Here is a 144,179-nt window from a genome sequence, read left to right as displayed (position 1 = left end):
CCCTTTTCCTAATTCTCAGTCAAACAGATCCTACGATGAGGAAGTGTGTGTGTGTGTGTGTGTGTGTGTGTGTGTGTGTGTGTGTGTGTGTGTGTGTGTGTGTGTGCGCGCGCGCGCCTCGGGCTGAGTTTGAACAGCACACGTAACAGCGGACAGAGCTCAATGTATTGTGAGATTTGATCAGTATATGTAACGTGCACTCTCATCCTATCCTATCCTGCTCATCCCTTACTATTTCATAGTTTTGTATGTTGTTGTTCAGGGTGTTTATTTACAGTTAGATAAAGAGTTATGTCCTTGATGACTAGTATTATCATTCAGGGCTTCCCGTGCATCGAACCTTGAGGGACACACACACACACACACACACACACACACACACACACACACACACACACACACACACACACACACACACACACACACCAAATCCCAACAGTACAGTTAGGTGCAAACAAGGTGCTGTGAATAAAATGTGAAAAAGAAAGACATAGCCTACAGCATAAATTGACCTAACACGTTCAAATTAAAATCTACATAGACTTCAAGCGCTTAAAAGAACTGTGCATGAGTTACATCAACCTAATACTAAATACTGCCCAGATAGTCAAAATAGTCTCTTTCCGAAGGTTCTTTCTTCAACTGATAAGAGGTCATACACACTCACAGAATGAAGACAGCATATAACAAGATAGGCTTATTTTTATTTAGTATCCAGGCTTTATCAAAATATAGATAATATATTACAATATGATATATTATATCATATTGTACATTATAATGTACATTGTAGGATATTTATATATTATGCCACACCTGCAGCATTTCATCAGTGATGAGTGCTTGTCTTTTGGTAAAATATGTAATGACAAATCTATTTTAATAAGTTGCAACAACATTTAACCATTTGTACTGGACAGTGGATGGGTGATCTCTGAATATTTGCTTGATGTGCTTGAAGTTATCTTGGCTGATTCTTTATTTTTCTTCTTGCAACGTAAGGTTGTATTATAGTCTCTCTGTTATACACATTTTAGCTGAAGTTATTGAATTCAGAAGCAGGAAAATGTATCATCGCTTTCAAATAACAATCATATTTTGCATTTGGCAGACACTCACAGGTGAGACTAGGGACAATACAAACACACATTCAACATTATCGACGCCAGGTAAAGCACTGATAAGTTTAACAGAAAAAAAAAAACTAATTATTGGAAAAACATTAGAAATACCTGCAGTTACGATCCACTTCAGATGACTGAATCCTGCGTTTTGGAATGTAAGTTTCCCAGCAGAGTGGCACCTGTTGTGTTACACAGCCAGCGATCCTCTTACGTCAATGCTACACTAACCTCTTGCAGGTTTCTGCTGTGTCCAACAGATGAAAAAAAACGGAGATTTGTTCAGTTCTCATGTGATCACAGAGGGGCTGTACTGGGGTGGGGGGTGGGGTGTGCGTGTAGGGGGTAGGTTGGCTGGTGGTGCTCGGGGGGGAGGGGGGTAGCCTTGGCTGCCAAAATTATGGGACACTAGTGAGAGGGAAGGAGAAAGAGATGTGGGGGGAAGAGAATCAAAAAAATCAAATGTGAAAACTTGAAGGACGGAAGAATGTAGGGCTTTAATGCAGAAGAGGAGAGGTTTGAGAGAGAGAGAGACAGAGACAGATACAGAGACAGATAATCAAAGAGAGGGAGAGTGCAAGAGAGTGCAAGAGAGAGAGAGAGAGAGAGAGAGAGAGAGAGAGAGAGAGAGAGAGAGAGAGAGAGAGAGAGAGAGAGAGAGAGAGAGAGTGATAGAGTAGGGGGCTAAAAGTCTACAAGGGTGGACATGCTGTCCTCTCTAATGTAAGGTGAATCTTTGTATCCAGCCAACAATAAGATTACTTTGGATGGCAACGCTGGGATTTCTCAGTGGGCAGTTGGTCAGTACTCAGCATGGCTTTTGTTCCGCATAAATTCCAGCGCTCCTCCTGGGGAGCTGGTTTAGTGGACTGTATTCACAAAGTGCCCCCCCACCAATTCCACTGTGCAACTAGGGAAAATATGCTCCCCGCTACTGTTTATTCAGTTACACGTTGCAGGATAATTACCTATTGAATATCTTGAGCTTCTCACAGAGCTCAATACAATCATTTGCTATCAGATCTAGCAAATTACTTTAGTTAATTTCAACCATTATATTTCCTAATATCCCAGTTAATTTGTATAAATAGATTGAGTATATGTACATTGGCTTGTAAAAATGCAATGTTTGTGCATCTGCCGTTTATGAAAACAAACCCAATGAACTTTGATAACGACATTCATAGAAGGAAAGGAAGTAACACAAAGGTGAAATGTAGATATGCTTACTCGTGTGTGTGTGTGTGTGTGTGTGTGCGTTTTTGTTTCTGTTTGTCCATCCACATGACCATCCAACACACATGTCGATGTCTCGTCAAAGGACAGTGTTGTGATGACGCCTGAGGATTATGACCTATGACCTATACTCATTTTTTTATGTATGACTTCTTTCTCCTTCCATTTTAGCTCCGCATCGATATAAACAGACTGATAATTCAGTGTTTTCTAGATGAATTGACTGCTTTCAGAAAATTAAAGTACTCTGATATAGCTTTAAGGGTTCAAATTAGCCTTGACCTATTCTTAGGTCAGAAAGCGTGCTAAATAGCCACAGATTTGGAAATAATTCCCAATAGTTGTGAACTTTCTCCACATGGCAATCCATAATGAATTATAATATTGATTAATTATGTATATTGAAATTAAGGGTATTCCAAAAAACAATAACTCAATACAGGGGCATAACAGACTTGCGACTTTTGGAAGAAAAATAAAGTTAAACTGGTCGAACCATGCTAGCGACGGATACCAAAGGCACGTCTTATTTTGCTTCATCTCTAGTATACATCCTTAACTGCTAACACTAACCATAATCAAGGGAAAAAGGAGGCATTATAAAGTGTGACTTGAGTAACTGTTATATTCCAAAGGCATGCCCGGCTAGTCCGAGTTATGTAATTCAGCACCCGACCATTGTCAATAAACAAATCAGTTACAACAGTCAACGTTTCATTACAAAAGTGTTTTGTTCTTTGTTTACAAGTGACCAAACATCATTCTTCTAGTTTTTTCTAAATACGATTCATCATGTGCATCGTGGGTATAGAAACATGTACAGTACAGACAATTTAGGGTCCCTAGAGTTAAAATAGGGTTGCGGTATATTACATTATAGTAAACTGACGTTGTGACATCAAAGCTGAAAGAAGAAGGTTCTATATTGTGCATAGTAACGTTCTAACATACTTCCAAAAAACCTCCATACGTGAAGACAGAATAGCCCCCATTATAAATCATTCGATACACAAGCATCCAGTTGGAAATCTACTTCCAGCTGAAGAAGAAAGTACAAACTTGACATAGAAAAAAAGGGCTAAATACCGGATACAGGACATTTACAATGCGTCAGACCTGTTCAGTCTTCTTACCTTGCTTACAAAATGTCACTTGTAATTGTGTTGCTATTCAAAAGACACTCATTATAAACATTCTTTTTTAAACAGGTGCATTATATATAGGCATGATGTGTACTTAGAGATAACTTTTTGAACATGTAAAGAATATGTTCACTATTTTGAAAGGTACTCTAGAGTGTCCTATAAGTGGCACATGACAACGACGGGAAGGTTAACCATTTAAATGATTAAAGATAATCAGAAAAAATGTACTGCTTTGGATTTAAAAGTGACATAGCAAAAAAAAAGTACTATTGAGTGACTGTGCACTAGTGGAGGGACGGTTAAAGTAAAGGCAATTCTTCCAAAATATTGTCTCAACATGGCTAAAATAAAATACACCAAATTGCTTACCCAATTTTTTTCAAATATCGCATTACAATCAACCTTCCACACACCCTTACATGTATTAAACGAGACAGTATGCAAAGACATATACAGTCTGGGTGTATGATTCCAGAATAATAGGCATACCTCAACCTGAGAAAAGAATCTCTACAAACCAACTGTGACCTCTGTCAATTTAGTGCATTGATCGTTAGACTCTGTAGCATTTAAAACAATACTCACAGAATATTATATATAAAACAAATATCAAAAACAGCAGTGACAGTGAGTAAAAAAAAACACAGTGGCCCTGCCAACAATAAAATGTTTGTGAAATGTAAGATAAAAAAATGTTTCTCAAAGCTGACACTCGTCTGTAAGATACAATGCTGGTATCTTTGTCGTATCGATCAGTGTGAACCGAATGTTACAATAATAACTTGCAGCAGGGAAGGATAATATTATCCGACAAAGTAGTCCATGAAAAATGAACAAAATAGTATGTGATGTGGCAGTTTTAAAGGTCAGTTGCCGTTGCACTGTGTTCATAATCTACACAGCAAAATAAGAACATGTTTGTGAGTATGATCGACCCCATGCTATACATCCATGCATTCTACTCTATGCAATCTCCCTATATAATATCAGGAACTACTTTATAAAAGCTAATGAGGGGGGAAAATATCATTTTACATCCAAGCTGCCCCCTACGGCGTTCATACAAGAGTGACCTCTGTCTCATGTTTCGCCACCCCAAACGTATTGTCAAATAGACGGCGCTTCAGCACTTCCCATCGGTTGACTTAGTGGTGCAACGTGACTGGTGTGTTCTCCTTCAGCTCTCCTCTGTTAGAGTCTTTGTTCCCAGAGCCCAAGCTCCGGCAGGCTGCTCGCTGCGTACGCAAAGCGCCACGGTCAAAGGTGATTACGTGGGCAGCTTCTCGACCTCTTCTAAAAAGACGACAAACAATGAAGAAGAAAGACTTTTCAGCGGGTTCATTTTGAACGGCAGAGATGGCGAGTTTGTGTGGGGACTAAATATGCCTCTGATCTGAAGACGATGGCGGCAACAGGCCTAACGCTCATGAGCTTGGTGATGGACTTGGGAAGGTGACTGACCACATGGAGAGGGGGTGAGGTCCTGCCCTGGGGGGGTAAACTGTAGGTCGGTCCCCAGTGCAGCGATGGAGCTCCTGGGACGAATGCAGCGGTCACCTGAGAAACTTCTGCGGAGCAATGCCTGCAAACATATATTTAGAATAAAATGGTTAACACGCTTAATAGTTATCCTTCTGTCGTCTTAGGGAGAGTCTGAAACCATCCGATTCTGAATGAGAAGATTTTTCAGATTGGCTAGTGGTCATTTACATGTTAAAGCCCAAAATAGCCTTACATAAATGAAATACAGCAATAATAGCAGGCCCTTTGTCCACATAAACAATAAATTACATCACCACAAATCAGGGTGTTTCTGCTAGCTAGCTCACCCTGCGTGTCATTGGGCTGGTGGGGGCAGAGGCACTGCTGTACAGACTAAGGCTTGAGTTAGACCTGCTGACAGTCAAGCCCTTGGCGGAGCCCCCTGCTGGGGACAAGTACTTCTCCTTGATCTTCAGGTTGGTCCGACCCTTCACTGTAGGGGTCAAACAGAAAGCAATTGTCAAGTTGAACTGATTTCAATTCAAACCCTTTAATCCAACTCTGTAACGTTTCCAACAGTACCACTCATGAATGTGGTCCTAACAGATATTATACAGCCTATAAGCCTGAGCCTATAATAAAGGCTCAGTTATCGGCTCAGTTATCTACTGAGACTTTAGTTTAAACAAAGTCTCAGTAGACCTTCTGGAAAAACCGGCAGTGCTGTTTCCATGTCCTAGGTACACTTGCCTCTACACGGGTCGTTCTTGACCAGAAACTCATCCAGAGCTGTCCAGCCTCCTCCGACCCGGACCATGAGGGTACTGCGCAGAATGCGCACCATCCGCAGCTGCTGAGAATCGCCAAACTAAAGAAATACATTGGAAGAAAACGGAATGAGGGCCATCAAAATTATTATTGGGCCATCGAAATTGATACGGTTGCTTAGTAGCAGGTCGATTCAATATTCCACTTACCCTGTATCGATTGGCACTGATCTGCTCCACTTGGAACTTCCTGGGGCAGTTACACTGGGACACCTGTCGACTCACCTGTAGAAGACAGCATCATACATTGTCGTCACAATACTGAGCTATAATTTGACCTCTGAAATCTGTCAGCTTTTAGTGAGCTAAACGCTTTGTGGGAATATCTGGTCTTTGTATGAAACTATTTCATTTTAGAATACTCAAAGCTCAGGGCATCTCTCTCCTGATTGGTTCGGGCTATGCTATTCTATCTATTCAAAGCCTGCATACCACACCTCTTCATTGATATGATCAGGGTCCAGCGGCCTCCGGTAAGGGTCTCTGCTCGGGTGGAGGGCGCTGACAAACTCATAGTAGTCGATGTAGCCGTCGCTGTTGGTGTCGAAGATGCTCGCCACAGCATTCATCTCCAGAGCGTTGGTGGGAAACTCTGTTGGAACGGTGACATAGAGTCATGGTGTAATCAAGACCCTAGCCACGAGCACACGTTGACCAGGGCATTAATATCGCCTGATGTTTAAAGGAGTAAAATTATGTTTGAGTGAGTGGCAAGTTTGGGATACAAGAGTTATCTAAGCTAAATGGGTTCACAGGCCCAAAGTGGTTGGGAACCTTTGACTCAAAGGGTCAGGGTTATGAGGAGTATTCAGCGAGTTGTACTTGATGCTAAGACGTTATCCATGAACTCCTTCAGGCTGATGCGTCCATCCTGGTCGCGGTCGATGGTACGGAACACATCCAGGATGCGAGACTTCAGGTGGCTGATCCACTGCATGTAGCGCCTGCGCCAAACGTTGAAGTCGAAATTCGCAAATTCCTCCATCTGGTCACAAAAAAACAAGATTTAGATTTATTTTAAGATTTATTTTGATATTTTACCAATTATCATTAAAATGGGTATTACATTCATCTGAATGTTTCTTTGAGTTAAATTGTTGAAAGATATGTTTGCATGGTAAATCATTTGAATGTGGTTATTAAAAAGGAGGACTTGGACCTGTATGAGGGTCAGCTGGTGCTGGTCCAGCCGGGTCTGTCTGGCCAACGCCAGGAGCCAAAGCCTCTGCCAGCTGCTGACCAGCTGGGTGAGCTGGGGGGTTTGGGGGTCAAGGTGCTCCAGTGGGAGGGCAGGGGCCGGCTGGAGCTTCAACGCGCTCCTCTTCTCTGGAACAAGGAAGGGCCTTCATTTAGAACTGAACATCCAAGTCATTTTTTTACCGGATGACATATTTTTAATCGTCGTTGGGATGGCATACTTATAAATAGTCTTTTGCTGGGGGAGATCTGCTGCTTGGGAATGCTTTTGCGCTTGCAGGATTTTGTGGCGTTTTCCACCTCCGGAAACTTTCTGTTTAACTCCTCCATGAACACCTGCCCATGCAAAGATATTTCATGAAGCAAGTAATTATAGTGTAATATGCATTATACACGTACGTACATTCAATCAAGTTCATCAAATGTCATGTTTAAATCGTATCCCTATCTTCTATTGATACTAAATTGAGGCCGTACCATGTGCTCTGCGATGACCTCCAGGTTGTGCTCCACAGCCTCAGGGAGGGGGTCCTGGTCTCTGAGGCTGAGGGCCTCCTCTGCTGAGGAGACCCAGTCCAGGAGCCTCTGGCCCTCCTCCCTCTCCGCCTCCATGGCTGCCAGAGCCCCGTTGATCCTCTGGTCCTGCTGGTCGGCCCACGTCTGAACCTGGATACAGGGGACAGGGCTGGGTTTGCTCGAGGGATACTTTGGATGGTGTCCAATTGCTTGGGGCTGACACACCCGTTGGATGTTCAACGTGTTTAGTTTTTGTATAGACTGCCATTTTTGTACCTCCGATTCTAGCTGTCAGCGAGCTAGTCGGCGGAATATAATCTACTAGGTAGATAGGGTGTTCGACTCCCAGCTGAAAGGTTTTGCTGTAAGCCTCCTTTACTAGCATGCACCTTTTTAATGATATGAAGAAAAATCTCTGTTTTCAATTTAAACTTCTACTAAACGTCTAGTAGTAAACAGACATAATAAGTCAGTTGCGTTCAGGCGTGAGCCTCCACCGACCTCCTCAAAGCGGGTCTTGGTGACACTGATCCAGGACTTCAGGGTTATAATGGAGTCCGGGTGACAGAAGGACAGGAGCTCCTCCCCAAGACACCTGATGTCTTCTAGCGCCATCTTCTGGGTCTGCAGAGCACTCATGGACTCCTACAACATATTAAAGTAAAGATATTTGTATTTAGAAACATAAAGGTATAGTAAGCTTTTTAACTTCGGATAATGCAGTGTTTGGGAAGATAATTATTCACCATCAAAAGAAAAACAATATTGAATATGATTATAATCCTATTTGGCCCACCTCATGCTGTTTGCGGAAGGCAAGCAAGCCCTGCCATTCCTCAGGTATGATGCCGTACTTCAGGACCCTCTCCACCTCTGACAGGCGCTCCATGAAGGTGTGGACGAGCTCATCAAACTTCTCAGCCTGGGGTGGGGAGCGAGAATTTCATATTGAATATGGATTCAAATGATTTTACAGTTTGTATTATTTGCATTCAGAACCTGTTGTGATTGGATAGGCCTTTACCTGCTTCAGTGCCACCTCAAGGCGGTCCTGCTTTGTGACAGACAGTTTGCACACTGCCTCCCAGCGACTCTCCAGCTCATCCATCTGCTCCTGCAGCCAGTGGGCATCGCTGGTGCTGCTCCGGGTCAGGTCCCGGACGGAGCGCTTCAGGGTCCTGATGCAACCCGCTCTCTTCCCCAACTCCTTCTGGAAGGCCTGAGTACCACATCCAAGGTTGGGATAATGTTATAAGATCCTCGAGGAAAGATTCAAGAGTTTAGCCAACACAGGAGATTACAGTGAGGCTTGGTGAATGCCTCTGTAGTTAAATTATAGCTAATTATAGTTTAATCTCAGTAAAAAGAGAAAGACCAGAAAAGAGAAAATATTAACCCAATATTTTAAAACTAAACCACTCAAAAAATGTCCCCTGCTGTTACCCTCTGCTACCTGCCTAAGTTTCTCCACCAGTGTTGCATTCATGCACCTGGGATTGACAGGTGTGATGGATTCCCCAAACTAATCAGAGAACAGATGATTGCTCTGATTGCTCAGAAATAACCTGGGAGTGGTCTAGAATCAAAATGGATGAAGGCTCAGTCAACTAGAAAAATATATTCTCACAGTGCATTTCACTCACTAATAGCTGATGGATGGCTTTGGCTTTCCTAAAAATGTACACTCAAAAGATAGCTGTTAAACATTACCTTCCTTAACTTTAACATTAACATAAAATAACACAATTATATGGTAAATACCTAATGATGTTGTTTTACAGTTACATTTCCCTCAATCATTGAAACATGTAGAAAGGCATATTGGCATGTATGATATGATGATGCACCTCCGTACCTTATGCTTGTCTATCAAATTGCTGACCATGTCCTTGTCGCCTCCCACAGGCATGTCCTCGGCCAGCTGGGGCTCTGCTCTGTACAGCCAGTCGTTCAAGGCCTGGAGGGCGTCTGTGAACCTGCCTGAGAACAACAGCGCCTCCTCCAGTTTGTGTTGCCTGGCAGAAGAAAGTCAGAATGATGAAGTTTACTGCAAAATACATAGACGTAGACAGATATTCCATGGGTGTTATCGTCAATCAACCTTTTATAACATCAACATTGTCTCCCTAAGAATTAAATCAAATGATGTAAAAATGTTTGTGTCACATCATTGTTGTAACCTCAAATAATAATTGGACTTAGCTACGCGATGTACAATGCAACTTTTGTACCTGCAGTCTTCACTTCTGTTAACAAATAGATTTTACTGCCTTTTTAACGAATCCTCCATCGATTTTGCCGTGGATGGATAGGTTTAAAGTTTGTAGACACCCATGATTTCTAATAAAGTATTGCCAAAGAGGTGAAAAGGTAACACAGTGCAGGTTCCATTACCTCTCCATTGACTTCCCGTTAATGGTGTCCCAGGAGTCCTTGAGCTCAGCCAGGAGGTTCTCCAGATGCTGTCTGTCTTGGCTGCTCTTCGCTCTGTCATGGAGGCTGCGGCCGTTCTTCAGCGTGGCCTCGTACATGGGCCTCTTGGACCTCATCAGCTTCTGGAAGTCCTAAATGTACATGTAATGGGCTTCGGGTTAAAGAACACGTATTTTCACAGATCATGTACATTAGAACAAAGCTTAAGGGAACTGAATGAGGAACAAATCTTTTTTACTGCACCTTCTGTTCGGTCAGCTGCTGTTTAATTTCCTCATGGGTGACAGCAATCTCTTTATGGGTGTCCAGCGTTTGCTCAACTTCAGTTATCCAGTCGATTAGCATACGCCAAGACTCATTGAACTGAAATATGCCAGACGATTACACCATTAGGGACTAGAGTTAAAGGATAATAAGACCACCGTTTTCTGGAAGAAGAACCTACCTGTCTGGCGTTCTTCTTGACCTCTTCCAGAATCTTTCCTCGGTCGGCAGTGTGATGGACTAGCTTTTTGTAACGGTCCTGGACAGTCATGATGAGGTTGTGAATGACGTCGCAGTCTTCCTTCCTGCTCAGGTCCGTCAGTCTGGAACCCACGTTCTCCACCATGAGCTTCCTCTCACCGTAGCAGTTCACCTCGTTCACCAGAACCTTAAAAACACATATACTGCTGGAACCAAATGCAATCTTATCTGGGCCAAACATACACAGGTAGGAATTTGAAGGCAGGAAGGGCTAGTGGTTAGGGTGTTTGACTCAGAGCAAAAGGGTTCTGGGATGGAGGCGCAATATCTGTCTACAGTCTGACTATTGTCGTGGCAATTTCAAATTAGATATTGCATCGAGGACAGATGAGACTTCTAGAGTATATTTAATATCTGCATACAATTGTCTTCTCTTTAGCAGAGTGAGATTAGGCATTTTCCATTACATTTATGCAACCATCTTTGAGCAAGATACCTAACCCCCTACCTGATCTGCGTTAATCAATAAAACTTAATCTATGGTCATAAGTGTCTGCTGATTGAATAAAATAAGCTTGGTCGCCATGGAGGAATTTAGATGTTTGAATAGACATACCCTGTGATCTTGCTGCTGAGCACTAAGACTTTCCGGGATATAGCTTGGAGAAGGCAGCTCAGCGATAGACTCTTCACACTTGGCCATCTTGGTGAGAAGATCCTGGATGGTGCTGTGGAACTCCTTAGCCAGGCCCAGTCCTTGTGTAAGCTTTGCCTAAAAGAGTATAGTACGTTATACACACAGATAAGCTGGTCCACAGATGGCTCCACCTTGAGAGTAAAGGCCTCGAAGGACCAACAAATGCATAATTTTTTCATAGCATAGGCTGGTGAGCGAGAAACAGGCAGGGAGCACTAATGCGAGTGATGCTAGGTCGTTATCATGAGTTGACCAACCTTGCGCTCCTGGACTTTGCCATTCACAGAGGTCCACTTCTGCTCCAGGATGGACATGCTGTGCTCCGTGCTGGAGCCGCGCGCCACGTTGTTACGCTCCAGCATCCTGTGGATGGCGTTCCTCACGTCCGTGTACGCATGAAGCTTCGACTCCATCTCCACACACAATTCCTGCCATGAACGGAGAAGATAAACACGTGTTAAAACGTGTGTTGGGAATTTCTGCCTAAAATACAAAATATTATAGAAATATATCAGCTTATATCTCAGTAAATGTGATGACCACATTCATGACTGTGGTATCATTGGAAATGTTACCCCTTGTTGTTTAGGTGGATATTCTAATAAATTACTATTAATTCTATATGGGATATTGGTATTTAAGAGGTTTATTTATACACACTATGCTGATATACTAATATAGTGAATGATCAGGGAGGTCAGTCTCACCAGGTGTGCATTGAGCCTCTCATTGGCTGAGTCGGGCATGCCCCACACTGTTCTGGTGGAAGACAACCTCAGGTCTGTGTTCTCCAGCCACTGGAGGAGATCCTGGATCTCCATCGTAACATCTTGCACCTGTGAGGAAAACAATATATATATCGATGGATTGGACAGGGATAACAAGTGAGCAAACAAATTTGATACACAAACGCAGTGACCACAAGAGGGCACTGTTGTGAAGTGACAATGAGTCGGATGAAAAAGGACATTTAATCTTAAACGTCCTTGATAAAATAAATAAAAAATAACTGTGCAACGGAGTACAACACCAAATCCATATTCAACAGTCAGTTTTCTAGCCAGATCTTGTGGTGTTTGTCAGTGGTCACCTGGCTGAGGTTGTTCTCCAGCTCCAGCTGTCTGCGCTCCGTCTCACATCGGACGAACTCCCAGCGTTCATTGAGCAGCTCCAGCAGAGAGGGCAGTCCGTGGGAGCCGTCCCCGGACCCCGCCTCCAGCAACCCGCGGCCCGCCAGGTTCAGGGCCTCCACCGTACGCACCCGGGACATGACGTCATTCCTCAGAACCTTGGGACGAACAGTTCAGAAAAAAAATACATTGCCTATAAGGGACTGTTAAGCCACCACTGCATAACTTTTCTATTGAAGCTTCAGATAAATATCCGAATTTGAATGTTTAAAAAAAAACATGCAAACATGCAACCAACCATGCAACAAATCGAGCTGTAGCCACAAGTCGAAATTGAACAAACATTCATCACTACTAATTCGTTTTTTGTTACACTTACTTTATGCTTGGCCAGCTCTATCTCACAGGTCTGCAGGTCGATGCTGATTGGCTGCAGGCCCTGCAGTTGCTCAGCGGTTCGGGAGAGCCAGGTGTGTAGCTCGTCCAGGGTGTTCTGGAACTGACCCAGGCCCAGCAGGGCACACTCCAGTTGATGCTGCACACAAAACACAGAGGCGCAATGATTCAACGGTTCTGCCTAACCCTAACCCTAACCCTTCAAATACACCTATACACTAATTAAGACTGATCTTAATTGGTGTGGTTACAGGGCTCTCCGGGCTGACCTGTCTGTTGACCGTCTCGGACTCGATGCTGTCCCAGCGCTGCCTGAAGTCACACAGGGGCGAGACGGAGCCCGGACGCTCGGAGCCCGGGGCCAGCCGGCACACGAAGCGATGGTTCAGACTCTCTATCTCTATCTTCTTCTGGTACAGCTCTCGCTTGAACTCCTGACGACGACCGCCAATGAGGGAGACAATGGTCACTTTGTTTTAGATACACTATATACTGTAGTGTAGTCAGTATTAGACCAAGCTACGGAGGTACAATGGATTAGGCTCATAGGTGATCTGGTTACGTCTATGAGCTCACCTTGAGATCACAAAGCTGCTCCTTGACGGATTCCAGGTCAGTCCCTACCATGAACTCCTCCGTGGACCTCAGCTCAGCCGATTTTAGCCACTCGAAGAGCCCCTTTTTGGACAAATAGGAAATAAAGGTAATCCATTAAAGGCATCATTAATAACTTTCCTTTGTGTGAACTGGATATCTACATGATACCCGTTGAGCGGTAAATGATCCCAGTATTACGTGAGACAGCAGTAACTTGATTTGTTTTTCGAACACCCATAGCCATGTAACACTACTGATATGGTGACACATGTTATTCTAATTCTCTGTTGTTATTCTTCTCCTAAGAAAGTGTTAAACACTGGTTACACCATCCCTCCCATTAGTTTCCCATGGGCAGGGAGCTGCATATTCTGTCAGACACTCATCAGCGAGAGCCACAGGGAGCGAGAGTCATATTTCATCCAGTCCAGCCAGAGAAAGGACGAGCTCTGTGTTTGGCAGCGTGCCCACCCTACTGCTGGGGTCTGAACAGTGGAGGCCTAACGGTCCAAACTGATCCGGTTGAGACAATGAGAAATCCAAACACTGCATACTAGGGATGCACAGTGTGGCACCAAAGTTAGATCTTTCACTGTCGCACATAACAAAGGCCCACACACACACAAACCCACACACCACACACACACACACACACACACACACTCACACAAGCGTATGCACATTTGAAAGGATGCAAGCTTAAAACACACAGACGCTCACACACACAAAGACGGACATAGACACACACACACACACACACACACGAAACATGTGCATAAGCACATGCACACACACACACACACACACACACACACACACACACACACACACACACACACACACACACACACACACACACACACACACACACCATGCACACACACACACACACCTGCATAGTATCCTGGTAGAATAGTGACAGCTGTAGGGATTCCTCCAGCTTCTTATGACACTCGTGCCACAACTTGCTCACGTTGTTCCATGTGCAGTAGAGCTTCAGGAAAGGAAACACAGAGGGTTCAAAGTTCAACAAGTTTGTCAAGGCAACCAAACACTGAACAAAGTATCTGTATTTTTCTGTTCTTTCACCTCGTCTAAGCTCTTTGTTACTTCCGGTTTGTCTGTGTCTCCACAGGCAGACATCAGGTCCATCCCCAGCATTCCCAGAGTATCCAGATCTCCTTGCAGACCATCTATGTCCTCCCTCAGAGTCTGGGGGTCAAGGGTCAAACATGAACGTCACCAATGACATGAGAATATTGAGCCGTACAGATTTCTTTGGATAAAACCGACACCGTTACACACACACACACACACCGCTGCATTCATTGTCGAATTAAACTGTATTGTTCCAGTAGGGGACATTTAGCTTGCAGCCAGGTTCAAAAGTAAGAACACAGTGACAACGTCCACATGGCCGACCCAAGCATCTGAAGAGGTGGTCCAGACAGTGGGGGCGTGGTGTCACCAACCTGCATGCTCTCCAGGCTTTGCCGGATGGTCTCTGAGTCTGTGCGGCTGCCATTGAGGTCCAGGACGGCCTGCTGCGCGTCGCTGAGCGCCGCCGTCAGATCTCCGATGTCGCTCCAGAACTTCAGGGCGAGATCCAATATTTTGAGGAGCCAGCGATCCCTTTCTTCGGCCTCCACATGGGTCTCCACCCACAGCTGGGAGAGACTGGACACCCTCTCTTTGATGGCTGGAATCAATAAAAAATTTAAATTTGTAAAGTTACAAATATCGCTGTTTAAGCAATATCTTTTATTTTTTTTCCTACACATGAGGAACATCAACTGAAAAGACTACACGTGAGCTTTACCTTTCCCTATGGAGTCGTCCCCTGCGGCCTGGGTGTTGGCCAGCAGCTCGTCCGCCTGGGTCTTGACGCTGGCCAGGCCCAGCTCCAGCTTGACCAGCTCGGCCAGGGTGTGCTTGTTGTCCTGCAGCTGCTCCTGGATCCTGGGGGCCAGGCCCTGCAGCGAGGCGGGACACTGCACGCGGCTCCGCAGCCGCTCCAGGCTCTCTCGGACCAGCGTCATCCTCTCGTTCAGCTGTAGGCGCGGCCACAGTAAGACGTTTGTTTCTTCGTGTTTGTGTGTGCGTGTGTTTGTGTTGAGTGTGCATGTGTGTGTGTGTGTGTGTGTGTGTGTGTGTGTGTGTGTGTGGGGGTTTGTTTTGTTCACAGTTACAATTGTATTTGTTTCAGATGGGGGATTGCTGATTTATAAGCGATAGATATTGGATGATGCATTTCTGATTTCGTTTTTTTGCATACGATTATGTGATATGATTTCTGGCCCCAAGCAAACAATGCAATGCACATGGATTGACGTTGGCATGAAAATATTTGAAAATGTCGACCGGGTTCAAACAATGTTAAAAAGTTAAGAAACAAGGGTTCCCAGGCCAGACACAGGGCTGACTGTATGTCCACGGTGTGGTGGTGGGGAGGGGTCACGCAGGGTCTCCATCACCTGAGCGAAGCGAGGGAGGGACTCCTCCAACAGGCCGGCAGCCTCCCTGACCCGGTCCCTGATGGCACTGTGCCGCTGCTCGGCCTCAGTGGCCTGCCTGTGGAACTCCTCCCCCTGGCCGGGGTTGAGCTCTGACAGGCGCTTGCCAACGGAGCACAGCCTGGCGACCAGGGGCCTGTGTTCTGCGATGGACTCCCGCAGACCCTGGGGGCAGGGGGGTGAGAGCCACAGATAAGGAACACAATGTGGAGACGGATGAATAGGTTGACATTTACATTTATTTTGTATTGCAATATTTTCCTGTGGAAAATAGATACATTGATTTGAATATATTGTATATATCTAATTATGATTTAAAGATAAAAGGAATGCATTCAGACTTTTAGGGGTTTAATTAAAAACAGAACAAAGCGTTCAGTCATTGCTCTTGAGGACAATGACCTAGTTGTTGAACAGAGGGGGGGCGGAGAGAGGAAGTGCTTGGAGAAGCGTTTCTGCGGTACCTGTAACAGGTCTTGTTGCTCCCGGAAGGCTTCGTAGCTAATGGTGCTCAGTGAGAGCTGGCCAATAAGGGCTTGGGTTTCTTGTAACCATGGCGACACCTCGGCAATGCCCTCTGAGAACTGTAGCAGGAGCGACTGAGCATGCTCAAGGTGCAGCACCATGTGGGAATTGGTGGCTGCGGTAGTGTTGCATTGTTCCTGTAAGGCCTCAATTGTGTTCTATGAATGAGAGAGAGATCCAATAAACATGTAGAACAATTCCCTAATTTCACTGCAATAATAAGCGTCAATGATAAGTGTTGTTATTGTACCTGCAGTTCACCCGTCTCCCCTTCATCACTGTATGTGAGCAGGATTTCAGAAATCTTCACCATCTTTTCGAGGTTAAACCTATGTTGAAGAATCTCCACGGCCAAAATCTGTGTCAAGGAAATAATATACTTACAATAATACACTCACAAAACATGTTAGATATCTGCTAATATAATATCAAAAACTAAGTACAGACATTTAATATCTAAGTCATTCCTATGAGATATTTAGATAAACTTTCTGACCTTCTGCTCATAGAGTTGTTCCGCTATGAGATTTGGATCCAGAGAAATGGTCTTCAGCTTTTCAAGATTCAGCGCTGTGCTCTTGAACCAGGCCATCTCTTTCAGTACAGCCTGCTCCAACTGGGTCACATGAGAAGGGAAAATGTGGTAGCATGCATAGGTCTTCAAACTTCTAAAAGCGTTTCAATTTGGTTGAGGTGGGTCTGGCGAGTTCATGATTTATCACGGACATCCGATTATTTCCCTCAATTCACAAACACCAATACAAACCCATAGATAAGTATATCCTATACAAATAGTCTTGAGAATCGCGGCTCCGTTACCATCTGCCTCTCAGCAGCACATAGCGCTGCGTCCCCAGCGTGGGCCTGAGCCCCGGCCGGCCCCAGGAGCTCCCTCTCGATGCGGCCCAGCCACAGGTGAAGGTCTTCCTGGCTGGAGCTGCAGCGACTGCAGGCCTCCAGGGCCTGCTCCAGCCGCTGCAGCACGTCCAGGCTGCTCAGGCTCAGCACCGAGCTGCGGATCCGCAGTGAGTCCATCTTTTCCTGCACCAGCTGGGCTTCCTCCTCTGGAACAGGATCAGGAAGTAAGGGGACAGTTTGACAGTGATCTCTTTGGACAATTTCATGGTACTGTCCACATGGAAGAGAATACAGCGAGAGGTTTTGGGTTATTTTGTAATTACCGGAAATAGCTTCCATTAGGTTGTGCCCTGTTTGCTGTACGTTCCCCAACTCTGTGTTTTTGACTTTGATCTCTTCGACAAAAGCCTAAGAGTGGAGAGATGGAATTGAATCAGAACCTGTGTATGAATCGTTTGGTCAGACTGTGGCCTTCAAACACACAACACAACCACAGCGATCATCATGGGAGATGTCTAGACCTGGGCACGCTCCGTGGCCTCTGGTAGATGCAGCATCAATCTCTCAGAGTTGCGTAACTCTGCCAGGCCTTGCTCCACGGACATCAGCCACTGCTGAAGGCCGTCCACTCCTTCTTGAAAGAGTTGTGTCCTGGGCAGGATTAACTCTAGGCTTGATCTCCTGCCAAGACAATACAAAGCAATCAATGTTAGGTTCAATCTAAAAGCTCAGAATGTTTTGATAAAGCTGGCCCTTCATCACAACAGCCACACTCAAAGAATACTTTTTTTTATCGTGCACTGTAATAGTGCATGTGAATGAAACCACTCTCTGCTCCAGATTTGAATCATCCAGCTGGGCTTTCTCTATTGTTGCCAGACAAAGTGCTGACCTTTGCTCTGCACCCAGAATCAAGGCCTCCCACTTCTGCTTGAGGGTGGACAGCTTGACCTTGGCCTCTACCCACTCGTCTCCTGGGTGGGCCTCCACAAGCGCAGGGCCCTCCGAGATGGTGAACTCCATGCTCTTCCTACGGTCAGCCAGGAGGCGGAGCAGCAGCTGTGGAGTGGTTACAAAGAGGGCTCTCAGGTAAAACCTCAAAGAGTTACGGCCTTAGGTATACCCTTTCTGGTTGATTACAAAAAATTAAATGAAAATCTTTTAATGTCATTTAATCATCAGGAGAGAAAACTACATTATGATTGTGCCAACTATCTGGCACACATGTTAACCTAATGGTAATTAAATTGTATACTGCTCCCATTTCTTTGTGTCAGTGTTGAGTAAGACCTGGCTTGTATGTCAGGTTCACATTGTTAAGGATCAGGCAGGTTTCGCCTTGTTTAAAGACCTCACAATGACTGCAGTCTCTAGCTGAAAGAAGGGACAAGTCCTTTTCGTACCCTCAGGAAATGTTCACGAACACTTATAGACATCCATTGTGAAGATGTACACCCTGTCAGAGATAACTCATGTGTCCTTTATCAGGTAAAGCTTTCCTCTTCGTCCTTCTTGGTTTACACAGTCATTTGTAAAATGGTATGGAGGGTTACAGTTCACAGCTGAAGTGATGCTGATCACCTTTTGTTCTTGCAGCTGCGCTTTCACCACTTTGACCTCTGACGATGGTGGCTTCTGATTGGCTGTTAGCTCCTCAATCTCACAGACCCAAGTGAGAAGAGAGTCCAGGTTTGGGAGGAAGGTCTCTGTGTCTGTCGACTCATCCCTCAGGGTCAAAGCCGATCTAGTTCCCTGGATACAGTACATAGAGTGAAGAGGTGAGAATCAGGAGCAGTGGATCAGCGGATAGATAGAGAGGGGAGGTTGAGACGTACCCTCCATCTATCCAGGCTGGAGTCCTGGTCTGAACTGGACTGTCCATCACTTTGGAGCTGCAAATCAAAAGTTCAAGAGGAAATTAGACACAAAATAGCTCTCCACAACCAATGGTCACGAATAAACACCATAGAGTTGTGGATAGCCAACAAACAGTTGAAACAAAAATGACAAAAAGTATGCATGGGTGGCAAAGCAAGAGTGGTGTTATGATATCGTGTTAGTTGTGTTCTGTTGACCTCTGCCAGTTCTTCCGCCACGCCGTTGAGCACCCTAACCGTCCTGGTGACTATTGGAGCGCCTCCTTTCTCTCCCGACGGATACTCCGTCACCTCCACGATTTCTGTCACGATCGTCTCGGTCACCTCCGTCACCTCAGTGACCTCCCGGGATGCCAGGGTCTTCCAGGACCAGGGGCTCCCCTCTCTGGAGTCCCTCCTCTGGAAGCTGGCCCGCCTCTCCGCAGAGCCCTTATCGGGGTAAGCCAGCGGGGATCTGCCGAGGTCGGGGGGCATGGTCCTCCTGGTGAGGGTCCCGGTTCGGGATGGGGTACTGTGCCAGCCGTTGTCCAGGGTGCTGGTGCTGGTGAGGGTGGAGGCCGGGGAGCGTCGGAGGGGTTTGTCCGAGACAGGGGTGCGAACCGCTTCCTCCCTTGCCTTTTCCACCTCTTTCTCGTTCTCCTTGTCGCTCTCCTCGTCCATCTCCCTTTCGATCCTTCGCTCTTTGCCATTGGTGTCCACCCTGGCGATGTCTTGAATCACCTCTACCTGCTTGGTCCCGGGCTGAGTTTCTGGCCGCTGCCATTCTCTTTTACGCTGGTAGCACTCCTTCAGGAAGTCCTCGTCTGATCTCACATGCTTAGACCTTTGGCCCAGACAGCTGGGCCGGCTGATGAGGTTACCCATAATCCTTCAGGCCAGAGGCTTGTGAGGTAAGAGGTGGGGGTGAGACCCCCTGGCCATGCATGCAGAAGATCCTTGTGGCTGCCTAGAATAAGACAAGGTGGCTTTATATCATAAAACAGATTCAATTGCATCATTCTACACACTGGCAGAGCCAAACTGGTGCTCGTTATGGCTCTTTACATTCACTATCATTGTAAAGGCAACAAAGAGTAAAGCTATATTAGTTATTCAGAGATGGTTGATGATAAATATTTGTAACACTGTGTTCTCGAAAAGATTGATTTTGCTGTACCTTGCCAGGGAAAGCCCTGGAGGGCTAGAACTTGGCCCTTTGTCCACAATAACACCAACATAAACATGGAATGGCACTTCCCTATCGCAAATGGAGCATTTGGCTAGTGCCCTCCGTCTGCTTGGACTCAGAATCATTCAGGATCCCTCCATTGTGCCTGGCACCCCAAACACCCTGCCCTGCCAGCTCCCACCCTCTGAACACAAACAACACATCCTGGACGAGTCCAAAGGAATCCATAACAGATCTGATTAAATATGACAGCCATAGAGACACCAGGACGCCCCATCTCCATGGTTGGGGGAGGGGTTTAAACAACAGGAGGAGTTCCATGCTGATACTTACAAATACTTGACATACTTTGTATGCATAATTTCATGAAACAAGTAAGGCCAAATCTAGACAAAAAAGCAGCGGCATCAGCCCATCTGTGCTCACAGTTTCGAACGATGGGTTAAAGGTGACCGCAATTATCTCGGTCTAAGCTGGAAGGAAGCGGAGGTGAGCCAAACAGGAGATCACAGGGAGTGCCTCTGTGACCCAGTCCCCTTGAGGGAGGAGTAGACTATAGGTCAGACGGGTCAGCCAAGGTCTTGCCTGCTCACAGCAAAATACACGGGGGGCTAATAAGGGACATCTGCGGAGGGAATTGTAGAGTTGTCTCCATGCTAGAGATCTTGTTTTGTAATTCTCGGGACAAGCAGGTGGTGCTAATTGTTTTTTTAACACACAGTTCTATGGTCACAGGGTCACGCTCATTGTGCTGGCACACAGAATCATACCACATTGCAAACCAAACACTTTCCCCTTTTCCAAGGGTTGGCCATAAAGACGGTCTACAGCAGAGCAGAGCATTGTGTCATTCAGATGTTTAAATTATATTCTCACAGCATTACATCATGAGATGAACCATGGATAGCCCAAAAAAACAGATGTGCATTATTAGATCACGGGGTATAAATGTCATGGTTAGATTCATCTATGAGCACACATGCACATTAAGCTATAGTAACCTGGCTAGTTTCAGATGGTGTATTATGATGATGCAGAGTGCTGTCTTCCTAGGATTTGCAAGAGGCTGTGTACACAGTTACTGTGATGCCCGGGACAAAGCCTGAGGCCTAGGATCAATGATTACCATGTTAGCTCAAATTGCTGCCCAGTGGATTCTCCCGGGAGCGCAGCTAGAGTGTGCGTGGTTCAGTCCACATGGGTGAGCAATTCAGGTCAGCGGACGCAGAAGGTGGTCTGATATGGCACCTGGTGGTCTGTAGGCTACACTGTGGTGTTCTCCCCTCTAGGGATTGGCTTTTAATCTCATGACTTTCAGTTGTGTAGATATGTGCAATTGGGCATTTGCTTACCTGCAAACATTTGGATTTTGTGGGTCATTTGTTTTAAATCCACTTACTATCACATTATGTGGGGCAATACGGTTTGCAGAATTTTTTTTTTTTTAACATAGCTCTTATCCTTGCGTTATTATACCCTCACTAAAAGCAAGGCTAGGAACTAGTCAAACATTTAACCCATCTAGTAAATGACCCAGACATCCCCCCACTTAACCTGCCTTGAAGTGGCCCTTAATTCAGGCCCAGCCTTTCTCCACACACTGATTTATGATACATGACTGCACTCACTCCATTCCCTGATGAATCTAATTACAGCCATGTTGCTTCTCAGGGATTCATAGAAAGATACATTACAATCTGCAAAACTAAAGGAAAATGCCAAAGAACATACTAGCAGCACATTACAATATTACCAAAATATTAAATATTAATATTTTTTTTATCTGTTAAAAATCCAAACAGCTCAAAACCGACATGTGTGTGTGTTCACTGCACCACCCACGCCCACCAGTAAAAAGGCACTGAGCTTGGTGTGTAGTTTCAATTGATTCATTTTCATGATGCGAACCCGCCCATGAAATGACTCACATACTACATTGCGTCCACGTGGTTAAATTAGCGACTGAACAATAACCATGAATCAAGACGGAAGGGGTCCCATGATAGTGTGTCTCTATATTGGGAGCTACTCAAGTAGTAATCACGTGAGTGTTTCCATATCTAGGCTGACAGCTGTGCATTCACCCATGTTGCTCCTAACATCTTAGGTGGATGCTGCACAAGGTCATCGCACAGACAGCCCTGCCTGAGTGAGTGACATATTGAATCAGTCTTCAAAAGATATATAATTTCTAAATATCAAAAAATATATCAGCACTGGGCCACGACTGTTGTTTACATATATCAACAGAATTTGCAATCAATAAATCCACATGCCAACTGAACTGTATCTGATCCTACTACAGCATGCTACTTATTTTCTGCCTGATCAAAATGCCACGTGCTTGGCCAATGTACACCCACAATTAATTCCACCACTTAATAAAGAAAAATACAACCAAACAAATATAAATTCTTCAATTGAAGACATCATACTTACAAAATAATAATCCGTCCACACAGAGAGGAATGTTCAATGTTATCAGTTCCAATCACAACACGTCACTATGTGCCCATGCCACTCGCACCCTTTAGCCTAGGAGCTATTCCCAGCAAATAAATGACATCACGCTCAATTTGAAATGAGTCACATGGCTTTGTGCTGCTTTACCCTGCCCAGCAAATTCCAAAAACCAACTTTCTCTTAGCCAATCGCCGCCCACCAGCAGACTTGGCGGTTTGAGCCCATGTGAACAACTTACCCAGCAGCGCAGATGGGCGCAACGGCTAGAGTTGAGGAATTCCACGAGTCCTCCAGCACCATTCAGATTAGGGGCACCGAGAGTGCACACAAAAAGATCCAGCTTTGTCTGAGCATCCTTTGAATGCTCTCCAGTTTCCCCAGCATCCCAAATAGAAGGTTCCTCACACACATGCAAGCTTCCACCTTCCCCCCCCCTCTTCCAAACACACACACACACACACACTAAATCAACCCCACTCATTCACCCTTGCTCACATACGAACACACTTTCTGAACACAGTCACACATGCCCTGATAACTCGCTTTTCCCGTTGCCCACGGCCACAGGCAAACAATGTCCTCCTCTCCCCTCACCGTGGTACCCCTCCCCTCACTTTCCCCTACGTTTCGCTCCCCCTCCCACCCACCCAGTCAGCCCCGCTCCTCTCTCCTCTCCCTCTCTCCTTTGTTGTGGGGAGCCGTGATAGAGGAATTCCCTTGTTAGGACCGCCAGTAGGATAGCGCTCCCAGATGAAGAAGACAATGTAGTCCAACGGCACAGCAGTACATCCGCAGCTCCCCAGCCAATATCTGATATTTTCTGTCTCTCATGGAGGGGTAGATTTGGCCAGTTCCTCTATTATAGCAGCAGCAGTGGTAGCGGCACCACCAGCAGCAGTGACAGGCTTCCCAGTTCTGCCAAACCGTCACACCCCTGTATCAGGCTTGTTAGGCAGTGAGGGTGCACCCTTACCTTCCCCTAGCCTACTCGCTCTGTGCCTGCTAGCCCCCTCTCTTCGAAAGCCCCTCCTCCTGATTTTCTTTTGCCTCAGAAATTCCATACGGTTTTCTGGGGATTGGGGGTGCAACAGAAAAAAAAATGTTTTCAAAAGACCCCAACACTGCCCCCTCGAAACATTCACATGTTAAGTGACAGCTGCCCCAAACTCACTCTGTCTCTCTGTCTCGCCTCTCCCCCGCTCTCTATATCTCTCTTACTCTCCCTCTCTCACACACACACTCTGTGTGACTCTGTCTCTCTTCAGCTCACTCAGCGATTGCTGGGGAGTAGCAGAGCCGACCACAAAAGGAGGGACCCCCACCCACGAAACCAACCATCTCCTCCGTCTCCCACCCCCCACTCTCTGACCTTCTTCCTGTCCCAGTCCCCATTCAGAGTCAGCGAAGTCGTCGCCACAGCAGGGACAAAGACAACTAATTACAGTAAAACATCTCAGATTACTCTCTCAACTCACTTCCAGTCACCGCAACTCTGAGCCACAAACAAAGGGCCCAGTAATAAACACACACACATTCACACACATTCACCAACACACAAAGGACATTGGGTAGATAATAGTGTGTGTTTTCCCCAGATGCCTGCCTGGGAACGCGAAAGAAGCACCCCTGAGGTGAGATGCTATCGTTCTCTCTGTCCGTCGTCACAGAACAACTGCTTTCCACTCACCAAACAACATGCAAATGAGCCGATAGCAGTTAGTTCGGGTTAGGTCATATACTTTCCTTTCGATCAATAAATTATACCCTCCAACCACGACAAACCAATAAAACAATGGCCTAGTGTTGGTATTATGCGTCACACAGGTATCATCCTCCTGGGAAGTGTATTCATGTCTACTCTACTGGGAACGTCCCTTCTAACTTGGAGCACAGGTGGAAGAGCAACGGCTTTAAGCCCCCCTGCTTTTGCAAGAGCACCCAAGAGACTGAAGTGTTTATCTTTTCAGACCCTATCAGACCAGTTTTACACCTCTCATTTAAACCAAGCGCATCTCTGTCTCTTATAAGCTGTCTCCTTTTTCCTTGCTTTATCTCTCATCAATTCTTCAGTTTTTGGGGAACAAACATACCCCTATACACACATAATAATTACATTACATTATACTCCTTCTCATTCAGGATTACAGTCTTGGTGGGCAATAGAAAGGGGCTGACCAAAAGGTCCATTTCATCACTAAATCCATTCATTTGTACGGAAATGGTTCAACCATGAAATCACCACATGCACTTCTTTATGTTTTTATTATGGCCATAATATCCATAGCACTTGCATTCTTATTTGGAAGTGAGTCGGGCTTGAGTGAGTCAGGCAGTAGTTAATTATAATAAGTTATTTACTTCCATGGTTTAGGAGGAGGTTATCCCAGAGATAGCGGGCTGTATATCATACATTAACACTAACCCTTAGGGAATCAATACTGCCCTCCACAAATTGCTTTTATTGACGTCTCAAGTCATTGTCAAGACACTCTGTGAATTAATTTATGTTATATTATTGAAGAGTATTGTTAGTATTATTATTAATTAAAAATAAAAAAGAACAGTAAACACATTTAGTCCATAGCTAAGGGTTAATTTAGAGTCTATACAACTCTGTAATAAAATTCCCGGTTCATGTATGATTGAGTGCAAACACACTCTGCCAAGACGTGAAGCAGACTATTAAATATGCTCTGGGTCCAATCTGGCCATTCAGAATGAGCATGCTACTGCCAGAACCACAGTACCTACATCACAGCCCCCCTCCCATTCATGTCACCACCCCTTAATGTATGCAAAGGGGTGGTAAGGGAGACAAAAGCAGAGCCACAGAAAGGAAAACTGAAAATGCCAGTCAGCCTGGCTGCTAAGAGAGCGCGAGTGAACTGAATGTAACAACCCCACTAGGGTCAACTTATTTAACCCCTGAGGACTCCATCGCTGAAGAAAGGGTTAAATAAGGAACGTCCTCTTCCATCACACTTGAACACGACCACAATAGGGCTGAAAGATGGACATGAAATGTGTGCATCACTACGATGGACAGCCATCATGGGACGGTAGAGCGCAGCACAGAGCTTAGGCAGTGCGATCAGAATGAACCACAAAAAGGCTGTTTGTTTGGGTGTTTGTTAGAGCCAATGCTGTCAGCTGTTTAATGAGGATACAAGTGCCCACCTAGCCTCTCTTTCTCTCTGACATTCTACCCCTCACTCTCTCCCTCTCTCTCTCTCTTGAGTGCTGAGAGGAGCTGGCAGTGTTGACAACTCCACCATTTTGCCAGGGAGACAGAGGGGCAGTGACACCTGATCTCAGCTTTCAGCGTCCTCCAATCTTCTCTGTACTCATTCAATGCTTTCACCAACGCTTCCTTTCCTCTCCATTTCACTGTAATCACACACTGTAGCCTTGACCCAAAATGCTTGGGCTGATGATTCAAGAGCCACTACTGATATGTGGGATTAACACGTGGGTCCAGTCTGTACTGTGGTGGCAAAACACAGATCCTAACCTGGGATCCGGCAGACCTACTATGTTAGAAATTCTGGGAGGGAGACTCACAGAGACTTACCAATGCTGGCCAAGTTTGTATTCGCTGTTAAAGGCCAATTACGTGCTGACAGATCCCTGCATCGGTCAAAACAAATACGAGGAAAAAGAAAGTGGAACCCCCCCGTTCACCCAGAGACTATACAAGACTTTACAAATCCGAACAGCAGACCGGGAAGCCAGGGCTGTACAGTGATTTAGATGGTTTACTGTCACTAAAGTTGTACCCTCCTTCAGCCATTTATCCTCAAATTAAAATGTCCTCCCTTCTGTAAAGCAGAAAACCAAGGAGCAGCAGGTGAACATTAATACCGAATTGTTCATAAAATTAGAACCCCAAATTGAATAACGCTCTGAACCCTTGCTCAGGAGAACGGGAAAACTAAATAGATTATATGCAAGCTAGTTTCCCCCCCCCCTCCCCCCTTTTGGTCTCTTCTGCCATCAAATTAAATAAGAGCTCAATGGCTCCTCCACTCCACACACCATGTTCATTAGAAACGAAGGGGGGCTTTCGGACTGAGAGCACCATTCAGCATGCACACGGTCATTTATCACCCAAAGAAGGTGCACCCTACTGGGTTACCCAGGTCACTCGGGGCTCCCCGGGTACTGGGGCGATGGGGGGGGGGGGGTTTAGAGTTGTATTTAGAGGATGCCAGAGTTCACACACATCATCATCATGCCGTTTGATTCAACACATCCTAAGAAGACGGGATTTACAGCCATGGGGTCCCATTGAACAAATACATCAATAGAGGCAATAAAGGAAGGGGCGTTCTGGTCCAAAACAATATATGTTAAATTAATATTCAGAGAAAAGTGGGTCTTACTGAAGCTAGAGTACAAGCGTACTAAGAGATAAAATCAACAGCTTTGCTCAGAATTCCAAGCCTAACAAAAAGGGGAAAATCGAATTTGTCCATGCCTCATAAAATTAATTTAAACCTTCATCAGTCTTCTGGTTGAGGAGCAGAAAAGAAGGTTGACTTTTTAAGATGTGAGTGTCGGGTCAATGTTTGCTGGCTGTCAAGATGAGAGAAGAGGCGCTATAAAGGGCTGTGCTCTTTTCATTGCCCTGGTCAATCCCAGTTGTAAGGGATGTGTACATTGAGTAGTTAGGATGCAGTCTCTGCTGCAGAGCCTTGGAAACCAACAGTCTGATACACGTAGGGCCTTCATACCTTTTCCAATGCATACTATTAGAAATAATACATCAATAAAACTATTTAATGTGAGACTACTTCTCGTTAATCTGCATCTAACTGCCGGTGTCTGCATGGTAGAGAATTTATTAGAAAAAGAGATTGGTATCAAGGGGGTGAAACGTAATATTTTGAAGAAGGAATCAATTATTTGCTGATGCCAAAAAAAATCATGCTTGTTCTTGTTATTTAAGTGGGTCAGATAAGTGGGTCAAAAAATAAATAAATAAATAAATACGACGTGCTGTTATGCACCCCACAAGCAGAAACATGCAGTACTACCACAATGTTATAGTTATTAAGATCAGTGCCTATTGTAAGAAATGGCATTAAGGGAGTATCATGTGTGTTGTCCAGGGACCTGCTCTAGACATCAACACCAGTTCCTCAGATTTCCAGAGTTAGGAAAGGCCCAATTCTCAGAAACATTCACAGACGTGGATAAGCTCTTTCCTGTAACACGTCTATTCTTTAATCAGCGAAAGGGGGAGTATTTCATTGAGAGAGCTTAGAATTCATTTTCTAAATAAGGCCCAACATTACAAGATGTGCCGGTGCATGCCCAGCCGGCATTAAAGAGCAGGTGTGTGTGTGTGTGTGTGTGTCCCTCCTGTGTATTGTTGAGTGGGGCTGCACTGGTAAAGGGGAGAGGAGAGGGGATTGGTGAATGGGGCGGGGTTAGCCCCATTCATGCGACTAACTAACGAGTCCCCCTAGGCGGACTGCTAGCAGCAGCAGAGCAGACCCGGGCTATTATCATGACAAAGGCCTGCAGTAGGATGCAGTGTGATAAAAAGATAAAAGCCCCCCTCCCCCCCCCCCCCCCCCCTCTAACACTTGTGTTTTTTACTTCACACTCGCTCTCTCGCTGGCAGGAGAATACTAAAGTGAATCCCACACATCACGCATAACACAAGCAGACGTGGCTCTTTAGAATACAAAATTAAATAGAAGAATTAAGCCTTAATTATGGATAGGTTGATGTTATGATCATTATCAAATATGTATGCAAAAAACCTAACCAAAGTTATTGATAGGGATAGGTTAAACTGGTTCTGTCATACATATTTCATCATTATTTTGTTGAAATTTGCAGTAAATCAGAGAATATAATAAGGGAATAATAAAACCATTACCTAATCGAGCATATCAGGTTTGTATAAACACAGAAATTCAAAGAAAGAGCGTCGGAACCGTTTAAGCACACACTTTCAACAGGTGACTCAGCACCGGCAGCCACTCTGACATGTCAGCATGATGATATCGTCATCATTGGGGCTTTTTGATCCAAAATGTGACAATGCGACTCCCACAATATCAAATATCTCACCATGGAATTTTGTGTTTCTTCCATTTATGGAAGCAAATTCAAGACCATGAGCAGTGCATCAAGCATCTCCATGGTCAGATCGCTGCGACTGTCTGAGGATCAGGTCTGTTTAGTTTTTTTCGTCCAGCCTCTTCTGTGTATCCTCCCATCTGAGTCTAATGTCTTTTCAGAGCGCTCGCTCATGTGTGCAGAGGGCCTCCACCGCAGAGCCACGGCTCTCTGGCCCCGCCGTCCTGGGGCCCGGGCACAATAGGCTCGCAGCCGCCCAGCCTAATCCGCTGGAGCAACCTCAGGGAGAGCAGGCAGACCTCCTTGATGGTGGAGCCGGAAGGGGGGGTCTGCCTCCTTGGAGATAGTCGGTTTAATTATATACGTTTGCCTTTTCAAAATGTCCCTAACACTCCGTCTTTCTTGTCATCTCATTTCTTGATGTGGCCCATGATTCCTCCTTATTGATCCTAACGCGGCGTAGACGGGCATTCTTCTGCAGGGGGGAATTGGCTGTGGCGGAGGCCATGACGGTAGACTCATAAATGGGCCATGACTCATTTCTGACACTGATTCGTGGCTCATGTTCCTCCTGCCTGCGCAATTGGGTTTCAAACGATCCTTTAAAGAATTCATGCAATTTCAAAATGTCCAAAAGTCAGTTCTCCAATACAGATTGGCTGTGACATTTCCACAGGATGAGGGTGATCCTCATCTGTGTGTCCCAGACTGTCCCATTGTTCGTGGGATTCATTTCATTATGAGGGAGAGCATATGTGAGTGAGGATGGTGAAGAATGACAAATAAAGGGATGTTAAGCAAACGGGAAGAATGAAATGAATAATAAGAGCAACAGTGGTAATAGACACATATCAAAACAGTAGAAACTCACAGTGGGGTCCGGGGGTGGAAGCCTCATCTCCATGCTGTTCAGCCAGTGTCTCAGAGCTCGGATTTGCCCTCTGAACTCAGACTGCCACTGGCTCAAATCGTCTGAGTCCGTCCTGAAATGACAGATGCAAACAGGACACAACAGCGGATCTTATCTTACACAGTACCGTACAGTCCATCAGTCCCATCTGCCAAACTAATAATGATCGCTTGTTCTGATATGCTTGATGATAAGCAAAAATCAATCTCATAAAGACGTATTTTTATAGGTTTTTTAGAGTTTGGATTCAAAGGTGATGGAATAGGACAGCGTTTTGCTCAGTGGTCATTGGGTTTTACTTCATACATTATTCAGGCGTCCTTATTGGAGCGTCTTTCAGTTGTTAACTTCTAACATGTTTTCTTGATAAGCCATACCCATATCTCTGATCAGTCGACGTAGGCATCAGTGACTCTGACAAAGTTAAACCTTCCTCCTGAAAGACAAAATCAATGTTGAGAAGTGACTAATTGATCCATGTGTCAATTCATGGACTGGTGAAACTTGTTGAAATCTCTTATTGATTGCCTTCTCTTCACTTCACAACAGCAAACACTTGATGTATGGGTAAAATCCTCAGTTTACACTGCACATTATTTACCATATCAAAATTACTATCTCCTTCTTTACCTATTTGGATGCTAACCACAGGGTCCTTACCTCTATTGCACCAGTGTTTGATGCCAGGCTTGGCTGGGAATCACGCAGATCCATGTATCCAAGGGAGCCATCTAATGAATTCTGGGAGTTCTGCTGTGTTCCATTGTTTGCAGCAGGCTCTTCCAAACCCAAAGGCTAATATCGGCACAAATGGCAAATTGACACAAATGTGCAGTAATGGTCCGAGACCCTCTTGAAATTATTGATTAAATAAATAATGTATGCATTATAGTCAGAGATGATTTATATATGATTTTTGATGTTTAGGCAGCAACCCTCATAAAATTAAACAATTTTGTTTTATTTATTGACTCTTACTTATGTCCTTGCAGAAACAAAGAACATAGCCTGGCCTGATCAACATAACATAAATGAACATTGTGAATCACTGATGAGGTACAGTATTTATTACGTAATGTAGGAATGTAGCATTGTCTGTATGGCATCCTTAAGATGCATAATGTCAACCATTTATAAACTTGGAGTTAAAATGCAAGTTTCATTTGCATAAACCTCTATGTACTCAATATGGCTGCTGAGAGAGGTGACATGACATACTAAATCTAACACTGCCCCCATGTGGTAGACATACCAATAATTAAATACAAACACAAAAAGCATAGTTCATCGGCACACGATTGGGTTAGCTACCCTAGAATGGTATATGACAGGTTTAGCTACTTTGGCTACTTTTAATATTTTAAGGATTTGTGTTGATTTTAAAAGTATGGACACCAGGAGAAGCTCTTCAGATAATGTTTATTTACATTAAAGTATTATAGCATGTTAATAAATCTTAAAACCATACATTAGAATTAACTCCCCATACCATTAAAATAAAAATGTTTGCCCGATGAAATCTAAATGAGTTGCAGATAACAATTACCCTTAATAACTAACCCTCGTCATGAAAGAAGAATCTTGGACATTTAAATTTTTTATTATTTTACACGTCTGCCAAAAAATATTATTTGCAAATAATATTTTAAAATTAGTCACTCATGCAAGTCAAAACCATACCAAATAAAAACCATGAAAAACACAATGACAATCAAACAAAATGGAAAATGGAAAAAAGAGCAACAAACTACATAATGGCATTTTCAGATTGCAAAGTGAAAAGTGACATGAAATGGAGCAATAATATCAAACACATACATTCATGCAATATACTATTGCAGCAAAGATGCCACAGTTGATAAACTATATCATAGCACTTTGGTTTGGCTGAGTTTACAGTAAAAGGAAAAAAAGAAATACAAATACTTAGTGGACTTAAGACTAGATAAATGAAGATGTACTGTACTATGGATTCAGCTAAACTCAATAAGCCAAATAAACCATATATGTATGTGTGTGATGCTAGTGTTTGAATCAACACAAGGACATATTTACACAAATATTCAAGTAATAAATGACAATTGTGAATGTAGATTATTCCCCAGAAAAGTATCCCAAGAAGGTCAGGCTCTCAACTCTCAACTCTTCCAATGTGATGTGCAACGGAAGAAACAGCATTACTCAATGGAAGATCTAGAAATAAAAATAAGTATGGATTTAGCAATAAAAAAACATGCAGATGAAAAATGAACACTGAACACAAAAGTACAAATGAAAACACAATGCAAGTAAATCAACAATGCCAAAAAAGCTTAATAATAATGGTAGCATCTATATACTCAAACTGGAGTTTTACCTCAATAGCTGGATGGGATTGATGATTGCTTTGAAAGCCACCACAGCAGACTGCTTCCTCCGAGTAATTGCTGGTGCTCCTGTGACTGAGTTTGAATGAATGATACAACTGTAAATGAGGGATAAGCGGGAATAATTAGAAACAGTACACAGAGACATGCAGACAGAGAGAGGATAGATAAGGCACTTATAGGCCACAATTATAATGTTCCTTATCGATTTATCAATCAGTTTTTGTTTTGATCAATTGATTGATTGAGTATAGCCACCAAAGTTGTATGGTAACGGTAAAGGCAGCTGGTGTGAAATGATTATTCAACTGTCAAATTTGTAACAGACACATTTTAGCCAGATTATTTTGATTAAAAGTTCCGATATATATATATATATATATATATATATATATATATATATATATATATATATATATATAAAAGTATACAGGTAGATTGATAGAGAAATAGTGGTTGCAGAGTGATTCATAAATAATAAGAAATAGCAATATATGGTGGCAAAAAAATGAAAGAGTGCAAAACAAATGTGATGATCAAATTTCCACTTACAAGAGCCAAAATAACAGGAGGCTGGTCAATGATGGAGAAGAGGTTCATGTCTGACATCTCCTTGGAACACTTTACTGGTACCACAACTTTATCGAGGGGGAAGGATATGAATGTCGTGTATTGTGTAATATGTTGGATGCAATGAAAAAACAAAGGTGAGTGAAAGTCCACTGAGTACAAGGGGCGGATGGCAACCTACGTGAAGGCGATTATAAAGAATTTCTCGTTAACCTTGTACTTGTTTTTCTGTAGTGTGTGTGATTCTTAAGTGAATCTTTTGTGTGGTTGCCATTCATATATATACAACATCTCTGCAACTTAAATGATTATTTCTTAGTATGCGCCACTGAAAATAAACATCTATAAAAAAAAGTCAATCTCAATACAAAACAGAAATCTCTTAAAACGCTATCTGTTTTGGCACTTGTCAGGTTAATGTCAAAAAAGATAAAAATAGAGGGAGTATGCGTACATTTTAAGAGAAAAATAGGAACGCTTTAAAAATAGATTTGTTTGACTTACATATAATATATATATATTAGTTTCACAAAACATTAGTGTACATGTTTACCTATTCTCTAATGCAAAAAAGCTTTAAAAATATAAATTGATATATAGAGCAATAAACAAAAAAGTCTAAGATAATTCTAGCAAATCTTAAGGCATATGCTTAGACTGAAACAAATGTCCCTAATGTAGACAATTTCCAATATGGTCATGCAGAGGGGAAAAATAAATAATTTCCATCTTATTCTATACTATCATTCTCAATTGATTTATCAAACTATCTAGAGTGCATCACTGTCATCTGGGTCAATTTCAAAATGTCAAAGGTGTAGTTGGCTAACCCATGTTAGAATCTACGACCATAGCCGGATGAGGAGTTTGAGAATGAAGAGGAGGAGAAGTTCATGCTAAATCCAGAGCCTGCATCAATGCTGCCCCTCCGAGAGCCTGTTCTAGATCCTGTCCTGGAGCCAGTCCGTGAGCCGGCGGCAGACGTTGCCCCACTGACATTATACGGGCTGTAGAGCCCCTTGCTAGACTGGGAGGCGGCCTCAAGCAGCTTGATGCCAGTTCCTTCCTCCACCATGCATCTATCCATTGCATCTTTGAAGGAGATTTTCAGCTTTGTTTTGGGGCAAGTTATGTATTTTGAGTAAGCGTTGACATCCCTCAGCTTCTGTGCAGTGCGGGCATCAATTGAGCCCTTTTTAATGGAGTCATCTAGTGACACTCTGCCTTCAACGTCTGGCTCAATAAGACCACCGGTGAGATACTGGATCTCCAGGAAACGCTGTCCAGCCTCATAATACAACCAGCCCTTCTTAAGAGCTTGGGAAGCAGACATCCTTTCTTTAGTTCTGGGGTCTTCAAATCCATTGTATGCTTTTTGGGCTAGGCTAAGTCGATCAACCATGATTTTATCGACAAGGCCTTTCTCTGTTGCTTCGGGAACAGGGAGTCGTTCCCCAGTGGTCGGGTCGATTATACCCCCCGTGCAGGCCTGGGCCTCGAGTAACCTCTGGCCTGTAATATTGTCTACTAGGTTTCTGTGCATGGCTTCAGTGACAGAGACCTTTTCCAGGGTATCTGTGTCCAAGATCCCAGCAATTGGCCCAGTCTCTTCTGATGGATCATTCCATATCACCGCAGGTGCTTTAATGGTGGGTAGGGGACTCATAGCGAAAGAAGAGGAGGTGGATCCTGTGGTGGAACTAAATGATGATGTACGGGAACGGAATCCTCCCATGGTTCCCGAGAGCATATCAGCAAATTCACTGATGGACAAATTTCCGGAGCGGTATGTATCAAGCGAATTCTTGTCAATGAGACCACGTGCAAGAGCATCGTCAACGTCGTACTGTCTTCCGGATCTCCTGTCAGTGATGACGGATTTGACAGTGCCATCTGAGGACGTCATTGTGATCTCTTCCCATTCACACTCCTGCTCGGACAGCTCCAGATAGGTCTGGTGGTCGATGAGTCCCTTTTTGTAGGCTTCGTACACCGTCATCTCCCTGCCGGATTCTGGGTCCACGATGACAACTCTACGCTTGCGAACAGATGACTTGGATGATGACTTCCCCTCACGCTTTTTCTCCTTCAGGAGCAGAAGCACCAGACCGGTGTCTGGGTCTGTAATGCACCTCTCCATGAGTCCAAGATATGTGAGGTTCTCTTCGGTGTTGGGATCGAAGAAGCCTTTGGTGTCATCAGATGGATCAGTGAGAATCTCATTCATCTCCTCGTCGAACAGGCCACGTTTGTAGGCCACCTCTACAGGCAGACGATGACTTTCCTCTGGATCAATGATACCCCCTGTGGCAATCTGAGCCTCCAGGAGACGGATACCGTGATCTTTTAAGATCAGCCCCTTCTTCATGGCTTGGAACAGGGAAATTGTTTTGCCTGAATAAGGGTCTCTGTATCCAGTAACTGCTCTCTCAGCAGATAGGAGCTTGTCTTTGAATTCTGGCCCAACTATTCCCATTCTGACAGATTCGTGGACGGTCAATTTCAGGTTTTTAATTGGATCAATGACATAACCTGTGGCAGCTTGGGCCTCGAGCAGTTCAAAGGCAGTGCCTGGCCTGATCATGTTTTTCTTCATGGCCTGATAAATGGACAGACGGTCCATCGTGTTCTCTACATGCACTCCGGCAATACAGCTGGTTCCCTCAAGGTATCTTGATAGTCTAGCGCTAACCTCTTCCACTGTTATAAGACCTTCTTTCAACTGAGTGGCCGTCTCCTCATCAATGATCTGTGAACGTAGGAGCTCTTCCAGTGTAATCTGTTTTCTCAAACCCTTGAACGTCAACCTCTTATCTCCAAGTGACAGAAGGCGCAGTCCACCTACCAGCTTGCATCTCTTAAGCAACTGAGAATATGACAGTTTTTCCTCTGTGACAGGGTCAACAAATCCTTTGACGTCATCACTCAGTCTTTCGTTGGTCTCCTTGTTGATGTAACCTCTTTTCAGAGCAATGTCTGCAGGCAGATGGAATTGGAACTCAGGATCTATGATGCCCCCGGTGGAATTTTGAGCCTCTAGCATTTTCAGCGCATAATCCTCCAGCACTAAGTCCTTCTTCATGGCTTGGAAGAGAGAGATAATTTTCCCACTGTATGGATCTTTGTATCCTGTCACCGCTCTTTCGGCTGATAGAAGTTTGTCATGGATTTCAGGGCCAACTACACCCTTGCGAACGGCCTCGTCGACAGTCAGTGTTTCATTTTTAAGTGGATCGACAATGAATCCTGTAGCAGCTTGTGCCTCCAAGAGGCTGAGAGCAACTTCTGGCTTCAAGAAACCTCTCTTCATTGCTTGGTAAATGCTCAATTTAGCACTAGTGTCTGTAGTTACACCAGCAACACAGCCCGTGCCATAGAGATACTGCTTCACATCGGTCATTTCCATTACGTCTCGGACCTCTCGCTTGCCTGACTTTAGGAGGTTGTACAACTCTACATTAATGATTCGAGCATTGTACAGCTCTTCGATGGTTATCCTTCTCCTTATTGTTGTGCAAGACATGGGACCATCATTCATGATGATCTCTCTCTGCTCCATGATCTCAATTATGATTATGATCATGCGCTCTTTGGTGATGTTACCGGAGCGATACTCATCCATGAGCCTCTGCCTTTCCTTCTCTGGAAGAAGATTGGAATTCATGACATCCCAGAGATTCATGGACTCGCCAGTCAGGCCTTCAATTGGAATTTCCATTTTGGTGTTGGCAAGATCACTCTGCGTTTGTTCTTCAGTGTAGAGGTATGTTTTCTCCACAATAACGGGAGTAGGAGACTGGGGCTTTGAGAGGGGAAGAAGGTACATTCCTGTCTCTGGATCTTTTGTGCACTTTTCTCTCAGCTGTTTGTAGGTTACATGACCATCCGTTTCTGGGTCTGAGAATACTTTGTTGTCATCTGATTGTTCAGAGAGAGTCTTCACAATGTCTTTACTGAATATGTTCATTTTACAAGCAATCTCAATTGGGACACGGTGACTTTTAACAGGCTCGATAATTCCTCCGGTGACCATCTGTGCTTCCAAAAATGGCATTGCATGCTCTTTCAGAACAAGGTCTTTTTCCATTGCCTCAAACAGTGAGATTTTGTTGCCTGTGAAAGGATCTTTATAGCCAGTGACCGCCTTTTCTGCAGAGAGAAGTTTTTCATGTAATTCAGGGCCAACAAGGCCTGATTTAACTGCTTCGTCTACAGACAGGCACTGGTTCTTCACTGGATCTGTAATGAAGCCAGTTGCAGCTTGGGCCTCAAGAAGTGAAAGGCCAGTCTCATGTCTCAGGAGATTTCTCTTCATGGCTTGATAAATGCTGATTTTCTCTTGTGATGTTTCAAGATACAGTCCAGCAATGCTGTCAGAGCCCTGGAGGAATTTATTTACATTGGGATTAGCACTGACCTCTTTAGGTGTTGTTTTGCCTTCCTGGATAAGGCCAAAGGTTTCCTTGTCAATGATTTTGGAATTGAACAGAGATTCAGCTGTGACTGGTGCTCTGAGACCCTTGAAACTGACCTGTTGTTCTTTCTTGGCCTCTTTCTCATCTACAACTGTGATCACAATCCTTATGATCTTTTCAATTGTAATCTTCCCAGACCTGTACTGTTTGATTAGGTCACGTCTTTGTTCCTCAGTAAGATATTCAGAGTTAATAATTTCCCAAATGGTTATCTTTCTCCCTTTGTATGGCCCTGAATTCATCTCCACAGTTGCCTGAGTCAATGCCTCTTTTGTCTGGGACTCTGTATATTTCTGAATTTCCTTTGAACTGATTGCTTGATCGGACAGGGGTAGAAGTGGGAGACCTGTTTTCTTGTCAACAATGCATCTTGCAAACAGCTGTGAGTAAGTGACTTGTTCCTGCGTGTTGGGGTCAAAGAAGTGTTGATTTTCCTCTGTTGGTTTGTTTAGAAGCTGGCTAGTCTCATTATCAAAGAAGCCTCTTTTACAGGCAACTTCTTGTGGGATGTGGTGGCTTTTAAGAGGGTCAATGATGCCACCTGTGGTCAGTTGAGCATCTAGAAGTCGCATCCCTTGATCTGTAGGAATGAGATCTTTCTTCATTGCCTCAAACAGAGATACGGTCTGTCCACTGTAAGGGTCCTTATATCCAGTTACAGCTCTCTCTGCAGATAGAAGTTTTTCATGCAGCTCGGGTCCAACGATACCTGCTTTGACAGCTTCATCGACAGTATGCTTCTGATTCTTTACAGGATCAATAACATACCCTGATCCTGCTTGGGCCTCAAGCATATGCAAGGCAGGTGCTGGCCACATGATGTCCTTCTTCATAGCTTGATAGAAGGACATTGTCTCTTGGGTCGACTCGATCATCACCCCTGCAATACAGTTTGTGCCCTTCAGCGCGGTTTTGACGTCTTTTGTGTCGGACACTTCCTCTATGGTCTTCTTTCCAGTCTGAAGTTTGTTGTAGAGATCTTTGTCGATGATTTTGGATTCCAGAAGTTCAGTGGCAGGAACAGGTGCTCTCAGGCCATCAAAGGCAATCTCATTCTTCTTCTCTTTTTCCTCAGCAACAGTTATCACGATTTTTATGATCTTTTCAATTGTGATTTTTCCTGTCTTGTATTGACGGAGTAGGTCCCTTTTCTGGTCCTCTGTAAAGTATTCAGAATTGATAATTTCCCAGATTGTGACAGTCCTTCCTTGGAATTTCCCGAATGGCACAGACACTTGCGTTTTGCTGAACACATCCTTTGTCTCTTCCTCTGTGAAGATGCTTGAGCATTGAGCTGCCTTATCTGTGATTGGCAGGAGTAAAAGACCAGTGTCAGGGTCAGTGGCGCACCTTTCCATCAGCTGAGAATATGTAAGGGGTTCTTGTGTGCTTGGGTCAAAGTATCCCTTGGTGTCATCTGAAGCATTCTCCAAGCTCTTGCTCATTTCTGCATCAAAGTGACCTTGTTTGAAAGCTAATTCTTTAGGAACACGGTGGCTATTGATAGGGTCAATAATGCCTCCAGTGGCAAGCTGAGCCTCAAGAATTCGGACAGCATGATCGTGTTCAATCAGGCCCTTCTTCATAGCCTCAAAGGCAGAAATTTTGCTGCCAGTGTATGGATCTTTATAACCAATCACAGCCCTTTCGGCAAGCAGCATTTTATTATGCAGCTCTGGACCTATTAGGCTTTCCTTGACAGCCTCATTGACAGAAAGTTTCTTGTTTTGAATGGGGTCAATTAGGTAACCTGTGGCTGCCTGTGCCTCAAGAAGTATCATAGCTGTACCTGGAGTTATCTTCTTCTCTTTTGAGGCTTGATATATTGACATTTTCTGATGGGTCGGTGACAACAGGCCAGCAATAGAGTTCTTTCCTTTGAGGATTCCTTTGAGTTTTTCAGACTGTCCCAGATCTTGCACATTGGTTTTGCCCTTCTTCAGCTTGTCAAACTCTTTTTTGGTCAGGAGGCCAACCTCATGAAGCCTGCTGGCTGGAACCTTTTCGCGAATGCCATCGAAAGACAGAGGATCTGCCTTCCCACTGTCCACAGCATCTACACCTTGGCCATTTTGGACACTCTTTGTTGGAACCACCATCTGAGCTTCAGTTGCTTTTTGAGCCAGAATTTCAAGCTCTTTGTTTTTCTGATCTCTCTCCAGCTGCTCTAGTTTGTCACGTAAATTCTGGTTCTCCAATCCGAGTACCCGTTCCTGCTCGAGCCTCTGCCTCTCTAATTCTTGCATCTCCTTTTGCTTGTTAAGCATCTCTATCTCAGCCTCTTTTTGCTTGTTGAGGGCAGCATTCATGTTGGCCTGGAGCTTTTTCTTCTCTGCCTCCATCAGCTGTCTTTGGCGCTCCTGCTCATCTTGGAGGGCTTTCGCCTTTTTGACCTCTTCTTCAAACTGGCTTTCCAGTTTCTTCTTCTCATCTTCAATGAGTTTCTCTTTCTTAAGGAGCATCTCCTTCTCTGACAGGAAAGACTGCTGGAGCATTGTTTTCTCGTGCTCAATCTGTTTTTGCTGAGCATCAGATATCTGGATTAGAGAGACAAAAAAAAAAGTTAGGATATGTTTTAATTGCCACAAAATTCTCCAAACACTGCATTTATTTATTTTAACAATGGTTATTGTTTTGTAGAATGCACTCTGCTTACGCATATGGGCTCTTGTCAGTATTACAGTATACTTCCCATTTGTATTAAACCAAAATTATTTCTTTACCTTATCAAGATAAAACACATATTCAAATCAATGGAAAATGTTTGTTCAATTATTTTTAGTCTCTCTTTGGTACCAGCATAATCACATAAATCCACGTTAATAATTTGGATTCATTGAAAAATTATTTTATTCCATGGTGTCATTGTGCTCGAGAATATTGGGAACAGTTTTGCATTGCAACCGCTCTTTACATAGTCATTCATAATACCCTGTAATAACTATTAATCAAATCAATTTTTGCGTTTTGAATTCCCTCAACGGCATCAAAGTAGTTGACCATCTGTGGGTGAAGTCTCATGGGTTGAACAAGGCTGTTAACATTGCACCCAGAGGCATTCATTCAAAATAGTTAGACTTCTAACATCTCTTTGCAAATTGATAACAAAACCAATTTTTGCTAGTTTCCTATAAAAACAAATGATTATTTGTAAATGTTAACATTCCGTCGATATGCAGAATGACATTATAGGCCATAACCTTTCTCTCTGAGCTGCAAGTGTAATACTTGGATACACGCTTTTAGCAAAGGATGTTTTTTATTGCCTTGAAATGTTGAAATGGTCATTATCATTTATAATTATTGTGTCAAAATTGATTGCGTTAGACCATCGTCTGTGGTCAATGATTTTGAAATAATATGATGCATTGTTATTCATATTCATGGGACTTGAATAATAGGTGTCCATAGCTGTTTTTATTGAAAGGTGTCTTTTAGTATCTGCCAAATATCAGGATGATACAGGCAGATTTATTATCTATTCATTATTTATAATTATTCATTTTAATTGTAAAAGTTTCTTATCATTGCATATCTGAATATATTTTGACATATGTGAATATGTCAAAAACATTTTTCCTAGCCTTCATTGACGATTTCTTTGTTGAAATGCAATTGTGAAATATGAATGGATGTCATAAAATAAGATAAATAGTCCAACATTCCCACATTCAAGACATGATTTGGATGAGCACAGTGCACTGTACAAAAAAACAACGATTCAAAATCAAAAGGATGTGGAATGATGATTAGTAATTTGGGTGAAAGAGATAACGGCGGAGGTGTAGAGAAATGATTTGGAAAGAAAGTTAGTTTGATAGAGAGGGTTAACAATGACATAGACTGCTCCGTCATGTCATCCTTTACACAATACCTCTTTGGATTTATTTTGAAGTTCTTCGGCTTCCTTTTTCAGTTTATCCTTCTCGTTCTCTAGGTCTGCAAAAGCTTTGCGTAAGTCACCGGCCTCTTTACTGCTGAACTGCTGAACCTCTAGGTTTTTTATCTCTATCTCATGAAGCCTGGCAGCGATCGCGTCAGCTTGCTTCTTGAACTTCTTCGCCTCCTCCTGGGCTTTGCTCTGACCGTCACTAAGTTGAGAAACCTCGAGTTTGAGTTTTTCTGCCTCAGCTATGATCTCCAGTTTTCTTCTCCTCTCCGCCTCAAGAGACTTCTGGTAGCCCTCAGTTTCTTCTTGGAGACGCTGCTGCATGAGCTGTTTGTCCTTGAGCAGTTTCTGAGCTTGTTCTTCAGCCTGGTCCTTTTGTCTTTGAAGCATTTCGGCCTCGGCTTTCAGTGTGGAGGCCTCTTGTATGGCTTGCATTTTTTCTTTGAGCATCTTCTCTGCAAGAGCTCTTTGCTGACTAAGCTCATCTTCCGCCGCTTGTCTCAGGTGGGCCGCTTCTTGGGCTTCCACACTCAGTCTGGCGGCCTCCTCAGAAAGCTTCTTCATGTTCTCAGCCTTGTCGGCAAGGAATTTCTGCGTGTTCTCATTTTCTTTTTTGATAAGGCGCTGGTTTTCCCCTTCTATTCTTAGTTTCTGTTTGAGCAGCTCCTCCATGTGGACCTTTACTTTGAAAAGCTCCTCTTCCACTTGGGCCTTTTGCTTGACCGCATCGCCAACCTCATCTTTCAAGCGTTGGAGCTCGTCATCCAAGACATATTTCTGCTTATCTGTTTCATCAAGCTGAAGTTTAACCTTTGTAAGCTCTTGTTCCACTTGGAATTTTTGCTTCAAAGTTTGCTCTGCCAGTTTCTTGTGCTTTGCCATTTCGGCATCAGCCCGTTCTTTCTGTTTGAGTGCAGCAGCCTCGGCCTGTCCTCTTTTAGCAGCTTCAAATTCAGCCTCCTTCCTCAACCTCTCTGCATCCTCCTGGGCTTTTTGTTGAACTAAAGCTTCTTGTTCAGCCAACAGTTTTTGGCGCTCTGCCTCTTCTGCTTGTTGACGTAGGAGAGCAGCCTCATTTTCTGCATTCTTCCGAGCAGCTTCTGCCTCTTTGGCTATTTTCTTGGCCTTCTCATACTCCGCTTTGAGTTTTTGCTGCCCAATGTTGTCTTCTTGTTGTTGCACGAGGACACTTTGAACTTGATGCTCAGCTGCGCTGCACTTCTGGGCTGCCTGTTGAGCTACGATGATCTGTTTTTCTGCTTCCATGTCAGCCTCCTCCTTCTGCTTTCTGGCTTCTTCAGCTCTCTTTTTCAGACGCTCAACCTCGTCTTGGGCAATCTTGCGTTGCCTGCCAGCTTCTGCCTCTGCGGCCGCGATTTTCTTCACCTTTTCTTCGGCTTCCCTTCTTCTGTGCTCCTCTACAAGGGAAAGCTTCCGGAGTTTTTCTGCCTCTTCTTCAGCTCGAAGCCGACTTTGTTGAGTTTCTTCTGCAATGTTTTTCAGTTTGTTGAGCTCAAGCTCCAAATCAAGCTTTCCGGAAGAGGCCTTTTCGAAGTTGACCTTAAGAATTCGGATCTCTTCTTCCACAATTCTTCTCTGCTTCAGAGTGTCATCCACGATCGCCTTTTGTCTCTCCATTTCAACCTCAGAGGATTTCTTGAGCTGGACTATCTTCAATTCGATGTCTTGTTTGTGCTGGTTGGCTTGGTCTTCAAGTGCCTTCCTTTGGTAAGCCTCATCTTCAGCATGACGCCTGAGTCTTTCATTTTCAGCCTCCTTCTCTTTCAGGGCGATCTCAGCCTCTGTTTTTGAGCGGGTAGCTTCGTTAATGGCAGCAAGCTTCTCCTTGAGGATCCTTTCAGCTTCTCCTCTCTGGCGAGCAGCTTCGTCCTCGGCAACTTGACGTTGGCGCTTTGCCTCTTCGACAATTGATCTCAGTTTGCCTGCCTCCTCAGCTAGGTCCTTCATTTTGGCAGCTTCGTTCTCCAGGAGTTGCTTGCTCTTCTCGGTCTTAGACATGCTCTCTTTTTCCGCCTTGTTTTTTGATTCAATAAGCAGATCCATTTCATTGCGCACTTTGGCCAGCTCATCCTCCAGTTGTTTTCTTTGTTGTTGGGCAGCGACCACTTCATTCTTCAGGCGGTAAAGTTCATTGTCGAGAAGAGACCTCTGTTGTTCAGCATGGTCAAAGTCTGCCCTCAGGCGGATCAGCTCTTGTTCTGCGTTGAGTTTCTGCTCAGCTGTTCCCTCAGCCAGCTTCCTCTGCCTCTCAAGTTCATTTTCAGCCATCTCCTTCTGTTTCAGGGCAGACTCCTCTGCTTTGGCTCTCCTTTTGGCCTCACGCTCTGCCTCCTCCTTTTGTTTTTCTGCTTCTTCTTGGGTAACAGTCTTTTTCTGGGCTTCTTCTTCAGCCTGGAGTCTCAGACGGAGGGCCTCGTTGGCTTTTTGACGCCACTTTTCAAGCTCTTTTTCAGCCTCCTCCCTGGCAGACTCAGCGTCCTCCTGTTGCTTCTTGAGTCTTGCTGCATCTTGCTGCAGCTGGAGAACAGTGCCATGCTCTTGTTTGAGGGATTCCTCCAACTTGGTAGTCTTCTCCACATAGGACATGCGCTTGCTTTGGAGCTCAGCAGCTGCGCTCTTCTGGGCTGCTTGGTGGGCCACCTTGATTTGCCTTTCCTTCTCTATTTCTGCCTGCTTCATTTGTTGCACGGCCTCCTCTGCTTGCATCTTGAGGTTTTCCAGGTCTTCAAGGGCCCGTTGTTTTTGCTTGGCAGCCTCCTTCTCAGCTTCTGATTTCAGTTTGAGTTCCTCCTCCGCTGCGCGTTTTTTATGCGTCTCTTCGTTGACTTGTATGCGGAGCTTCTCTGCCTCTTCTTGAGCTGCTTTTCTGAGTCTCTCAGCCTCCTCTGCCTTGTCACGAAGCTGGTGTAGCTCAGACTCTGCAACAGACTTCTGTTTTACTGTTGTCTCAAGTTGAATTCTAATGATGCGGATTTCTTCCTCAATCTTAGTGCGGCTATATAAGGCTTCATCCACTTGTTGGCTTTTGTTCTTTATTTGCTGCTCTGAGAGGTTTTTGAGCTCATGCAGCTCCTGCTGGATGTTTTGCTTCTGATTCTGTGCATCAACAGCGACAATATCTCTCCGGCTGACTTCTTCCTGCATTTTGAGCTTTAGCTCCAGGGCTTCTTGCTCTGCCTTTGCAATTGCCTTTGCGTGTGATTCAGCTAACTGTTTTTGTTTTGCTAACTCGGCCTGTATTTCTGCGAATTTTTTCTGCTCTTCCACTTTGTGTTTCTGGGCAGCTTTCTGTATTAGTGGAAGGAAATGGTAAAGAAAGGATCATAATCAAGCAAGACGTTACATTAATTGGCTCCTGTGGAAAGTGGATTGGAATTGCGATTGTTTTCTGTAATCACATTCCAATCACACTTGGAAAGAGAGCGACTTAATGTATCGTCTTACTTATTAAATGTTAATGTAAAAGGTTAGGTTAGAGTTCACAACAAACATTACGGTGCAATGGATATTAAAATGGATGATGTTAAAATCACGATGCAGTTAAAAAATATAATCAAACACGAACAAACACAAGCATTGTTAAAGAAAATAATGGATGATGGTAGGGTTGTTGTGGAGGTGGTTGATGTGGTGGCAGGTGAGTGATGGCAATTGAAAAACATGAACAACTACATCACTTCACAACACATGTGGCATGCAGCTGTAGCTTCTCTTGCAATAACTCTTTTAAATGCAGTTAAATAGAAGTTAAATATCAACATGAATTCACTAATATTATTTGAACAGGGTTTTTTTATAGCATTGGCAGTAATCTAACTATTGCCTGTTTTGCAAACAATATTCCTTTCATCCTAAAAAAAATTGAATTTGTATTATTGAAACAATTCAATATTAGTAAAGATAACATTATTAACACTGTACAAGTGTTTCAAAGCTCCATTCATATTATTAAATAAAATAACGCTTTAATCCTTTGTTTAATCTTTTTGCATCCATTCCCACAGCATCTCACTTCATGCACAAGGAGCTCTTTATGTCACTATTCTTCAAGAAGTAGGCAAGCAGAGGTCAGAAAGGTGAGGCAGTTGTTAAAGGAGGCAAAAAGCAACTTCATGTTTTAAAACAAAACCTTTGAAAGGGTAAGCAATGACATTGCTTATGATAAAAAGAGAAGCAAGAACTATAGCATATAAGAATAAATGACATTTATACATAATATATAGCAGATTGAAGGCATGAAAGTGGAAGAGAACATGTGAGATTACATGAGAGAGCAAGATAATGTGTTATTAAGGTACCTTAAGTATAGAGTATAGTTTACCTCTTTAGAGCCCAAACAAGTTAAGCTTTGACCATGCCAAAGCATTGGCAAGCAGTTAAGAGAATCAAAAAAAAGAATGAAACGTTAGGGTTAGAAAAAGTTTGCACATTTGAAAGTAGTTAATCTTGGCCATGGAGAGCTAAAGACCAAAGTTGCAGGGTCTTTGGCTGAAGCATTTAGTAGGAACTGTGAAATGTACAGCCGAATGACAAAAACATAGGCAGTTATATAGCAAGAAAACAAAAGGTGCATAGTGAAACAAAGGATCCCATTATACTAACATAACAAAACTAATGCATTATGAATGAGGGATGGATGGTTTGGCCAAAATTAAATTGTATTAATGCAAGATTGAACGATGCTCTACACTAACACTGCATACGTTTGGTCGAAAACTGACGTTTTAATAAAACTCATGCGTCATACTTAATTTTAGAAATGCATTTTGTTATTACACACCATTGCATTAACCCTATATTGCTCCCAGCTTTTTTGTTGTGCTAATATTATTTGAAGGACAACACTCAACTAATAATCATACACTGCAAAAAACCTTGCGGATCAGCTACAGCATGCCAATGCTCCACACTTTTTGTCAATGAAAGTGTAAAAGTTGTCACCAGTAATTCACTGGATTCAATTCACTGTGTGTGTGTGTGTGTGTGTGTGTGTGTGTGTGTGTGTGTGTGTGTGTGTGTGTGTGTGTGTGTAAATGTCTGAACGTGTGTGTGTGCATGTTTGTTGGTATGCATAGCTTTTGTTCCGTGGGCACTTGTGAATGTTGATATGCGTGAATGCAGGTGAGAGGGAGAGAGAGAGTTGGTTATGTGTGGGTGCATGCATGGGTTTTGGTGGGTGAGCGGAGTGAGCGGACGGTCGGTCGGTCGGTCGGTGCTGTTTGGTCAAGGTAAGGTTTGGGGGGTTCCGCGCATCGGTAGGACCCCGCGGGTTGTCACGAACCTCCTCGTCCTCCAGGCGGCGCTGTGTGTCGGTGATGAACTTGATGTACTGGCTGGTGAGGGTCATCAGCTCGCTGTAGCGTGTCCTCAGCGTCACGTACTGGGGGAAACATTTCAACATGCACCACATTCAGCAGGGGGGCCTCTGAGACGAAGCTTCCTGACCTTTTGGGGCCAGAGGCAAGCCACGACCGGGGTCTTGATCAGATTTAAAGTCGTAGGATGTGATGATGAAAAAACATGATATTTCTAAGATATATTAAGAGCAATATTTCACACACAGTAGATGTGAAATGTCAAATGAAGCAAATGGTAAAAAGTTATAATTATATGAGAAGAAGATACATTTCATTAGCTCACTAGCCTTGCCTTATCGATGTTTGGAATTCAAACAAATGTTATGGCACACCAAACTCTTCCTCAGGGAACGCCTGTGTGTCTTGCCCCAAAGTTTGGGAAATGGGCTTTAAGTGATACCAGGGATGTATCTCTGCATCGTCTGATACATGGTGATAAGGAACACACACAGACCTCCTGGATGATGTTATCAGAAGCGGAGTCCATCTTGTTCTTCTTCATGGGTGACGTGAAGGGTTCCACTTGAGCTTTGTAGGCCACCAACTGGAGTTCATAGTCCTGGAACATAACATTCAGACTCTGAGTCTCAGTAAATAAATCCCAGAATAAACTAAACAGATACAATGTGAAAGAAAAATGATTTTACATTTTTAATTACAAATTCAAACATAACAATATTTTAAAAAATGTAGGGTCATTTTACCTTGATGGTGTCAATGTAGGCCTTTGCGTAGTTATGACACTCATCAACCTTGTCCTTGTTGTTCTCAATCTCCTCCAGTAGTTTCTGTAGTGAAAAAATGGTTTTAATGCCATTGCATTGACAAACTAGCTGTACAGCTAGAGAGAGAGAGAGAGAAAGAGAGAAAGAGAGAAAGAGAATAGACGACACTAATGAATTGAAGAACAGTCATCTTAATACAGTACCTTCTCCTGGGCCAGTTGCTCCTTCAGTGTTTTGCTGTCGCTGATGGACACTGCCTGGATCTTCTCCTGCCTCTGCTTGGCGTCTCCGATCCACTGGATGAGCCAGGCGTAGCTCTCGCGGTAGTAGCCCAGCTGGCGGCCCAGCTGCTCCAGCTCCCTGTGGCGCAGGTCCATCTGGGTGAACACGGCCCTCCAGCGGTCCTGCAGCCCGGACAGGTGCCGGTGGTAGTGGTCCAGCTCCACGTCGCGCTCGCTGTGCACGCGCGACATGCGGTCGCTGGCCCCCGATGCCTTCTTTAGCTCCGTCTCCAGGGACTCGAAGGCCGGCTGCTCCGACTCGGCCGCCGCGTGCAGTTTCTGAAAGGGGGGGGGGGGGGGGGGGGGGGGGGTAAGGAAGGGAGGAGGAAAGGAAGGAAGGAAGGAAGAAATAATCAATATTAATTAGAATGGTAAGAAAACATTTAAAAGGAAGCAAGAAATCCAAGGAAAGAAGAAAAAGCAAAAGAACAAACCAAAAGTCAGAAAATAAAGAAACATATCGTTGTTTTAAATGAATGAAGACCAACCATTAAGTTCCCACATAATGAATATATATAGATATAAAGTATGCAGAAAGCCAAGCCATGTTTGTTACCTTGAGCTCGGCCCGGCAGGTCTCAACCTCCTTGACGTCATTGGGCACGGTCTGGACGTCACGCAGCTTATCCTCGTACTTCTTGAGCACGCCCTCGGCCCCCTGGCTGCTGCGGATCACCACATCCACCGTCTTCAGCCTGGAGGTGACGAAGATGAGAAGAAACACATTGTGTCATTGGATGAATCAAATGGGTGCTCTGGCCTTCTTGCGCAAAAGGCATGTTCCTGAACCCTACGGCAGTGTTTCTGAACTCACTTCTCCAGGTAAACAGAGGAGAGCATGTGGGCGTGGTCCATCTTCTGCACGGTGACCTGGAGCTCGGAGCGCAGGGCCGGGGCTGACGCGGGCTGCTGGGGGGAGGACAGTACCTCCTGGGTCTTCAGGGACACCGTGTCCACCTCCTTCTTGATGCGGTCCAGTTCGTTGTGCTCTTTCTGCAGGGGAGCAACAGAGAAGGGAACGTTAAGTCAGGGCGGAGATCCTTGATCAGGGATCATCACGTACACATTGTACAGTATGGACAACCATGTTATGCTACGAGGTCATTGCTTTCTATTGCATTAAGTGCATTGCACACACGTGAGCAGTACACATTCTTGACCAGTGGAACTGCAACAAAACAACCTATGTGATGGAGAGCCACGCCCACCCACAGTAGAAGACTATGTACAGAACATGGTGCGTCAGAGGCCTCAGCACTGTACCTTCTGCTCGCTGGTCTTGAGAAGGCATTCCTTCAGGGGCTCCTCTCCCAGGGGCCTGCGGATGCGGTTGACTGTGTGTGTCTCACAGTCCTCGATACGCACACGCAGGTCCTTCAGCTGGGAGGTGTACGACTTGCACACAGACTCATATTGCTCACCTGTGCCGTTGCATGGGTTTGAGTGAAGGAACAGAAGAGAAAGGAAACAGGGTTGAATATGTGATCATTGCAGGAATCGCAATGGTGAAATGGCATGTGTATATGAGATTGTGGACCATAGCGTTGCATGTTTAGTTTGTGTTCGTGAATTAGGGCGAATGTCTGCTCAAGACTTACGTAAACATCCTTAAACATACGTAGAGCAAGCAAGAACAAAACAGTGTTGGGTTGCAATATCTATTCAATATCTCTTCAAAGCTTACATTCAGTGATGCGTGTGCTTTGGCAGCAAGTAAACCACAATAAAAAGTACATTCAAAGCAATTGGTAACAAATAATTTAAAGCGAGAGGCTATTTAGTGATACTGTTTTACCTATGTGCATGGCAAAATAAAACATAGCTGTTCAACCACTGCATCAGAACAACTCTTACGCTGTGAACCAAACAATCAATGAACACATGCAATCATCCCAAATCCTTGTGAGCCAGATGAAGCTAAACCGTGGGCGTGAATAGTATCACTTACTGTGTGGACTAAGCAACACATAGAAAATACATATTTTTGTGTTTCAAAAGCATAGGCCATACACATGCTCGCTGAGCCAGGCTTAAACAACATGGCCTTTGTTCAGCTTGAACGTCACTCACCTTTGAGTTTAAAAACCACTGACCCTAAAAAAGGCGAACCGACAATTACATTCAAGGTTTCATACACCAGCTCCAGTATATCTCTGTTTGCGTCCCTAACACAGGTAAAGGTACAGATTAGCGGCTACGGTTTGCAGTTGTGGCGCACTCACCTTTCTCCATGGAGCTGAGCAGGTTGTCAAAGTACTGAGTGGTCTTGTTGTACTCCCCCTCCACCTGCTGCCGGTCGTCGGGTCCAAACTGCTGGGAGTCCTGGCTGTCACGGAGGAAGTCCTGGTAGTGGAGCTGCAGGTTCCGGATCATCAGCCGGTACTCGTCTTGCTTCATGCTCTTGAACTGCGGGAGGAAGGGTGGGGTTATGTTATAGGACGTTATAAACTGCCTGCTATAACTTTTTATTACATCTTAAAGTAGTACTCTATTTTGCATCGAAGCACAACAAATATTTGATGTTTTGAAATTTGGGGCCAAAGTCCACCTTGCTCTTGTTTATAAAATAGATTGACCTGGTTACGATGTTAACAATAGCTTATAGATATATCAAAATGTGAGCAATATCACAAGGTTAACGCCCATATCATTGCTGTGAATAGTGGACTGACCATGGTGATGTTCCAGGAGCGGATCACTGTGATGTCCTTCATCAGGTACTGCCATGACAGCAGACCCTTCATGTCGATGTGCATCTGCTGCCACATAGTCACCATCTGCTGGTGGCCTGCGTCCAGACTGGGGAGAGAAGAGGATGTTAGGTAAAGAGAGTGTATCATTTATAGATATAGCTCAGTTTTTAACACAACCACATAATAATGATTACACATACTTCCTGCATTTACTTTTCATTTGTTATACAATTCATTTGTTTCTTCATATACATTCATCATTTACTGTCCTGTATGTCAGGTGACAGAGACACACAGTTTTTCTCATTGCATCTTGCAACAAATATAGAAATCCCGTGCATCTGAGCGGCTAGAGACACTGTATGGTTTAGTATAGCATAGTACAGTGTGGCATATAAATGTGTTTCCTTACCTAGCCACACTGTCCATAGCATCCTTGTTGACCGGAGGAACCATGAAGCACACGGAGGGCACTACGGCCTCGTTGCCCGATCGGTTCAGGATCTTCCACTTGAAAGGCGCAGAGTTGTTGAGCAGAGCACACTCATCTCCTTTATGGACTGTGATCTGCAAACATCATGTCACAGGTGGAACCTAGTCAGACCACCGGTGGTGTCTTGGCTAAACAAGCCTGCAGGAACCTTTTGGATGGTCCTTGGATTTAAGGGTTAGGTTTAGCCTAGACTGGTGAATATATAATGGGGAACCCTAACCTCAGCCTGCTTGAAGTCGCAGACGGCCTGGATGGGTAGCTTTCCTTTGATGGCGGTGGTGGGGTTGCGAGGCTTCAGCTGGATGATGGTGCGAGCCCTCTTGTTCAGGCTGCTCACGTTGGTCTTAACCTCGTTCAGCTGCTCCTTCTCCTCCTGTTAAAGACACAACAACAATGACAATGTAACACCCAACAACATCACATTGGTCTCAAGCAATCTAAAAGACTCGTTTTAATCTTGAACCCTCTCACTGGTACAGGATTTGCTTTGTTTTAATGTATGTTTTTACCGATATTTGTTTGTTTATTAGTTAATTGCATTGCATTTGTAAAGTGACTTGTAAAGTGACTTCTTAAAAAAAGCGTATTATCATGAACAGCCTGGGAGCACTGAGCCAGCCTACCGCAGCGTCCTGCAGAAGGTCTTCCAGGCGCGTGGCGGTGGTGGCTCGGTCGCAGCTGTACTTCTTCTTCATGTTCTCCTGCATCTTCCTCATCTGCTCCTGAGACTCCTTCACATCGGCGAAGAACTGAGGGAGGGCCAGACACAAGTCTTTGTTAACGTTCTGTGGCCTTCACTTCTGTGTGGTACGCAGGGAGCACGACAAACCGCCTCATCTTCATCATCGCTGCGTGATGCGGGGCGTTCACCATCGAGAACTGAAGCGCTGCTATTTTGTGTACCTGGTAGTAGGAGGTGTTCTCTTTTTGATGAGCCTCGATGCAGCAGCACAGCTGAAGGATCCAGCTCCACTGAGTCTGCAGCGCAGCTGTGAAGGCCTGGAGGATGCAGAGACAAGGATGGGGGGAAATCAATGGAGAGGAGCTAATGGGTTGAACAACCGGTCCCAGTAGGTGCTAGGGATATATCTGTTTCATAATGAGGTAGGGACTACACCTAATGTATATTAGTTTCGGGATCAAATGATGATCCTCTGATAATTCACAATAATCATATTTTCATGCATTTACAAAGTTATTTAGGCACTCATACACACTTTGTATAGAAGGTTGCGTGTGTTGCATAAGATGATCTATACTATGTGTTTGGAGATATTGCTGATGGTGTTGTGTTTACCTCCACTGTCTTCTTGCCCGGGTGTCCCTCCCTGATCAGTTTGTCGCCTGTGGTCTGGATGTCGTTGATCTTCTTCTCCCTAAGCTCCAGCTCCCGCATCAGACCCTGAAGACAACAGAAGAGATCTGTGTTCACAATGCGTCATATTCACTTATACCTTCTCATTCCTTCCATTCAACTCTATCGATTCACTGCTCCCTGAGGTGGTTCAGTCAAGAGCCTGATATGCGTTTGGGTTTGCAAATAAGATTATTGTTGTTATTATTATTATTGTTGTATTGTTCGTAATACATTAATTTCGCAAACAAATTCAGAGCCAACAAATGTAAGGGACAACTGCAATAAAGTATGGGATCGGTTGAACAGGGACTGCGTCAGGCCCACCCACCGAGTAGTTGTCCTTCTTGGCGGTCATGTTGGAGTTTCTGTCGCTCCAGTCGAAGTTGACCTCCTCCTCCTCTTTGTCATTGAGCCACATCAGCTCTTTAGTGGCGGCGCTGACAAAGCCGTTCAGAGACTCCAGGTTCCTCAGGCGCGACTTGGAGGAGTTCTGAAATACGCAGCAAATCATGAGTGAAACACGGCAAATATTAATTGTAGTATAGAAATAGTCTATAACGTGGCATACATTGTGTATGATTGACTATATTTACCAGTAGTTTGGCGTACTGAAGTTCCAGTTTACCCAGGTAATCTCTGTATGCTCCCTTACTAACAGGAGACAGCTGTCCCTAAAGAGAGTACATTTTTACTAGACTTACAGAGAAAATAGCAAAGGGACAATAACAAAGCAAGCAATCGAGAAATTATTTTGTTGAATATCGTTCAACAATATTGTTGTCTATCATGTAACATCGAAAAAAAATATTTCCCAAATTGTTACAAAATTGCCCCATGAAATCTTCCGAAATGCCCCCAAAGAACATTACATGAGGCAAAACCAGTGAGTCTTCTACCCTGGTACGTACCTCATCAGTCTTGGCCCTTTCGATCTTGGCCCGGAAGTCCTCAACGCTCTGGTGGAGACCCCGGTGGCTGCCCAGGTTGGACTCCACAGTGGGCAGGTCTGAGCCCCACTCAGACTCGTTGATGCGGCGCTGGTTCTCCTCCACCCAGGCCAGGAGGTCCTGGGCGTAGCGCAGCGTGACCCCGTCCAGCTCCGGCCGCCCCTTGGAGGACTGGCTAACCTGGGCTATTTGATGCATGGTGGTCGTCACGGTGGTCTTCTGACGCAGGTTGTGATCCGTGCGCAGGTTCACCAGGCGCTCATGGAGGCGGTAGACCCTACAGGAATGGAAACATCATAATTGGTTATGGTTTTGCTCTGCACGTATTTGGAACCAGTCCATTAATTGAAGGCAGCTGGTTAAAGCTTGAGTGGGCAATCTGGAGAAACCAGATTTTTTAAGTACCCAACCGAAAAGGTAGACAAAAAAGGTGTCCATTGAATTCTTTTACTCAAGCCAAATTAAATGAGGGAATATTTTATTACAGTCAGCAAGACTGCTGACTGTAATTTTTAATTTTTAAGTAATTTTTGTCATTGCATTTGATTTATTGACTGCTGTCGGGACGTAAAGCGATTTTCAAGAAATAGCACTATAAATGCTTCTAAAATAAATGACCTACCCTAGTTTTAACATCTCAGAGTACAAATGTAAAAAATAATGTAGAAAAACCTTTGCTCTTCACTGACCTGCGATATATCTGCTCAGACTGCAGGTGGCGCCCGTCCTTCAGGAACTGCACATCGTTGAAGAGCAGGCGGATCATGCCGTCGGCCTTATCCAGGTCCCGCTCCACCTCTGCTGTGTACCGAGCTGGTTTCCCTGAATTCAGCAGACGGAGGTCCTGCGGGTCACAACAACACTGATATTTAGTTTCTCCAATAATAAGACCCAGGAGAGTCACAAAGCGACAACATGGAACCGTAGCTAATGAAATACCAACTCTTCACCTCAGAGACTTTACACATTTCACAATAGAGAGCCTTTTCATATTTCCATAGGAACATTTACCAGACATTAATAAGTGAAAATGTGAAGGTGTAAGACTATCCAGACTCCCGTTCTTTAATAGGAGGAAATATCTTATGCCGTAGCTCATGACGGAAAATTAAAAAAAGCCATGTGAGATGACAAAGGGATTGCTGACTAGTAATCCTGGATGAATAGAGACAGAGGGAGGGAGAGAACAGAGTCCCGTTGTTCTCCCAGGATGGTGACCTGTCTGGGACCGGGGTCTGTCTCGGCCTGGGGTCTGTATGCGCGACTCACTGTCTGCATCTGGCTGTCCAGCTGGTTGAGCTGCTCCTCACAGACGCCCGACTCCATCTGGACCTTGGTGACGATCCTCTGGAGCCTCTCAAGTCTGGGGAGGGGAACAAAAGACAAGGAGAAGGATGACAACCTTGTTTCAACATCCCAAAAGTATGACGCGAGCAACATCTGTAACTTCAGAGAGTCAGTCACTATGTTGGTTTATTGTTTTGTGTTGGTCCAATTAGTCAACCAACGTGAATACACAAAAACACAGACATTTCTATGAAAAAACAGGATACGGGAAACACGCAGCACTAAAGAAAAGCCTCGCTCAGATCTGACAGAGGTTTGTGACGGAGCAGGTAGTGTAACCTATGAGGGTCCGTCAAAAAGGCCATGGGACAATTGATCGTCGGTTCAAAATAATCAAACAAATCCAAACAAAAAAACTAATTTTAAAGTGGGAATATTTTATCCAAATGGAGACAAAAGTCAAGCGTTTTGAATTCAGCCACATTTCAAAGCCATGAGGGAGTCCACTCAGAGAGTTGAGCAGACAGTCTTGTGACAGAAAGACCAGCCCACTACCCGGCATGACAAACTATCACTGAAATAAGGCTGGACATTTACCATGGCCCGCAAATAAAAACTAGATGTATTACTTTATTATGCTTTCAGATCCTAGGGTTAGAACTAAAATATGATTAATTTTTTGACCACTCAGAAGGTGTGTGTGTGTGTGTGTGTGTGTGTGTGTGTGTGTGTGTGTGTGTGTGTGTGTGTGTGTGTGTGTGTGTGTGTGTGTGTGTGTGTGTGTGTCAGAGTGTGTGTGTGTGTGTGTCAGAGTGTGTGTGCATGTGTTTGTTGCATTCGTGTTCTCCACCCCTTTAAATCAACAGTGTTTAGATAGTGTTGTTTCCCGATCAAACATTTTTTCCTTTGGAGAATTAATACTCCACTAATCAGTGGAGATGATAATACACAGTTCAATCTAAATGAATGATGACCTATATAATTCAGCTGTATGGTGCAAGCCTATTTGCTCTCTGAGGGGTAGCAATCGACAGCTATATCTGTACGAGGAACGCTCAACAAGTGAATTGTCATAACAGCAGGATACGTTTTAAAATGGCAAAATAGGAAGGTTGCCCAACCTTCCTATTGCATTACTGTGGTTGGGCAACCTTCCTTCAAAATAGTCGTTGAACCTGCTGCAGGTTAGATTTTAGAGCAATATTTGGAGTATAATTCAAACCGAAGGTGCATGAATGCATCACATCTAACCGGCAGAGGAACGTATGGAGGGAGGGAACATAGTGTTGTTTATTTTCTAAATCTTGCTCTCTTCTACTCTCTACAGCGCTCATGTCTTACCGACAGCAGCTTTGAGCTCACCTTTCAAACTCTATTCTGAGCAGCTTTTCTCTATCCAGGCAGGCAGAGTGCAGGCGTCCCCATTCCTTCTCCACGTCGATGGGGTGGTAGCCTGGGGGCACCTTCACCTGGCCCGCACGCACCGCGCTCTGTAGGCAGATGGGACACCATTACACATCACAATATAATAGAGTGGAGAATAGACCAGAGGAATGACTAGAGAATAGATTGGAGAATAGAGCAGAGGAATGAGTAGGGAATAGAATGGAGAATAGAGTAGATAATATAGCAGAGTTTGCAGAATAAAATAGAAGACGGTATAGAAGGTACCTTCTGTACGCATATAAGCATATAATTCCTGGACTAGAGAAATAAAGTAGGGTAGAGTTGAGAATGGAGTAGAGACTAGAGTATAGTAGAAGATGATTAAAAGAAAAATTAGTAGCGTACTACAATAAACCATGATACAATACCATGCACTAATAGAATATAGAAGGGTAGAGATAGGGACGACTTGCCTCAAAGGTTTGATAGATCTGGTTTGAGCGGTTCTTGTCAAGCTCTTTTGCAGGCAGTTCTGTCTCTTTGAACTTTAAGAACTGGCGCCACAGGATCTGAATGGGAAACATAACAGTGGTACTTATAATAATACTTCAACAACACATGAATCATTTTGTTTTGTCTTTCCAAGAAAAAGTTGCCACTCTTTGTGTCTCATTTTATGCTTTTTTTCTAATTATATAGATAGGTACCTATCGCATTACTGTGGTTTTTCTTTTTAACATACATACTGAATTGACTAACTATTAAAGTTGGAACATTAATCAAAATGGGACAGCATTATAAACTTTTGATGAAAACAAAAGAAAAACAAACACACACACGTACAACACACACACACACACACACACACACACACACACACACACACACACACACACACACACACACACACACACACACACACACACACATAAACACAGAGAGTGAGCAGAGCAGACAGGGTGTGTGTGGCGCAGCTGTATCTGGAGCTCTGGCTGGGAATGGCCCAGTGGAGTTGTGTTAAGAGTTTACAGTAGATAGATCAGGCCCTCAGGCTGTTAGTTTCACACACTGCACCGTGTGCCAGCTGCCCCACCCAGCTCTCCTCATACATGATACCTTATTCATTTATGAAAGTGAAGAGGACACAAGCTTCCTTTCTCCAGTAAAATTATATTGTGTGCTTTTATTTCCACATGGTTCTATTGTGTAACTCATCTTTGTTGTATTTGTATTATTTCATTGGGCATGAACTCCCACACCCACACCTGAGCCCACAAACACACCCACGCTTAACAATATTGCACTCCGCGGAGAGACCGCAGACGCGACTGTAAACAACTCTTTGAGAGCCCGATACTGAACAATAACGTCTGGAGCAATCCAAAACGGTGGTCGCTGCTCACCTCGATCTCCTCATAGCTGCCGGGGAACTTCCTCTCCCCGAAGATGGTGATGTGGTGTTGGATCCACTGCAGCAGCAGGGTGACCAGCTCATAGTACTCCTGCCAGCGTAGCTCCAGCTGCTCCAGCAAGCACAGCGACACAGGGGCAACAAAATAACAAGCAGCAAGGAAGTCAGTTTGGTGGACAGGGAGGACAGGAGGGCTATTTTCACCCTGTTGTTTCCCATGTTTCCCAGGGGCTCCTCCGACACCATGCTAACTTAATTTGGTATCGACAGGCCTGGCGTTGTGCTGCACCAAGCGCTTATTGAAAAGAGAGAGAGAGAGAGAGAGAGAGAGAGAGAGAGAGAGAGAGAGAGAGAGAGAGAGAGAGAGAGAGAGAGAGGGAGAGGGAGAGGGAGAGAGAGAGAGAGAGAGACACACACGCAGATTGACACAGAGTCACAGTCAGAGAGACAGATAGAGGGAATGAATAGACAGGATCATTGTCAAGGTTTGATGATCGTGTGGGAAGATAAGGAAGGAGGGTAACGAAACACCCACACTACGGCTGAATGAATAATTTGACCTAATTTGACCAAGCTAGTAATTGCACTTAAAGTGCAATGGAAGTCCTGTGATCAGAGATGCTCGGGACCTCTGTCGGAGTTCCGGTCCTGGCTGGTCTTGGACGACAGTGTGTCCACAAGAGGTTTTATCATACAGGTCACAAGCTTGACTTCAGCAATTTAACTTTAATAATCTCAATGGCATTGACCCAAATCAATCTATCTATCTATATTTATCTCAGCGTCTATCCCCCCGGAGGAACGGAGAACACTGGCTACTTACGTGGCCTTCCTGTGCCTCAGGGATGCGGGGCATGGCGTCGTACAGCGAGGACACATAGGTGATGATGGACTTCTCATCAGGGTGAGCAACATCCACATCTATGGAAGGAAATGATGGAACCATGAAGTCAAGGTTGGTGTCGCTAGCACACATCATCACTACAGTGACTCAAAACACTGTTAAAGTCTCCTTCAACACGTCAAATTAGTATTAGGTTATATATGGGTTGAAGTTGATACAACATTGTTGAATATACTTTACTACTAGATAGTATTTGATAAACTAACTGGTAAGAATATATGTTCTTCAAGTCTACTCCTGCATAGTATCATGGCCAACATATTGTACTTGTGGCTAACCCTGATGCCAATAACAACGCTTGCATAAGTCAAGTATGGGCAGAGGTGACTTGGGTCTCTTACCCTCTGGGTCCAGAAGGCGGGTAACCCCCAGGTCTTTCTCAGCCACGTTGAAGGCCTGTTCCAGGTTCTCCAGGTTGGTCTGTCGATACACTCTACCCATGTCCACGAGCCTGGGCCTTTGGGAAACACAAGCACGGATCATGAGTGTTCCACATTTCCTAAAATAGCCCATTTACTCATGAGTGGTAATGTCCTCCCCATCTCTAAGGTTAATTTAACATTATGAAGGCTGAAACCGTCTGCGTCAACGTTAACAGCTGGTCAAACATGTAGAAGTGTGGACCCTGTGGTCAACTTTTTACCGGTGGCAATAGGTTTCCATAATAGATGTTTTGTTCAAAATTGTTTCAAATTTGTTAACAAAACCTTACGTTCAATAAAACAATCAATAACATACAAATATGTTATTAATTATAAACAGATAAAATGTAATATTTGGCAGTATTATTCCAAAATAAAATAATTTGGAAGACTGCAATACCAATGACTTAAAATGGATTGAGTTATCCTGATGTAAACTCTGGGTTCCTTCAAAGTTCATCATCAGCGTGTGGAAGAAGAATGTTCAGTGCAAGAGCACACCTGCCTTATTAATCTATAAAAAAAAAGCTAGCTGGCTCCCCTGGGCATTTAATTTGCACTGGCATCACGCAAAGTAGCCGGTGAGCATTTCTGACACATAGAGCCGCTACATAAACCAAACTCTGACATATTTGCTCAATTGACTGCGGCCCTCCCCCATTTGGGAGGAGGAAGTGTACAAAGAGAGAGTGAAAGAGAAAAACAAATAAGACTGATTATATTTACAAGCTTGGCACAGAGAAAAAGAGAAAGAGAGAGTGAACTCAAATGACTCCAAATACATCCGAAACCACCGCCTCCAACAGAGTCGGCTGCATAATGAAAACATATTTCCAGAGGACACAAATATTCTAAACTTAGTTGAATAAAACACCCGAGCGGACCCATGATGCTGTTTAACACGATGACCGGTAGCGGTGAAAGCTTGGTCTCCGTTGACGCGCGGGGCCTGTCTGTAGCGCACGTTGTGGCAGTAGACCTGCCCGTCTGCACAGGGAGGGCTGCTGCTGCTGCTGCTGCTGCTGCTGACAACACGACACTCCCTTCCATTGCAGCTCGCGGAGCTCTGGCTTCGGCCCGCTGAGATGCGGCGCCTCCCGGATGAGGTCGAGGCCCCGGTCCCCTGAGAGCTCCAGCCGGAGACCCCCGCCCCCCCTGATGGAATGTCCTCGCACACCATCACCACGCTGTATCCCAGGTCACTGTGCCTTCTCCACCTGCCACCTCCGCCAGCAGGCAGGCTGAAGCGGGTCGCCTTCTTATACTTCTCCTTCTTCTTTGGGTTAAACATAATGATCCGACGTAGGGTGAATTTCAACAGCAGTCCGTCCGAGTCTAGCAAAAGCCCTGCACTTCCGTGGCTAAGCGGAAGTGGACACAACCGCACGATGGAACTCTTGATGCTGGGTGTTGTGGTTTGAATTGATTAGGTCTTTCTCAGGTCTGCGTCGTCATCATGAGCCGGTCATCTAGAGGAATTCCTCTTCCTAGTTTAACTCAGCAACCCACGTCGAGAAGTATACTTAAAAAATAACGTAGAAAACGTCTGATGCTTCCCTGTCCAAGTGGCAAGCACCGAGTGCGCTGATCCCATCTCTCGCTACTGTCTCTCTCTCACTGTACTTTATTTGAAAATAAGGCAGCTGCCAGGCCAGCCCTACTGGCGTGCATTGAGCTTTTTTTTTTCTTTTTTCACTCTCCCTCTCAAAGCGGGGCAGTAACATGCTTGAGCTTTTAAAAGAAACTCGTCCCTGCGGCTAACCTTTCTGTTACCTTCTCTGAAAGGCTACAAAAACCACGCCTAGTTGAACAATTAAGTCTCCCTGGGCGAATGCCTGAGCTACGTCGTTTTCTGGTAAAAGATAGCATCGAAATTCTCACAAATCGGTCATCCGAACACTAACTGCTTGGTAAACTGAACTTCTAAGGAACAAATTAGGTTTAGGGCAATTTTTTGTATTTAATAAAGCCTAAAACACTGCCCATCACTGCTAATAAACAAATTATATTAAAAAACATAGATGGTTTATCAAGAGAATATGATTGTCAAAAAAATATATATACATATTCCATCCTTGCATTTAGCCGTAGGGACTGAGGAGGTTTTCATGGGTTATACGTTTTTACTTGCAAAAGATCATTGAAGAATTGGTAGCGGGCCAAGGCCCTATTTCTGCCCTCCTTCAATTGCTGAAACACCCATCATCTGTTTTTTCTGTAAAGCCCTGCAATAGAGCCAACCTGCAGAACTGCATGACCTGTCCACTTACTGGTGCCTGTGGATGACGGCGTTGAAGAGCTTGCCGTCCCGCCAGCTGGTGGTGAAGTTGTCGCAGCGCATGCCCTGGTAGTTCTCCGTCATCGTCTTGGACCAGAGCAGCAGCTTCTCCTTGGCCGTCATGTCCTCAGACTGGCCGTTCACCTGGATGTCTGAGATCTGACCCCCACAGCGAAACGAAGCAACGGTTAACACCAGAGTAGGGGGGACACACAATCCATGGCGATTTATTGGTAATTAAAAAGGTTAAATGTGTTAATCATGAGTGGAAACCGAAACCAAACCAAAAAATTATCTGTGATTATTGGAATTCCCCCTCCTGTTAATTTATTATTGAGTCAAATAAAGAATGAAATCAGCTTGTGAATGTATTGGGATTCCTATGTGAGTGTGTGCTTTACAATCGTACAGCTGTTTCCTCTTGTTGCAACTAACTATTTGACGATCATTCTGCAAATAAGTGTGTGAATTGTAGTATGTTGGTCCTAAGATCCAACATCTCCCTGGTGTTCCCTGGGTGTATCCAATATCTATTGTGAGGGTGGTGCATCTGGGCTCATGTCCACATGTGTATGTGTCTGCGCATGTGTATTTGTGTTTGTGCGCATGTGTGTTTCAGCATTAAGTGTATCAGATTCCTACTTCACCACGGGTATCACACCTTCTCTCTCCTCTGTAATGGGCTGAAAGCCGCCATGACTCACCAACAGCTCCACATCTGATGTTCTTCCAAACAGTTTTAGAAGAGGGACACCTGATCTCTTTCTATGGGCTCACTTGTTGATCATCTGTAGCTGTTTTGAATGGCTTTGCCAAGCTTTAAACCAAGCTAATATTTATCTAGCAATTCAAAATTTGCTGTTCAGACTTAGTGCCCGGTCTACCTATAGAAAGACCCATCTGAAGTTATGATTTGGGTTTACTTGCATTGATATCTAGTTGTAGCATCCACTATTTGGATTCGGGAAGGCTAGGATTGTGTTGGGCCTGGTAGGAGAAACACTCCAGAGCCAGATTTCAACTTCAACATAGGATTAATCATTGGCTTGCTGAGGGTGTTGCCCATCCTGTAGAAGGTGCTCCAACTAGGCAGGGCTATATATCTACATGTGAAGTTCTAGCTGCCTGTTATGTACGCTAGATTTCTGACAAGCCCTACCCAGGCCAATCAGCCCGGACATGACTCACAGTGTTGAAAAGGGAGTGAGTGCAAATCTCTAATACTCAACCCTTGGAGATTAAGTATTTGATTGGGGACGAGTAGTAAAAAATCATGGAAGCACCAAACCACCAGCGATAGGATAGGTTTTCATTGACATTTGATTGAGAATTCAAGTAATGCTTTTGAGAGGAGTGGAACATGAGTCCCCATTGATTGGTCTGGAACGGTAAGGTCAGAGGTGACAGCTGCCCGATTGAGATCCCAGAGAGAGAGAGAGGATGCGGCTACCACAGTGATGGAACATAACACTGACAGAGCAGGAGACCTGGAAGTGGAGGATGATGGTCCAGATCAGGCCAAGCGTCAGCTTGGGGTTCCCGTCTGCAATGTCATCGTTCCTGATGTTCACCAGCTTGACCTACGGAGACGGAGGAACAAAACAAACACACAGCGACGTCAGAATGTTCTCGCTGAAGACATGTTTTGCCAGAGCCTTTCAGCTTGTTGTTGTTGTTTTTGTTACGAAGCGGGTAGAATCTCGTACCTGGCGGAGTCTCAGGAAATCCAGCGCTATCTGTACATTCTGCAGTTTGTGGAAACGCATGCGCCCTTTCTCCCTGGGCTGTAGAGTGGTAATAAAGAGATTAGATAGGCATTCACAAATAGCAACACCTCAGACACACACATCCTGTGGTGCCTTCGGAGAACTTCCTTGCTGGATTGGAGTAATAGGGAGAACTAAATAAAGATACATTTTATCTCTTAGATAAAGATAAATGAAAAAATTTAGGAAAACTAGAAAAGGCAACAGAAGGGCAGTACATATGGGAAGTGGTGTGGAACTCAACAATAAATATAATCATACAGTAAAATTATATCACGCAAACAAATGGGATGAAATGCAATACATCATTCAAAGGAAAGATAATTAATAATTGAAAGGGAACATAATATCTATGTATTGTAACATTGTATACGCCCTGTCCACATAGTATATGTATAGACAGTGTGTACACTCTTTCCATGAGGTGAAAGAGAGGCCACTGCCAGAGAACATCATGCACAGCCACAAGTAGCACAATGCAGATGGAGCAGAAGGAGACCATGGAGGAGAAGGGGAAGGAAGAGAAGGGGACTAAGAGAACAACATGCTCACTCACCAACCGCAAGCTCCTGCCCACATCTCTCTCCCTTGGCTAGCCCCAACGAGAGAGTGATTAGGAACGGAGGCAGAGGACGAAAAAGCCAGACGGAAAGTTTCAGCACACAAAGAAGACGACGGCCAAACAGTTGCACACAGGAAGGGAGGAAGAGTGGAGAGGGTCAGGAGGAGAGGAAGATGAGGCAGAAGAGAGAGAGAGAGAGCGAGGTGGTGGATCAAACTCTTCAAAAGCGAACATTAGCAATCCGGGAGTGAGGAAGAGTGGAGAGGTTCATGAGGAGAGAGGGAGAACCAGACAGGTCAAAAGGGTCAGACAGTCCGAGCAGAAACAAGCAAGAACGAGATAGAGGGAAAGAGAGAGCGAGGTTGGGGTTCATCTGTTAGGTCCTCAAAGTGAGCAGAGCATGAGTAGGTGGAGCAGCATAGAGACATGCAGCCTTCCATAAACATCTAAATCACTAGCATGTCAGCCAGCTGTTCCACTCTGAATAAAGACACATTACTTATGAATTATGTGTCCTTATTCAAAGTGGATCAAGCTGGACAGAAGTTAGCAATGATTGGTGCATCTGGGTTTAGTAGGTAAACCAACCACAGTTATTATGGACTCCACTGCATAAGTAGCAGTGTTGCCTTCAATAGATCAACATTAAAAGTGATTATGTGTTAAACCAGACATTCAAGCAGATTGCAGGTACATTTCTGCAGGTTTTCCTCCAAAATGGCACCATGGCATGAAGGGAGATATTGGCAGTATGATCAAAGGAAGTAAGAGCCTGTGTTTGACTGAGGTTGGGTATTTAATTGGCTCCTTTTCGGATGCTGATTAATAATTGGCTTGTGACAGATGACTCAGAATGACAACAAGGGTTGGGCTCGGAGGCAGGGTGCTGGTAGCACAAATCGTGCTGTTAGCACAAGTTGTGCTCGACGCCGTTAGCCATACTGAGGCTTGAGCAACAGGGAGTTTGGGGTGACTCACCAGGTGTTCCCCAGAGAGGACCTCCAGGAGGGAGATCAGGTTATGTCCATCTCTGAGATCCTCATAGAGGTCAGACACGTGACGCTGCGACTGGAAGAACAGCACAGAGACATGAAGAAGAAGAAGAAGTTATTATTACAGAACAACAAACACAAAAACAGGCGTCACATGATAGGATCAATAGGATCTATTCATAATTGATGATTTTATCTAGCGGTCCACCATCATGGAAATAATTAAGATGCTGAAGTTGAATCGGAGGAGAAGATACTTGGTCAAATACTGAAGAATTATAAAGAGATGCAATTTACTTCAAAAATAGCCTTTTGATCAATTTAAATTCATTACAAATCCAATTCATTAAATTCGGGCTGTTATTATAACAGCATGCTATTTGCAGTTTAAATTGATAATCAATAACCAGAATAGCAGAGTAAAATAGATTTGACAAAATATATATTCGGTCAAAATGAGGCTTTTAGGTAAATGCTGTCACATACCACACAGCAACACAGGCTATTTCTATTAGCCAGCCATTTGGTGCATACCTAGAAATAATATGACTTTCTGTATCGGCTGCTATGCTCTTCAGAGTTCACCTCTGAGCAAAACACACCCAGTACCCATCTACACAGGGCAGGAATGCATCGCCCCAAGCAGCTACGCATGCAGGCTTTTGGACCGCAGCTGAGACGTGCCAAACACAAGTCAGCAGCTGCCTTCGACATGTTGAAGTATAGCCCTCTGATAAAAATTGAGAATACAAAGAAAGAAAGAAAAATAAAATAAGTGATGTGTGGAGGTGTGTGAAAACAAGGACACCAGTGTGAAAACAAGGACACTGAGGAACCAGAACAAGCCTTGGTGGGGGTGGGGGTGTGATCATCGTATCATCCAGAGAACTGGATTTGATGGGTTATTTTTGTGCATGCGAGGTGAAACAGTGGAACGGCTCCTCTGCTGGTTCAGAAGCGTGCGATGTGCGTGTTCGAGCGATCATCGTGTTGTGATACTCTGTAACCGTACGAGATCTGTCATAGAGCTGGCCAAGTGCAAGAACAACCTACCTCCACACTCCAATGCTGGCGAGCGATGAAGAACACAGAAGAACAGATGGGGGGAGAGGTTAGAGACGTGAGAGAATGGAGTCATGTGGCAGAGGTTCGGAATATAGCCACAGTTATTAGTAATTAAGTTGACGAAATGATAGAAAATACCAAGTTATATATATTTATATCATATAAATATATTGTTTTATGTTGTTATATGATGTTGTTTTGTTCATGAAATTAAGACCTGGAGTCACTGACATTTTTCCAGGTGTGTCTTGTGGATAGGAAAGTAAAGGACTATGAAGGGAAATTCTCTGCTGCAAGTCACAACAGTTCCACGATTTATGTTGGCATGGATAGAAATCCACTTATCTTCTTCTAAGCATGAGGACTCCACCCTCCTGTCTGCAGTGCATTCATACATGAAGCAGACCTGGAAAGGGGAAGGTAGCTAGCTGCACAGGGCCACTAGGGACCACTGTTTACATATTTAAAAAGGTGTGCTCAAATTGGAATAGAAATCTATGGAGACCATATAATGCAAATCACTTGCAAATGTCATTGTGAAGATGAATGTATTTGATAATATTATCAAGTTTGTTTGCACTGTGTGAGCTATGTTTTCCTATATTGAAGCCAATGATGCTCAATCCATCATCATAGGCTAAATTAGAACATGCTGAAGGGACTGCAGCAGACTCTCTGTATGTGATCAGAGTAATAGCCCACTGATGACTGACACAGTGAAACAAACCGCTCACTCGTGACCAAACCGACTATTCAATCGCTTCCTTTCTGAGGTTAAAAAACAAATGCACTCCTCATTTGTCACAAACAATGTTATTATCTGTTAGAACCACAAACGTCATGTTATTTAACAAATGTTGTCTTTCCAAATTGTTTGGCATATTTTTTAATACACTGGAATGTGGCCACTTTATTGATCCATCCATCATTTTCTACTAATAACCATGAATTGGTGTGATTTACTTTAAGCTGAATGACTCCTCTGTCATTCAGCTTAAAAAGCCCCCATTTTGAAGCCTGGCTAACTTTTAACCCTCCTAGTGATTTATGAAGCGGAGCAAAGCACTCAGTGGACCGTTAACCTTGAGTAGCTAGTATCTGAGCTTCAAGCCTCATTTAAAACCTTCAGGTTTACCTTCAGGGCGGGAAGTAAGAAGGCTTTTACACAGCACTTCTGGTCATACTTTTTTCCTAACAAACATTTCCCCTAAACAGAATTTAAACTAAAATTCAAATGACCATAAGCAAGAGTTATCGTTGGATGGATACGTGAAATGGTAAATGTTTATAAAGGAAATGTTTCCATTTCTTCAGGAGGTTTCTCCGATTAATATGGACACCATTGAACCTAACTTATGTGACTCATAAAGCTCCGGCGTAGCCAAGAGTTTCCGTCAACTCCGGGCCGGGGCGCACTGAGGCGAGCAGTGCACACCCCAGTGCACACCCCCTCAGGGGGTCTCTGGAGCACATGTGCTACCGTTGGCCCTGGAAGGGGCTCCCGGGCCGGACCAACGTAAAGTTCCCTTTTTTAAGATGGTGCTAAGTGAGTCCAGATGAGGCCATGACTCACCCTTGCACATTCACTGGAAAAAAAACTTGTGGGGAAACAGGGGAAAATAAAGAGTGTGTTCAGGAGTGTGTTACCACTTGACATTCATGGAAAGAAAAACAGGCCACTTGTGCCTTAAGTTTTCTATCTTGTTCCAATCATTTCTAAAAAGGGCAACCAATGGCACTTTGGTTTCCAGTTATTATGGAGAATAGCGTAGCGTGCAAGCCTTTCATGTCTGAGGATCTGAATTTTGAACAAAAAAGCTTTCCAGACAGGAGGCCCTGTGTAGCTGGTAGCAAATTTATCATTTATAATGAGTAACTCCAGAGTGAGTCGTTTGGCATTTGTTAGGAAAAGGTCCCTCCCTGTGTACCTCCCTGCATTACTGTAAGTGTGATGAATTGGGGAGGCTTTCAGGCTTAAGTTATGGGGAACGAAGCGGTGAGGTAAGTGAGAGGTGATCCGTAGTGTTGAAGGTTTACACGGTCAGGCAGCCGACGACAGATTGGACTTCTGGTCGGGGCCCAGTTCCCAGTAAATACAATGGGATAGAGAGTGAGTGCGACACAATTAGGGACCTACTGGGTAATGTGTTTTTGTTTCGAGTGTGTGTGTGTGTGTGTGTGTGTGTGTGTGTGTGTGTGTGTGTGTGTGTGTGTGTGTGTGTGTGTGTGTGTGTGTGTGCGCGTGTGTGTGTGTGTGTGTGTGTGTGTTTGTATGGGGGGGGGGCAGAGTTGGATGACGGAAAAACTAACACAATACACACAATAATACAAACACGATAGAACTCTGTTCTTTACTGGGTCTAACTACTTATTACCCGTATCTACTGTTCCTTTAAAATACAAGATGACTGAATCCAAACTTGTTGCAATAAATCAGACACAATTGTAGAGAATGAATCCTGAATAATAACAGCCGCAAAGCATTCAGCCGCATCTTTCGGGAAAACATGTTTGCACCCTGTTGTTCAACATCTTGCTGGGTATAAGTCAGGAAACATCTGGTAATTGTGGTCAGCCATTTGGCAGCACTTGAAATTGGTGTAGGGCCAGAAGGAATTGCAATTAAATGCATTTAAAATAGGTTGCCCCTTGATTCAGAATCTAAGGATGATACTAAAAGGAAGTCATCCACATATCCATTGATAAAAGAAAAAACACACGTGTAACTTTGTGTGTGTGTGTGTGTGTGTGTGTGTGCTTGTGTGTGTGTGTGTGTGTGTGTGTGTGTGTGTGTGTGTGTGTGTGTGTGTGTGTGTGTGTGTGTGTGTGTGTGTGTGTGTGTGTGTGTGTGTGTGTGTGTGTGTGTGTGTGTGTGTGTGTGTGTGTGTGTGTGTGTGTGTGTGTGGTTTTGTGTGTGTGTCCGTACCTTTATCAGATGCTTGTTGACCCATTTTGTGAAGGTCTTTTTCTGTACTCGATCCCGTTCATCTGCAAGAGACAATGATAAAGAAAACAGACCAGTGTGAGACCAGGAAGTAGAAAGATGCAAAGTGGGCTTCACTTTTTTCTGACATTTCCAGATTATAGGTCTAACAAATATAACCACTAGGAGAAGGAACCATGGAAGGCACAGTTATGACTCAAATGTCCAATAATCATAAAACCATTATTTGTATCTTAGATACGAAGGGTTGGGTTGATTTGGTATCACAAGTCGAGACAGTGCATGCCCGTGAGTCACAGTTCATCACCAGCATCAGCGTGTTTCCTCTTCCTGGAAATGTTTCATGTGTAAGGGTGTGTCTCTCGCTCTATCTCTAATGCTGACACTGCCTTCATGGATCACTGTGGAGGATTTAGTAGAGTCTAGTATTGAAGCATACTAGGAAAGGAGTGTAGAAAGTGTTATCTAGAATATGTTGCAAGGCATTTTGCTCTAAAACAGACGGTTTTCCGGGGTTTCCTTATGAGGGATGTACAAAATAAATGCTGAGCAGCAAAAAGGGAGATCTCCACCTTGCTGTAAGGGGGAGAACACACCCAAAAGCAAGTACTGCACCTGGACTCGCCCACTATGCTACCCACACACACACACACACACACACACACACACACACACACACACACACACACACACACACACACACACACACACACACACACACACACACACACACACACACACTCAAAAGTGTGAGTTGCTCTGCAGAACATAAAATAATAAGGCAATAGGGGTCTAAACTAGCATCGCTCCCACAGGTGAACTTCACTAACGACTTTAACAACTATGTTATGGAGTCACGTTTCCATGGCAACGCTATACGACACACCTCTGACCTCTGTTTTCATTCGTCGGTGGAAACCAATGGGGGAACCTGATTAGGTAGGTGACGTTGACCGCAATGCGTCATCCAACGCCCAATGGCCGTTCCACGATGGAATATCACCTTGACCTGCAGATAACTGCGTGCCTCTTACAATGTGTTACCCAACACCCACACTACCTCTACTACTGCACTGTCAGGACGCGTCACTGTGCGGACTACCAGCCCCTGAGTATTGAAGCCACTGTCTGGGTGGGGGGGGTCCAATGTCAGAAAAGCACAAACAGGTTTTGGGAAAGGTGTCCAGGGTTTGTGCCCACAACAAAGCAAATCACTCGCCCTACCGACATTGTGTGTGGCTTAAGCAAAGATCCACAAGACACGGGATAAGGAGATGGCACATTACACTGGGCAACTAGTGGAGCCTAGAGGCACCATGAAGTGAGCGCAAACAAATGAAAATGAAAACAAACATAAAGGCCTATATCTTTAGCTAGCAATATTCCTTTATATCCACACAGTTATCATTTGAGATGCTGTGGCTATTCTTATAGGGACTAGAATACAAAGTATTTCCATATTTTGTGGCACTTTTAAGCAAAATAATTATAGTACAAAATTCCTATATATATATATATATATATATATATATATATATACATACATACAGATATTTGGGATATTTATACTTTTAAAAAGCACTTAATCTGAGCGAGTCAAGAGTCCGCCCACATGTGTATAATAAGTGCCTTGGGGTTTCTGGTCAAAACATCGGCCAAAAAAAACCTTCTGGTGTGTGAGAAAAGAGGTGGATCCTCGTTAAAATGCATCTGGCCAAACCACCGGGGAGAGCAGCCCTACTACTTAAAACAAATCTTATTTCCATGCCAAAAAAACGTTTTTGCTATGAAAAATGTGAGATGTTGCATAAAATGAATGATAGAGCTCATCGGCACTAGACATCACTTTACCTTAGCACTGTACTAGTTTCAGCTTCAGCAGCACTTTTATCTCCTGATCGGTACGAATTTTTAATGCACATATTCAGCATTATGTTAAAGAATATTGAATACTCAAACCTAACCTTAGCCCATCAAAGAACCCTGGGTTCTGAAAATCACTACATTTATATGAAGTCAATTGAAATTGAGCACCCTTGCCCATCACACGTATTACAACGCCTAGATTAATATAGCCCAAGGCAAAAAAAAAGAGAGCTTCCCAGGATTCAGTCACCTTTCCTGCCGTCCGTCGCTTTCAGCTTTCCCAGGTAGAACCCATCATCCGAGAGCACCCTGTCTCTACCTCCGCTGTCAGAGGAAGCCATCCTTTGCCTCTGCTGCTGAGTGTTCATAGTGTCTCAGGGATGCGCCTTCAGACCCAACACAATGACAAACAATCCTCACTCTCTTCTGTAATCCCTTGTGTTTTTGTCCCCTTCTACGAGATCCCAGTGGTGTCGTCTCTACGCTGGCTTCTGTCCGTCAGCGCCTCACAAACCCTATGGTTCCTGTTCCTCTTCTCTCACTCCCTTACTCTTCTTGAGATCGGCTCAGCCTCTCTTTCTTTCCTTCCTTCTTTCCCCCCCCCCTCCTCTTTGTGTTTCATTCAAAGTAAATGGTGCCTGCGGGCTACGGAGTCTGGGCCTGTCGCGTGCGCTGTGGGTGTGTGGTGTTACGTGGCCGTGCACAGTGAGGACATTTTGGGTAGGGCTGGGAACACACCCCCTTCCTGTGCCCTTCCCCTGGCCCCTGTGCACGTCGTGTCACAGACCGACTGCCCCGCGCCCTCACTGTATGGCTCGCACTGGTTGCGCAAAGACAGACATTGCACTTGCGTATGGGCCCTGCAACGCCCTTATGTGTGACTCAGCATACATGCAAAACATTCTAACGCACAACACAACAGGGTTAATGCCCATGCAGACTGAAAGTGCTGTGTGGAACTTAACCCTGATGCGTTTGATACACCACTAATGTCGACATGCCCAATGATATGGGCAGATACTATAGGGTGATGTAAAGAGTGTGAATACTATTAAACGTGTATTCACGAAGCTGAAGAGATTGAAACACTGAGATCACCAGGAATCCACACAAACCTGCATGGATGTGCCAATAAACACACACCTTTGGTTAATTATTCCTTACTCCCAATGTTCCCAGCAGATGTTAAGAAATGGAAGTAACTTAACGTGGCAATAAAATGGGGCGGGGGTGGGGGGGCAGATAATGAAGGGAAAGAATTTATAGATTCAATACTTGGTCCTATGTAGTGAACCCTTTTTTGTTAACTTTGCGCTTTTGCAGCTCAAGTTCATCTCAGTAACACTTACAACAAAAACAACACCATAACCCTACATTGGGAGTCGTTTAATAGTTCTGTATTGTACTAGAAACTGTAAATTCAAATCCATCAATCAAAACCAAAGTAACTACTCTGCTTTCAAGACCGCTTACATGTATGAATGTATATAATATACTTCACAAATACTTTTACATGTCATGCAATTGCAATATGTACACAATCCTCTTATAACGGCTCCAGCGGAAACTCCATCAGCGCCCTGTCTCTCCTTCATAATCGGATATGTGCTGTAACATCGATCAAAGTGTGGGTCCTTGCCAGTCCTCTCTTCCAGGGCCTGTGCCACTAGCCACGGGCCTAGGAGTTCTGTTTCGCCCACGCTGCCTCACATAACGTTCCGGGGCATTGAAAATGGAGGTATTCCCAGCAACCTGTGCGGACACGAGGTGCTTACTGGGGGATCGTGCCCACGCTTGTGTCAATGAGGAACTCGTTGTGGTAATCTTTCAAAGCCCCATTTTCAGATTGTGAGACACACCTTGATAGTCCCACACAATGTCTGGGCAGGCTGAGGAATTAGGGCGTTGGGATCTAATTAGACCTTTACATGGAAAAGAATAACAGGCTTATACTGGAGGAGATAATGACGCAACACTGAATAAATCGTCTTGACCTTGTCCCCTATGTGAGCATTAAATTACGTTGCTATAGCTTAGTGAGGACTGTACAATGGAACGAATCAGCTTTCAGTAAAATACTGAGACCATGAGTGACTTGATATGGTGAAGATGAGGGATAAGATGATATCAAGAATGCCTCGTCTAAGAATGCATCCATGACCAGACTGACTCATTAAGCTTTGCTCCCTCCATCTATGAAATATTAAATATGCTTTTATTGAATTTCCACATTGGTTAAAAAGCTTTGTGATTTTGCCATTGCTGCTTAGAAGCAGCCACTCGTCTGTTGGAACAGAATCAACCCTTAAACACATAAAGGACAGGTTTGAGTTCGGGTTGATCCTGGCAGATGTTAGCATTTTTTTGGCAGTGACACGAGCACAGACACCTCTTTAATTTGAGGAACTATTCTCAAAGTCAGGGGGGGGGGGGGGTGCAATGGGGGACCACAAGAGATCCACAAGGGGCGTGGCCGAGGACAGAGGAGAGAGGCCATGTCACTTTCTGGTCATGGGATCCTATTCCCCAAAGAGAAACATATAATTACAGCCATAACATGGCTATTACTGTGCTCCACAGCGTCCAGCTTCATCAAAACTATGCTATTCCCAAACTTAGTGAAAAAGGAGCAGATAGTACTACTCTTTGAGAATATTGTTGCAAGTTCTCACCGAGTGATCAATCTCAAACTTATTTTCAGGATTTTCTTTCTCGAAGCGAGCATTGTAAGCACTGGAAGCGACATATCATCATACTTTGTAGTAGATTAATCACTATAGTGCTATTGTGCGTTGTTTCAGATGGCGTTACTGGTAGACTCTTACAGGTTTTCTTGACAAATGGACACAGACCATTTTACTAAGTATAATAAAGGGCCTGTTTGGGACAAGCACAGTCAAAGGAAAACGAAGAGCATTTGTACAAAATCTTCTGCATACACACTTTGAGGGGTTGAGACGGATAGGGAGCTTAAAAGAGATAGCACAGATAAAGAGAAAACTTGGCTTAAAAAAGCATTAGGTGAAGAAAGACCTCAGAGGTGATGTCATGCTAGCTCCGCCCACATTTCAACACAATAAGCTTTTCACAGCCTTTTTACATCGATTTTACTGTAAGCATTTATTTAAAGGCAAACACAGTTTTGCCTTTGTGAATGAATTTTATCTCACACTACACACTGTGAGATAAAATTTGTCTGAACCTAAAAGGGAAATTGCAGAGCAGGGGATATGTTTTAACGAATGAAATACATTCGTAACACCCGGCAGATATAGAGGGTCTAACAGGCTGTCCGACGCGAGGCACAGATGTCCCAAAAGAAAACAAAAGACATCAGAGGAATGTCAAGCATGTACCAATTGTGGTTTCAAACCTCTTGGCCACTGAAGTCCTAGGGGGACTTGGAGAATGGGTGGTTTCACAACACCTATCATTGTAGACAAAGAAAAAGACTGGGATTTGTTCTAACAGTTTAGGTTACCCAACAGCACTCTCTCTTCAAACAAAAAAGGGCCGCTAATGTTTTTCTCTCCCTCTCTCTCTCTCTCTCTCTGTTCTTCGTTAACTAACCAACCCCTCCAGTCAAGCTTTTACAGGTGAGAACAAGTGAAGGCATATAATCGGAGGTCTTGGCCGCCACACCTGAAAAATAATGGAATGTGTAAAAAAAAAAGAAAAGAAATGAGAATCATGGCCCCACCCTCGGATCAGGCCACACCTTGTCTTATCCCCTCGCTCCTCGGCTCTGCTGGGAGCAAACAAGGACAGTGTGCAGAGCCTCCCAGCACCATGAAAGGCCTGGAGTTAATAAAGGTCCCGGAGCGACGGTGGGAATGTCGGCTCTCAGAGTGGCAATTCCATCAGCTTCAATTCACTCACGGTATAAACTAGGATTAAAACGGCTCTGTGTGTTAGGGAGACAATGGCCTTTTGCTTGATATTTAATTTCACCAGCCCCTCTTAGCCTGCCCTCTGTATACATGCGTGTGTATTTGTATCACAGAGATGTCTGATGGCACCGTGTGGTACAGTGTTATCCTTATAGATCTTCCGACCGGCTGCTCATTTTAGCCCGCCTGGTCCCATTTAGCACAGACAGCGAGGCCCTGCGACTGATTTAAGACTGTGTGAGCCTCTGGATTAAAGCCGACAGCTGAGTCTTACATTCAGCTGGTCAAGACGATTATCTGAGGAAGGTCCCTCCTTTTTAAATTAACTATTGTGTCTGCAGACACTTGAGTTGCTTGACGGGTGCGCTGGATTAGTAGTACGCCTCCCTCTGTCGGTGACAGTATTGAACTACACTATTAAACTATTACCAACTATATACCATTAGTTTAGGGAAAACACTTTCTGAGTAATTGCTTTAACTGTTGGGTTTGCTCAACATAAATATGAGCTGTAATTAATGGATGATATCAGCTACTATTTTTAGTATATAACATCCCCTAGTGGTATTTAATATCTGCTACAGAGACTTGGATTATGCTGACATGTGGAAATGTGGAAAAAGGGGAACATAACAATGTGTTGCTGGGGTAACAAGCTACAACACACAGTAGTGCATTCGGTAGCAGTAGTTCATACTGCTTTTACTCATGGTGTATTTTTAGTTGGTGAGCTGTTGGGAGTCTCCCACCTCTGACGTATTTAACTGGCAGGAAAAACCCCATTCCTCGTTCCACCATGTGGAATCCTAGACTTGTAGCGTTATTGTAGAACCACTAGATGGCACTCTAGAACAACCACATGGCTTCGAAGTTAGCTTAAGATTTCTTCAATAGATTCATTTCTCTAAGGTAGAAAGAGAAAGGAAGAAAAAAAATGAAAGGAAAACCTTCTTTAATAGGTCCATGAGGAAAACAGATAAGAGTAAATAGAAAGAAAATTCTATGTTTCTAAAGAATAAATATGTTTACATATGTTTAATAAAAATATTAAAATAGCCCAGGGCCATTTTGTTTTACATAAGGAATCCTGCTATCTTCCATAAACCAATATATAATTATCTATGGGTCATTTGTTGACTCAACAAATGAGTCAGCATAACACACCTCAGCGGGTCACCTCTGGGTAAATCACTTAAGATAATAAAAAAACAGCCCTAATAGACTAGACCGGGTACGACATTAGGATAGTCATTACATTCCTACAAACGGGTTAACATTTATTTCACATTCCAGTGACGCTATTGCAACAGGCTTTACGTTAGTTATACCTTTGAATACATTCCAGAAAGATCCCAGTTCTTATGAGGGCTGGCGCAAAAGTGTTGGGAGTGGTCATAACCCTTCTTAGTATAGGTTTATATCCACATGACACATTTATGGGACAGATTTACACACTACTGCTCAATCAGGAAAACCGTAAAGAGATTTATAACAAATTGATAACCTATGAATTTAATAATATATTAATCCTTGGCCTAATTGTAGGACAATAAATTGTGTATTTTTATCGTAAGCTTACATAAAATTACCTTAGAATTAGATTGTTGTCGGTTCGATGTTTTTTGGCAGTTAGTAGTCCCCATTTAATTAAGATTTTACTAATTTGATTTATTAAAAATGAATAAAGTTAGTTTTGATACCGATCGTTACTGTTTTTATCGCCTGTTCCTACTCACCTAGACAACACATTTTAGTGTACAAATATCTTCTCCTTTCTCCGTAGCTCAGCGCATTCAGAAATCCCCCTTGTGTCCCCATATATCTAATGCACAGGGTCTCAAAAAATTGTGAATCTGGGACATCCCCAGCTCCTCTGGCTGCTCCCATTCCACCCAAGATACCAACACGCGTCTCTGCTTTAAGACCAACACGGGTCTCATTTAAGATGTGCCAAGTCCATTCCTTTAGGGGTGTAACATGTATGCGACATACAGTCACAGCTGACACCTGAGGTCAACAACCATTTAGTAAAGATCAAAAGTTATTTAGCAGCCCTGCCCAACGTAGTCCTACAATGCCCGTTAAAATGAGCTATCCCATCTATTTTTTGGAGGTAAACAACTGTCTGAATTTGCAAACATTATTCCTTATTAAGAGGTGTCATTGGTCTAGTCGTTAAAAGAAAGTTAAAGATCTATTAGAGGTCACAGCTGAGAGGGTCCTCCGGTCGCATTTTAAAGAGACATGGACCTAAATGTGCAGCCTTCTCGTCTTACACAGAATGACCTCTGCTCCAGAGCCCCCTGGATTGGCTTCTGATGCCGTCACACCTGATAGGGACCATAAAGGCTCTGGTCCCACGAGGAACACAGAGCAGCTGAGATGGTCTGGTATGAGAGCTGGGAGTGGGAACTCAACCTCTTGCAAAGGTGTCCCTTTTTACAATCATTAAATGTTACCTATCATTTGAAGAAAGAATGCTATGCTGGAAAAGGCTGAATGGAGAGATGAATAGAAGAGAGAAAGAGAAAAGTTTGTTTACTGACCCACAGCTTCCATACATGTGTCACAAAATAGAACAGCTGCTTTTCAAAGGTAACATGTCTGATCTGTTACACATGTCATGCAATGGCGTCATTAAAATGCCATGATCTTTAAGAGACATATTTCACAACCGCTCTGAGTTAACACAGTGGATGCTTTTAAATACCATGAGTGGTACCAAGAGGTCCTCGGGGAGGGGGTGAGGAGGACGGGTGGGGGGAGTCGAACAAAGTATAAATAAACTAAAGAGCCTCAAAGACAGGACAAACATACACATATATTTATATATATATATATATATATATATATATATATATATATATATATATATATATATATATATGTCTAAATATATATGACACCAAACCTGGAATATAAATAAGTAACAGTATTTTAACTGATCGTTTCCTGGTGCCACCCCTGCCCAATGAATTGATGTGTGTGTCTGTGCGTGTTTGTGTGTGCTTGCGAGTGTGGTGCTTTCCGATCGTTGACCTTTATCATATCAACAGGAAGTAGGGCTTGGCTGCCAATGCGGCGAGAAGCATGGCTAACTCCCACAGGGAAGGTGAGGTGTGGTCGACGAGGCTGCGTGAGATATCCAATATTCAAAACAGACCCCCCCACCCCCCCCCCCCCCCCACACACACACACAGATCCCAACAGCATCCGAGTTGTGTTTGCATGACCTGGGCTGACACATGACGACACGAGTGCATGGAAATCTGCTGTTTGAATAACTATCGTTGCATAGAATGCATTGCTGGAAGTCATAGTCTATCGAGTATTGGGAATGCAGCGCTGGCGTTATGCATGTTGAATGTGTGCGTGTGCGGGAAGAATGTTCACTTCACTTCCCCCCCCCGCCCTTTCTCCTGTGTGACCTTTTCCTGTGTGACCCCTGGGGGTCCGCGGGGTCAGGGGACAGCCACGGGTGTCACTGTTCCCACTTTCACAACGACAGCCTGGAGGCCTCCCCCTGCAGACCGGACGCTCCTACCTCCTGGCCCTATAAACCATCCTGCTCTCCCAAGGACACATTCTGTTTCTCTCAGTCTGGCCTCCAGCCCACCACAAGCCTCCCACAAAAAAAGAGAGTTCCTGCTCATGACGAATAAAAAAATCAACGGCCACGTAAAAGGAAAGTGTATCAATCGACGGAGCAATTAAAACCGTGTTATATGAAATGGACCGATAATTATGAAAAAGGACGACAGAACGAGAGGCTTTTCTCAGAGACGTGAGATCAAGATCATCAAGATCATGCATCACTCTTGTAATCTAATGTAAGCATTTTTGAAAAACGTAAGGCCCCACCCATGTTTGGAAATCCACTGCTACCAAGCCAAGGGCAGACTCATTGCGAAACACAAACTTGAATTTCTGGATGGTCTCAAAAGGCTACCCTGTTCACACCAACAGTAGGCAACATCCCAACCAAATGATCTCTCTACTCTCACTGCTGTACTATGCTTCAGGGAGAGAGAGTATAAATGAGGGAGAGAGAGAGGGAATGTATGAGAGAGAGAGAGTTTACATGATAGAGAGAGGGTATATATGAGAGAAACATAGAGAAAGAGAGAGCGAGAGCGAGAGAGAGAGAGAGAGAGAGACAGGGGACGGTTGGGGGTGACAGTAACGTGGCTGTTATGCTGTACAGAAGGCAGTGGAAGGGGACAGCTAAGACCAAACAAGTCCCACTGGGCCTGTGTTAATACCCTCACTGTAGAGCAATGATGAAGTGGTGGTGGTGGTGGAGGAGGGGAGAGGGGGGAATATGAACCATTCTTCATACTGGCAGGATTGGCAGGGTCATATATTATTATTAATATAAAGCAAGTTGTGTGTTACTGCTACACAACTAGTATAACAAGGTTTTTTAAAGGTCAGTGTTATAAAGTAATCAATAATAAATGACCTGCCCATTGTTGGTTGTCACAGCCTTAGGTCAAGTACTAGATTTGAATGAACGGCCACACCCGTCATTTACATGCGAGAGGAGGTTGGAGGTGTAGTCTGTCGGCAATCCCCTCCCTGACAGGTGCACTACTACTGTTCCTTAACAAAGAGGCTGTTCAACAACAGAATACGTTTTTTTTGTGTGTGTGTGTGTGTGTCTACTATTGGGAGGTGGGCCATATTGGCAACCGTCATTTAGCCATTTTGATGGCAAGACAACAAGGGCGTTGTTGGGAGGTTAAATGAGTGAGAGGGCGGAAGACGGGGCTTAATCTCCACCAGGTTTTCACTCTCCGGGTCTTACATATCCCTGCAGTATAAGACAATACTGTGGGCTTCAGTTCCGTGCGTGTCTCTGTGTACCGAGGGTTTAAACCCGCTGCAGCTGCAGAGACAATGCACACTTCAGTCACAGTCACACGCACACAGATTCAGTGACATTAGCACACAGGACCTGTGACATGGTCTGGGGTGACGCTTTGATCTTGTGGGATGAATATCAAAGCGGGATGGGGGCCGGAGGGGCACGTATGAACTTATAGCCATGTGATAATGGCGGCACGTCACACAATCGGCATGCATGTCAAGCTAAAGGTGGCACATACTTGTGGCCAAACAGAAAGTTATGGGGATGCAAATGTGAACAAGAACACATTCAAAAAAGATCAACATCGTCACTTTGAAGTGGATGTATAAAGCACAATAACCACACTACCGGTGGGTTATTGTCAAACTGGGTTTAATGAGAAGACTTTAAAAAGGTGGGCGGTAAAAAACTTTTATGTCCCTAATCTGCTAATCGCTTCCTCCTACTCCTACTAATACTATTACTATAGTCACTTGGACTCCACTAATGCTGGTGTTCCTTCTGCCCTACTGTAAAGCTGCTCTCTCTTACCTGGTCTCTTTTGTTTTCGTGAATACCACACTGTGATTAGGGCGGCTATGTGCCCAAACAGCACCAGGGCGGGCAGCAGCGTGTGTCCAGAGGGGATAGCTGACGGCATTGCGAACCAGACATAAGTTAAGAGCGAGGCTTTGGTGCCCGGGACAGCTGGTCCACCCTGGAGTAAAAGGGGAGCAGGGCCGGAGTGGGTGTGGCAGGGAGCCTGCTGTTCTCAATACCATTCCATGTATTTTTCATTTTGATGTTCGAGATTTTATTACTCATCCCAGCTTTTCTTTATTGTATGGTTATTCGCATTGTTTGGGACACATATCAATATCAACCAAGAAAGCAATTGCCATTACAATCTCAGTGAGCTATGGACTGATTATTTGAGTTTCTTCTGACCCATCTGCCGAAGATTCCTGGTAATCAACTTTGTTGTTTCCCAAGATATTATTGTGATGGTCAGTAACTATGTAACTGTATTTCTCTTTTTTCACCATATTTTATCTATTTGTCTTGATATCTATATTGAATCTCTCCCACATAAGGATACAGTTACTCAATCAAACAGCTTCACGGTTGTATCACAGAACAAAGCAACAATAATATGGTACTACATATTGTATGTACGTGTAAACACATCATAACATTCATGAGGTCTATACATAGTACACACCTCCACAATGACAGCAAACAACCATGGCTTCACACATGTGTGCAAGACAATAACAGGTGGTGACCAAAACACACACACCCACATACACAAACACTGACTCAACGGAGTCACTCTTCTGTCTTAGGTCCGAGTAGTTTTCTGTTGCACATGGCCCCTCAATATGTCAGAGTGGCAGGAACAACACTTCCCAAACCTATGGGTCAGCCTTTCCTCTGAAGCAGCACATATCCACACTGTAACATGAATAGGAAGTTGGGAAAAGAAACCCCAGCAAGAGTTAACCCTGAATGCAAGTACCCGACCCGGAGACCACCGTGGTTAAAAATGGAATAGAGACGGTGCCACACGGTGACACTCGTTGCTCCCAAGCTCGGCGTTAAAGTCGTGTGCGTATTGTGCCATGTAACGGTGTGAGCTGCCTTGTTTGTTAGTCTGCGTACGTGTAGTGCCCCTTCAGAAGGAGAACAATATTTCACACGCTGGCTTTGCCAGAAACACACGACAGATGAACAGACTGAGTGACCGAAGGACTGACAGACAGACAGACAGACAGACAGACAGACAGACAGACAGACAGACAGACAGACAGACAGACAGACAGACAGACAGACAGACAGACAGACAGACTGGGAAGGTAGGCAGACGGACAGCTGGATAGATGCAGTAAATTGACACACCATTCCTTACGCTATCAACCTACCAGGTATGATCTTCATCTACGAGACAGGACGGAAATGGTGGAAGTAGCCGTTGGTTAAAGGGAAAGTCAGAGAGACAGTCGTGGAAAGTGGGGAGAATGGAGGGGAAGGTAGAGACTTCTGTTTGTTCTTGCTCTTACAGCCTTGTTTCCCCCTCTGTTGAATCTTGACAGCCCTGCCTGCTGCTAGGATTCGTCAGCCCTGCTCTCTGGTGGTCTCATAGTTAGCCAGGGGAGGGGAGCGCATTGGGAGGGGGGGCTGTTGGGGCACGCCACGGCACGCCAGGGTGTGTTTGTGTGTGGGGGTGGGGGGGGGGGGAGAAGGAGTGGGTTCGGGGTGGTGGTGTGGGTGCCCAAGAGGAGAGGTCTGGAAATTCTGGTGACAGGTTATAAATATACAGCAGATCCAGAGGATCACGCAGTGTCACTGTTTGTAACTGATGGAAGCACTCTTGGGGCCTGTTTGGATACACTGGCCCCATAGGGACACACTCTCTTCATCTCCGGCACTCATATGCTCTCGCTATCACTAGATGATGACGAGGGATACTTTATTTAGAGTTATTAAGTCAGGGGCCATGAAAAAAAAAGTAATCCACCTAATTCCCAATTTGAAGAATCAGGATATGATACGCTATAAAAGAGATCATAGAGCGCTAATATTATCAAAGCACACTTGTATTATATTACTGTTCAGAGAACATTGATATAGTCGATTACATACTCGTTTGTGGGAAGTGAGACACTGGACAGTTTAAGAAGTTTTGTAAATAAACAGCATCTATATGAATTGAAACCGTGACTAACTATAACATGATGGTGCTACAGAACAATACACAATACAACTGGCATGAGGCAATGTGAGTGCGCTCTGGGCCCAATAGGAGCTGGATAGGTGGAAAGTTTTGCATGTGGATTTATAACCACCCACAATGCTGAGTTCCTAATGCCTTTTGGGAGGACAGCAAGGCATAACATACTCTAAATATAGTCAAGCTTTAACCTACGCCAGTCATACTCAAGTAGCGGCCCGCGGGGTGTCTATTAATGGCCCTCGAGCTGTTTTGAAAAGTTTTTTTAATTATAAAAAAAAAATAAAAAAAAAAATAAAAAAAAATCGTGCTGGGCGCTCTTATTTTGAAACCGCGCGCCGCGATCTCAATACGAGGCTGGGGGTTGCAACGATAAACAGATAGCACTCCAGCCCACAGACAGCTCCAGCCCTCCCAAACTCGAGGCAGACAGTCCATCTCAGCAGCAGTCCAGGCCGATTTAGGGTCGTTTTAGACGCAGAGACGTAAGCACGTAATTTACGCAAGGGACTTGTTTTAGACAAGTTTTGATTTACGGTTCCTTTAAGGTTCCTTAAGGATTGCGCGTGTTGCAAGGGGATTCTCCGCCAGAACAGTAGGGGGAGCAACGAACGAATCTGTGGGCGTGGAAGTGGAAATCGCTGGCTTGTTTATATTTATAATTATCATAATTCGTTCTTGTGTTTTCTTCTTCTCCTTCTTCAAAATTCTTCATTCGCTTCTGTCACAGCCTTTTAAAAATGGCGCTATTATGCTGTAAAACCGGAAATGTGAGACTCCTGAAAGGATGTGGTTAGCTGGCCAATCACAGTCTTTGCGAGCTGCGTAGGGCCGTAGTGTTTTAGTCGCATAGTCAGGAATTTTGGCCGACGCACGTAAGGGGGGATATTTTACCGCGCAAGGGGGGGTTATGTATCTTACGTGCTTACGCGTTACGTCTAAAACAGAGCATACATCGGCCTCAGTCACACGTATACCGACCGGCCCCTTGAGTCACTGAAAAAAAAAATTGTGGCCCCTCATCATTTCTACTTGAGTACCCCTGACCTACGCAAATGGCATTGTAAATTGCAGTGTTGACGAATGAATAAGAATGCCCAGGACCAAGTGCCCTGGGAGAAGCAGTGTTTTGACTTCCCTGATAACATATGGACACTGATGAACTGTCAAACGTCCCCGGTGAAAACCCCGTTTCCATGTAACAACACCCGTGTGATACATTGAGCCATACTCCCAGAGAGAACCCAGAATGTCAAAGTCATATTGTCATCATGAACTCTCTGCGCAGATTCACTGTATGTTGTCAGAAGACTACATTATAAAAACATTAGCTTTGTGTAAAATTACAGCAGACTGAAGACACGATAAAGAACCTAAATCTTTCATGAATGCAAGTTTCCTCATGTGCGTTTGCTCTAGGGTTTTCCAGAAATCATTTGATTTTGCGCCGCTATATGCAAATCAAAAATGTTAATCTTAATAAGAATTTTACAGTCCGCCATTAAATCCGCTTCCAGAATTGGCAACAATAAGTACAAAAAGTTTTCAAGAGACAGAGGATTATGTTCCGCCTTCCCAGTAAACTCCACCACTGGGCTGCTGCCTTCTGCGTCATGTGCTTGTTTCTCAATCATAAACTGCCGACTGACGGCTCACATCTCATGATGAGCCGACTGAAATAGCAGATGGGACTTCACAGGTGGAGTGGCCGTGAGGAGCAGACAGGACCGGGTGGCTTGGTTCCATCATTTTAATGAAACAAGAGACAGTGAGCAGATAGGCTTTAACAAAGTTATGCAACTTTCCATTCAGGCAAAGCCTCCACATGGTTTATAGATCGAAGGCTAACACGGTGTAGCCCGCCAATTTTATTGATTTTCTGTCGTATTTCTTGAAGAAAAGGCCAGGTTACAAATTAGACCTTTACATCTGGCGGTCCAGGCGATGAGTCATAGACGACAACCAAAATCATGTGCCCCTGCTAATGAAAGGGAACAAGCAGCTAGACTGGCCCTTCATTTCATGAATCACACAACTATGCAGTGGGCATACTTTCAGGGATGGAAATGCAAGGGAAACTTAATGTCATGTCTGGATAAGAAACGTGGTCTAATTGCCCCTGGTGCCATGTGCAGCAGACACGTTTCAAATGGCACCGTAGGCACGACAACGTACAACAAGAAGCCCCTTGCTGTTCAGTTTAGGTCTACAGTCGATGACAAGTATGATGTGGAAGAGAAACAAGGCAAGTCCAACATGTGTCCAACACATCAGAGACTAATCTGTCTCAGATTCTACATGACTACAACTACAGACGCCTAAAGTTTGAGAGAGAGAGAGAGAGAGAGAGAGAGAGAGGGAGATAGTGGGACAGACAGAGAGAAATAGTGAGTCAATAATGACAAAGAGAGGGAGACAGAAATAGTGAGACAGTGAGAGAGATATATACAAAGAGAATGAAAAAAGTTGAAAGGTAACATTGACGCCATTAAACTGTTTAAGGGTGTGACCCGAATTATGCAATAATCTCTGCATGAAACATGGGATCTCAACAAGACTTTTTTGCAATGCTATTTACAGTGAACAATACACGCATGTTTGCATGTATTTGTTGTAGAAATATAGGCTGTATTAGACCTCTACTAACTCTTAACGGTCAGTAGATGTCAGCAGTGAGTTAGCCAATACAGTGGACACTGGCTAGGACAACACTGTGGCAGGCCACTGTCAGATCAGTCAGCCTCATATATCACAGAGAGAACAGCCAACAGTTTAACAAAACCAGCTTAGCAAGAGACAAATTCAATGTTAGCAGTAATTTGCATTATGATGAATAGATATTTTTTATAGAGGGTATTAACATGCGTCTTTTACTATGTTAACTGAATGCAACGCTTCTCACAATGAATGCATTATTGGTTTGGGTTTGATACATCATTTTTTAAAAATGAATTTCATCTCAATGCAAAAGGAACTGCTTATATTATGACTAACAGTTGAATAGGAGAACAGGGCCACTAATTTGATCCAGACCGAGCCATCATGTGTGGAACCAAATAAACACACCCATGCAACTGTGAGCAAAGTCTTCCAATTTCCTGACTTTCTTTTGCTCCCTCTCACTCACTCGCTCACACCCACAACAGGCAACGCCCTTGTGCATTTCACTATCTTCTCTGTAGTTCCAAGCGGTCACAATGCTTTATTCAGTTTGTTAAATGTTGTGGAATGCCAAACCCAACACCCGGTCAGTCAGACGAAGACATTACAGTTAAATATGACATTTGTGTGTGTCTACCTCTGAAAGGCCACCACTGACTTGTTTGGGTAATGTGTTCTGAACATTCTGGAAATTGTAGTTGTTGCCATTGCCAACATCAGGCAACTGAAGTTGGCAACTGAAGTTGGCAACTGACTTTGGCAACTGTCAGGCAGGCAGGTAATGATAATGTCTTGTTTGCATACCTCCTGCATTCTAACTGAAAAAAGATTTAGAACAAGTGTAAGGGAACTTCCACTCTTTACATGTATATCTTCCCATAAGAATGAAGAGAAACCAAGGAAAACTCAGAATTGAAAGTGCAAGGAACACTGTGTTACTCTGGAAGAGAAGCAGAGAAAGTTTCACACCCTTTTCTCTCAAATTTTACGCCTAAAACTGTATCACGCACATCCATCTCCATAGGGGCCGGGCAGGGCTACAGCTTAGCTAACAGCCCCACCTTGTTGAAGTCATCACAAGTCTGGATCATCTCAGCTGGCAAGCCTAGCGAGATGGCCCCTGAGATTGCAGTTGTGACCCACCCCTCCCTGCATAGCTCAGTGTACTACCCTGAAGACTGAACCTATCAACACTAAGAAATGGCTATAAAAATGTCTTGATGCATAGCTCAAAGTATGATGAATAGCTAACATATTCTACCGATGAAGATCAATACCAGAGGGCTGTACGCCCATGTGCAATACATGGCTTCTCAGTGTCTCAGAAAAACAGAAGAGAGTTAGCAAACTTAATTACTGGACTGACTTCTAAATAAAAACAATGTAGCATTTTAGCACTTTAAAGAGAGGTCAAAGATACTTCCAACACACAAATACAGAGTTCAGAACACATATCGTAGGCTCTGGAAGATTCGTAAGCCGGAAATAAATAGCCCCCCTTTAAACCTCCCACCCCCCATAGAACTAAGGAAAACCAAGCACCAACAATGACATCACAAGGAAACGCGAAAGGACAGGATGCTGTTGCAAGAAGTGCAACTGGCAAGATATTAAACAATCAAACCTTCTAGGAAGTTAGGCCAGGTTTTCTCCTCAGGATCCTCCAGAGTATGGTCCCAGTCTTCCTCAGGTGAGGCGCCATATGTGCACACAGGCGGAGCGGCGTTCACGAGCGCTCGTTCAATGGCAAGTTCTTCCAGGACGTCCAGGTCCAGTTCCTCTTCCTCCTCAACTTCCCCCTCAGGTTTGACAGCTGCTGAAGGTGGTTGGGCCCCATCTTGATGGCCAGCTATATGCTTCACCTCAATGATCTCTTCCACGACTACAATCTTCCTCCTCATGTTGGCCTCGTCTGCTTCTGGACCAAGAGAATGACAGCTGTCCACGAGGTGTGCCTGGGAGGAATCAGGTGTGGCAGTGACAGAGGGTGTGTCCTCCTTCAAGTCTTTTCGTTGGTCTTGTGGCACAGGGGCCTGGGGGACTGAGAACGCTTTATTTTCTGCCCTCTGCTTTCCTGCCTGAGCAGCAGAATGTAGTTCTGCAGCTCCTGTAATCTCCCCTTGCTTGAGAGACGGGTTGGCCTGTGCCTTTGCTCCAGTCGGCTCTGCAGCTACTGCTGGTTCTGCTGACGCTAAATCTCTGGCTGCGGGTGCTTCCCTCACAGAGGAGGATGTTTTTGGTTTCGGGACCTCCCGCTTGATTTTTTTCACAGAGAGCGGAGCTGGCTCCTCCTCCCCTTTGTCTGCCGGGGCCTCAGTGAACACAGCTGTTGCCTGTCTGATTTCTTCACTGCACATTCTTTCAGGAGTAATCGTTGGATGGCCATCAGTTTGCCCTGTGACCACGGCAGTGGGAGCAATGGCCTGGGGCAGAGAAAGTACATCAGTGGAGGAAAGTGGCTCTTCTGCAGGAGGGGAGACAGCCTCTGTGTTTATGGTTGCTTGAATGCGGGCCTGAGCTTGCTTTTTCGCTTTCCCTCTCTTTTTGCCTTTCGAAGATTCCTCAACCACAATGCTTAATGCAGCAGGGGCTTTCACCTCACACTCCTCAATCATTTCCTTTGATCCTGAAAGTACTACAGTGGCTTTCTCAACAGGTTTAGTGTTTTCTAGAGTCTCTTCAACAGTTACCGTCTTGTGCACAGTTACAGTTTCCATTCTAGTGACAGTCACTATCTCTGTTTCGGATGTCGAAGTTTCCTGGTGGGTTTTTACAGTCAGGTTGGTGTTGGTGACCCCATCTTTTGAGTAAAGTGTTCCCTGTGGAACTTTGCTAAAACGTGTTCCCTCAACCTTGTCTTTTACTTCTGCAGTGCCTTGAATCTCCACTGGGGGCAATGCAGCGAGAGCAACAAATGATTTAGAGACAGTCTGGTCCACAATTGGTTCAGGAGATAAATTCACCTCAATAGACATTTTGGCTTCTAACTTATTTTCAGCATTTGACGGTCCCTCAGGGTGAACTCTGGGTGGCAGTGTTGGTGTTTCAGATGTATCTTGTCTAACATCCAATGAAGCCTGGTTGACAGGAGCCTTATCTGCAGTCATCTTGACGCAAGGTATTTCTGCAGCCTTGGGTGTCGTAGCTTTCTCACGTGAGGATTTCTTCTTTTTCTTTTTTAATTTGGAGCTTGTTTCATTCTCAATGTCTTCTCCAGCAGGAATCTCTGCTAAGACAATGCTAGCATTATTCTGATCAGGACAGCATTCCTTTTTCAGCAATCCAGCTTTTTGTTCTAAGGGAGCAGAAACTTCAGAAAACATCAATGGTTTTTCAGCTTCTTCCACACTTTTCTCGATAATGTCCCCTTTACTCTTTGTCTCCATAGCTGTGCTCGTTTGTGATGAGATATCCACTGTTTTCCGGACAGTTTCAACTTCTGATGTGGGGGGTTCCAAAGTAATCTCTTTATTAACCTTCTGCGGCAAAGCTTTTACAGGGAGACTCTCTGCTGGAGATTCATCAAGCTTCTGAGCTACTACAATTGTTGATCGCTTTTCCTCCTTAATGGGATCTGCTTTCAGAAGTGGCTTGTTTGGGGTCTTTCCAGCTACAGGATTGAGCGTGCCCTGAGTTGTAGTTACTTTGGTGGTTCTAGTGATAGAACATTCAGCTGTCGTGGTCCTTTGTGCAGGTCCAATTGGTTCCTGAACCATCTTTACTTCTCTTTGTTCTTGTTTAATCTCTCTGGGGGGTTGAGTGGAGATAGCAGGCTTGCTGGTGGTTTTGTGATCTTCAGAAAGTTTAGGGATCTCCTGATGTTCAGGCCTATTAGTTACCTTCTGAGGCTTCTCTTTAACAACTACAGTTTCAACAGGGGCCTTCACCTCTGCAACCTTTATTGGTAGAGGAGAGGCATTTTCCACACTACTCTTCTCTTCTTTCACTTTTTTTGTGAGAGGAGCGGATTTAATTTCACTATGCTGTATAAGATCCTCTTTATCCTTGTCTTTCTTTGTTTCGTTGGCAGAAAACTGAAGAGAAGCCTTTGAGGATACACTCTCACACACAGTTACCTGTGTTGAGGAGTGGGTTTCATCTTTAGCCTTCTTAGCCTGCACCACATGGGCCTTTCCAACAAAGATCTCAGACACTGGACTCTGTTGTGAGGTGAAGAGGGGCTTGTTGCTGCTGACAGCAGCAGTCTGCTGAGAAGACATGTAGGTTATTTTAGCCTGGCCTTCACCAGCATTGGCATCTCTATTGCTGAAGCCCCTGCCTTTCATATAGAGCTGTTGAGGCTGGTCCATTGTTTCCCATGATGCTCTTGGTCTGGCTGGCTCAGCAGCAGCTGGGCGACCTCTGAACCTAGGGGTTCTATCACTGTACCCTTCCTCTTCTCCCTCTGCCATCTTATGGCGGTAGCCCTGGCGCTCAGCTAGCCCCTCACGGCTTTCTGACCCAGGCCTACCCCCTGGCTTCGGTACATACGACGTAGGGCCTTCAACGGTCTGGACCTGTGCACCACGACGGGAGATGGGAAGCATTGCTGCTGGTCTCTTTACTCTCTGTAGGGAGGCAGGGACGATCTCTGCAGGTAGGCGCAGATAGTCACGTAGGTAAACAATGCCCTCATTTGAGAGGTACCAGTAGAAATGCCTCCAGGAATATGTTTCCTTCACATAGCCTCTGGACTTGAGGGAGAGCATGGCCCGCATCACCTGTAAGTTGCTGATGCCTGGTATCTCAGGATGTTTTGTCTGTGGCCTTTTGTCCTTCTTGGCCACCATCACACCATCTCGAAACAGGAGCTCATAGATGGCCCTCAGATCCCTGAGGGGCATCACCATTCCCGCTACCATTGTGCTGTATGTTCTACTTCTCTTTCAGGATGAGGAACAGCAAGGAGCTGAAAAGTTCTTCAAGAGTGAAAGTTTACTGAATGGCCTCACTTGTTGGTACGTGAAATGATCCAGTGGCAAAACCAGCTGCCACGGGCTATTCAATTAGACAACAAGTATTCCTTTAGTTGTAGTGTCTTTCTTTAGCTTCTTCTGTTTGCTTTTTCCTTTTTAAAAATACAAAAACAATATGTCGTAAAAGGCATTCCAAGGTTTTCCAGAAGTTTTGGTTTTCCTCTAACACAGTTAAGAAAGTACTCTTTCCACAACCGAGCTGGCTGGGACGTGAACAGTCTGTTCTTCCGAGAAGGCAATGACAGAATGGAAGAGAGGGAGAGCGAAAGCGAGAGAGAGGAGTGTGTGTATGTGAGTAAGGGAAAGAGAGTGCAGCACTCCGTTCAGCTCCTCCTACCTTCTCTGTCTAATTCTGAGGAAAAGATGGCATGGAAAAAAGTACCAAAAGACCTCAAAAACACAGTCCAAAAAAAAATCACGACGCAAAAATTAAAAGGGAAAACATTTTGAATCCTCTTGTAAATGCTAGAAAGTATACGAGCGAGCGGACCAAATGAATGGAACAGTACACCTATGCAGTGTGCCTGAGCACATGTCCTGTTGCTCTGTGGACTGTAGAGAAACGCCCATGCACACGCCTCCTCCAATAAACACACATACATAGTCACAAACAGACCAGGGCTTTCTGACACACCCACACACTCCCCTTGGCATGTCACAGCATTCACTTTAAGAAGTGGGCTGTGAATTAGAGATTAGTGGCAGGACGGATAGACAGGCCTTCGGCATTGACAAGGAGGCAAATGAAAGACACGTCAGGTATTATCCGGTCGTGCAGCATTGTTTCGAAAGAGTTATTCAGAAACTCTTAAGTCCTCTGTTCAATGTTTTTAAATCACATTTTACGACTGTAATTATTGTGTCTAATATAGGTTTACATTATAGAAGAGATATAATTACTCAACTAGTAGATATGATGTTGGCTTCAGCTTACAATGCAGCTGGTATACTGCACAAAGCTATTCATACTAGTGTTTGTTTGGCAGGGCACTTAGCGACCGCCAGGTGGAGGAAATGAAAGAGGCTGACCACCTCAGGGTGACTCATTAGAAATGACGCAACCAACTGCAAGAAGCCCCATTCCCTTCGATTCTCTGCTGAGAGATACTTAGGTCCAAAGCCTGAAAATAGCAGTGAACCCACAATCTCTCCCACCCAACTATATAAAGAGAAGTGCATTATGGCTAACCTTTTGCAAGCTACCATGAACATGGGATCATATTACTACTCCCTGGATCCATTTTCTCTTTCCTCTGTGCATCTGTCTTTCTTTCTCATCTCTCTTGGTCTGTCAGTGAGTGTCTCCCCTGCTCTGGCATATCTCCATATGAAGAAACTAGAAGGGTAGACCACATGGTGCTGAAAGGGAATCTATATTTTGCTGCATGTAACTGTGAAGTGCAGTGTTGCAGGGATTATAGTAAAATGAAACTCAAAAGAGTGATTCAGTTGTGAAACTAGTGGTTGTGAATGGGAGGTAATGTGAGGCCTATGTTGATGTCAATGTCTGAAACCACACACCATTCCACATGCAGCCACCAGTGGGAAACTGTTTTGATTTTATTTGCCATGGTGACCAGCACATACTCTGACTCATTCTTATCAGCAGAGTAACAACCTGTGAATGTGTAGCACTGGACAGCTGAACTACACTGTCAACTTCCAGACAGCTGTCTGGAGGAAGCAGGCCAACTGTATAAAAACTGCACCCTGCATTTGGATTTTGTCTACCTAGCATCACCTATCAGCTCATTCAAGCCCAACAGCTTAATTATAGTCCTTACCTGTGAGCTTAAGACGCTTGGTGTCATTGGGTGTCATTTCATAAAACTTCTAAGTGGTTGATTTCAAAGTTGCGTAATAACAGTGAATTATCCGGCCTAAAAAATATCGTATGTAAACAAACACAATGAAAACAACCTTTTCGGAGACATCTATTCTAAGATTTAATAGACAGTGCCTCTGGGTAGTGCCAGTAGTAGCTTTACCTGTATGATTAGGGCGATGCAAAATCGTTGGGTTCAGCACTCGGCTTGATGAGAGTTGCGAAGCAGGGACATGGCTGGAAGGTATGCAAAGCCTTTCCCAACAGCCATACCACTGCGTGAATCAGTTCTCAGAGTCTCTGAGATCTCTGAAAAGTTGTACGTTGAATTAATCTTGAGTCTTACAACACGACAGAGTTATTATGTGCATGTTTGGCTTTGTCTGACAACAGAGAAAAGGTGGTGAAATATGCTAGAATTGTATGAGCATGAGTGTTTAATGCAAATCAGAGGTTTGCATTGCATCGGGTTCTTTGCATTTTTGCAGTGAGAGCGGATGACAGGAGCAGTGCTTGCATCTCTCAGAATTTCTGATTGCCTTGGGTTAAGAACAGCACAGAAAGCCGACAGCACATCAGAGAAAAAGGCCTGGCCTTAACTGCAAACAAAGCAATCCATGATGATTAAATGCCAGACAGCCATTCACTGAAGACATTTGTGTTGGGTTCCCTCTCATTAGTGCTAATTTGCATCGTGATGGCCACTGCTTTGCTCTCAAGGCTGCCAATCAGTATAATTTAATGCACTGCTAATGCACAAAGTGTTCAGTGAACAGTGAAGTGTTCAACAAAATGTGCTAACCAGGCTTCAAACCCAGTCCCGAGTCATCCTAGTCATCCCAAAGTTCAATATCCTGCCTTTCTATTTCCCCCTCTATATGTGGAGTGTCACTTCTGTTGCTCTTTATACTGGCACAGCATACTGGCATAGCCTCTCCAGCAACCCTGTCAAGATTTGACATTGGGTTATTCTATTGCAAACAGAATGGATCAACAGAAATAGATCACAACTATAAGTGAGCTTCTAGTCTCTACTTGTATCACCAGGTTCTATTTTGTAACTATTCAAAAGTTTCTGCAGAAATATTTTTTTGAAAGTAATGCCAGAATTGAACCCTGATTGTGTTTAGTCAATTAAAGTAACTTCACTTGGAAGGACTGAATGAATGAACAAGGTTCCCGTGCACCATTCTGCCCTTCTGCTTCAGTGTCTCAGACTTCCCCACTGCCAAAAATAGAACTGACAGGAGTACTAGTCCACGTCCTGGCGCACGAGGGCCTAATGGTCCAGCACACGTGAACCCCCCTCTGATATCAGAGCCCAGACACTTGAGCCGGCTCCAAGGAAAGGAAAGGTCAGGGTGTCATTTGGTACAGAGGGTTGATTGTGACAGAGTGAGGGTGATCCTCAGAAATCACACTGAATACCAACCTTTCCAAAACGGGCCTTCATACTTCTGTGACCTTGGACACACACACTATCACCTCAAAATAATCATGTCTGAGGTCAAAAGTATTTACTGTCCCACAATAACCTTTTATAATCATCAGTATTTACACTTGAATTATAGATATTTGCTCATTTTGGAGCTGTATTCATTCATAGTTTTTTTAACGGAGCCAAAGAAAGTGGAAAGAACAATGCATGTTACTGTGGTCTAATATTCAAGAGGATCCCTATATGGCAGAGCCTCTTCAACATTAGGAGAGCAGATGTTCTCGAGTTAGTAGCAATCAAGAGTTTTGTTATTGCAATCCCTGTACTGCAGAGTGGCTGAGTTTCAAAGTGCAAGCAGGCTGCTAGAATATTTATATCTATAAAAAATCTTCAACTCATTGTCTCTTTTAAGTGTAATTAAACAAGCATACTGAACTCAAACTCTATCCAGTGGTTGTGGCAGACCGATCCAATCCAGTGCACATGTCCACCCCTGCGTTTGCGTGCATGAGTGTGTGTATGAGTGTGTGCATGAGTGTGTATAAGTGTGTGCATGAGTGTTTGTATGCATTGAAAAGGGTGTGTGTATAGTTAGGCCTATTTCAACCATGAGTCTTGAGGAAACTGACTAGTAGCTTTAACATTAGCTATGAGGAAGAGTTCCTGTTTTGGTCAAGGGCAGGGTAAACACCATGGCAACTATGAGCTGTGTTATGAGGAACCACACACGCAAGCATACAGACATAGACAAATTATCTGGGTTAAAGGATTTGAAAGACTTGTTTGCATTGTAAATCTTACAACGGCTCGTCCAAGTTGTTTCACAAACATCCACCAAAAAACCACCGGTACAATTTTCCCCTTTCTTTCAGTACAAGAAGCTTCTTTAGGAGAAAGGAACATGTTTACGAGCTACAGGTCAAGCGTCGAGGCCGACCCCTTCAGCCTAGTGGCAGCTGCTTTCTTTCAAAGGCTGACGTGTGCAAAAGGACTAACACCTCGCACTGAAGAATCTGTCAAAGCAGCTGAAAAGGGTCTGTAGGCTCCATGTCAACCTGTATCGGCACACATCACAACCTGCATCAGCACACAGCAGAAGGCCAAGGACCCCCCCTCCTCAAAATTATAAAGATTTCAGAGACATTTTATAAACAAATGCTCCTACCGGAAATAGCAAAAGATACTCTAGTCTTAATTGAAGGTAGGTTTGAAATAGATTGCAGGTTTAAGTTGAACATGGCTTCACAACAAGGATGAAATTATAGTGTTGAAATAGTATTTCTTCAGCCATGGCCAACTAACTCACAACATGATGGCACACCTACTGTATTCTGATTCTTGCTCTTTCAAATAATATATGAAAGATTGGGTAGATCAATCGTAGATTACACATTGGTCTGGGGAAGCTGCTGTCATTTTCTTCAGCACAAGAGGCGTGATCAACGGGCCTTGTTTTGTACGCGATTGGATGCTAGCCGTCGCTTCCCAAAAACGTATCGGAAGCAGAAAGAAATGTATTACTCTTCTCCAGACCTTTCTGTAGGGCAAATTCAAATCACCGGCAGAAAAGACGAGGCTACCCAGTCTAGTAGATATCCAAAGGTAAATACAGACTTCATACAACACCACTGAGTGTATTTTCAGTGAGTGGAGGTGCCCTTGCAAAAAGGTTGCATAGAGCAGGCACGCCAAGTAGAGCAGAGAAAGAAGTCTCTGACTCACAGGAAAGAAGAACACAATAAGTGTTTAACCTTGGGGTATGTCCACCACAGAGCTAAATGTTGACAATCTAATGATATTTAGATAACATTGAAAATAGGTCAAGAATCATTGAGTATGAGATGTGTGCTATATGGAGGGGGGTAGGGTACAGTGATATAAAGCAGAGGCACCATGATTGGCTAAAAGAGAGGTGGATAGTTTGGCAGCATACACTAAACCTTTGTTTTTAATGTACACTATTCTAAACACTGGGCACATAAAGTGTTTCCAGACAAAGAGCCTTATGTTTTAGGAACTGGGGAACGAAGAAAAAAACAGAGTGAGAGACAGAGGAAAAAGAGAAAAAAGGTGTCTTTGGCATTTCTCAAGCTGCAGCTAAAATAAACAAACCCCTGTTCTAGGGTAATTAGGATTTTAAAAAAAAGGGGTAGTGGAAAGTATATGTTGAGTGATCGACATTGGGTGCACTACAGCTGAGGAACTATAAACAAAAATGATTGCCCTGAAATAAGTCCCGGAAACTATTGTTACTTATGTTTATGCAACACCAATAAATATAAAAGTATGTGTTTGTACCAACTTTCCTTAGTGTGTGTCCCTAATCACAGCTTTTAAACAATTCAAGCCGACAAGTCAAACCAGCAGAGCTGTTAGTACAGTCCTGGGCCCAGCGATATTTAACGTCATGAGTAAGAATAACCCACTGTGGTGCTGGGAAGAAAGGTTGGCACTTGGCGTCTGCCAGCCTCGCATACGCACAAACCAAAATGGAAAAGCTATAAAGAGGTGCTGGCTTGAGGTAAAAACGACAAGGCTTATTTGTGTCCTAAACTCCACAAGTCAGGGCTCGGACTGGCTTCTCCTTTTCCAGAATGGAAAGAAAAATGAAGTCAACGATTAGCGCCCCTTCCTTGCCCGCAGAAAGAAAGAAAAAAGTAACAGACGTAACAATTGCCAAATCCCACTTACCCTCCTCCCATCAATGTTTGCTTCTGTCTCTCTCTATTTCTATCCCTCTATTTCTCCATCTCCCTCTCCCTCTCACTCCCTCTAAAATTGGGGAACTGGCAATACGGTATATGCTGACAAACAAAACAGTGTTCCCGGTCCCTACAGGCCGATTGAGCTGGATACGATATCATCAGAATTTCCGGCTCCACTGCTCATTGGTTGAGGAGTTTTGCTGGAATAACGTGACACGTCTTGTGACAAGTCATAAGTCAAAAGGAGCCCAGGTTACTACACTCCCTGCACACCTTCATTCACGAGCGGTCAGGCTACCGATGCCTCCGCCTGTTCCCTAGGAGAACACTCTGTGTACCAAGCATGCCTAGTGCTTCTCATCCTTATCTTGTCAAAGCAGTAAATTCTTAACTGTATGGAGCATGGGACGTTCCATAAGGTTCCAGTAGAAACACGTTCCAGAAGGGACATTGTTTTATGGGTTAAGCTGGGGGCTTTACCCTGTGAGCCTTGTGCGTTTTAGAGCTGTATTTAAAATCAGCGAGACATTTACACACTTTTTTTTAAAACTGTTTTACTACAGTTGAATGCTGCACAAGTTCACCATCGTAAACTCTTCATTCCAAAGTCCATGGGATTCAAGTTGTTTTGAGTGCCGCAAAACATAAACAAACACCACACCTCTTTTGTGACACAAGGTAATATATAATAATACATTTTGCTCTTCATCTTTTATCGTCAACTGCCAGTGAACGGCGTCGGAATGGCTCTTGAATCATCAGAAGGATAGCTTACCTTTTTTAGAGGTACGCCAAAAGCGATCTCCAAGGGGGTCCCCACTGTCCACACTGGTTTGATTTAGATTTAGCATGGTTAAGTCACAACCTCACTAGCTACCCTCACTAGTCTGGCGAAAACTACCGCTGGCTGCTTCTCGTAAGCCCCTGGAAGCCCATTTCGTGGCAGGCAAAGCAGAGAATAATGGCCAAAGATGGGGACAAGGGAGCAAAGAGAGGGAGTGGAAGGGTGCTGGCGATGGGTGGACAGAATATAGTACCAAAAAAAAAAGGAGACACAAAGGACTCTCTTCATCCCCTTCTCAAAAAAGGCACACATGAACATCTAGACTATAAATCTGAGGGCCTCCTCAGACCCAACATGTCCTTCTTTTGCTGCCCCGGCTACCATGCCCGACGTCCCTCACATCTAGGAGAGCCCGTTGCATTGTCCCAGCAACACTAACTGCGGTACACACACTGGAGGCCTTGTTCCTCACAGGGCCTCCGATATTTCAGCCCACAGTGTTTGAGGCCAAGGGTGGACATTGTAAAGCATTGAGACGAGGAACGAGCAGGAGAATAAGACTTAAAAAAGGGGGGGGGGGGGGGGGGGGGTTGACTCGTGCCAGCACTGCTAAGAGCAACTGAACTAAAAGGCACCGGTAAGGCATCCAGAGCCTTCGCCCACAGAATAATATGTGGTTGGATCCTGCATACTTATGTCAATTAACTTTTACCAGGGCGAAACAAGCAGGCAGGTCTTCTTCCAGGCCCGTACTGTATTATGGAGCAATGGTTCTGAAAACAATTTCCATTATGGAAGATAACATCTATATGGGTGGAGGAAACCATGGAAATAGCTTGTTAAAACCATTGCTCCATAATATCGGGCATGCGTAGAGGAGTTCTGGACCCAGTGTGGGAAGAAATATGGTATTTGATTGTGCGCTCCTCTACGATGTGTTATGACAAGGATGTCAAGGATTTGCCTTTGATTTACAACCCGCATGGCATCCTTGCCGCATCAAGTAAACAAGCCCCCGCACTGGGCCCCACTGTGAAGTAAACCAAGCACACCACCCCTGATGCTCCCTGTTGAGGTTGCTGCTGCCTCACGCCCTAAATTATGGAGCAATGTTTTTTTACAATCCATTTCCGTGAAGGTAGATAGCTATCTATCTGGGAGGAGGATTCCATCTAAAGTTGTAACAGATATGCCGAGATAAGAAGAGAGTGGATGGAGCCACACCGCCCAACTGAACACTGAATAATGCAGGAGACATTTAAACTGCCGCACCGAATGAAGAAATTGAAAATGGTTATGTCGAAAGTCTACTGAGAATCGTTCTAGTGTAGTGTCACTGTCCAGACATGCACAAAGCAAGATAAATGATGTTGACGATAGCAAAGAGACAGAATAAAGAACAGCTTGTTTTCTCATAAGGGTTCCTGATTTCTATATAGTCTAACCAATCCTAACTGGAAACAGACTATCACAAAATGGTGCTGGAGTGTTCTGGTAAAGGGAATTTAAAATGGCTGTTTAACACACCAGGTTTGAACGTGCCAGCCAACGGGGGCTAGTCCATTTGCGCCACCCAGAGACCTACTTCTGACTTTGAAAAAGTGTGCAAGAGAGAGTGAGAGAAAGAAAGAGAGAGAGAGAGAGAGAGAGAGAGAGAGAGAGAGAGAGAGAGAGAGAGAGAGAGAGAGAGAGAGAGAGAGAGAGAGAGAGAGACAGAGAGAGAGAGAGAGAGAGAGAGAGAGAGAGAGAGAGAGAGAGAGAGAGAGAGAGAGAGAGAGAGAGAGAGAGAGAGAGAGAGAGAGCATGTAATGCAATATGATAGACTATATTCGACACTGGAGGCCAGGCAACAAGTTGGTTTATCGCTAAGATTTGCTTAAGACACAGTGGGTGATAATTAAGGGAGTCACCATGTGAATACAATTTCAAAATTCTGGATAAAAAGAAGTATTAGTATTGAAACGAGGTGGGAAAAACACCATGTGTGGAATGTTTTTTCAGTGACTCAGTGACTCAGACCACACGTGGGTGTGTCCATACTCAAGCTTCTGGTTGCCATAGCAATCCAACTACCAGGATAGGAAATTTTCATGTGCTCTCCATTTCTGAGGTCACAAGGAACGAGCGCTATCTGTTACCATTGGCAACCATTCCCCAAACAAAAAAAACAGACACCAGATCCGGTCTGAGGCCGTTCTGACCGGATCCAGTCGGTCACAGTGGCAGATTTGCATTGCAACCTCAAGTGACTGAGATGTATCTTTAGATAGACCAATCTAAATGCATCCATCACACTATAAATACTTCACCCACAAAACTACAAATGCAAGCACGTGAGCACACACACACATGCACACACAAGCACATGTTCGTGCACAAACAACACATACACCCTCCAGAAGGTGATTTATTATCCACATTCCAATAAAAACCATTCCATCTGGAGAGAATGAATCAGTTGCATTCTTTTCCCTCAGCCAATCACAGAGAGCATGGGAAGGGAAGAAAGGGTTGCCTTTCACGAAACAAAGGCTGGCAGTAACTTCTGTCATTTGTTTGTGGCGTGGAGCATAAGCGCCCTTTTCTCCCGACCTTCAGACATGGACTCCAGCGGTGACTCACATCCTTTTCATCCAAGTTTATGAACTGCATTCAGGGACAACGAAAACTCCACAAGAGAGCTCTGTTTTCTTTGTATCCCAGAGCAATATGATGTATTGTTGTGTGTTGATAAAAGTGAACAGCCATAGCAGCTCGTTGCTGCTAAGGTCATCAGGATGTTTAATCCTGTCCTTAGTGTGCGTGAACTACCTTAATGGGGATCATTTGAACATTTCCAGGCACCAGTGTACTGGTCCTAGTGTGGAAAGAAATATGAAATTTGATTGGGGGCGCCTCTATGATCTGTTATTACAGCCCTAACGGACCTCAACCGTCTGGCCTCAACGCTGCATCATCTAAATAAGCCCCCGCAGTCTTGGCCACGCTCTTCAGTAAACCAAGCACTCCACGCCTGAACACTGTTGATTTTTGCGCTTGATGCCACATTGACCCAGTAGCCATTGCATATGGATATGTCTATGATTTGGTCTTTGTCTTGGCCAGGACCACACAGATAGATACTTCCTGGGACCGGTGAAAGAGCATGTATTGAGACTTCCCCTTTGTCTGTTTCGACAAGCGAAGCTGGGCTGGGTCCAGGCTCAACTGTATCCTGTTTTTAGACACTAAACCCATGGAAAACCCGCCTCCGGTATCGTGTGTGAGGTATTAGTTAAGTGTCTGAACAATGGACACAGCAGCATAGTATCCTGAAGACCTTCCTCCCAAATGTCCGATCATATAAATACAGCAGGACAGAGTTAACCCATGCCCCAATCTGAACTGCAGACGAGTCACATATGCATCGCTTCACTTATTTGTTATATGTTTATATAATATAATATTGTCTAGTCTCTTAGTTCACAACTGATCCCCCAAAATGAGAATTACAGTTCTGGTCAACGAATAATGCAAGCAATGTTTAGTTAGTATGGTAGTATTTCTGTGTAAACTGTGTGGCAACATACGGCCCACCCAGAGAGTATTCTACCCTACCGGACTTATCAGGTTACTCCCTTGACACTAGTGACATTTGCTCTATGTCTTCACAGAGCCATGGAGAGCCTGCAGACCAACTAGGGCATCTAATGGAGAACGTATTATAGAATAACAGAAATGTATCAGGAGAAGATGTTGTACATTACAATAAACCGTCTTGCCTCAAATAGATATGCAAATATTATACTGCACTCTTCATGCCATCGTAATTTGTCAGACATGCACACATGGCACATAAAATAGTACAATCAAATTAAAAAAGGTTATGCTTTGCGGAAGTAATCTAAAACCAGTCAGATTAGATTTCAAAAGCACCTATCTGGCTTTGCTGTACTAACAATGAATACTATGTAGGGTGTGGTCGTTGTGCACCTGTGAACAGCTTATTGGAAGAAAAAAAATGTGATAGATAAAAAAAAAACGACCAAAAAGAATGACTCTTCTTCATGTATTGCCTAAACATGGTATATCACAGAAAAAACACTTGGATAACATTTTAGTATATGCTACACATAAACCTCCTAAGATGGTGCAATTTGAATGGTTCGCTATCTTGGGATGTTTGGCAATATCCCATGATTGAGATCTCAACCTCGGGATATTGTTTTCGTAATGGGGAGCGTACGTGACGGTCGTCTCGTCATGCTAATAAAAACAAACAAACCACTAATAAAGTGCTCATGTGTAGTATAAAACAATTATTCACCTCAGGCTCCCTGAATAGTGTTCACACTATTCACTTCGCCTTCGGAGAATAGTTGTTAAAGAGTATGTGTTTTGTATTTTGACACTAAACATATACATTCTTGGCATAGTTAGGGCAACGTTTAGAGTTAAATGATAACAGAAAAGGGAGGTTAACACCAAGCACCCCTCAGACACACCAACACAAACAGTCCATCACAGCTTCATGGCCTAGTGGGCTTCAACAAAACAACCGTCTATGAGAAGACCAGCCCACAAGAGGCTTCCATTTAAATGTTTATCGCGACTAAACCGTTGCAAATGGTCTCAAAGGGCCCCCGAACAGGGATCTTCGAGAGCAATAATACCAGTCAGTACAGGGCGGGTAGGGGGTTGGCCTGTGATTTACACAGGCCTGGCCTCAATCAGGTGTTACAGCCTGGTGTAGGACATTCCAGAAACCAGAATTGTTGAAAGAGTATTGAAGTTGTGTGCACATAGGCACGTTGTGACCCAACCGTTAAAGAAAAACATGTTTGATTGTTATACGACAACTGACCTTTCAGGTGTCTGTGATTTACTTCAATGTCGAATATGGTATGCATGGAGGGGGTTTATGTGTCCCTGTGCATGTTTGAGTTCCTGTGAAATATGTATGTATGTGTGTAAGCCCTGACAAATATCTGAAGGGTCCCACAGTGGGCAAACATTGAGCAGAGTTCTCCCCTTGTAACATTGCAGACTAATCTTAAAAAGATAAAGGAAACATTTGCATACTGACATCTACGTACAAGAAATCGAAAGTCATGCCAAAGTCGGACAAGGCATGGAAATGTAGAGCAAATGTCTCACCCTTAAACAATCAAAATAATCAAATAATTAAGATTGATTTATCAATGCTTTTTTACAATCAGTAAATTAAAATTTCTAATTACAGTACTTGTTTGACACAGCGGATCAGGGGGTTCTTCTGACAACAAAGGAATGGAAGAGGCACTCACCTGAAAAAGAAAGAAAGACATACAGATATGAATACATTAGCTGGTTCAATGCTTTGTAATTTCTTCCTCATGCGCTCTTCTGACAATGTTTTAGATTACTGGGTCAAAAGATATTTGACAAGGGACTCTTTTGACAACCTCATGTGAACACATGTTTGCACATCTGTCAGATAACTTGGTTTCATTTTGGTAGAAATATTTTTTTTTTATTGGCACGTTTTGATGGTGACGCAAGTGCTGTGTTTAAAGACCTTTGCATACAGCAGAATATTGTATTTCCATTCACATTGTGTGATGAGTGAAAATACATAAACGGGCATGGCTAGCATACCTGCTTAATGCACAGTTTGAAAGTGAAGCTGAATGGAGGAAGGGGAGGGAATGACACACCCTTAGCGTTCACAAGGCAGCCAAACGTTGACTCTTGTGAACATGTGAAGAGCACCATCTACTGGGCAAGTAGAGACAGGGCTTCTACTTAGAAAGTTTAGTAAAAACCAAAGTTAGTCTACAGCGGTTTCCTTGAGTCGTTTCTTCAGCCAGAGATTAAACTGAGGCGCTCAACTGCATTATATAATCTCAGATCCAAGTCTGACTACTGCTCCTACAAGCAATAAGTGCACATGGTTGTAGTCAGCATGTATGTTGAAGTCGCTAAGCACTCTTGGAGTAAATGTAACGCAGCATTAAAACAAATCCACTTTCAAAACATCTTACACAAAGAACAGATTTTAATATTCTAATTAAAGTATGGATTTATTTTAAAATAAAATATACAATAGAGTAGACATTGCATTTACGATGTTAGCATTTACATACTTAAACTCATTTAGAAAAAACAAATGTATAAATTCAAAGACTCAAAGTTATGCCTGCTTCCCTATAGAGTATAGGGGTATACGGTCCCCCTGACATTTACCGCCCAGAGCGTTCCGCTGACACCAATCCCAGGCACCAACTGTCCGCTGCCTACATGAGTTATATACAAGGGTTAATCATCCTCCCTCCCTACTGCCTCCTGGCTCCGGACGGCGTAACCAACACTCTTGGTAAATCATCACCTTATGGCATCAGTCAACAAGGAAATATGCAGTTCTCAGAATCTGGCATTCAAACATTTAATAAGTTAAATGTAAGATAAAAAACAATGGTTGCAAACAATTGTCATTTAGTATATCATTTCCAAATGAAAATGTTCCTAAAGATGACGTGATACATTAAGTCATCAACTTTTGCTTGATGTATTCAAAGCATGCAGGGCAAAGACTTGTACTCTAGGGGGCGGCATTTACATCTTCACTCTCCTTATCCAACACACCCATAAACCCAAGGCCATTTTCAAGCTTTTGTGGTGTGATCAGGGACCACCTCCGGACTGAACACCCACACACAAACTGACAGACACACGGTTATTTTGTGCTCGGTGGGTGTGTTGGGGATGACTTTGACAAACGCCCTGGTTTTGACAGAGCTATGCCACAGCAATATATTTTCCTCCGGGGTCATTACAGTACAGTGAAAGGAGCTTTTTATATCGTGGCTAGCATCTCTGTCTGTAGCCGCAAGACTTGGGAACGGGACACAGTAGGTTTTGAAGGGCTTAGCCGACCATAAAGAGTTGTTATGCACTGCTATAGCTGCTGTCAAAGTATAGGGGTAAAAGGGAGCTCTTCAGCGAAGGATACTTTAAAATCTCTGACACAGTGTGGATTTCTGCGACCAATGCAAATCACCCTATAATGACAGCCACCACCTTGAGGCTGTGATTTGCCTCTGACAAGATTAAGTAGTCTCTTGTTGTAAAAGTTTGATGACTCACGCACTATATATTATATAAATATATGTGATGCCTATATCTGGATGTCAATTTGGTGGGCTTTTCTAAATAAGGACAGACCTAATTTCTAAGTGAAATATCGAGTTGAACCCAAACTTCCTACTTGCCACTGAGCTGGGATCAGGTGCAGATCAAGCTCGCCAGTTCCATTATCAGGGCCACCATGAGTCCAGGGCCAAATTGAGTTAGCGTGAGTCAAATGATTTTAGGTTGCAAACTTTGTCAGATGTTATAATGAATAATAAACTAACCTCAAATGAGTTTAGAGAAGATTTAAGGGCCATTTTTTGAGTGTGATTTTTTGAGATGGCATGGCAAAACATCAGCTATGAGTTTGTGAAAGGCTCTCTGAGAATATCTGTTTCAAGTTGACTGTACATTACTCTGTATGAGACTAGGTTGTATAATGCTACCAGTTCACTTTTTACCAATCAGGACATCTAATGGATAGGGACTCCGTCTTGCCTTTCAATCCCAGGTGTGTGATATGATTCTCAACGGCGGAAGGGTGGGAGTAGAGAGGGAGGGGACGATTGTGGTTAGTTACAATAGCCTGTCCTCGTCTGCCTTTTCCTCTCTTCAGTCTCTTTTCATCTCTTTTTACAACTCATGAATCTTACCTATTTAACCTGTATGTATCAGATGATGATGCATGTATAATCTGCAACATTGCTTCCATTGTCTTTCTAAAGGACGGAAAAAAGTCAGACAGAGATGACATTAAACTATAAGATGTTAGAATGCAGGTAGGAAAGGCAGTAGAGGGTCCCAAACAATCCTGATCTACACAATTATTACCATCTGACAAACTTGCCTTCCTGTGGACCCTGCAAGCAGAGACAGGAACGTGGTACATGACATAAACCACACTCATAAAGCTGTGCAAACATCAAGACGAAACCAGTGGTAAAATGCTCCTCTTGAGTTCCTGGTATAAAGTACAGAGTAAGAACATGGAGGAAATGAGAGGACATGGTAGGACTAACTCCGCATACACACACTGAACAATGAAGGGTTAGTGCATAGAAACCTGAAAACACTCGCGTTACCTTATTCGTAAAGCTTACGCCGGTAAGACACAATAACAAAATGATGGCATGTGATGCCATTCTTGTGTCTTAAGCGGACAGACAGGCAGACAGACAGGCAAAGACAAACAGACTGAAAGCTGCATGCTAAACTCTGTGAGCTATAGTTACTCCCTCTCCTCTATACCCCTCTCCGCTATATCCCTCTTTCTCTCTCTCCCTCTTCATGATGCACGCAGAACATCTATGGTCCTCTCCCTGCTTTGATTAGCCTTGCGTAGCTTCACCTTTTACCTCTCAATCCCCTCGCTGGGCTAAGCGATGTGCTTTACCTTTAGTCGAGTCGTAGTAGGAGCTCATGCTGAGCACAGCAGTGAATCTCTAGACCTTTGGAACCGTTGCTGCTGCTCCAGTGATTTTCTTATTTAGACGCTGTATTTCCCCCCTTCAGCTTACACGCTCAGATTTGATCTTTCTCTACTAGGTGAATCACTGCATTATTAACTTTAATCTTAACACAATCTCTCTCTCTCACTCTCTCTCACGTGTCACCTCATGTAGAGCGACCGAATGGGAGTCTCCCGTTCCTTCACAGGTCAGTGACGCCCTCCATAATACCTGCGCATATGTGTTTGTGTGTGTGTGTGTGTGTGTGTGTGTGTGTGTGTGTGTGTGTGTGTGTGTGTGTGTGTGTGTGTGTGTGTGTGTGTGTGTGTGTGTGTGTGTGTGTGTGTGTGTGTGTGTGTGTGTGTGAAAATGCGTGTGTGTGTGTGTGTGTATGTCTGAGAGCGGTTTACGTCTAGCTCTAAAGTGTTTGACCAAGAGCTTGAATTTCAGAGAAACAACAAAAAGTGAGTATGCCTGTGAAGGATCCTGAATGAAAGCTTATAATGGATCAGGGAACTCACCAAAATAAATGGGCGACGCACAGCATTCCAATCTAAATTATGAAGAATATCCCTTTTGAATCACTCTAAATCCATTCACAAATGATTCATGAATAAGGCAGTGGGACTATGTGAAGCAGTTGTCACTGCCGTTGATATAAGGACTTAAAACTAAGAATAGAATCCTGACAAAGCATCGGACCAGCACGTGTACTTTGAATCAGAGATACACCAATATACACTGAGCTAACAGGTAATATGTTCTGCTTCTGCTTCGTTCTTTACAATATGAAACGCTTGCAATATGAAAAATGTAAATGATTACACACACACACACACACACACACACACACACACACACACACACACACACACACACACACACACACACACACACACACACACACACACACACACACACACACACACACACACACACCACTGTATTATCCAAGCAGGCAGACGGCGTACCGATTAAGCCACCGACGCAGACATCTTGTTTTAGACTGCAGGTCTTTCTATGGAGGAAAGGACAGCTAAAGACTACAGCTCCTGCCAGTGCTACAATAAACATTAAACTAAACAATTAAATTAGTTTTTTGGTTTATACGTGGGCATGCACTGCACCACCGGAGACATTAATGGGTCTCTCTTCAATGACTAAACGGCAGAGGATGATAATGGGCAAGCCACTTCAAGGACATGCTGTGCAGGCATGTTGTACACGTTGTTTCATGGCTGCGCATCACTCTAGGAGCTGCATCCCATAATGGCTAGGGCTTTAAAGGCGAAGTTATGTGTAGGTTTGTAGCGTTTCTACGCTTAATGCATTTTGGTTAATGATTAACACATAATATGATGATTCAGTGGTCAACCCTGCCAAGCCTGTCCGGAGTATAAGTGCTCTGCTTACAACGGAAATTAAGCCTTTGTCCTTTGAAAGCGAAGCCTATATGTGAGTGGGAACCATAAGTACGGCTGTGTAAATACTTGTATAAGGACTATCAAAGGGCCGATTTTTTATTGTGTCTAGAACAGGGGTTTTCAAAGTGTGAGAGAGTGAGCCCCCCCTCAGAGAAAAATATTCAGCTGAGCCCCCCCTACAAAAAAATGTTTGTTCTAAATAGGTTTGTGTTTTGGAAGCTATCTTAATTAGTTTACACATTTTAAACATCTCTGATCATGATTTTAAAACATTTGAAACATATTTTTTAAACATTTTAAACATATTTCTGAAACATTACAACATCTTTGTGCGTTTTTAAACACATTTCTTAACACAATTTAAGAACTTTATCTAAGCATGTTTTAGCTTAACCTTTTTTAAATACATTTGAACATCTTAATTTGTGTAAACTGCCAGTTTACACAGATTCATTCAGGGTCCCCGACTATGAATTTTCTGAGTCTAATCAGATCTGCCTTTTCAGTCCAGAGATTCGACTATTCGGCGGGGTTTGTTTACCGGCGTTGCTATGGTGACCTAAATTATTATAAGCAACTGAAAACGATGCCGGTTTGAAACTAAAATGTGATTCTGAAAAAAGTATAAATGCTATCAAAATTCCGTTTCGATAGTATTGAAGATACAAGTGTGTAGATTTGTTTAATGGTTTGAACGATGGTAAACGGTGGAAAAATGAATGAGTTACGATGTCTAGAAGTAGGTGTATCAGAATGGGCTGACGTCTTCAATGAAAACAGCTGAAAACGAAGCGGTATGAAACTAAAACTGTGATTCTGAAGACATTTTAAATGATATCGAAATTCTGTTTAGATATTATTGAAGATACAAGTGTGTAGATTTGTTAAATGGTTTGCACGAAGATAAACGGTTGAAAATGTATTTAGTTATGTTACTTTTACAGTTGAAGTACGGGTTTCAGGGGTCTTTTAGTTGTTGTTTTTTTCTCACGTCGCGCCCCCCCTGAAGAACTCTGGCGCCCCACAGTTTGAAAACCACTGGTCTAGAACACTACAAATGCTACTGAGTTAGGACTGTTTCATCCTGAGAATATTGTGTCTTGTGTGTTTTCCCTAAAATCCTCTTAGGAGTCTAATTAGCCAGTTAAGCCTCTTCTGAAAGTGACAACGCTGACTACTGAGCACTGAGTCAGCATGCTGATAGTCCCCTGGCAAATCCCAGCAGGGCTCAAACACAGAGAAAGGAAAGAAAATCCACTTTAGTATTCATTCAGACGGTTGAAAACAGACTATTAGCGTTAGCTTTTCCATAATTTGTCATTCAAATTAGGTTGCTTCTTATCAGTAGCAGTGTCCCTAGAAGGATTAAGTAGAAACACAAGTGGTAGAATTGCTGATACGATTGTTTATCTGTGTAATTCTTTCACGTCATTTTCTTCCTGGAAAAACATTACAATACAAAGGAAGTCGAGACGAAAGGAGAAGAATGCTTCACTCTTCCCCTGAGTTATTTTTGAAGTGACGGCTTCAAACCCAGGCTTAAACTTAACTCCCAGCTGTGTGTTTGACTGAATCTGCTCTCCCTTGGGCCTCCCCCTTAACTGTAAACAGCACGACAACACAGAGGAAACCCCCCTATGATGCATTTCCTTCAACACACACGATAGGCATCTGGACTGGACCACATGGCTGGACACAGGTGACCTGATGGAAGTACTTTTTTGGGGGGAAATGCAAAAGGGACATTTTTGATCACACAGGGACCGAATATGAAAGGAATGACAAAGGAGATTTTCCTATCAGTGCAAAAGGTTTAATGATATAAATCCTCCCTCAGAGTGTCAAAAGTGTGATCTGCTCTGATAGAGTGGGATGATTGTTGGAGGAAAAATGGATCCTTCCACCTAGCACCGGCTGGACTGTGAAATTACCATGTCTGTCATCGCCAGCTCTGCTTGCGTCACTCAGATCTGTATTTCTTTGCACAGCCAGAGTGGTCAGCTGTTATAGAAAATTGAAAACAAATATTGTACTAACATGTTTTCCCTTCACTTCAATAATGGATTCACTATCAAACACAAACACAGATGAAAGAAAACAGATCATTCCTGTCCTGCTGAGGCAGAAAAATAAAAAAAGCTTTAAGGATTGTTTTTTTCACCAAAATCACCCGTGGGAAAAATAAACATCACACTAGCTTTCCCATGGATGGTTGTTCACTCTGAGACCTGGGATCTTGTATCTTGCTGATACACATAATAACATATGTGTTAGAAGAATGATTCCCACATAAACCATTAATAAGGCAATCATAGAGACAGTGACAGAGAGAAAGAGACAGACACAGACACATACACAGAGAGACACAGAGACAGAGATAGACACAGATACAGAGAGAGAGATGCACACAGAGACAGAGACAGAGACAGAGAGGATGCACATGTAAGTCCTTTCCACTGCATTGTGATAAATATGTGTGAGAATGAGAGGGAGAGAATTTGGAGCTGCCTTAAGGCCTTAAGGATAGTAGTCTTTTCAGTCCACTCATTGCTTCACTACAGTAAGGCCGGTAACAGGTTGAATAAACAAGTGCTATTTCATCTTATTTCATTTGAAAGCGTGAAAACAACAACATTACATTTCCTGGCAGACAGACAGCCCCCCTCAGCCCTTTCCTTCCTGTCTTTGTCTGCAGTCTTTTGACAGTCCTTTCACTAGATTTTCCAATGAAAAAGGGCAATGTGACATTCTTGTAGAAGCCCAGACAAGAAACATGACGAAAATTAAATCCAAGGTCTGGTTTTTGTGAAAAGGGTCTGAGAATGTCAATCCGCAAGAGACCGCGAGTAAAAGAGGCCGGCTCTTTTAATGGAATCGGCACCGTTATAGGAGCAGGGAACAATGGTTTTAAAATGCTCTTTGACGCAGGTTTTGGCTCAACTCTTTTGACCGGCAAACATGGAAAATTGTTAATTGTGAAAGCAACAAAAGCATTTATTTAGTTCTCGTCAGCCTCAATAATCATAGCAATATAGTGATGCAAGACATCTGGCAATGGATATTCATTGTGTGATTGTAATTTTAAAATAAACAGCCCAGAGATGTCTTCAATACGCTGTGAGTTAACAAAAATGGGTTCATAGCATTCTTGATGACACAGCATACAGCATAGTCTATCCAAACCTCATTCCCAAATATAACATTTAGCGGGAACTTATGAATCGGCCATGAACCTTGTGACAGCAACCAGCCCTGAAGCCTCAGTGTGTGTGTGTGTATGTGTGAGTGTGCGTGTCTGTGTGTGATAGCCAGACAGACACCGGCTGGAAAATGACACAGTGGTGAGAAATGTTGTGGGTGTGATGTATGTGACAAACAAACAGTTAGGAGCACGGACATGCGTGCCTGCTCAAAGACGTAACTGTTATTTACTTTCTGTTGTCTGAGACAGAGTAAGTATCATACACAAACACACACACACAAACACACAAACACACACACACACACACACAAAAACACACAGGTGCGGCGTACAATTTTGAGACACAGAGAAAGAGTGGCGTCTCGTTGTGTCTCAGTGTGCTTCAACCATGAAGGCAAACAAACAGCATTCTCCATTATCAGCAAGCCAACGATAATGTTTCTGGCTGCCTTGTAATTGCCGATGCATTGTGTTAGCACAAACATACCATAATGTACAGGCAGTGTAGTGATGGCCTACATCAAAAGAGGGTCCAGAGTTTGGGAACATCATTACATAATAATCGGAATGGTGCGATAATAGAAAAACAATGACGACAGTGTTATTCCTACAATGTATACCATATATGATTATTATAAAAGGGCTTTCTTAAGAGTTTTAAATTGGTAAAATCTATAAATATTTTTTACATTTAGTCTAATCATTGATTTCTTTAGTAAGTAGCTGTTTAATATTGTACACCGAGCTTCAGGGTTTTCTCTAGGGGATCCAGCAAGACCCTGTCAGGGTATATTTCACAATAATGACCGGCTCACTCTAAGCTACTATCCCTTTTTATGTTGTTGTTAACGGTCATGTGTATCTGTCTATTCAGTGAGAACAATTTCCCCAAGGGGACAATAAATGATCTATCTATCTATCCTTACTTATATCAAACAAAGTTCACAACCTAATGTTGCATTCCTTAGGAACCGATTCTAAACAATGTTGCAAAGGCTTCCAGGGGAAAAATGCAGGCGAAAGAAACTTGAGCAGTGCATTTAGTACTCTGTACTCAATTGCAACCTGATCTCTTTTACCACGAACCGAAATGACTATTCATTGCAGGTAGGGAGGGTAAAGAGAAGAAAGCAAGGCATTCCAGGACATTGGGTCTGGAAGAAGTGGGTTAAGGACACCCATGAAATTGCCTTGGCCCATAGAGGGGGAAGGCAAGAAAGTTGTAAGTCCCTCTCCTGGCACTGAGGCCCATCAGATAGAGGCTGAACACCAGGCCGAACATCACGTGCACACAATGGACAAAGCAGGACACAAAGAGCTTCACTGGCCCACACCTAATAAAGCATGCCATTCAGACTCACATGTTCCACAAGAGGCTAATTTTGAGGGAAATAGTACTACTGATTGTCTGACTCCAGGAACAGAGGTAAGTTGGACCAGGAAGCAACGTTGACCACACAAGTGTGGTCCCCGGCCTGGAAACAGCAGGGTGGATTGGTTGGTTACTTACTCAAAATCCCGGGAATAGGAAAGTTTATGGACAGGAAGATAGAAGGGGCTCTGTAGGTCAGGTAATTCCCCCAAACGACAGCTTACTGCCTGTCAGCTTCAGACAAAAAGGAATTATGTTCTACTGTAATAACTGAAACAGGTGTACAGTGTGCTAGCCCTCAGGGAGACCTTGTTGTTGTAAATGGGTAACACAGGCTTAAGAGAACATCGCAGATTTCTTTGTGCTTTATAGGTCCAGGAATCATAATTGGAACTTAACTAAACACACTAAACCGGGCAATTATCAGTAATTATTAGTTATTTTGGGAGATGTAGTATTAACCACTTAGAGGCCTTACTAGGTGTTGAGACAGACCCGACTGACTAAACATGGATTAGGTTAAACCCGCAGTTGTAACGTGTCCCTGTAGACTTTGCAAAGACACAAATCCCGATTTGAGGCAAGTAAACAGAAGCGACAATGATCAGTTTCCAGTACGCTTGACATGATATGGTGCCGTGTATCAGGGCGTGTTTCCCTCTTACAGAATAAATACGCACACACACAACTTATCACCTTGTCATCCTAAACTCCCCTCACCAGCTGTTTAGCTAGCAGGATTGAATAGCCTTCGACATATTATATACTGATCCAGTGCTGCTGTCTGATGGCATAAACAAGACACCAGAGATTGTAGACATGACTTCAGGCTTTGTGTACAGTAAAAATATACATACATTTGCAGGTGACAGAGACAGGTAGACAAGGCCAATGAGAAAATGGAAAGGGAAGTTAGTTAGTAATGTATGTACGCAAATACATGTGTCACAAAGCGCTTAACTTGACAAAAAAAGTGACAGCGATCATAAAGAAAAAGGAAACAAAATGGGAATAGGACAGAGATAAAACTAGGTAAGGCCTAAAAAAAAAAAAGTTTGGTTCCTGTTGGTTGTCAGTTGAGGTCATGGGTAGGTAGGGAATTTATTTTATTTTTTTATTTATTTTTTTCCAGCGGCAGCGAATGATAGGTAGGTTGTTTTCATTTAAAAACGAGAAAATTCGCTCATCCTTGTACAGAATGAAGAGGTGCTGTACAAAACCGTAATTATAGTTTGCATCAAACTATAATTACTATCATTTTTTTATAAAGCTCATAAAATAATTTGGGTCGCACATAAATTGACAGGGTCGGTCGGAAACCGGAACCAAACAAAACAATCTTTTAGGCCTAGGCAAAAGCGAGAGAGAAAGAGACAGGGAGTGGATTTATGGTAGCTGGACACTGATGGTCTAGTCTGGAACAATTCCTCTGGAGAGGTCACATACATCACATATATATTACACCCAATACTTGCAGTTAAATGCTTCTCCGATTCGGAACATTTGTCTTAATATTAAACTGTGCAGGATAGGCCCAGTTGATGCCCCCCACAGTGATCAAATTAAAGATTCATACATCGTGCCAGTGAGTGAACTGAGCTGAACTGTGGTTTGGTCACTGCAGCACTTTTGCAACGAATTGAGCAGTGCACTTGACAGATCCAGAACAGACTACAATATGCACATTGTACAGAGACCAGGCATACAGACGGGTCATAACTCGGGGAGGAAGTTGATGAATGAGATTCACAGACGAGCAGTGATCTTCTGAGGTCATTGGGGTGCCGTCTGCCTTTCGCACCCGGGCGAGAGCCAATATATGTTTTCCTATTAGTTCCCCTGTGTGAACGCCTCACACTCGCTCATAGAGCCGTGATGTGTCCGACAGAGACCCTGCTGCAATTACAAAGAGATGGTGTTAACGTGGGCCTGTTGAACCTGCCGTTGGATAGTGTGTGTGTGTGTGTGTGTGTGTGTGTGTGTGTGTGTGTGTGTGTGTGTGTGTGTGTGTGTGTGTGTGTGTGTGTGTGTGTGTGTGTGTGTGTGTGTGTGTGTGTGTGTGTGTGGTGTAGGGAATATATTTTTATTTTTTATCAAGTGTTTCATTTTGTAAAGAACGAAGCAGAAATGCGCAGGATGTTGTTACATGGTACTGGGGGGGTCATATGGAAGGGCGAAAGGCTATCAAACGGCATGATCTTTCTCTCCCCCTCTATTTACTGTCCATTCGCATTAGCTCTCTCTATTGCCATTGCCTTGATTGTCTGGATGATTGCCAGAATAAAAAAGACCCTGGTTAAAGGTCACATATTTATCACCAACCTCATAACTAATAATGTAATGGTGGTGACGTTTCTGTACTTTGAACCATCATCCTATCTTTACTCTCTTCCGAGTTGCAGTTCACATTTGTTTACTGGTTAATGGTGGCCAGCTAACGGGTCATTTACTACTGAGTAGAGTACATCTCAGGTTTCCATACGACACCAGGGGCTAAACTAACTCACTATTCGCCAGAGTGACACAACAAAGACACCAATGCACATGTGCACAGAGCTGGTCCGGGGGGGGGGGGGGGCTTTAACATGACAGGTTATGTGACAGGTAACCTGAGCGTGTTGACCGAAAGCTGTAGATGAGCAAAATTAAAATGGAAGCTGAAAGCTGCACATCAATGCGTAAGGGAGGCAAAGTGCAGCAGTCGAGTCTCTGCCTAGATTTGCCTGGTGGGTTTGCATGGGAAATCTGAGGTCAGGAGGGCTGCACAAGCACACACTATTCTACTGTAGTCGCACAGGGATGCGACAGTGAAACATTCTACTGTTCAAACAGTGCAAAGGTAGCAAACGGCAGAGGCTCGGCCAGTCAAACAATCACCGGGATCTCTCTCTCTCTCTCTCTCTCTCTCTCTCTCTCTCTCTCTCTCTCTCTCTCTCTCTCTCTCTCTCTCTCTCTCTCTCTCTCTATCGATTAAAGAATGGTTTTATCCATACATTCTCTCCCCTCCCATCCTAGACATCCTCCATGCGTGATTCTTTTCAGGCATGTCTTCCTTCCAGTCATTCTGGTTAAAATTCCGAGCTTAACACAATGAGTCTGTACGGATGACCCTCCCTCACAGCCTCCCCACAGACCATAACAACACTAAAAGTCGATCTCTGTCTCTCTCCCTCGCTGCTAATCACACCACTGTCCTGTACCAGTATGTTCATTCTCTATGTGCAAAACCATGCCTAAAAGTGCATCTAGTCCTTGGCTTGCTATTTTTTTCTAAATATTTCAAAGTAAATACCTTTCAGAGACGTGATCTCGTTCTGGATGGACCTAAAGTGGTCCATCGTGATGAAGATGAGGAAGATGAAGATGGGTAATGTATCGATGAGGTGGTCAGGAACTCAGGTAGAAAGTGCCGGTAAGTGCTGCAGTTGTCCAAAGGTCTCCCTGTGTCTGAGTTCAGTTCATTGATACGCTCTGCACTTGGAACTCTCTGCTCCTGGGCTACTTTAGCAATCTCCTGTTCAACAGAGGTCTGCTGGGCCAGGGAGGCTGCTGTGTAGTACAACTCCCACACACACATACACACACAGACATACATAAAAACACACACACACGCTCATTGTCTGGGTGTGTGTGCAAAGGAATCTTCCTTGGCAATAGGCTCCACCCCTCCCTCCCATTACACATACCCTCCTTCTCCTACTGTTCCTCCTCCTTCTGCTCTCTGAGTCAAAGCCCGCTCTGTCACTGTGAAGTCGGGCTGTCACTCTCAACATATGGTGCGCTATCATTACGCGGCAAACCAGGGGCTGCTGCTGCCGCTTCAGACGCACACAGCTGACTCATAGCTCGGTACATGAGGGGGGGAGGCACGGCGGAGGAGGAGTGTTTACCCTACACAAACAAATAGTGGTTGAGAATAACAAACACCTAAAGAGGAATCTAAGCACATGCAGCAGGAAAGCCTGGTGGACTAACTGTTCTGTTTAGATTTTTTTATGTTTGTATGTCTTTGTTTAGGGAAGAGATTGTTTTGCCAAAACGCTCTAAACACATTATGGGAGACAAACGGTGTTATCGCTGTGTCGAGGGCGTGTGAGTGTGTTAACAGAGTACTAAATCAAAAGCATGACACCCAAATAATAAACTAAACATGGACATTGTAAAGAAGAAAAAATTGTATGCAGAAACTGCCAAAGAATATCCCCTTCCCCCCTATACGCAACATAATAAATATGTTGCATATGAACTTATTTGGGGTTAATCAATTCAAAATGAACACATGAACAAATTTCAAACATGGATTTAGTCCTAAAACCAATCTGGTGTTCATATTGTAGGACTACAAAATGATGTGTTACTGAGAAAGGACACAAACAGATCTCACTAAACATTCTGTGTCAGTGAAGCTGACCACCCTTTTAATGTTCTGATTGGGCTGTGAAAGACAGGGCCAGTCAGCCATCATCAGCAGCATAATAAACTGTGGTCACATACCATGGAAATCGATTGGACCAGAACCCAAATCAGAATGATACACTGTACTGTTGAATTGCCCTTGGTCTCACCTCTGATCAGAGGGCCAGAAGATGAGCAGAGATATAATTTGATTGCATGATACCTTGCACGTAATGAAATAATGGTGGCACAGACAAAGTCTGACATATTGCTGGCAGCAGAGAAAGGTGATGCCATCCTGCAGCGGCAAGGAGAATTCCTTGTGAATAATCGCAGCAGAAAATACATGGCATACAACTGCTTAAGTACTTCTCATTCAAACTATGCTACTCATACTGATCATACATCCTGCTCCTACATACTGCTAATACATACCTATTCATATTTAGTACTCATACATAATTATTCATAGTTACTGCTCATTCATACTGTTGATACATACTGTTCAAACACAAAAATGTGCAACAACACAAGTGAACAACAAAGCCCTGCCCCCTGATTTGATTGACAGACCCCAGTAGCCCTCTGGGCAGGTAATTTGTCGTATTGACAGGTGTTACTAGATAACAGAGACAGCAATCAGAGACACCATATCATGACTGCGCTCCAGGAATTGTGTTGATAGAGTCCATATGGCTGACGCAATGGCATCATTAATACTAATTTAATAGCATCATTCATCGAGGTGTGGCTGCTTGACAACAGAGGAGGTGACGGAATGAGAGAATGACAGGTTTCACAAACATGGAGGTGCTCTGAGAAGTCCTTTATTAGAACTCACAGCTCAGTCACAGAATGGCTTAATGGGTAAAGGCTTTTATCTATTTGGATTGGAAGTATGCCATTGGTATATTAGGGTACTGTCGGCGGTGGAAACGAGGCATTTAAAGGCTCCGCTGGGCTCACGCTTGGCCGTTTCAGATGGTAGGCGACTTTCCGCTCGCGCTGTCGGTTGGCTGCGCGGCTTCACGAGCGCGGGAGTGCGCCCACTTGTCGTGCCGCCTGACAGAATGCTGCGCCTTCTCTCTGTCCGCTCGCCTCTCCATTGAGAATGTATTAGCAGGCGCTACAAGGACTCCATGGCTGGCCATCAGACCCCCCCCCCCCCCCCCCCCCCACAGATGTTTTCTCAACGGATCTCCACGAATCACACAAGTGGTCAATTTTTTCTTCAAAACGGCGAATTTCGCCGAAAGGTGACTAGTTTGCATGCCTGTATATAGGACTGGGTGATATCCGTGTTTTAAAACCCTATCCCCAAAACACTGCAGTTTCTGGTTTGAATGTTAGCAAAAGGTAAAGTATGATTAAGCGAGAGCGCAACCTATAATGTCTGTTCCCAGTGTGCCATAAGCTGCTGCACTCTCCTCTGCCACAGGGTGGAAGCAATAATCTGAAAATCCCTTGTTCCATACATAATAAACCTAGTAAGAAACCAATTCTAAGTCTACACAGCATGATTGAATAGAAGTGCTGTATTATGACTTGCATAAGCTTGCTGTTCATAACATGGTGTTAAAAGGATAGACAAGGACTAAAAGCTGAAAGGAATTATTAAATCAACATTATTTCTTATATTGGCTGCCTCACATGGACTGATTTCAGATTTTAGTCTTTCAAATACACGGGCTGTGTCCCTTTTTTTTTGTAACTGGCTAAATGGCATTTATAGTGCCAACTGCCTTTTTTTTTTGCCACTAAAGCTATAACTCATGCCACTAGAGGCTGCTAATGGGAGTATATAGTGTATACTTATATAGTGCAGGTTTAAGGCCAATGCAAGTGAAAAGGTATCCCTCATGAATCAAAATATTCTCCTCTTCTAATAATGTCGTCCCCCGTCCCCCCCGAGTCCCTAGAGGTTTTTATACTACCATAAACAACATATTTTACCATTTTATTTCACAAGTTTATACTGAAAAGTGACTAGAGGAAGGGCCCTGGCATGAATTAGCGTTATAATGGCTGCCGAGCCTCTTAGCTGGTCTCCAGTTTTTGCTGCCAATAAAAACTTTAAGCAGGATAATGTCGTTCCACACAATGTTTATAAGCAGATCCTGCCAGTAAAAAATACTTGAGTTATTTATTATGGTCTGCTTTAGAAAATCCCCCACTTTGTTCTTTTTTTAGGTTTATTTTTGCTTTATAATTACAGCAGATGCCCATTGTACAGTCAGCTCACTGGCATTCATTTCCTGTCTCTTCGTGTGAATTACACAAAGCCAGCAATCAGTGTTTTCATATCCAAATACAAAACAGTGATGTACAAAGAACAGTAGCACGTTGCTGGGCCACTCTATGATCAAACAATCACCTAGGACCATTGCCCAGTCTCCCTCCTGTAACATCCAGCAATAGCCCTGGTCCTGCCCTCTCGGTCCAGCTCAGACCAGTAGCCTCATAGCGGGATGCTAGACAAAACATTCCATCGGTCTTATGTCATCCCAGCTGCACACAAATCCCCAGCCCACCGCCTGCTGCATCAGCAGGGCTACCGGGCCCGGTGGAGGTGAACGCACACACGCATGGTTAAAAGTTTAATCCGACTGGCTGTGTGGGCCCATATACACCAAGGACATGAGATTAGCCATATTTGGTCGATGGATGTTAGGAACAACAAGAGAGGATTGTTCAGAGCAAATCCACCCACAGAAAGGCCCTGGCTTATGGCCCAGATTGCAAGACAAACTTTAACTCTGTAGTTTTGTGTCGAGAGAGTCATCTCTGTGTGCGATCAGCCGAGCCAAACACAGACAACGCAGACAGATATGAAATGCTGTCTGCTTCATCCTACTTTACAGTATACTGTGGGAGGACGAGGAAGTTTATGACAGCCGATAATAATTCTGATACAGTTTAGAGAAAAAAGCATGATAATATAACAAACCATCAGAGCGATTAATTTGTTTTATCCAAGATCAACGTAGAAACATCTTGTACATCATTCCTGCTAAAAGGCAGGTTTATTTTTCATAGTTGTATAAATGTTTACAGGGCACGCATAAATGAATCCCCTGCGAGTTCCTGGTAAGACCCGCCCACACTGCCAAGAACAACACTGTGATTGGCTGGTGATATGCTTCTTAGTAAACAAAACCATCTCTAACGTAATACCGGAACTTAACCACTGCTAGCCCATCTCTAACCTCCCGTCACCAGACAATCAGTGCATTTCTGTGGAGCGTGGGAGGCTCTTATCAGGAACAACGATATAGGATCCATAGCCACAAGCACAGGGCCGTTCCTGCGTCCCCCCCGGATAGCTATACAACCTGCAGCTGTTCAACTCTCCACAAGGGGCCTGGAGTCCAAGCCTAGCCCTCCCAGCCAGGAGGAATTCCTAGAAGGGAGGCGGAGGGGAACAGAGCATTCTAGCATCTCCACCCAGACCTCCCACGACAATATTTATGCTGTGCGTGTGCATGAACGAATGTGTGGTTAATGGCACTACCCTATTCCCTCCCCAGACAAAATTCTCCCACTCCCCTTTCGAAATGCAAAAGCATTACTGTCCAAGTAAACACAACGGGAGATGAGAGATGAGAGATGGTTTCCCTTTGACACACGTGCTATTTGTAGTAAGGTGTAAACTGGTGCAGATTCTCACCCACAAGCTTTGACTATGTCCGAGCTGGAGCTCTAAGTTAGCATCACGGGGCTATTGGGGTGTAACGGTACACTGAAGTCACGGTTCGGTTCAGACATCACGGTTCGGTACGAATACATGTATCGTTACACCCCTACTGGGCTAGGACTTGAACCTGATGAACCTCTGAGAAATGGTCCATTTATTTCACACATACATTTGTTTTGCATTGCACCCTTGTGTTTAATAACACCATTGTAATTACAAATACCAAAACATTGATATACTGATGTTTGTGAGATTTTTAATTCTAAGCCTAGTGTGTTCTTATGAGCTAACTTCACCACTAGGGGCTGTGCTTTCTCCGTATGGCCACAACACAAGTGGAGTGGAGCAAATATAAAGACAGACAGACAGAACATGACAAGCAGACAGACAGAGAGACAGAGAGACAGACAGACAGACAGACAGACAGACAGACAGACAGACAGACAGACAGACAGACAGACAGACAGACAGACAGACAGACAGACAGACAGACAGACAGACAGGCGTGAGAGCGTGAGGAATTTAGAATAGGATAATGCATTATTGAACATCTGCAGTCATCAGTAATTAATTTAACATGAATACATTTACCTGAATCAATCGATGGAAAGCTACTAGAAATTCAGTTCAGGGCGATACTAAAGTACAGTATGTGTGTGTGCGCATGTGCGTGCGTGCGTGTTTGTCTGCGTGCATGCATGTGTAAGTATGATAATGCGTATTTCCTTTAGTTTTCTCGTTCTTTATTTAACGACAAATAGATTAAAATGTATTTGTCGGGGGAGACCTGGACAAGATAGCACACCAGGTCTAGAAAATGGTTACAAAATGATGGCATAGATAGTGCATGTCAAAACAGACAAGGACGCATTAAGGGCATCAATAACATAGAAAAGGGACAACATATTCATGCTACAACATACAGCTCATGATTGCCAATAACAACACTCTTCAGCTGCAGTGTTTTATCTGAGCTTTGAAGTCTCCCAGGGTGACAGTATCATTGAGCTGTATTGTGTTCTGGAGGTTATTCCATGACTGTGCGCAATAGAGGAGAAAGCTACTCCTACTACTACTACTAAGTTCTAGCCAATCCGAGTTCACAGGATTGGCTTAGAACTTGGTAGAGTGTGCGCAGTCATATGTCTGTAGTTGCATTTCAACTTAGTAACACCTGAAAGATGGCACCGCAACACACACAAACACCCATGGCTCTCCTTCGCTCCATATTCCCGTTCATCAACCATCTTGTCACGGTGCCCGTGTGTCTTTTTCCATGATGGTCTGGTGTCTGTGTGTCGGTTTCTGTATGTGTGTGTGTGTGTGTGTGTGTGTGTGTGTGTGTGTGTGTGTGTGTGTGTGTGTGTGTGTGTGTGTGTGTGTGTGTGTGTGTGTGTGTGTGTGTGTGTGTGTGTGTGTGTGTGTGTGTGTGCGTGTGTCAGGGGGCTGGCTACAGGCGCCGGCCTGGCTACTGTGCGCCACGCTCTGGTCCCCCACGGGACGGACGTTGGGACCAGGTCCAGGTGTCTGGACTTTTTTAAATTGATTCTTTCATAGGATGTCTCAGCTTTTCCACAGCTAATGATGTCTGTTTCTTCCTGCCTGTCTCTGCTCTACAGCGACCTCATAGGACTCCTCTGATCATGACAGATAAGCTTGCTGGCCAAAAGGGGCGGACGCTGTTATCCTGTGCCCAATAGTATGGCAACAATAGTAGTACCGTTGGTACTAGTAGTAAGTAACTAACTTTTAGAAAATGGTTTCATGTTAACCACAAATGTTATATTCAGTTCTTAGCCTAACTTTGAAAGTCAATCTGGATAAAAAAGTTTGTTAAATTACTAGATGTAAATGTAGAATTAAATTATGCAATACAAGTCAGTGTCTCTGAAAGTCGGTGTCTCTGGTAAATGTTTGCGAAGATTACTTTGTATGCAAAACAACATTTATCGCAATTTGGTTTTCTCCTCATGAATACCATCCATTAAGTAAGTATACATCATATTTGAAGCACAACAATATTACAACTGAATGAAGCATGAACACATTTTACAAATCTGTTGTGCACTGTGCAGTACCGTGCACAGAAAACAAAGGTTGTCAAACACAGGTTTAGGAGGGTCATAATATGGCACAAGAACAACCAACATCTTCATATTCACAAAAAGACCACAAAATATTTGTAGAAGAGTTAAGCCCAATTTGAACCCAACGTCATTGTGAATTTGTGATGAATGCTCGAGTTCTCGAAGAACAGCCAATAACCTGTTATGGACTGAAACGAATGTAGCTCAGAGATAACCTTCGCCGTACATTTTACAATATGGTTCAACAGAGAGCAGAGGACGACCTTTCTCTGACATTAAACACAAGTCCAACGGTGGCAAAGTGCAGATACAACAGGAAGGCCAAAATTAGCCAGCTGTGATTTTTGACCTGCCGATAACAAACCAAACAGGGCTCATTATTTCCAGTGATCCTTTCTGACCAACAGGAAAGGGGCCGTCCATCCAACTCAGTCATTGTGTGGTCCAAGGGAGTGCAGTAAACAAGCAAACCAGTGGTTCTGTGTTAACACATCAACTTCAGACTAGGATTTGTATCGCTGAAACGAACCAGGCCATTTATGTGACGTCGTCTTGTTTAAGGACTACTGGAGGAGCCGGGCTCTGTCCGCCCCACCATGTAAGGCCATGGCTTTATTACTAAACAAACCTGTTGCAACCACTGCTGGCCAACTGAGAGGACTCATTTGTTTCAGCACTGATAGCATGCATCACTTCTCCTTCTTCTGTTTGCCTTGCTGAAGCAGACAAAGCACAATGTTAAGAGAGGAGAATTTAGCGAGTAATCATCTGCTGCAAGAATGGGAGGCCGACATGAAGTGAACCAAAGCTTTGAGTCCAATGTGATGGAGATATGACTATGAGCAAGAAAACTGTGTGTGTGTGTGTGTGTGTGTGTGTGTGTGTGTGTGTGTGTGTGTGTGTGTGTGTTTGTGTGTGTGTGTGCGCTTGGATGTGTGTGGGTGCGTGGGTGTGTGTGTGTCCGTCGTGTTCATGTGTCTCTGTGCGTGATCATGTCTTTGTGCGTGTGTCGGCATGTGGGGCAGATTCCTGCCGTTGTCAGCTGTGTGCGGTGACCTGTCGTGACATTCCGGGCCCGCGTGGCGACTCATAGTGGCTCAGGTTGCCTTGGAAGCCCCCTGACTGCAGCCCGCTTTAGCTCTCTTTCCTGGGCAGTGACTCGGCTGACAAAAGGAGCCGACACAGTTTGGTTGTATACACAACTACACATATCATGCGTTGACATTGAGCACACACACACTCCAGCGTTTTTGACGGTGGCACCGAATGTTACAGCTTTCCTGTCTGGTTTAAATCCCTGTGTGCATGAAACGAAAATACTTCCAATTTTTGCCTTTGTACACGGAGGAATGGGAAGAGTCTTGAAAGGTAAGGAGTTGAATGAACCAGTGGTATCAAACAAGCCTTCAACAGACGGATTGTCATCCAGGGCGAACAAGAACATATCCCAATGAATGTTTTGAACAGTAGCAGACTGCCTCCGATGATAACCTCCTTTAAAAGGTTGCCTTAACGCACATAAGATGACAAGCGATTTCGTACAATGTTTGAGGAGTTGCCCATGCTATAAATATCTCTTTCCCAACTCGCGTCATGACCTAATACTTTGCTTTCACTAATACATGAACCGTGTATTCCATCACTCCTTCCTTCGCACTCTTTCCCTCCCTCTCATCCAGATATGGTGCACACATTCACATTGAGCTATGTCACTAGGGAGGCATGCTGGGAAATGAGGAGGTGGGGATGTTTCCGAACCCCAACCTGATTCCAAGATTAAGAGATGATGACTTCACTGTCATTTTAATAAGACCTTTCCATCTACAGTGTTTTTGGACTTGTTTTGTTTTTGGGTGTGTGGGTGTTGGGGGGGGGGGGGGGGGGGTTGTCTGAGTGTGGGTGTGCGTGGGTGGGTGTCTGTGTCTGTGTCTGTGTGACTGGACATTGCAAGTCGCTGTAACCTTTATGGTTTCTGTCAAGTGTGTGAGTGAGAGTGTGTGCATGTGCAAATCTTCTATTATGTTAAGCTCCTACTGAAAAAGAGTAGAGAGAGAAAGGGAGAGAGAGAGAGAGAGAGAGAGAGAGAGAGAGAGAGAGAGACAGAGAGACAGAGAGAGACCAAGAGAGACAGAGAGGCAGAATGAGCGACAGAGAGAGAGAGGATTCAGATGGATGATCGGTTGAGGAGACGGAGGGGCAGTGTGTCCAACAGAACTTAAGCGCAGGAGAACCTCATTGTTTCCCACATATCTGGGTCTGCCACTGCATTTTCCATAGAAGCGGCTTTTTCAGCAAGCCACATGTTTCAGACCTTGTAAAAACTGTAAACACCTGAAATAGCGCTGCGCTCCTGGTTTGCGTTAAAAGCCAGACCTCGAGGGCAAACGCACATTCATCCCACGGGTTAGGGGGTCAGGGAGGGCTGGTTGCATGGAAATGCAGTTTATAACATAAGGGCAGGGGTCATGAGGCACAATGAGCTGGATGACGTGGAAGCATGGACAGAGGAGGGAATCAACCCTGACATACACAGGTTGATTGGGGTCACGTGGTGTTTGTGACACGCTTTAAGATAGATATGTCATCTGGTGCTGTCGACAGGTCTATAGAGCATGATTCAGCGGGAAGCACTTAGCGACATCACACACTGAGAAACATCAGTTCATTGTGTCTCTCAGCCAAGAGAGGGGGAGAACACACACACACACACACACACACACACACACACACACACACACACACACACACACACACACACACACACACACACACACACACACACACACACACACACACACACACACACACACAATCAAAATTGAAACCATGGGATACAGAACGGCACCACGAGTGTTGAACAGTTCCGTTTTTGGCAGAAAGTCTGGGCGGATTTAGAGAAGCTTTCCCTTCACTCCCTAGAAGGTCTCAGGAGGGATCCCAGCAATGCCTCCTTTATCAACCCCTGGCCTACAGTGACCCTTGACCCTCGCTGTGTGTCAGTGCTGATCTATCCCAGGCGGCTGGAATGTTTTTCTCACTGGATGCTGACGTGAAGAGGAAATATGTCATAAAAAAGTAGGGGCAAAAATGTGCTGTCCTTTTTTAAGATTCGACACAAACCTACTGCACAGCAGCCTGTCAGGAGGGAACTTTGAATAATAACAATTATTTGGATTGATTCGCACACAAAAAGCCTGAAACAAAAACAAACACACCGGTGTAACACAGGAACAGCTCCTGAATCTGTTGACTGTCAGGTGGAAAAATGTATTCACGCAAGAATCGTGATTCTTTTCCTCTATGATTCTAAATCATTCAAAACTTCCAAAAACACATTTATTTATTTATATTTTTCTTAGTTGAATGTACTGTTTTATTCCCTTTGATGTATTCTAAAGGGAGAAATAGTTCCATTACCCAGATTACCCGTCATGGTAACTGACATTAGCAACATACCGACGTCTCAGACTCATCATGATAAGAGTGCAATTAAATTAAATCGACCATCAACAATCAGCCTGCATAGCTGACCTCTGTGTATGACTTACTGTAACTCATGAACAGGGATGAATGGAGAGAACATGCATACAAATGCACTGGTTTTCAATGCCTTTTGCCACATACACAGATTGCTACATGGATTCAAGTAAGGACATTAGGTTATTGAGACTAAGAAACATGGTTGCATGAGATGAGGAGCAATAAACAGCTTATAAGAAAACATTGAATTCTTGAAACTTTCAAATTACCAAAGAAAAATTGTCAGTGTGCATACGGACCACATACATTTGGCATGAGGACCGAACGCATTGAAGTACATACTGGGTAGCTGGCCCAGTATGTAACTGTTTAAATAAGAATGGAAAACAATGCATTGGGGAGGAAGTTCAACTGACAAGACTTACGCCAGTGAGAATAGTCCCCCCTGGTGGACAGGTAAGAGAACACACTGAATGTGAGGTTGACTAGGAAATTGTATCGGGATTGGTTGTTTTAAACGTACAGGGGCTGTAAGCATTTGTTCAGTGTCACAAATGGGCTAGTTAGTGTTCTTGTTTGTAAGCTTGAAGTTTTTGATGACACTTTTACACTTTTTTCATTTGTTGTGCATGTGCGCAACGAATTCCCCTTTGGGGTAAATACAATTCTGATGTATTCTCTTCTTACACAAGGAACACATGAGGATGGATTAACAGAAGTTGAATACGGAAGGAACCACAACCTTGTTGTTAAGTAGAAGCCATTACAAGAGCTCCAGACCATTGCCCAAGTTACACAGACGCCTTCCAGACATAGCAGCTGTTTATGCGTCCACGCCTTAAGGGTGCCAAACAGTCACTTCTGGTCCGGACTTAACCCAGCCGCTCAGGGGGGGAACTTGTCGACCCAACATACTGGTTAGGATGACCTCTTCTCATTGGAAAAATACCCTTTAGAACCACTGGTGCCACGGCTAGCCATGGAGGACAGACAAGAGGAGGGTGAAGGAGAGAGATATCTGATTCATGCCTCTCGCGCATCTCAACACAGATCCCGCTGTTGATGAGTATCATTGCTTCCTGTAAGCGTAGAGAAATGTATGGGCCACTCTCCCATGGCTGAAACCACACGGCCAACCTTTACAAGCACGTTTAGTGGAGAAACTCGACCTGCAGCCACCCCCCCCCCCCCCCCCCCCCCACCCCCCATGTATACTCATCAGCTTTAAAGAGCCCGCAGCTCAACACACTTTAACTTGCACACGCACGCCTCAATGGCCCAAGTCACTTTGTCGCAAAGGGTTTTAAAATAGTGGACTCATTCATAAATCTGGGCTCACTCCTTCACACTACTGCATGCTGAATTTAGAAGCATGCAGAGTCAGATAGGACTTCAATAGATGTCTTCAGAACACTAAACTTTTGAAAAATAAATATTGTCAATGAGAATGCAATGATATATTGCAATGCTATCGTAATGACATAGAATACAATGATGGCATACAAGCAAAGCCTTTTTGTATAAATAACATAAAAACTATCGATCATATTTCAATGTTTTACAATCAGAATTAACATAAGCCTCTGCAGGCGATTACGTTGAGCCATAAATACCTGTATTAATTTGCTAACTGAAAAGGGCCTGGGCTATATTTAGGGGATATTTTAAGCCCCGCGGGACTATTGGAGGGGGCCTCCCAGAGCCGACACAGCGACCAGACTTCGGGAAAGCTCCCCTCTTCGCCCCACTCTCTGCGGCTGGCCCGGTCACACCCAGATCATCTGCTGTCACACACCGCCTAGGAGGACACCAGGCATCCAGGCCCTTCCCCATCCCGCCGACCAGGGCTAGGGCCATGACTGGACAAAATGAGACAGCATTGGTAATAGAAGAACCACTGCACAACATTATACAAACAGGCCTTGAGCGTTATAACAATGTCAAAGTGACATTACAAAATTAAAGTCAGAAAGCTTTCAAACTGGGTCAGAAACTGGATTTTGTCATAGTGCGCCAGAGCGTCGCACTGTTTGCAGGTGGAGACAATAACAGACTATTTCCATCTCAAAAATAACATTGCAGGATGATGTGTGGTTCATTTTTACGAGGACGTAATGTTAAAGAACGGGTGCGGTGGTGAACGCCCCCCGCCGTCTTTAAAGCCACATACACTACCAATGACCTTTAACACAGCTCTATTGTAGTCTTTGCCTTTGTTCCTTCCGTCTGCTATCAAAATCTGTCAGCAAAAAAACGAAACAATAGACTGACCAGTCTCTGCCCCCACCCAGGAGAATCATTGTATATCAACAGCTGGATCTGAATTAAATAGTACAACTATTCCTTGAAAGTCAGTCAAACATGATGTAGACAAACTTTTTCTTTATTAAATTAGTTTGACTATAGTAGTGGCCGCACTTAGTATACACACTGAGATAACGTCCAGTCAATGTTTTGCAGTGAATTCCTTATCAACTCAGAGTTTAGACTACATATGAAATAAGTGCTACCTATTGTGCTTGTCCTTTGCAGCACCTATGACTGCAGATGCACAGAATGTCCCACAGCCAATGCAAAGCATTGTGGCTGACGGCCGCATAGTTTAGCTTGCTATCACTGCGGTGACGGTTATCAAACAAGCAACCAACGTGGTTATTTAAATACCTTTCTCGCTGTGCAACAGTCAGACAATTATCCTGCTAAGCTCCTTTAGAATGCCTACTGAACAAACATTTAGCACTCGAGCCTCAGCGTTTTGAGCGAAACAAGCAGACAGCGGCAAGGAAACACTGGAGAGCACTCAGACAAACTGCAAAAAGGAGAACCCAGGAATCAAAATACAATGTCAGGAGAATTATGAATACACCCCAGAAAAGTAACAGACAGTGAACTTGACAGACTGAGAAGAAGAGAAGAAAAAACATGAAGAGGAAGAATACAGCCACAGAGGATGATAAAGACTGAGGGCAATATCAAAGGATGGGAAATAAGTTGAAGGACCAATGAATGTACTTAGAATATGTTCTGCTTCTACTTATAGCTAGAAAATATGTGCTCGCGCTTGTGTGTGTGTGTGTGTGTGTGTGTGTGTGTCCATGTCTACGTAGGAGAGAGGGAGATGGAAAGAGAGAGGGGGAACGAGCGGTAACAGATCAAATCAGGAGACTCCTGTTCGCTGCTTCTGTTGGTGGTGTGCCTTAAAAAGGAGAGCCGGCCCTCTGCGCTGCACGAGGCCTTCACAGTTGAAACGCTGAGGAACGCAGGGAACATAAACACCTGCCACTGTGGCTCCTCCTGGCTCCCATTAACCCTCATATGCTCACACACACACACACACACACACACACACACATACACACACACACACACACCTGACACAATCAGTCACAAACACAGAGTATAGATACCTGACACAATCACCCAGACAAACATGCGCAGAGCTACACAACCATATGGATAGTGAACAATGGTATGCTATACTAATGACCAAAGATACAAATACCCGCACCCTAAAAAAGATACAAGCCGACCTATAACATCAGACGGACAGCCTTCTATGCCAGCACACAAAACCTTCAATTGAAAACATGAAAAGGTGATTATAGGAATAATTTCAATGTATTGTTGAGTAAAAGATAAGCAGGATGGGGGAAATGAACACGATTTAAACTGGAGAAATGGACTGAGATTATGACGGGGGAAGGAATTAGGGAAAATAAATGGGGAGGAGAAAAGTAATATTTAAACTGAGAATTATGGGATGTACGCTCAGATGGGGTTCTATGTGGGGCAGCAGAGGGATGAAAGCAGAGAAGGACCACTGGGGACGTGAGACAGCCCAGAAACAGAACACAGTGCAGTGGATCCGACCAGGACTTTGGAGTGGATTAGCTCCTAGCTTTCAGTAATGACTCTGCAATTTGATGGAGTTAGGGCAACATAAGGCCGGATCAAGTATGGTGAAGAGTGAATTCGAGGAAGAGGAGGGCCCTGCTGTGTTAATGGGTTTCACTTTTGTTCCAGCAGCACCTGCTATCGTCTCCTGCCCTGGCGGGGGGCCAAGGGGTGGTGGTGCTGGATGTGGGGTTCAAAGACATTACAATGAAGTGGTGCATAGTCAGGATGACACCTTTAAGCCCCCCACCTCTCGGTTTCACAGGGGTCGGAGTTCAGGACTGTGCAGGCTGCCATTGGTCACACATGAGCTATATGGACTCCCACAAACTCAGCAGACGAATGGTAGAGAGAGAGAGAGAGTCAGAGGAAGCCAGAGAGAGACAGAATGAGAGAGAGAGACAGAAAGAGAAAGAGAGAAAGAGAAAGAGAAACAGAGAGAGAAACAGAGAGACAGAGAGAGCGACAGAGAGTGAACACGTGTGCCAATCAATAAAGCACTCAGCACTGGAGTGATGCATAAGCCCGGCTGACAGTCGGGACAGTTAAATGGAGAAATGCATACACATGCACATGCAGCACAAGTCGTGAATCAACCGCACAGAGACGAGCTGCAGGCACGCGACCGCAGACACATGTACAACACTGCACCTGTGTAGAGTCAATGCCACCCAGGCTCGCCGGACATAAACAGTGTAGGCCACCTCATGTATTTCCCGGAAACACCTTCACATCCTTTCACATCATCTATTCCCAAGTGTCATGGCCGCCTGCCATATTCCAGTAAAGTGCCGGCACCGGTGCGAAGCTGAAGCTCTCTCACCTTTATACTTCTCCCTGACGTTCTCGTACGCCTGGATGAAGTCCTGCTCCTCTGCGTTGGGGGGCAGAAACGTGGGTTCATACATAGCCATGCTGGCGGCGGGCTCCTCTTCTGCTGTATTCTCCTCCTGTCCCTCTCCTCCTCCTCCTCTTCTCTTCTCTTCTCCTCCTTATGTCTCTTCTCCTCGCCTTCTCCCTGTGCTGTGTGTGTGTGAGTCTGTGTGTGTGGGTCTGCGAGCCAGAGCGGCAGTGTGTTTGAGTTTCGGTGGGAGAGATAGCCGCTGCGTCCACTCTGTTCCCACAGTCAGCTGTGTGTGTGAGCTCTCCGCGGCTCCTAACTTCATACCAATGAGCAGCAGTGCTCCCCCCTCCGTAGCACCACCACCACCACCCCGACATCCCAAAACACACATACACACACACACTCACACACGGCACGCCCCCCGGTGCTCACATGCGAACGAGTCCTCCCATTACACACACACACACACACACACACACACACACACACACACACAGACACACTCCTCTTGCCTGGCTCAGAACTACTAATAAAAATGTCAGGCCCCGCCTCTTAAAGACACGCACACCCTCACACATGAACGCACACACACGCATCAAAACACATGCAAATACACACTCAAATGACTCGAAACATTAGTAGAAATTACACTATATTGTTTTTTTCCCTGATTTCAATATCATAATAATAGAATTGCAAGGACCCAAGGGAAATCACTTACTGATCACTACTCAAGATTATTGGCTTCTCTGAATCACAAATTGATTACAGTGATGGGAATCGGAAGGGATCCCCAGATACGACAATACAATAATTGTTGAGTGCCAATACAATATGTATGTTGAGTCTGTTCTGTAAATGCCAATTTTGTATGCTTTTTTCTTTTTCTGAATCAATGTTTTGATTTGACGTATGGTCTAACATATGGGTTTATTTTATAGGAAGTACGCAATAGCCACCTCTGTAGAATTTTATCCTTAATATGTTTCCAGTAAGATGACAGACATTTCTGGTTTGACAAAATAGCACTTTTTGAGCCAACCTTACAAATATATCAGATACCGGATACCCAATACCGGTGCACACATTAATCGATTTTTTCCTCCACCCCAATATGATTGTAAGATGTTTCCACATATCACCTGCACTATGTGGCATCACCCTGTTGGTACTGCAGAGACTATTCATAGTCCCTGAGATGAGTTAACCAAGAAGTAAAATAATTGACACACAAGACACAAGTTCTGTGCAAACGTTGCCCTTGACGTCTTCTGGGAACATCAGCTGTTGAGCAGATTCAATGAATATTCAGCAGATAATGCTGACTGGGCCAACATGATGAACGACCCGAGAATAAATGTGAGGAATAATCAGTCAAGAGAACGGCAGCTCAGTGTCGTGTGTCAGGATCATAATAATGAAATAGCTCATGACCTAGCAGATTTAAAAGGAGCATCGTGTTCATGTGTCATTCTCTCGTCCTGTCCCTACAGAAGTGTGTGTTGCAAACGGCGACGACGTTGTCTTAATCCTGTGACACATCAGAATGAACAGAGGACCCGATTTGGGCAGGATGTCTATTCATCCATTATAATTTTATTTTTACAGATCATGAGAAGGAAATAGTGAGGAGTTGTGTGTCCCAGGCACGGTTTCTGTTTATCACGCCATGCTTGTGCTCATACAAAATATGTCATTGTCAGATCCTGTTGTCAAGGGCTGTCTGGGAGTCGGCAGTCAGCTGACCAAAACACTGGACAACATAACATGCAACCAGAGCTGGCCAATAAGACGGCTCTCTGTCCCTGTAGAGAAACGTTGGCAGAGAGATAGCTCTATCTTCCTTTCATACACTTTGTGATTGCTTTTCAATATAGGTTATTGCTTTGAAATCGTAGTGCTAAAAAATAACGTTTTACAATAGTTAAGGCTCTATGGGAAGGCAAGACTAACTGAAACCCCTGTGTGTAAAAAACACATCGCTAAAAGGAGCATGGTGAGGCCATAACAGATTTTGTCAAGCTCACATCAGACCCATTGTCAAACAAAATAAATAATTAATAATAATTTATAGGATTTATATCGCGCTTTTTTGGAGGTCACTCAAAGACGCTTTACAACAAATAAGTCTCTCTTGTCGATTTTCTCTTTGTCGCCATATTTTCTCCAACTCTTTTTTGTTCTCTCCATCTATTTCTCGTTTCTTCTCATTCCCTCCATTTTTTTTCCTCCTACTCTTCTTCGTAAATACATACAGCGTTCTTCATTTAGCACTTGGGCCATTCCGAGCCGTGCCGAGCCGTACCGCGCTGATTTGTGTTCCCACTACCAGTTTAAACAGTGTCGATGTGGTCTTATCGAGCTGAGAGATTGTGCACACTTATCCATCCACTCATTGGAGATGATGCTGTGGTGTGTGTTGGGGGGCGGGGCTTAGTTTCGGCTGCAAACAGGAGAGGGGGCGTCTCGACGGGCGAATCAGACGCAGCTGTAGGAGATGAGCATGAACGAGAGGAGTTCTGAAAAGTGTGATATAAGTTATCATGACACATTACATATGTGCACGGCTTTAACAGGTATGTTATTAACTTGATATTATTAATGTTAATGTCAGTATGTGAGAATGAACTGTAATCCTGTAATTATTCATGTGAGGTAGGTTATAAAAGAACAAACAAAATGTATGTTTAATTGACATAAAATATTGCTAGGCACAACTTCTCATATAATTTACTTTTTCCCAAACCAAACGTTGCAAATTATTCTTGGATTTGAGTTAATACAGGCACAAAATATAACTGCTAAGAGTACGCAAACTGATCGAGCCAACAGTGGAGTAAAGTAATCCAAACATGAAGGGTCTCAGTCTGGACAATGTGTTTCATTGTATGAAACCCGATAAAAACTACTGAACCTGCCACCCTTCCCCATTTTCCATGATGGTTGTTCTTGGAGGCTGGTACAATAGAGGGACTACGTCATGCAGGAGCAGGGAAATCCCTCCAGTCAGTCTACTTTTTTTGGCCAAGGCCAACGTGCCATCAGCCAGGAGGACACTTTCCGTTATACGAGGAAACACGATAAGTCCTAAGCACCGGGCTTAGGACGTGTGTGTGTGTGTGTGTGTGTGTGTGTGTGTGTGTGTGTGTGTGTGTGTGTGTGTGTGTGTGTGTGTGTGTGTGTGTGTGTGGAACACCAAGGGGCATGCTGAACCGGGGGTTTCCCCAACACCTTAGTTGAGCTCAATCTACAACCAGCCCGAGTACAGAACAGAGTACAGTACAGTAGATATAAGTGGTTTTAAAACGTAGCATATGGTCCTAAAGCATAGTACCATTGTGCTCCCTTAAACTGTAAATGCAGGCCTTTTGGAAGAGGCTTATTAGTCAGTATAAAAGGACTGGAGTCGTTCGTCTTCTGCACCTTATTCCCCCTGGAGATGTTAAACGCCAACGATTTGACACCCCGAAAGCGCTAAACATCCTATACCCCAAAGAGGATTTCACAAACACATTATCAAAGACTCATATAGCCTCCTTTAAAAACCAAACCGCAAACAACTATTTGTTTGAGCTTGACCGTTCAGAAATCGAGAGGGTGTTTACAAGTGTCCACAGTTCGTTCTTGAAGAATGTGATGCACTTCCAAAAATAGACTGTAGCCGACCAAGAAAGTTTGGCTTCTGTGACTTTGTCTGCAACTGTTGATTGGGTACTATTCAAATAAACCTTTAAAACGTCTTTAAATGAATGAATGCTGACAGTGGGACATGGAGTGGACATAATGGTCGGAGTGTTGGGGTAGATTATCAATACAGATAGCCCTTGGATTTTTGAATGCCATTCTGTGCGTGAGCATGGCCAGCATACCTCTTTCCTTAAAGTATGCAATGTATATGCCTTTGTATGTGTATGAAATATGAAGAATGCATATGCACTGCATCTGATACTGCAGAAGGCAGGAGCGACGGGGGGAAAGACTTTATCCTCTGAGCACTCATGTCAGGAAGACAAACATGGGTGTGAATTTGAATATGTCTGCGACATCTTGGATATCAGGTGGGTGACAGGAGAATATGCAAGTCCATGAACACAGCCGACACATTTTCCTACATCCCATGACGCTGCTTTACAAATATATGCTCTTGATGAAGAGGAAAAACTTCTCAAAAGCCTTCCTTTCTTCTTTCAACCATTGTGTGATTGAGTTGAACCGCAGAATGAATGTTATTGCGGTATGTATGTTATATGTTATCAAAGTTGATTTAAATTTACCAGGTATAATTTGAAGAAAAATGTCTTGTGCCTTGAGAGTCTTTGAGGATATGCCCTTGTTTCCAGAAACAGTCTGAAAGTCTGAAAGTAATGTGCTCCTAGTCATGTCTGCACAAGTAAGATTAAATAACAGGAATTCAAATATTTAAATTCAAAGTACAATGCAGTTTTTGTTAATTTAGCCATACTAGTAATTAATCATCCAGGCTGTTGATAATCTGGGCTCATAAGGTATAGGATACTGAATATATTGTAAATGGGTAGTTATACATAGTATCTGCAAATATCTATAAATGGACCATGAATGAATGCATATATTGTATCATGGAATATTGTTCACTCTGTTAATAATGACTGGAACCTTCTAGTACCGCTGTTCACCAGTTAATGGAACCTAACTGGTGACAACCTTCCGGCCACCTGTTGTGTCCTTAGGGGAAGGGTTTATGTGCATCTGCTGCAAAGTGATTCAGCATTCAGAAGGCCTTATTAAAGCCGTTCCCTCACCTTAAATCAAACTCTATTTTTATCGTCCTCCACTCTGCCCTATTACAGGCCAAGGCCGTGAATCTTGCATGCTGACCGAGGCTGGGCTTTTGTTCACTGCTTAGCAATCGAGGTGCAATAGCAGTCTAAATAGGTGCTGTGGTGAATAGCGCAATAAGGTTGCAATGGCTTGGAATCAAGGCCCACTGCTCACTGGGAAAATATGGGAAAACGCTGTGATAGGAAGGACGAACACAGTGGAAATAGACCCGGCTCCCTCCTCTGGTGATTATCAACCACACGTTTAACTGTCTCCAGCGGGTAAAGTAACAGTGTGATGCTCCAGGAATTCTGCCCGATGCTCTGTGTAGCTCCCGGTGCTTCAGTCACAGATTTGCAAGCATACTATGCAGTACAGGAAGTCATGGCCTGAAGCGGTTACTAAAAGGAAAGCCAGAGCAAGGTCATTCCTCCTCCCCTAATAGTAGGAAAGTAAAATAAAAGAGTTCCATGAGACTTGCTCATTCAATGAACTTGAACTGTGTTCTCTTTGAAAATAAGGCAGCACATTGTAGGATGAGGAGAACAAGGAGCACACTATGAGTGCTCTGCAATTTCAGAACAAATAGGAAATTACACATATTTTCCAGGAATTAGAACAGTCTTAATATTTAGGATAAGTCATGCTTGAAGCAGCTGCCATCTGGTGGTTGGGGAGAGATAATGCATTTATTGTTTACATCATATGTTATTTTGCATAATATAAGAAGTAAATAGTTTTTTCAGCACCTACTATTAACTGATTCAGTGACATGGGGTTCATGTTATATAATTATAACATTTTACTGAACTTTTAACTTGATCACTAAACGCTGTGTTTCAGACAAGCAGCTAGCCACTAGCAGTAACATTACAGGTTGAATTTTAGACAAGCAGTTAGCCAATAGCTGACACATCCCAGGATGAGTTTCAGACAAGCAGTTAGCTAATAGCAGTAGCATCCAAGGTTGAGTTTCAGACAAGCAGCCAATAGCAGTAGTATGCCGGGGAGAGTTTCAGACCAGCAGCTAGCCAGTAGCAGCCCTTTGGGAGGGCGTGAATACTGCTCTCGATCAAATGATGACCTCAATTTTTTTCTCTCGCCCCTCACCTTTCTATCTCGCTCTCGTTGACCCACACACCATAGAGGTATATTCAGTAAACTATTTCCTGGAATGGCATTTCCAGGCACTGGTGTTCTGCTCCAATTAGCACTGTAAGGAAGTTCAGTTACTCAGGTTACTTATTAGGTTGTGGTTGCCCCCGCAGCGTAATTAGCACGGAATTAGCATCAGAATGACCAAACTTCCACCATCAACACATTATGCGTGTTAAATGCTATGTGCTGTTTCTATGTTTTTTTTCTTTTCAGGACACTGCTTCATAAACTGACCTAGGTATTTGTCGTTTGTTATTGGTGTATCAAAGGAATATGCAATAGTCGACATGAATGGCACTATCAAAATAATATTTTAGTTATTAGGAGGTGGTGCAGTTCTGTGATAATCTGTGTCATTTCCATCTATTTTGGGTTCTATGTGTCTCTGTGTATATGCTGATATTCACATTAAAAAATTGAACAATAGAATTGTAAAATGTTAAAAGCTCACAGAAATATGCTGTGGTGCATGCTGGAACAATGCAGACAAAACAGCTGTTTCTTGGCCCGAAACCGCAGAGCAACACTCAGCAGCTAACTCCTCAAAGGGTACATGAATGCTGCCCCCTTATGGGAGACGTGGGAGAGTCATTTCTCCACCAGGTCCAATTGATCAGCGTTTTAAAAAGACTCTTGCTCTCAGATAGCTGTAGATGTAATTGACATTAGTCTATCTCTAATACACATTGCCCACATGCTCACAGAGATAAAAGCAGACAGCCTTTAACACATCAATGTTCAAATCCGGCAAAAACCCTGCTTGAGTCTTTATGTTAGCAACCCATCCTGAGCTATTATCAATGTTGTCGTTAAGCAGAGGCTTTAATCCAATGCAACTTGTTATAACTGTCAGTCAGGAGAGGGAATGGGATGTACATCTTCTCAACAAAGCCGACAGGTAGAACCAGCAGACTGAAGTATTGCAGAGGATACATCTATTCCTCTCTCCAGGAAGAGACGGGAGGTTAGTTTGTGGACAAGAGCCCCGGAGGATGTTTTGACCTATTGTAGGTGCTGGGGTCGAGTTGACTTCCTTCCAGCCGGACAGGAACACAGCCCGGCCCAGCCCAGTGCATCAAAGTACTATTGTGTTGTTCTGAGATAGACAAGCATGCATACAACAATACAACTTAGCCCAGTGGTTAGGTAGAAGGATTCCTGTTCCTTTTGTTATCATATAACCTTTATTCATGGAAATGTTATCCTAAGTTCACAGAAGTTCTTTCAGTCTTCGGTCACTGTTGTCTGCATTAAACTGCAAAGTGCTAGCTCTATTGTAAAACTGTGTACACACAGAAAGAGGAGGGAGACAGCTAATCTCCCTTGCAATATTGAAATCCGTACATAAAGGTTGAGTAACAACACCACGGGGAGTTTATTTTAATCATTTGTGTTGCAAACTATTCTGTACATTTTGTTGAATCTATAATTGCGTGCCCTCGCCCCCCTTGCCCATGTCCATCTTGGACTTAAAAACACCTCGTTGCTAAAAAAAGCAGCCTATTTACGTAATTATCCCCACACAATGATGTGGGTTAGCTATAGCGTAAATAAATAATGGGTACTCGTTTCAATTCCAACTAAGCACGAACAATATCCTCATCCGATTATTCCATTCAACCATCCTCCTTATATTACCCCAGTAGGCCTATTCGCGCTGTACTTTGCAGGAAACAACACCTTGGTGGCCTACACCGCAACGTATTAATATTCCTCTAGAGGAAAAGCCATGGCAGCAATCCATCTCCTTCGCCCACTTACACCCTCGGTTTCCGTGGTTACCCCGAGAATTAAGACCAGGGTGAGTCACACATCATGGCACCACAACAAACGGCGGCCGGTGTCCAGCGGCGTGCGAGCGGCACACTGACCTGCGATGCGTATGACGGCCCTCTCCGCGGGGTCCAGAACCTCCCCCGAGCCCGACTTGGAGCGCTTCACCCTCTGGAGTTTGGAGAGGTTCCAGGGTAGGGTGTCCCCAGCACACGGAGGAGCGGCGCTCGCCGCTGCGTGGTCGCCGTCTTCATCGTCCGCCGTCCGCAGCCTCTCCCGTCTGGGCTTCTGCCTACGGCCCTCCATCACCTAGTCTTGGAGAAATGACCATTAAAGGGTGGATAACGTGTTTATATGCTGCAGGAGGTGGGTTGATGTATGCAAGGCTGCATGTGCATACAGCAGTCTCCAAATGGACGCATGAACACAAGGGTTTGTTAAAACATGAAGTGGCTGTAAAAGAAGTCTTTCTGGAAATGCAAGGGGTTAAAATAAACACTGGACAGCCTGTCAATGTCCAGTATTACATTGTTATATCAATAATGCCTCTGGATACTACTGACTACAGCAACCTGACTAACGGCTTGCGCATGTAGCAATGCCAGCTAACTGTTATACCTAGTTATCTAGACGGTTATTGTAACATAGATACGTTTTTAGGATGGGTTCAACATTCCAGGTTTTCCTCTGTGAGCTGCCGTGGCCTTATACCAGTTTATAATAACAGAAATTCAAATGAATAAAGATAAAAGGTTATTTTAATACCACCGTTAGGTTTTACTATAATGCAAAGAAACCAGATATAAGCCAAATCCAGAAAGGCCAATATAACCAGATACTGGTAAGTGCCAAGATAAAGCCTCTGTAACACAGAGCTAACATGAACATGCAAAACCCCTGGTCCCTGTACCTTGTATACTTTCCCTGAAAGTGTATGAATGTAAAAGAGACTGAGGGAATATAACATCATGTCACATAGTATTCAGGCATTAGAGTCTCAGGTGTTTGATATTGTATTCGTTCCGGATTATTTGGTGTGTTCGTTTTGTTTGCATTATATACACAACACTTGGTTGGGTTAAATGGATGCATCTGGAAATGCCACACTAGAGCACAATTGAAGATTGAAAGGTTTGCAAAAAAAAATTAAGTTTACGGGTGGATTTGTACCTTTTAACTTTTAACCCTTAGAACACTTGTCAGTCACAGAGCTCAACAACGTCGTGATATCACACACGTAGACTTCAGGATATGAAGTAAGCAACTATACTATTAGTTTCCACAACATGTAGCTCGAAAATGTTAGTGAAGCAAGTGATTGACCTTTTACCTTTTGGAGTTTGGATCCCTGCCTAGCCAACGTTTAGGGCATGACGTTTGGGACTATGTGTGGATTGATAAAAGGTAAACATTGAAGTTAGCCTTGAGGGCTTTTCCCAATACCCTAGTCACAATTATTTAACTTGGCGTTGCCATTGCAAAAACACTCCCTTTTTTTTACTGCATGTGATGTTATATATAAGACAACTCGCCAGGTGAAATTTGGTAAGATTAATGTTACTGCTTGTCCCGTTTACTTCTATTAAATGTCTTCGGAATAGCTCCATTCTAGAATAGAGCCAGCATGTGAAGCCTTACCTTAGAATGTCTTCAATTAACCACGGCGGGCTCTTGCTGTCGAACAGCGATGATTGCTGCAGGTTCCCGCGCGCGTGCCTCTGTTTCAGCTTCAATTCTGCCGCTAATCGACGACAAAACGTACGCTGCCCGTGTGTGACAGCCTGGCTCCTGTCCGGCGTTGTGTTATGTTTAAATAGCCCCTCCTTTGCAGGAGAAAGTCGATTGTGTGACTTGTCCGAAGGAATCCGCAGTCATCTGTTTGAATGGTACATTGCTGCTGTGCTGTACGTCCTCCTCGCCTCGTTCACCTGATCGAATCATCAGCAATGTTCAATTCTGAACACTTAAGCTGCAAACAGTAAATTAACTGCCTATTCATATTTGATGAGGCGTTTAACTGTGCGTTAGAAATGCCAACGACGTTGACCTACCACCTTTAAGTAATTAACGCTGCATTTACCAGCAATGGTATCCTCTGACCGCGTTCCCAGGCGTTCTCACCACGGAGCACTGAACGGGGTGCTCCAAATGAGCGTTATTGGAGAGAGAGAGGGCGGGACTTTCAGTTTAGTGCGTTTAGATGCGAGATCTAAGGGAGAGCGAGGGACTTCCAATAGGGATAGCTGCTTCCGTGTATTAAATATTGCTCTGTCAGGTTGTTTCTTGAACCATCCCTAATTATTCTACACGTCGTTATTGGTCTAATTCTTGTCATTTTCTATTCTCGCACCGGGGACAGTTAACTGGCGTAAGAGACCGGAAATGCCGTTGCGGTAGAACAGGATAACGTTAGAATGTAGGATCCTCTCATAGCCTTGGTCTGAGTCTGGCGCTGCGGTAAAACAAGCAATATCACTTTTCGATTAGTTTCCCTGGTGGTCCTGAAGTGAGCTCTGATGGTGCAGCAAGAAAGCATTGGGGTCCGCTCACTGTAATGTTATGCCTAACTGGCAGAAAGTTTTCACACTCGTGAAATAATGATGGATGAATAACTTGAACGGATTTGTGGAAAACACTCAATTTATACAAGATATTAAAATGTATAAACATTAACATATTTAATCAGTTCAGCATTATACAGAAGTTTAGCACTTATTTTTTGGTTATTGTGCCTGGCTTGCCATTGCCTAAACTGGGTTATCAGGCCCGTTACTGCTTAAGATATCGCCCCTCAAATCCACAAGCCCTTTATCAGCTTAATAGCACTCCACCCTAGAAACACAGTGAAACACCAACAACAAATTAATCATGCTGTAGATTCGGAATATAGGTTTATAGATCTATCAAGGTCAAACCAATGACATATGCACTGCTGCACAGTAAGATTAGACCATGGACCTCAAAATAAGGTGGTCTGGCTAGCCTTATAGATCCATAGCAGTCCACCTAAAGCCTGTCTTCGTCCCTTCAAGGAGGACCACCCCCCCCCCCCCCCCCCCCCCCCCCCACCTCCATCCCTGAAATAATCCTATTTACAGCTGCACTGTCATCATGGCCCACTGACCCTGGCTGTTCAAGGACAACTCCATTACCTTGTGTCTGTCCGTGACAAATGTGGCATAATAAACAGATTTATAGAGAAAAAAATCTGTGGATGTATTGCGTCAAAGATTGCCGTATTTTATTCTTGAGAAACTTTCCACTTCCTAGGGAAATACATGAGGAGGACACAACACTTATAGGTACAGTACAACTAAACATAAAAATTAGGCATAGTTTAGCACATTACACATCTTCAAACAAAGTGATTTCATGAACTAGAAATTATTAGGACTGGAGGTCAGCAGATCCAATCAGAAACAGAGGGGAGAAACTTGTGAGGGGGGGGGGAGAAAGACCCCCACAAACGAGCATGGACTGACAATGACCTGGCCTGTACCACCGACATACTTGCTTTGTTATTGCATTTATTCATGATTCAGTGAGGAAAAATGAATGGCTTGCCACATAATATGAAGGTTATTTCTCCATATTTGGTGGAATATTATATTAACTGAATACACTAACAATATTCTAATTTAAGCAAAAGGTAAGCTAAAGGTGAGAAAGGTCGTCCTTTTTCCTCACAGCTTTTGGGAACACCGTTACCATTCAAATGTTTTAGCTCTGCCCTAATCTCTGCCAGACTGAGTCTTTGTTTGTTCCATACACTCACACTGAGGCCAGGTTTTGGAAATATAGTGGGTACAAAGGAACTCTTGTAATATGAGGATCCTTGTTTGTTTCTGCACACAGGCAGAACAACAATATGGTGGCTCTTTTATGACCAACTGCTTGTGACAAATATCCAAATACAACAGCAGAAAGATACACATACACATGGCCAGACACATGGACGCACACACACACCCACCCACCGAATCACCCACACACAGACAGCGACAGAGGACAAGAAAGAGAGTTATGTACTGACACATCTTCATTCGTTTCAGTTTTAGAGGTATAGGTAGGCAATTTACTTTGGAAGCTGGTTTTGTTCATTTAACTGAAATTAGGGTTAGGGTTAGGGTTAGAGTTAGGGTTAGGGTTAGTGCTCTGACCTGCACTCAGTGAGCATGACCGGCCCCTCCCACAAGGCTGGACAGACCTATCGCTAAACCAAGGAAGTCACATGTTGTGGGGGAGTTGCTTTGAAGGTGGGGGGCATGGTGGGATTTTTTCAGTTGCATACTTTCAAAATCAAGCTAACCCTGGCTGGTTTCTCCAAACTGCCTGCCTACTCTACTTTTAACTGCTGGGTATGTAAAAGGTGGATGTAAAAGGCCAGCTCAGAAATACCATGGGTGTCAGGTACCCTCTCTGTCTCCCTGCAACTTCTTGGAGAGCTGAATCATTATTAAGCCTTTGCTGGAATGCTGGCACAGGTGCCCCACTACAGTCAGTCAAGACTATAAACCAGAGAGACCTATAGCCTACCGGAGCTGAGCTATATGTCATGGGCTGTCAGAGGAATACGGGCTCACAGAGATGTCCTAGGAGAACTCTAAAATGTAAGAAATGGATAGTCTCATAAAAACAGGATAGTATACGTATTCATCTTCAATCTGAGGTATCCTCAAATCGTCACACAGTAGGGCACACAATTTTAGATTCTAAGGTGTTTAACGGACAGGCCAATTTAAAAATGTGGGAAACATATCCTGCCTCATTTCAAACATTAACTATCTAGTTGAAGCATGTGATGTGTTACCGAGTGGTGACCTTTGAGTTTCCTTTTCTTATTGACGTGATAATCATTTTGCAGGAAGGTAGTATAGAAACTGGCGTATGTATTTCATGTGCTCTTCACTGTCCGTTCTATTCTGTTCTATACAGAGAACTGTACATTATATGATGTATGATGTCTGTTTTATACGATACTGTCTGTTTTTTACAAGGGCTTTTTTCTGTGTTGCCTGATACCAATGCACCATTTTATGTAAATGTTATGGAACAAAACGTTTTCTTGTAATTTCTTATCTTCCTATCTCAACCACAAAAAAAATATATCTTTTTTTCTGGTAGCCTGGGGGAGGCTATCAGAGCCCTGAACTCAGTGAACTCAGTCACTAAGTGATACGACCGACCGGACCACTGGAAAATTCCCCCACCGCTTCCCCGGCACTTTGACTCCTTAACCCTGGCCAAAATACATTTTGTGCAATATATTCCTACCGCTGGAATTTTGCATTTCCCTAAAGGAGCCAAGGGATCAATAAGGTGTCTATCTATCTATCAACGTATCTATCTATCTATCTATCTATCTATCTATCTATCTATCTATCTATCTATCTATCTATCTATCTATCTATCTATCTATCTATCTATCTATCTATCTATCTATCTTGAAACAAATATAGTTTCTGGTTCGTTTATAGACATCGAGCAAACATAAGGTGCTGAATTGACATGAGGATGAAAAATGAGATGGACACCAAGGGAATAAAGAAAGAAAACTGGAGACTGTACACAATTGTGGAACAGTTTCACCGGTGAAACTATAATAGTGAAGGGGTTTTAAGCAATCTCTGGCGAACTCTAGTGGAATATGTGGGCTACTGCACTGTGTCTCACGACTAGCACATGACAGAACCGGGCTATCTCTTCTCACAGTTTTACCCATGCTGTCTGATTCACCCTGCTGCTAATGCTAATGCGAGTGAGGAGAATTAATAAATAACTATGTTATAACGTTTAAATTAAACTCTTGAAGAACCAGTGGCGGCGCCAGAGATTTATTCTTGCAGTGCTACACTTGGTCAGAATTTGGTCATGGTGCTGAGAGCTGTAGTAGTGTATGGTTATATTTATGCGCAAGGACAGATGAAGCCTGGCTCATATACACTGTTATGTATAAAAGTCAAACAACAGATTCAAGGCTTAACCAGGAATTGGACGGATAGTAGCCTACTCTGACCATGCTACCTCAATTAATTCAGCTACTGAATTTAAAACAAAAATCAACAGATTCAATGTTTGGAAGTGAAAGCAATGCCAGTAGGCTTATTTTATTTGACTGAATATTTCAGCCAGGAGTTGAGGTCAAACCAGTCACGAATAAAACTCCTTTGCGGAGTGCCAAACTGTTGCGAGGGTTCTTTTTCTATGCAGGCCGACGGGGGCCTTTTCCTGCTGCTGGCTTACATCGCTGACAGTATTCCCACTAGCACCAAGAGCAACTTCATCCTCCTTGTTCTCCTCCCGCTCCATTTCTCCATCCTCTACTTCACCCTCACACTCCTTATTGAACTGGTGTCGTCATCATCCCCACTTACTTCTTTCTGCATGTCACTTTCAACGAAGTGGCGCCAGTGAGACGCCACTCATTCCTCTGGATTTGTGGTTGTTTTTATCACAAAGAGTGAGTGAGTGAGTGAGTGAGTGAGTGACGTCACTAGCTTAAGTGTACTTAGATCAGTGTAACTGATCTGAGGACAGCAACGGGGGTTCTGTTTCACTAGATCAACTGAAGAAACAAACTGTATGTCCGATTTCAGTTCATTTCTTAGAGGTGCCATAGCACCAGCAAGCACGACCTCAGCCAGTGGCAGTTAATCTAGACACATTTTACTAGGGGGGCCATGGAGGGGCCAGTGTTTAACCAGAGGGGCACAAATAAAAGGCACTGAATATATTTAAAGATTATAAACTTTATTTTACTTTAAAATCATCAAACATTTAATTTGTACAAGAGTTTATAACTTCACAAGTCTGTATTTTTCTGTCAAACTATCTTAAATTGATGGAGCTTATGCCTTAAATCATCAAAATCATCTAAACATTAATGTTTTGTACAAGCGTACGAGAGAGGTAGGGCCATAAAAAATAAAAAATACAGTACAGGGTACAACATACAGTGTGTCAAAGGGAAAATAAACCTCCAGGTTACAACGAAGTGCAGAACAATGTGCCATTTCCTATTTATTTTATCAGTTTTAGTGTGGAGCAACAGTGTTCCCAAAAGGCTGAGCTTACAGGAAGGGTTACAGCAATCTTGCACAGTCTAAAGAGCTCAAAGCAAACTTCTCTGTTCTACTGTTCTTTCCTCATTTAATGATAATTGCTATTAGAATAAACAAAACGTAGGGGCATGCATTAGATTTTGTTGCATAACCATCCCTCCCTACTTTACAGGGGCAGGTAGCCTACTACTCTTTACTCAAATGTATTTGTTATCCCAATGCAGCAGCCAAAACGGATGAAAATACGTGGTTAACATCACAACATTGTGTAGCCTATACCTAGAAAGGACACTGACATTTGGATACTCGCTTCTGCTTCGATGAGTTTTATTAGATATGATTAAGTTTCTAAATATATCGAGAACAGAAATTTACAAACTTAATTTCATCTCAGCGTGAGGAACTAAACTAACACGGTTATGTGCAAGAACAACAAGCCACTTATGAAATGAAATCGTTTTGCTTAGCTTCGACTCTTGCAACAGGAGAAATCGGGGCTCCTTTCTCCAAGAGTAGTCGCTGAGCTCTCATTCACCGAGCAGCAGCAGCGCGTTGTTTGGGTGCGCCGCTCTCATTTACCCGTGTAGAACGATGCATCACATTAGTCCCGTAAAATCATAATTGTTTTTCATTTGGGCAGCACGGGGGGGGGGGCAAGGGGGGGGCCAGGGACATGTCTTCTGGGGCACTGGCCCCCGTAGGCCCCAGTATAGAACCACCATTGAACCCAGCGCCGCCACTGCACGGAACACACACACCAACGCCTTCAAATGCTAGTGATTGTTTAAGAAGAAACCCTCCCCTCCAGTGGAAGTATTTGTTGATGGTTAAATCAAAAAAAAAGTCTCTTAATTCTATGGGTCAGGTCATGTATACATCCATCGGTTCATTTC

The 144,179-nt window shown here is 43.9% G+C and overlaps 2 protein-coding genes across 20 annotated transcripts; both read right to left on the bottom strand.

Annotated features, from left to right (window-relative positions):
* Positions 1 to 1,868: 1,868 nt before the first annotated feature.
* On the bottom strand, positions 1,869 to 20,400 carry macf1b (microtubule actin crosslinking factor 1b). Its single transcript, XM_056601676.1, has 39 exons — positions 19,214 to 20,400; positions 18,974 to 19,030; positions 18,720 to 18,890; positions 18,031 to 18,197; positions 17,660 to 17,819; positions 17,462 to 17,546; positions 17,100 to 17,344; positions 16,777 to 16,896; positions 16,531 to 16,638; positions 16,220 to 16,438; positions 15,717 to 15,920; positions 15,062 to 15,293; positions 14,715 to 14,941; positions 14,332 to 14,454; positions 14,135 to 14,236; positions 13,222 to 13,323; positions 12,915 to 13,079; positions 12,629 to 12,784; positions 12,210 to 12,407; positions 11,827 to 11,955; positions 11,377 to 11,547; positions 11,039 to 11,194; positions 10,403 to 10,609; positions 10,201 to 10,320; positions 9,919 to 10,088; positions 9,380 to 9,539; positions 8,549 to 8,743; positions 8,321 to 8,446; positions 8,026 to 8,169; positions 7,486 to 7,674; positions 7,230 to 7,344; positions 6,971 to 7,137; positions 6,634 to 6,796; positions 6,249 to 6,403; positions 5,962 to 6,036; positions 5,735 to 5,852; positions 5,332 to 5,477; positions 4,964 to 5,084; positions 1,869 to 4,795 (listed from the first exon to the last, which is right to left on the bottom strand). The coding sequence occupies exons 1-39, from the start codon at positions 19,877 to 19,879 to the stop codon at positions 4,770 to 4,772; spliced, it is 6,360 nt and encodes a 2,119-aa protein (XP_056457651.1). The 5' UTR covers positions 19,880 to 20,400; the 3' UTR covers positions 1,869 to 4,769.
* Positions 20,401 to 30,089: 9,689 nt separating this feature from the next.
* Positions 30,090 to 138,279, bottom strand: LOC130391489 (plectin-like). Of its 19 annotated transcripts, none has more exons than XM_056601662.1 (36): positions 137,864 to 138,279; positions 136,324 to 136,539; positions 67,823 to 67,884; positions 63,818 to 63,907; positions 62,218 to 62,295; positions 61,987 to 62,091; positions 60,504 to 60,670; positions 58,153 to 58,268; positions 57,731 to 57,828; positions 56,900 to 57,016; positions 55,970 to 56,065; positions 55,473 to 55,600; positions 54,093 to 54,186; positions 53,513 to 53,667; positions 52,785 to 53,100; positions 52,470 to 52,547; positions 52,205 to 52,366; positions 51,817 to 51,921; positions 51,423 to 51,518; positions 51,143 to 51,268; positions 50,740 to 50,892; positions 50,439 to 50,593; positions 50,006 to 50,132; positions 49,556 to 49,739; positions 49,404 to 49,427; positions 48,597 to 48,754; positions 48,148 to 48,326; positions 47,890 to 48,028; positions 47,256 to 47,612; positions 47,032 to 47,115; positions 46,782 to 46,886; positions 46,252 to 46,350; positions 40,935 to 44,258; positions 32,568 to 39,597; positions 32,006 to 32,113; positions 30,111 to 31,842 (listed from the first exon to the last, which is right to left on the bottom strand). In XM_056601662.1, the coding sequence occupies exons 2-34, from the start codon at positions 136,529 to 136,531 to the stop codon at positions 33,421 to 33,423; spliced, it is 13,662 nt and encodes a 4,553-aa protein (XP_056457637.1). In that variant the 5' UTR covers positions 136,532 to 136,539; positions 137,864 to 138,279; the 3' UTR covers positions 30,111 to 31,842; positions 32,006 to 32,113; positions 32,568 to 33,420. The 19 variants fall into 19 exon arrangements, with proteins under 19 accessions (XP_056457633.1, XP_056457634.1, XP_056457632.1 ...); XM_056601664.1 differs by having other exon boundaries at positions 61,999 to 62,091; XM_056601663.1 differs by having other exon boundaries at positions 136,324 to 136,534.
* Positions 138,280 to 144,179: the final 5,900 nt, after the last annotated feature.

This window comes from Gadus chalcogrammus, chromosome 11 (assembly GCF_026213295.1).
Source record: "Gadus chalcogrammus isolate NIFS_2021 chromosome 11, NIFS_Gcha_1.0, whole genome shotgun sequence".
Lineage (NCBI taxonomy): Eukaryota > Metazoa > Chordata > Actinopteri > Gadiformes > Gadidae > Gadus > Gadus chalcogrammus.
The sequence above is the reverse complement of the archived record's forward strand: the minus strand, read 5'-3'. Positions and strand labels throughout refer to the sequence as shown.

Coding starts and splice junctions, on each gene's coding strand:
- macf1b (XM_056601676.1), bottom strand. CDS start 19,879: ATGGGTAACCTCATCAGCCGGCCCAGCTGTCTGGGCCAAAGGTCTAAG. Junction 11,195..11,376: donor GCAAAGTCCAGGAGCGCAAG/GTTGGTCAACTC, acceptor ATACTCTTTTAG/GCAAAGCTTACACAAGGACT. Junction 7,138..7,229: donor CAGCAAAAGACTATTTATAA/GTATGCCATCCC, acceptor TCCTTGTTCCAG/AGAAGAGGAGCGCGTTGAAG.
- LOC130391489 (XM_056601658.1), bottom strand. CDS start 88,699: ATGGTAGCGGGAATGGTGATGCCCCTCAGGGATCTGAGGGCCATCTAT. Junction 60,671..61,986: donor ACTTCCAGGTCTCCTGCTCT/GTCAGTGTTATG, acceptor TGTGGGGGTCAG/ATCTCAGACATCCAGGTGAA. Junction 54,187..55,472: donor CTCAGAATAGAGTTTGAAAG/GTGAGCTCAAAG, acceptor TCCCCTCCCCAG/ACTTGAGAGGCTCCAGAGGA.